The sequence below is a fragment of the Cyanistes caeruleus genome, chromosome 1 (genome assembly GCF_971803275.1).
Source record: "Cyanistes caeruleus chromosome 1, bCyaCae1.hap1.1, whole genome shotgun sequence".
NCBI classification, from domain to species: Eukaryota; Metazoa; Chordata; class Aves; order Passeriformes; family Paridae; genus Cyanistes; species Cyanistes caeruleus.
Window position 1 is genome coordinate 72,017,754 of NC_141701.1, and position 144,179 is coordinate 72,161,932.

General features: G+C 39.4%; 1 protein-coding gene and 1 long non-coding RNA gene across 13 annotated transcripts; both read left to right on the forward strand.

The window, feature by feature from the left end:
* The first annotated feature begins 2,500 nt into the window (after window positions 1–2,500).
* Window positions 2,501–64,413, forward strand: LOC147655594 (semaphorin-5A-like). 12 transcript variants are annotated; one of them, XR_015273930.1, is made up of 10 exons: window positions 2,501–2,549; window positions 5,431–5,476; window positions 33,375–33,600; window positions 43,575–43,794; window positions 51,887–52,057; window positions 53,403–53,556; window positions 55,627–55,674; window positions 57,870–58,081; window positions 59,442–60,696; window positions 62,155–62,208. XR_015273930.1 is itself a non-coding variant. In XM_086842266.1 (9 exons), exons 5-9 carry the CDS (start codon window positions 51,992–51,994, stop codon window positions 59,559–59,561), a joined length of 600 nt encoding a protein of 199 aa, XP_086698392.1. In that variant the 5' UTR covers window positions 2,501–2,549; window positions 5,431–5,476; window positions 33,375–33,600; window positions 43,575–43,794; window positions 51,887–51,991; the 3' UTR covers window positions 59,562–61,283. The 12 variants fall into 12 exon arrangements, 10 of the variants coding, with proteins under 10 accessions (XP_086698392.1, XP_086698611.1, XP_086698099.1 ...); XM_086842266.1 differs by lacking the exon at window positions 62,155–62,208 and having other exon boundaries at window positions 59,442–61,283; XM_086842485.1 differs by lacking the exon at window positions 62,155–62,208 and having other exon boundaries at window positions 53,456–53,556; window positions 59,442–61,283.
* Window positions 64,414–110,735: 46,322 nt separating this feature from the next.
* LOC147655595 (uncharacterized) lies at window positions 110,736–116,308 on the forward strand. The gene is made up of 3 exons (XR_015289243.1): window positions 110,736–113,223; window positions 114,063–114,192; window positions 115,349–116,308. It is a non-coding gene; the product is annotated as an uncharacterized LOC147655595 (long non-coding RNA).
* The last annotated feature ends 27,871 nt before the right edge of the window (window positions 116,309–144,179 follow it).

Consider the following 144,179-nt stretch of genomic DNA (forward strand, 5'->3'; position numbering starts at 1 on the left):
AATTAGTTTTTTGAAAGAAGTGAACAGGAAGGAATCTTTTGTTAGTTTATTTCCAGGAGATTTGGCAGTTTGCCTGGTCATACCTTGATAGTCTGAGTTTAATTCAACCCCCATTTATTGATTCAGGCTTTCAATTGCAAATGTATGTGGGGGGTTAGGATGGGTTACGGAGATTTTCTGCAATATTATGATATATATTTTGCCATATTTTTAAAGAACGCTTAATCCTGAATCCATGTTATCTTGAATTGTGTGTGCCATCTTAATGTTCTTCTAATTCATGTCTGTGTTTAACGCAAAAGTATTTATTGTTGTTCCATTCAGCTTTTATAGCTTACAGTTTCACAAATAAAAGGGTAAAATGTAATGGTGACAACCATTACAAACATGATATACTTTTGAATCTTTATGTATTTTCAACTGTTTTTTTACTTGGACTTGTTCAGGAACATACAGAAGACTAGTTATATACTTTTAGCTGTAGTCATACTGAATGTATTCACTGCAGTAGATTGAAATATATTGTTGTGAAGGAGATGACTGGAGCATGTTTTATATGTGCTTTCATTCAGTTCCCACTGATACCAGTGGAAGTGTTTACCCTTGGGTTTTAGCAGGCTCTTAACTAATAGGTTTCAATTGTAACAGCTGAGCTAGAAGAGTTGTTCAGTGCTGTGAATGTAAAGGGGAATACTGTATCTCTGACAGAGTAAAGGATGCTGGTTTATCTCAGTGTTATCTTTTCTTCTCATTAAGTGTCCCTCTGTTTGCAGATTTATGTAACATATTTGCTTTCCTCATTCATTAAGCACCAAATAGAAACAAATTTGCCAATTACTGCCAGTGTCAAATCTATGTAGTTCCAGTGTTGTATTTTTTTGAGTTCCAAAGCTGTTTTTTTCTTGCTTATTGCCACCATATTTGGAAAAGAGGCAGGGCTGTGTGTGAAGAGGTCATACCCGTGCTTCAGAAATGTAATTTCATTTTTCTTTCTCATTCTTTGTTGCCTTCAAAGTATATATTGCTCTGGAATAAAGCTGAACAGAGGTTGAAAAATGGCAGTCCAAACATAATCTTAATAACACTTTGAAAAAATGTTGTCACCTGTCTTGTGAGGAGCATAATGGCTCTGCGCATGTCATGAAAATTGGTAATTACTTTTTCTTTGGACTGCCAGATTTACTAATACTACATTTGTGGGTTTATTTTTACTCTCATGTCATATGCGATTTTTTTATTTTCATGCTAATTTCTTTAATTTGATTTCTACATTTTTTTCATATATGTGCTTGTCGTGGTTTTAAACTAGTAATTAAAAAAATTACTTATTTCTTGTTGTGAGATATGGATTAGAACAAGAGCAAAACAGGTTTAAAACTTAAAAGGAATAAAGACAGTTTATTAACAAACTACAAGAATAAGAACACCAGAATAAACTTTCAGAAAACCCCCTTATCTTCCACATCTTAACTATTTCTCTGTACACATGACAACATAGAGACAAATAAATTTAGGACTTTGGTGGTTAAAAACAGTCTTAATTCTTGCTACAGTCTTTTCATCAGTCTTTGTAGAGAAACAGAAGTCTCTTTCTGTTAATTTATGGAGTTTCTCACGAGAAAACTATTTTTTGTCATAGTTTTCTATTTCTCTAATGCCAGCTGCCCAGAAATCTGTCATTAGATCTTCTCCTCCCATTTCACATCTCTCCGAGGTGTGTATGGATCACTGAGCTTAGGGATTTTATTTTTAAGGATAAGTCATTCAAAGGCGTAAGTTTTCTTCATCTGTCTCTGTGAGCCGTCCTGGAAAACAGTTTTCTCTTTGCCCCCAAAGCTTCAAAATCTTCACTCAACTCAATTCCAGCAACTCACAGTATCACAAGTACTCTCTCTCTTTTGCTCAAAAGTTACACTTTGAATATCTTATTCCTCCCAATACTCTTATCATGAATTAAAGGAGTCCTTTTATACTATTATTGTCCATCTCCATAGCTTTAACAGAAAGATATTTCAGCTGTAAAGCATCTCCTTATTCTCTCTTTCTTATTTAAACTTAACTCTTTTCTTCACTGTTTTTGGTGGTTCTATGATGTCTTCTCTATGTTGATTGTCTCTCTCTTTCTCTGTCTTTCTGAGAAAAGGAGTAATCTGTATGTTTATCCAGGTAGTAAAAGAATTAAAAGCTTTAGGAAACCTGCAAGAGTTCATGGTGTTAAGTTTCAGTCTAGCAGCAAAAACTGAAAACCAAGCTCGGCTGACCAGCGCTGCTTCTCTTCCCCCTCCCCGCCTCCACCCCGCGGCCTCGTCAGCCTGGAGAGGGGGGGAGGATGCCGAGACAGAGCCTTGTTACCTCCTCAGAAGCCAGAAACCAAAGAGAATAAGAGAATTCTGTCTGTACTTCTTAAGGGGGTGTTTACAAGTTGAATTCACTTTTTAATGGTCAGATCTGCTGTCAATTCTTGGAAATGACTGATAATTGGTCAGGAGGAAAAACTCCCATCAGCCACCAGCAGCTTCAACTTCCCCTCTTTCTAAGCTGTCTTAAAGGTAAAGCTACCCCATGACAGTGCTTTCTGAATGAGTTCTCACATGCTAGAAATACATGCTTTAAAATGTTAAACTGTTGGATTTGTAAAACTAAACGTAGTCCTACAAGTTATGCTGAAGTGAGCCATCTAGGTAGGAATAGCTCTTATTGCTCTCTGAGTGCTAGTCTGACACTTAGCCCAGGATTATTTATGTAGTCACAGTCAATCTATGCTGTCCATTTTTCCAGTTTATGTTGCTAAGGTGTTTTTATTGTCTCTTGCACACAGCTTTTCTTGTTTAACTTTCTTCTGGCTTTACAAAGCTAAAAATGTTTCAATTGGTTATTGGCAGCCACAGGAAATTGAAAAATGTATACTAATTAGCTCTGCCTCTTGATCATTCACATGAATGTAGACATTTTAATCTCCCTAACACTTAGCGGGTCAATTTTTCTAATTTCACACTGAATATATTGTGTAGAAGTGTTGTGCTCTACTGAATAGGATAAAAATCTAATTTTCTAAGAAGAAAAAGGTAAGAGAATTGCTGAGTGTCTGTTTTTCTTCAGGCTGGCATTTATTAGTTTAGAATATTTACAGTTTGGGACAATAGCTTACTTTTTAATAGGTTGAAATTATGTCAGATTGGAAGATGATAAAAAGACATTATTAATTTGATAATCTGTCCTAAAAAGGCCTCATCAGGCATAAATTTACAGCAGATATCTGAAGATGAAGTATACATAGCAAATGAAATATGTATTAACTACTTCCCTGAAAACTGTGTGAGACCAGACTGCTCACATATTCTGCAGCAGGGACTGCATTTATTTGTAGAGTGATATGGGACATTTATGTGCCATTCTTGTTAGTCTGATACCACTGAGTTAAGAAAGCAGTTTCTATCTGCTGAAGATGCTGAAGAAAAAACCAAAGTTGTTTTGCTACAGCAGTGAAGTTTGTTTCTTTGTTACTGGAGTGAAAGATGTACAATGATGGGTGATGGAAGCTTAAATTCACCAAGATGAGGAGTAGACCAAGTATTTGTGCTCCCTGCTGAATACTTCTGGGCAAGACATTGTGCAGAAATGGAAGTATTTTTTGTCCTTAGAGAGGAAGTGTAGAAGACTTTATAGAAAGACTATAATGCATTGCTTCTTGGTGTTTTGATGAAAGTCTTTCAAGTCCACTTGCATGTAACTTGTTGGTGAAGCTTTGTGTACACTTTGTTCTGCAAAGTACTCTTTTCTCTGTTTATCCACTTCAGGTCTCTCCATGACACAAACCCAAGTATTTTAGCTATTTCTTTGTGGTGATTTAGCAGTATAATAAAAAATATTCTGTCTTTATTTTATTTTCACATGAATTCTTGCCCTTTATAACCTGCCTCCTGCATTTTGAGTAACTCTTTTTAGCAGTACTCCTAGGAAAGACTAGTGATATGGTTCCTGCACAGCGCAATTTAAGTAGACCATATATATACCAGGGCCAATAAATAAATACTCATGGCTGTTTCTGAGAATTCATAAATAAAGATAGCCATGATGGCCATGGTGGTTGTGTTTCTGAGTTAGACACAATTTATTTTTGTTTTTTCCCCTTCCCTGCTGTCTCATTAAAAAAATAAAAAAAAAATAAATAGAGATGTAAAGTATAGGTTCTGACCATCTGTGCCCATTAACAATACCTCATACCTCTTTGGAAAGAATTACAATTTTTATCTCAAAAAATTTGGCCTAATTTTAATTTTCATTACACATCTCTAAGCTACATGGATGTAATACTGCAGTAATTCATAAATATTTAAAGTTCAAATGTAAATTTACCCATCTCTTTATCATCTGAGTTTTTTTGCTACTTTAATTGATTTTTAAAAAATCTTATAAATTACTGTTACATATTTGTTATGAATAAATTAAGATTGTTATGAATATAGTAAGATTCAATCTTAATAAAGATTGAAGTAATTTATATTATTATTGTAAAATCCTTTTTATTTTCATCTCTAAAACATAATCACTCTAGTAGCATTGGAGAATCAGAATTGTTTTACGTAAGGTAAAATACAGGCAGAAGAGGACTGGGGGGTGTTATATCTGTGAAGATGCAGTAGAAAGAAATGAATCATGAAAAGAAGAAAAAGAGGTGTGATAACAACTAAGAAAGAAAGAAAACAGTGGTGGGGAAGGAATATGTTTTGCTTGTAGTTTGCCTGGGTTCCTCCCAAGGTCTGTAGGTGCTGCTGTAGAGAAAACGCAGAATGAGAAATATTTTTGCAATAAATGCACAGGCTTTTGAAAACTGCTTGGTTGGTTTGCTCCTTCTGTCTGCGGGGGAAAAAAAATTGTAGGCTTCAAAGAAATTCGGCCACATAGGGCAAGACTTCTCTCAAAATTGTGAAAACTCAGGGGCTTGTGCTGATTCACCATCATACTGGGATCCTGTGCTTCAGCTTTACATATATGTGGCTGAGCTAATTGCGTGAGGTTCCCTTCTTTGTGGGGAGAAATGGAGAGCTTCAATCTGCCTGTCCATATATTCTGATGTAGGCATCCAATGCTGGTGACATGAATCTGCCAAAAGCACTGAGTATTCCTACCCATTAATTCTAAAGGAACACTGGAGCAATGAATCAGATGTACATATACCTACTGCATTCACGTTCAGCCAGTCCCTCAGACTGAAAATCTGTTTTAGAAATTAGCTTAGTCCTTATCCCAAAGGAATATATATTAAGACAGGCTCTGAAAGAATTTTAAGTCCTGAATAACTGTCACTTCTAAATTTCTTCTGCCTTTGTAGTCATTAATCATGTTTTTATTTAAATAGTAGTAACATTTTGTTTTCTTACTTAAACATTAGTAATAATTCATTTTTATTTACTATTTTTTAAACCCTAGAAACTACCTCTTCAGACTGAAGCTTGAAGATCTCTCTCTAATACAGGTATGTTTCATTTCTGTTTACTTAGTTCCACTGCAAGATGTAGGTAACCAGATGTTTTAAAGCAGATAATCAAAATATTCAAAACCTTCATAGCTACATATAAATATGCGTCTGTTTTTGTCCTTTTTTTGGCCCCTTATTATATAGGTCATATTATCCCTTTTAATTCCAGATTAGCCTTTGTCCTAGGCCATAGAGATCTGATGCTGCCTTTGTCTGCTTTGATTTTGTTAGAGTAGATTTTCATAGTCTTCATTAATACAATTTAAAATTAACTACCTTTAGAGTCAGTACTGTCCCTATTAATTAATGAAGTAATATTATACAGCTGAATATAGAAAAGTAAAATCATTTCAGGTAAGACTGACCTTGTAATTTGCAAAACAACTTGTATATGCTTTAATTAAGCTTTCAGATTTTATCTGCCTTCCTAGACTACTAGAAAGAAGATCTCATGTTAGCTTATATTTAATCAAAATTTCAATATTAATAAATATTAAATTTTGTTGCTCGTGTTTAAAGCTGTCACACAACAAGAACCTTTAATATCTTAATATCATCTTCTATGCCATGTTTGATATCCTGACAAATAATTTGGGTCCTAGAGATTCTTTTTGAGAGGTTGCATTCAGAGGTCTCTGATGGTGCCACCATTGTAGTTTATGCTGCTAATTCATACATCGAAGTTCATGATTTTCTTCTGTTAGGACATATATCAGTAGGCTGAATTCACTAAGGAGGGAGAAATCTGTAGGTTTAAGAAGTTTATAATTGTGCTGACCTCTTCTCACTTCAATCAGAAAAAAAATACAAACTGAGCCCAGAAATCATATCAGTGATGTTATAGTAGGTAACTGGGTTTCAGTCTTAGGCCTTTAAACAGTCTTCTCAAATTGACTTTTGGTGAAGTTTCTTATTTTGTCTTCAGTGTTGTAGCACCACTGGTTTACCTCTATATCTTCTAGCATTTTTCAACATATCTTTAGAGAATTTGTGTATCTAAATCAAAAGTGTTCTTTTTTTTTTTCCACCAGCATGTCTTTACTATCCCTACATCTAGTATTAAATTTTCCCCTTATTTCCAAGCCCACCATTATGACTCCTTCATATTTTTCCTTCCCAGATCTTCTCTTTCTCTTCTTTCCCTCTACTGTTACAGTTCTGTTAGAGTGCCTCAGGATAGCCATTATCCAAAAGATGTTTCCTTGGATATGCCAGTTTTGGCAGCTCCAAATCAGCTGTGAGATGACTGAAGACTTTGTTTTAATTTGTAGGATGAATTGTTTAGGATTTTGAAACTGCTAAACAACATATTCAGGTCTTGTCTTGTAATCTGGTTTTATGGTTGAAAGAGGCAGGAACAAAAGTAGGAAGCAAAGCAAAAGCTGTATTAAATCCTTGCAGAACAGACTGATGGAATTTCAGGGAAGAAATAAAGCTTGCTGTGGTTTAACTCGTTGATACTCTGTGTGCTAGTTTGCATTTGTTTGGCAAGGGACTGAATACTTCAGCATTTCATGTACAGACAGAAGAAATTTTTTTTTAACATTTTCTTCACACAGTTTTTATCATAGTAATAATGTAAAAAAAGATCTCATTTAATTCTTCGACTTATGTTGTTTGATTTGATTTTTTTTTTGCATTAGCCAGCTTTTGTAAAAACATGCAGATGTTTCACAAGCTAATAAACCATGTTTTCACATCTTAAAGAAAAAGCACACAGTGAAAGTGCTATCTATGACAGGCTTTCAGCATAGCTCAATAACAAGACAAAAAAGGGTAGAAACAAGACAAACTATATAGCTGTTATTTAATTATCTTACAAAATTCCTTAAGCTCTAGTTTTGCTATTGTGTGTGGGAATCAAAAGAAAAATTCTCTTGCATAGCAAATATTTTTAACATGGAAGCAAATTGGAACAATTTGCATCCTACTTTTCACGGTTTTCAATTAGAATTTTATAACTTTATTTCCTTTGCTATTTCCTATAACTTTGATTTTTTTATCTTTTTTTAATAACTGATTCATCCGCCAAATCCTTCTTATTTTACTTTTCTCTCTGGAAAACCAGGGGAATGCCTCAAACTAAATTTTGACCATTGACGTACTTCAGTTATTTTTGTCTGTTTCCTCATCTGTCATGCCTAATTGTCTATTGAAATATATTAGTTTGTGCACACATTTTCACTGGGAAGACAATAGGCTTCATTTTACATGTAATAAACAGTAAAAAACTCATTTATAGCAAAAGCATATTTTAAAATATTTTGTTTACAAAATTTCTCTTTATTTTTGGAAATATTTACATTTTATAAACAAAATGTTCTTTTGGAGTATTATTATATCTTGCAAGATTACCAGATACTGTTTTGTAATAGGAAAGCTTTCTAAAAAGGAAAACATTAAATAATGACTTCTTGTTTGCAAACTTTTTCAAAAATTTCTTTGGGCCAAAATATGTGTATGTCCTGTCTTTTACAAGTGTATGCCTCGAAAATAGTTTGTAAACACAAGATAATCTTCCTTGAAAAAAAACCAAAACCCAACAAAAATCCAAACCAAAACCAGATATCCATTTGAAATTAAAGTTATCACAAAAGAAATGCAGAACATGTATTAAGAGGGTCCTGTTTCTACCAGTTTAGTGGAAGTTAATCCCTTGTAAAAGTGGGGTTAGAGTGCTTCCAGAGTGCATCAGACAGGATGTGCTGGGGCTGTGCACTTAGACATCATCACCATTGTGGGTACATCAAAGTTGTGATTCCACATGTCATAGTTCTGTGCTCTGTACTTTATGGGAAGAGCATGTTGTTTAAATAAGCAAGTTTGATATGATAATACCTTTAACAAACCAGTATTTGATGTGTCTCAGCAATTTTCTTTGTGTAGAAGAATAAAGAAGAATAGAGCAAGTGAAAGCCTTTTAAGCCGTTGATGGAGAAGCCTAAGAGTCAAATTGTTCAAAGCTGCCTGTTGGAACAATGCTTGCATAATGATTATGGATTAGGGAAGAAGCACTCATTTGGGTTATAGAAGGGCAAATATTTTATCACTCTGTCTGCAGCAACAGTAGGCTCACAGACAGAGAAGGCCTGGCTCTGCATAAATTTGTTTTGTGAGCTTTACTTTGTTATTGCTCACCTCAAGTAACAGTAGAATGATCCATAAAAACATTGGCCAAGATGAAAACTAGATTTCCTGAACGCTCTGTTTTATTTCTTAAAGTATAAAAGCAGAAATCTAAATAGTACTTTTTAAATGAGTAAATTTATTTTCAAAAGTGTATTTTAAAAACCATGACATCTAGGAAAGGTCAGCAGTAATAGTGGGGCTTTGACATTATGTAATGGATGACTGTCACAAGTATCTGTTCTCATCCTTTTTTCTAACTTTTTTTGAAATGAGAGCTTCTAAATTCAAACATTTATTTGTGTCTGCCTACGTGACAGGTGTGCTGATGTGCCTGTAAAGAATGAAAAGATAATACATGATGGCTTATAAAAGTCTTTATGCCACAGTTGCCATAAACAATAATCCAGCCTGCATAATCTTTTACAAACCTCATAGAAAGTGTACATCTTTTTTTCTTCCATAAGCTGAACTTCACATATTCAGGTTGTTAAGTCATTTACAGGGTACATGCTTGTGTTTGCCTTTCTCATGTAAATGTTCCATCTATGAAATCTATTTCATATTTGAGATGCCCAGAAGGTTAAATATGAGCCTGTTCCACCTGCTTCTGTGGTTCTCCACAGGTTTTATTCTCATTCTCAGAACCTGCACATCTTTCAGTTAGAACAACACATACCCTCAGAGTTTAAAGGCAATTTTAAAGCAAATTTTAGCCCATTTTTATAACAAGATTCAAATTAGATGCTTTATACAGGCTAAGAAGATCATAGTTTTGTTTTTATGTGTGTTATTCAACTTTAAATTCTGGAATCTTGAGGATTTTGGTTTATAGATGTGTTTGTGTGTATGTGTTTATACATGCACATCTACTAACAAGGCATTCAAGGAATTAAAGGCAAGAGTGGAACTAAGAACTTTCTGGAAAAGGAGCGACTTTGGAGAACAAATTTTACCTAACAGAATTCTTGCTATTGTTTGCATGTGTCAAGAGTATCTGGAAATACATGTTACATATGATAGTTCATTTAAAAAAAGGGAATTCGATTCCATAATTTAGGATTTTTTAAAAAAGTTGTATATATAACCTGAAATGTTTTTTTAAACTTTACCTAAATTTTAATACAGAGTATAATTATTAACATTTAATTTTTAATTTTTTAAAATAAGTTAAATCCTCACCAGTGTTGTAATTCCATTTTGAAAATAACAATTGTTTACTATTATGTATTTTGTGAGAAGCCTTCATAACCTTAGTTTGTCTTTGGTTAAGATAGTACTTGGCAAAGTCTATGAAAAATGGAGGCATAAATCACTTGAGCTCTCTATACAGTTAATATTTGGGTCAATGCTCTTAAGTTCCCTTTGCTATGAACAAAATGCAAAGTTGTAAGTAGTTATGTAGCATCAAATCTTTGATTTATGCTGATGTTAAACACTTGTAGTTATAATCAACAAATTCAGAGATAAAGAGAATGAAGCTTTAATCTGTTAACCTCAAGTTTTTTTAGTCACTAAATAAGTAGAATACTTAAAAGGCTGCTTAATTATTTTTCTTAAACTTTTATTCATTGTATTTTAATCCATTAATTATCTGTGTTGTGTGTTACTTACAGTCATTATTTGTGTAACAGATGCCTGATTTGTGAAATACATGAAAGAAACACGAATCATCATTTTATTATGGGGTGAAGCAACTGTGCTGAAAAGGAAATGCAAGAAGTATATTCTCTGATATCACACTTGAAGGCATAAGGGACATCAAGTAAGGATGTCCTTAATTGATTACAATCATGGTTTGGTAATATTGAAATGACAAGAAGATTGAGATTTAACATTTTATTTGAGTGTCTATGCAGGGGAAAAACAGACAAAACAAATAACAAACCTCTCTTGGGTATGCCTGTGCCCAGTATCTATTTAAGAGTGAGGGAAATAGAGAATGTTCCTCCCTTTTAAAGGTACTTTTCTCCCTTTTTTTAAGTGAAGGTAGCATCAGCCACCAAAATACTGTTTCTTCTTAGACCCTTCGCATTTGTGTCTATGACACACAGTGGATAAGCCAAGTGCATAAGTTGGCATTACTTTTGATGCTGTTCCATGTTCCTTAAAAGGTTGGAAGTGAAGGAAGCAACTTGTGCTTATAAAACTTTTCCAAAGAAGACTGAGGTGAGCAAACTACAGAGTGACCAAAAAATAATAGAGCTGGTGCAAAGATCTCTTTTGATGCTAGGGATGAGCAAAATGTGCAGAGGTATTTGGACTGTTAACTTTTGTCTAAATTGGTACTGAGAGCAGAGTTTAAAAAGGGAAAAAATTAAGAAAAGGCAAAGGACTGTACATCTACATATCACAATGCTACTGCTGTCAAGTACCTCTTCATCTTGTTGATATATTTCCAGTGGCAGATTGTTGGATTTGATTATACAATAAGTGCACAAATAATTAAATTAGAATATTGGAAATTTAAAGACGATGTAAAAGTATTTGTGAAGCCAGAGCTAGTCCTTTGTAGCTGGTACTCATAGCTTCACCTATGTATTAGTCAGAGTATGGCTAATGTTCTGAAACCATTTGAGTCATATTTTGTCTCCCTGAAAATCAAGCTTTCTGACATTGTTTTCATAGTTTCTAAACACTTTCCCAGAAAAGTAACTATAAACATGGATGTTTATACATTCCATTAAAGATATGTCTTTTGATGGACATTTCTTATGACCAGTGTGGCTGAGAAGGTGGTAAACTGACCATCCCTGGTAGTTGTCAACAGTCTATAAATATTGAAATGACAAAATAAAGTTTCCTCTTCCTCTACCACACCTTGAGCGGTGTCTGTGTAAATCATTTCGTGTCCAACAGTGACAATATTTGGCCAACTACTGATTCACCCTGCATTCTGAATTTTCTTTCCATGTGTGGGATTTTTCATCTGCAGAAGTGTGGTTACACATATCAGCTAATTGTTTAAAGGTTTTTTTCTGTGTGTGATATTTAAGTTCATATGCAGACCTCTACTAAAAAATATATAACAGGGCATGTGAGACACCCAACTGGATGTGTTTACTCTTCTGCTCATTTCTGCCTGTTATTTACACTTGGCTTATACAAAATTGGAAGGTTTGAGTCTCCAGAATTTTTAATTTCCTATCCTTCAATACAGTTGAAATTTGTCATGGAAATTTAAAAACCATCTAATTGAAGAAAAAGAGTGCTGGCAAATTGGCAGAGCTTTGCTGCTGCTTTGGTTCATCTGTATGTGTTAGTATTTTCAGTGATGGAGGAAAAGAGTAGAAAAATAAAACCAGGCAGAGATGTAGTTTTTCATTTATTTGCTGTATCTGTCATATTTTTTGTGCCAGTATTAAAATACACATGCAGGTGTATTTCTAGACAAATTAATACATTTTTAGCCAAGACACTTAGCTTTTTCTAGTCTGTCTCTATTTATTTATTTATTTGTTTATTTTTTTTTTTTTTTCCCTTTACCTCTGCTTGTTAGGCTGCATTTCTTGTATGTTTACAATAATCTTCTGTTCTGGTTTTTCAACAAAGAAGCAAAATAGGTACTAAAATTTTTCCCTTGCACTGTAGTAAAATTTCTGTTTTCTTTAGGCATTAAACATTTATGGGTTTCTGTTTGGTTTTTTGGGTTTTTTTTCATTTGGGATTTTTTAAGAGAAAGGAGAAGCCTGGATCACCAGGCTATGTAATATGAGGGCATTTGTTCTCATGACAAATAGAGGTGATATCAAAAAGTATGTATGTTCATTTTACAGCTGATACTCCTGAAACAGCTGATTTGGATTTTATAGTGAAATGATTTCACCCTTCCATATACTTTTCCCTGGTATTATGTGGGGTGGTCAGCCACACGGTATTACATGCACAAAAGGTAATTATGGAAATGTCTTTTCCTCAGAAGGTGACACTCGTTCATGTTTTCACTGAAACGATAAATCATTACAGTTACACAAGAGTAATCACCAAGTAGAATCTGATAATAAATCAGGCTGCTGCTTTCCAAATCTCTGGACCGTATACAACCCTGGCACACTTCAGCTAATTTTGGACTGAAGCAGCATCCTGTGACAACAGGGTGATATTTATGGAGGGACACGAGCTCTCTTTGACTATCACCCTCTTTCAGCGTCACCTCTGTACCGAGAAAGTTCAGAAATGTTAGGTAACTGTAGAAAATTAAAGAAGAAAAATTATTATAGAGACTAAAAGCAGATTGTCTTAATTCTTATATTGTCTTGCTTAGGTGGAGAATTTGCCACAAGCAGTTGCTGATGGAGAGTTCTAGCTCTTTGGCAACTGGATGCTGCAGTACTGAGCAATTTAGAAAAGAAATGGAATATGCAGTATGCTCTGGAAGATATGCTATCTGTAACAGAGTGTTTGCAAACATGTTTATAGATTTTTGCATACAGACCCTGATATGGAACTTCATTGTCTGTTCTGGTCTGTAACAATTAGAAGTTCCAACCGCAGTTTGTATGTCATTCATATTCAAAGAGCAGGCTTAAAGACATTTTTTCAGTTGCAGGAGGAATTTTGTCTTTTGCACTACTGCAGAGATCCATTCAACAGTTCTGCAAGGTTAGGTGGGATAGGGCATAGATGCTTTTGGGGAATGCTACAGAGAGGAGATGAGTTCAGCTTACCCCTGCATGTTAGTGGTCATCAGTACCTGGCATAAAGGCACTGTTTGTCTGTAGTATCCCTTGCAATTGGTTGTTGAAATTAAAAAAAACCCAAAACATTAGGTTAAGAAGATCAACATTTAAACCCTGAGTAATAGAAAAATGGTGGAGCAGCTTCATGTTCCCTCACTACAGGGCAGAAAAATTTAAGACACTCATCTTGACCCTCAGCTCTAAGGATGCTGAAGGGTGCACCCAACTGCTGAGCTGTGGGGAGAACTGTTTCCATGAGGCAAAAAGATCCCTTCATTCCTAGGGTAGAGGTGTAAATATTTTCAAGGTTAGGAGACTAGTTTTTTGCTACTACAGTTAAGGAAAACTCAAGATTTTTAAACTTTTAAGGAAACAAAGTGTCCATACTGAGGCTGACAGACATGGACACTTGTTGCTATAACCTAAGTAGAAGGAAGGATTTGAGAAACTTGCAATTGGTCATTGGTTGGTGAGGATTCCATGCAGGCATGTGTGGGAAGGAGGGGCCTACCCTTCTAAATGGTTCAGGGTACAAAGAGAGGGTTGCTTCCAGTGTTACTTGCCTGGTCAACACTACTCAGCCCAATTTATAAGGTGGATTGTTACTCCTAAATGTTTGAGAGAGACACTGCTTAGTCACTAGCAGGAAGCTAGTCCGGTTCTGAACAGAGAATAGAGGAGTAAAGTTGTCTTACTGTAATAGGCTTATCCAATATTTTGGGATACCTTTTGCCTTCATTTTGCCTTATCCTTATTTTTCTGTCACCTTTTCCCTACCATGTTTTTGGTTCTATTCTGTTTTGGCATGTATTTTTTTACCCATCCCAGATGGCACCTCAATATCATGCTTCTGTTGTCAAGTCTGGAAGTGATAAATCATGTCAAACTATGGAAATCAATCAATTTATTAAAACTTAAATGTCCTTTGAAATATCTGGGCTTAGACACATATCTGAGGTATTTGTATTAATTTTTTTGTTTAGTTGTTATTTTGGATTTATTTGAAGGCAGGCAAATCTAGACCCCCACAGACCACAGGCAATTCCCAAATGCTCAGGGGAACAAATTGCCCTAGAAAAGGAGGGCAATCTTACCCATAAAGCAGTTAAGAGAAAAAATGTTTCTGTTTTGATGTCAGCATTTTACATAGTTTGCCTGCCTTCAAATCAGAGTACTTTTCACATCTCACTGGCTGTGATGCCAGGAAGGACTATGTTTGTTTTCACTTTGCCAAAAAGAAGATGATAACATGTAACATAAATCCACACAATCTTAACATTACATGTTGCTCTTCTGATCAAAAGTTCTTCTGAGCCAGATGCTTCTGTTTATTACTTAATTAAAGTAAATATAAAATATACATCTCTCCTTCTCATTGCTTTTATTAAGCTCCTGTGCCTAAAATAATTTTTTTTAATTAATAATCTTCAGTGTATGAAAGGGGCTCATGGTACCTCATTAAAGGAATTGCAAGGAAATCTGAAGTTCGCATAATGTGAATCCATATGACCCTCTAGTGAGGGATTGCTTTGTTTGTTAGAAATGCAAGCAATCTCTGTACCCACTTGTCCTTCCTGCTAGTAGAAAGGGTCTCTTCAGATAAAACACAACTTCAGGGTGTAATAATCACATTTAGTACTATTATAGGAGAAGATGGTGTTCCTGTATCTCATTCAGTTTCCTCCTGTGCTAAGAATTGTTCTCTGAGACAAAATTGATGGAAGGAGTGATGGGCATGTAAAGTGTTTGAAAATGTTAGTCTCATTTGACTTGAAATACTGAATAATTTAAATTTGCTTGAGGTTCAAGGTCATTGAATCAAACAAAAAGTAATTTGCATTTTCTGTAATGTTTTGTGGTTTTGAGACATATGAGCAGCCATATAATTACAGATCCAGTGTTCAAGTATTAGCTAAATGCCCTTTGGAACATTCACACATACAAAATGAAAAGTCTTTTTGCTCTGAGCAGGATAAGGCCTTGACACATTGGACTGATTCTTTCTGGATCCCTTGTTTAAAAACAAAAAATTAACCTGTTGCATTTGCCACACTTTCAAAGGAAACAGATAGTAAAATTTCCATTTTGCAAAATCAGATACTTTCTTTGTCATCCTTCAGGGTGATACATTAACTTTTTTAACTTTATCATGAGATTTTAAAAACACTTCCATAATTTAAGAAGTCATTTGGCTATATCAGCTAGAGATTAAGGAACAAACACCTTCAAAGTTGTGACTTCTCACAAACTTGTCTAAACAGAGAGACAGAGAGGCAATCCTAGGTGACAAAACAGCTACAAAAATATTCTTTTGCTTGTATGAAATGTAAAAGAAAGAAAAAGGCTAAGTAAAAAAGCTCTGTTCCAAAATAATATCTGTTGAAAAAATTTCTCTAAGCAATACTTGATGTTAAGAGTAAGAAAGATGGGTAATGATGCATGATTTTGTACACCTTAAACAAATCCTTAGTAAACTTACATGTACCATTCCTGACATCTCTCTCATGCCTCTCTCTGGTACAAAAGTACCTGGGCTGAATGGCTTAGGTTTCATACAGTATTGGGATCCATTAGTGTTGGGGAAGGTGAAACAGGGAAACCTTATGAATGTGATTGTTTGGCACTAGATTGTGAAAATACGAAGGCTAGAATCAAAGTAGAAATGAAAGCCTGCTTTGAGTTATAGGATACTGAGTACTGGTTAACCAAAGAACAATAGCCTAGCCAGCTAGAGGAGAATCCCTGTTGATAAAACAATGTCCTTCTGCTGATAAGAAGAGTCCAAAAGTTAAGAAGCAAGGAAAGAACTTGTAAAGCTCTGTAGAGTATAAAATGCAACACTGTATGTTAATATAGGGAAGCTCATAGGTTGTATGTAAATTATTAGTGGGTGTGTCTCATGGTGATTGGTTACTAATAATTAGAATATTCACGATAGAAAAAGATATATTGGATTGTAACAAGAACTTCGCTCTCTTTACTCTTACCTCTTACCTCTTCCCTCTTCTCTTTACCCCTCTCCCAGCTCCCCTCTCCCCCGCTCTTAACTCTCAGCCCTCTCTCCCTGCTCCTACCCCTCTCGTCTTCCCTCTCTTACTCCCTCCCTCCCCCTTCCAACCTCACCTCCCCTGCTTTACCTGTGCTTTCTCCCCTCCCCCGGACCACGTGGACGCCGAGGTTGGTGGCGGACACGGGTCTCCCCTCCTTTTACCCTTATAATAAATTGCTTATACTTGAACAGTTTGACCCTGGAGAAGTCTCTCACCGCGAGCATTTTGACATCTCCAATACATTAGGACAGAGAATACAATTCAGTGTCTGCAGAGTGATTGCTTTTATAAACCAAACCTTAACTGCATAGCATGTTCTGTACCTCATCATCACTGATACTAAAATACTTAATGAAACACCTGTGTTTTGATGAAAAGCCACTGTATTAAGATGTACTACAAGCTGTGACCAAAGTTTAAATCCCACATAAACACATTTATGAATTACAGAACTAAAAGTTAGAAGATATACCATTAATTGTGCTTTTTAAGAACTGCAACAGTGCAAGTAGATGAATTAGCATTTAGGAAGCCACACTCAAGCCTTCTCTTTGTGGATTTGTGAGAATTTTATCTGCATGAAGATTATGGAAAATTCTTCTTTCTTCCCTCTCCCCTGGGATCCTTGGGACTGCTTGCATCTTCACACCTTCATCTCCAAACTCCTACCAAATACCTGCATTTTCTTATCAATGGAATTTATTTAGCTGTAACTGTTTTTATTTTATGTAGTCACATTAAGAACTTCTTGTGGGTATGAAAACAGCTCAATGTCGTTATCTTTTATTTATTATCTTTATTAATTTTCTTTTTATATTTTTTCCCCCATAAGGATCTTTTCCTAGGCTTCTTAAGGAAAAATAAGAAACAAAGTAGACTACCTGTTCTACCTATTTTGGCCCATTGTCTGCCTTTACTGGTTTTAATGGTGTTCCCTTGTCTTTGAGCATCTAGAATAAAGACTTCTTTTCTTGAGAACTTCTATATTTTGGTGACAAATTCCTGAGTATCAGAGAAGGCTGTCAGAGAGAAGGATGCTTTACCAACTTGTCCAATATGGAAAAGAAACCCACAACACAAAAATCTTAATTTTCTCTTTGTGTATGTACAACTTCAGGCTACCTTTGCAACCCTGCCATGTCATGCATTGAGGCTTGCTAGATGCCAAGGCTGCTCTGCTGCTCCCCTCCTCATCCCAGTAGGCAAGAGAAAATACAGTAAAAGGTTCTTGGGTTGAGATAAGAACAGGGAGAGATCTCTTACTAGGTTGCCCATCATGGGCAAAACAGACTTGACTGGGAAAATTAGTTTATTTTATTTTATTACCAGTCAAATTGGAGTAAGGTAATGATATTTAAAACCAACTCATAAAAGAACCTTTCCCTCACTTTTCCCTTCTTTCCAGGCTAAACTTTATGGGCGTGGGCATGGGTGCTGAAGTCAGTTCATTACACATCATCATTACATCAGCAGAGGCTGCTCCTTCCTCCTCAGGGGTAGACCTCTTCAGTCCTCTCCTGCTCCTGCATGGGGTCCCTCCTACATGAGACAGTTCTTCATTAACTTACTCAACTTGGGTTCTTACCACAAGCTGAAGTTATTCAAGAAATGCTCCAGCATAGATGCCTTCCACAGAGTGCAGTCCTTCAGGGATAGATTGCTCCAACAGTGTAGTTATCATCAAACTTACCTTTAAAGTTTTATTTGATAGGCCAGAATGCTTATAAATGGCCAGACATTTCAAATTTAAAATCACAATGTGAATACAAAATACTTACACAGAGCAAATTGCCTTTTTAAAGAAAATAATAACACTAACACTTTTATTTTCCAGCTGTTACTGTCATTGTCCTGAAAATGGCAGAGTTGATGGTATGCTTACAGACCTGCCAAAATGAAGCCTGTATTATAAATCCTACAGTGTAAATTCAGGGCACCCATCCTGACCCTGACCTAAAATTTTGTCACATGAGTTTCACTTTTATATTCTAGCCATGGAACATAGATACAGGCAGTAAGTCTTTTCTGCATTGCTAGGAATATTAGAAATACAACATCATGCATTACCCATCCCTATTTTCCGATAAGTCAACATGGGTTTGTTTACATATTGCTTTGATAAGCAAGCACAACATTCCTAACTACTCAATGGCAAGCTGCAGCCTCAGAATCCTGGAGGCATGTGCCACAGTTAAATTTTCCAGTCTCTGGAATGTAACTCAGCTTGTAGCTTTTAGCTGTCTATGTCCCTTTTCTGGTGTGTTGAACAGAAAAATTCTAGTAGATGTCATATTCACTGAAAAACTGGGGGTTTTTTCTGCCCAATTTGATCACTGAAGTGTGAATCAATCCTTGATCATTTCCTTTTTTCCTTCCTCCCATAAATGACTTTACGTGAATGTTATGTCAAGAAACGGGGCAGAGCTGGCATGCAGAAATTTGATTTATAGCAAGATTTAGATGATCATTTCTGTGTATAAAGAGAAGCTAAGGATCCTGTGTGTACATTAAGTAGTAAAGTCTTTCTTGAAGAGCTCTCATGAGTATTGTGTTAATATATTATTATATGTCCAACTTGTTGAAACTCATAAAATGAGTTGAATTGAAATTTGAACTGTGCTTTGATTTAAATTTATCAGGAAACCAGACTCTATTCCTTAATTTATTTCCATTACCACAGTATTTTCTTTCCTATGATTTTTTTTTACAGTCTATAATCTCTTTCTCTTTTTGCATTCTTCATTAAGCTTCTAGCTTCCATGTTTTTAGTAGTGCCACCTTGCCCCTATGCAGTGCTTAGCCTTTCTGAAGAGACATCAAACAATGTAAAAAACATGTAAAAACATGTAAAAACAGTGTAAAATGAAAGACCTTTAATACTAAGGACTTTCCTCAGAGCAACAGAGCACAGTGTTCAGAAATCCTGAGCTGAAACACACAGGCTATTGTCAATTAAAACCTGATCTGTTTTACACCAGGGTATTGCCACCTACAGACCAGCTCCTATTTGAGGAGGTGCAAAGGAAACCCTCAGTTATTTTTGCTGTATCTTCCTCATATTGGAAACAGAGCATATGAACTCAGCATACAAGTAGTGCGCTTTTTTTCCCTAGAAAAATCTGTCTTACCAGGAATTGGCTGAAGATCAGAAAGTGTTTTCTTTGCAGACAAAAATAAAATAAAATGTAGACAAATTAAACATTTTGTAAATACTTTATATCAAACCAAGTGCATTAAAATGTCTAAAAATAGTGTTGTATGAGAGACATTGATTTATAGGGAGGTTTTTAGACTGACACAAATTAAATTGAAAATGTGAAATGGGAGGTTCAGTTCTGATGTGATTCTGAAAAATGACAGGCACCATTGGTGGACACAAAGGCAGGATGCAGATTTGCCTAAACAGAGACATGTTGCTTTTGGGAAGCTATAGGGAGTGTGAACTTCTGGGTGAAAGTTGTAGTCAGAGGCCATCGTGGCTTTGGCTATGGTCCAGGTGCTGCGACTTTCCCAGAGAAGCATACTTGGAAGGTCACTGTCCAGCACACAGAGACTTCCTGCCCTGCCAGGGGTGATCTCATCACTGATCCCTAATAAGGGCTCTTGACTGATTGCAGCTCTTTGGGCAACATGGAAGGAGGGATTGAAGCCTTGTGTTGTGTTCTGCAAGAAGCCTTTATTCTTGGTCCAGGATGAGGAGAGCTTCGGCTACTGTGAAGGGGTCAGGGACAAAAGACTCCAGATAGTCAAGAGGGAAACAGGTGTTTCTATAGGAGCATCAGGACTAGTCAACTGAGGGTTCAGGGGCACAGCAAATGGGGAAGGACCAATGGGGTACATAGACTACAAGGCATGCTGGGGAAGACTCCTTTAGTTGCCCAAACAAAGAAGGAACTCATCTAGGAGCTTTCCCTCCAAGGAACAGTTGTAGATTCTTTGTTAATTGGCCCACTGGCCTCCAAAGGAGTCCATATGAGAGACTCACATGCTTTTAGAACAGTTTGGAAGCTAGGTGAGGTAATCTACAGCATTTAAAATGGCAACAGAGCCATATATTTAGGAAATTGAATCCTGTGTTAAGTGTACATGGTTTGAAAAATTAATATCCACTCATGAGAAAATCACAGACAATTGTGTATTTTTAATTTCTTTTTGAAATTAACTTTCTGAGCATGTTAAGCACAAATGTGAAAATTTGTAGTTAATTTGAATCTAATTTATTATCACAACTAGAGGCAAAGTTTTCAAGTATCTGTTTCTATGTTTCTGCTTTTCAGTCAGCAACTTGTAAAATTCTATGCTATTGTTTTGATTGTCCTTTTACTTTTTGTGGTATTTTTTTCCCCACATAGCCAGAAGGCTCTAACACATGAGTTAAACTGATGCTTGCTACAGCAATTTAACTAGCTCAGGTGTCCCCCTTTAGTAGAGGTCATGTTTTCCCATAGCAGAGTTGGCAGAAACAAATATGTTGGCTTTTTGGTTTCAGTGCCTCCTTGTCCAGGTGATTACAAGCTATAACTGAAGATGATTTTGTGTTTATCTACTTGACTGTAGAAGCAGTGATTGAGATGTGGGCACACAGTCACAACTGTCAGCTCAGCTGTAACTTCTGCTCAGAGGAAAGGCAGATGTTTGCGGTATGATGACATATTAAATTGTGCTTAAGTGAAATTTTTATTCAGCTTGCTTCCACAGGCCTTGGTCAAGGCCTGAAAAAGATGTTTGTAGCACAATGGATTTTTTTTAACCTGCTTTCTATACCTACTTGCCATAGGAGGTGTCTAGGCTCTCAACATTACTTTAAAGGAACTTGGGGAATGGGAGTTTGTGGTTTTTTCTCTCTTTTCACTTACATACAGAGGAGTGGCCTTTGAACAATGAAGATATGGATTTTCATATGCACATTAACTTTCCATCTTTGAATATCCTCTGAGTAGATGATTGGAACTTTCTGGTATTTGGTGTTTTTGAAGATGAGATAAAAAACATCTGGTGCTGGATGGATCTGGCAACTGTATCTTTCAATCTTCACAGGGCTTCCAAATCCATATTCACATCCCTTACTAAGTGACTTCATTTTCAGAAGTGCAGATCACAGCCTTTCTGCTACCTCATCAGAAAGTGCAGTGATCAAAATCTCTGAACCTGTCATGTTCATGTGAATAAATCAATCTCCAATGGGTTTAAATAATTCCACAGTTTAATGCATTTCAGTAAGCAGTTCTGCTTTTTACTGCAGCTCCTAGCTTTGAACTGACAACTCTGAATTAAAGTTCATGGCTCCACATCTATTCAGTTTCTACCATTTCCATCACTTACACATTTGTTATTTAGTAAACGCTCTAACATTTTAAGTGTTATCTCAGGAGTGGTGACATTATTAGATTTTACCCTCCAGTGATTGATCTATCATTTAAGTCACCCTTTAAGCAAAAAATACAGTAACCAAAGATTATGATAATCAGCTTTTCAGAGCAAAAACAGATTTCAGCTCTTCCCAAAATTAGTTTTCTCAAATTTTGCTTCCATTTTTTTATAAAGTACTATTTATCGATCTTTATAATTAATGTGGGAAAGCCCAAAAAAAAACAAGTAAATGAGCTGCAATTGAATGCTAAATGATTGCATAAACAGATAATACTTTCACACTATCAGTTCAGTTTTGATGCACCAGATTAGTAGATACATTTTTTCCCTCATATTTTGATTCTAAAATGTGATAGTTCAGCTGAACCTAAAAGATTGTTTCATTGTAGAAAGTAAGATCAATGATGAACTGTAGGCTGGTAAAAGCATTACTTGTGATATAAGGCTGCACTGATTATATAATGAATGACTGAGGATAAATTAATAAGTATCTGAAAGATTGATATCTGGATAGATATAAAATAATAATGACTGTTTTAGTTTTCTGCATCACTTGGCAGCAGGTTTTTCACATGGTTGATTTTTCAGGTTTAAATATGATGGAGCTAAATGTGTCAGTGTGTACATTTCAAGAACTACTTTATAGCTGGGCCTAATTTGAAACTGCCTTGTTAAAGAGAGGAGCTATTTTGCTGCATTGGCACATATTGTAGCTAGCACTGGGTGAATCCAAGCATCAGGTATCTAAGAATCAAACTTTTTTCAGGTCACAAAGCAGCCAAGTAACTCTGGTGTTGCCTGTGGAAACTGAAATTCCTGATATTCTTCCACTTTTGGTGTTTAAAAATTTGTTGTTAGGGATCTCCTTTTACAACAAGAACATAGCTCTCTTTGTCTTTCTAGAAATCTATATGAAGGAAAACACGAGATTAAGGTAATTTATAAGTAATAAGAGATTTGCAGTGATTATGAAGCAGCACTCTTTAAAAATTCATGAGTTGATTACCTTTTTATGCCCTTTTGACTACTGAATTATCTCCTAAATTTTTTACTCTCAGTTAATAAATACTTGGATAGTCATGACTTCCAGCAGTTTAAAAAATATATTTTAAGTTAATAACTGTTTCAGCAATTTAGAAGATTTTTATCAGGAATTATAGGGCCTACATTAGAAATGTTACTCCTCTCAGTAAGTATTTGAAACTAGTTGCAAACAGCTGAGTTATTACAGCAAAGCAAATCACTCACTTTCCATCTGACTTAATCCTCCTTCCTTTGCATTTGCACTTGTAATGAATGAAGCCACGTGCGCAGATTGTTAGCATGGCCCAGCTGAGCAGTAGCTCCCTGAACTGCAGGAAGTCACTTTTTTCCCACTCATTGATCATACTTCCCAAAATGGAATTTTGAACAACCTCCTTTTTCCCACTTACAAAGTACTGAGTAATTAGGGAAACTAAATTTATTTTCCTGGTCTTTTCAAATGGCACATTCCTAGCTTTAAAAGTAAAATTGAATTCCCTCTCTTTAAGTTTATTAATATGTATTTCATGGCTGCTATTTAAATGCTGATTTTAAATACTGAAAAGATTAATTTTGATTAATTTACAAGTAACACATCATTTACCTTTAATGATATTTATATTTCACCATCTACTTGTCATGATGTTGCTCAGATTTTCGTCCTGGCTTTCCTATGGCAGTTGAGGCCTTCACTATGTCCAATACAGAAATCACTTTTGAGTCAGTTTTGGTAATCCGTGCAGTTATTTTTAGGTGGACAATCCCTTCAGCCTTGATTATTTATGATGCTATGTGTTGTGTTTGCATCAGGTAAGTAATATCTTATACTTCCTTTCTTTGTAGCAGTCTAAATGGCAACACTCAGTCCTCTTTTTTCAATTTATTTTCTTTCAATTGAATCCTTAGTCCTCTGGCAGGCTCTTCTGATTTTCTCAGATTTTATTGGGTTCATGTAGTGACATTCCCAGCTTCTTGACCCCCACTTTTGGTGGTTCCCACCTCACAGTGGAGCTGCTAGAACAAGAGGCATGTTTTTTATATGCCAGATTGTAACACTGTATACAAAACCACAGACAAGGTGGAATTTACAGTAAGATTCCTGACTATGAACTGGGGAAAATGACCACTGGACACCAATCTCCTTAGCAGCAATTTACCTGCAAAGCAGTCATTTTTGGCAGTAGCAATTTCCTTTGGGAAAGTTTGATGAGTTTGACATAAAATGTAGCTTTCAAGTGGGGAGTTACACAAATGGCTGGTAGAAAAAGGGAAGTGGTAGCTTTGTTCACTCCAAAATCTGATGGGTTTATGAAGAGGTGATGAAAGTAGGAACTTTCCTTATTAAAGTAAGATTAGGGATATTGAACTTAGGAGGGATTTGAGTCCTGAACTATCCTAATCCACTGACCTGCACACAGGGCCTTGGGCTCCTCCAGGGAAAAGGGACAAGTCCACACAAATCCAGCCTTTAATTCCTTTTAAATTGCCCTTTACATCAGTGGGGATTTTTCCAATTCTTTTCTTTAAAATACACAAAACTGAATCAAAAAGTTGTGTGCAGTCAGTATTTGCAGACAAAACCCACATCTTTTTGGTTCAGAAGAAACTTATTTTTCTCCCTCTATCCATCAAAATATTTTTAAAACTTATTCTGGACACAATTTTCTACTTTACATTGCTGCAGGATTGCACCTGCAGTAAGCAATAGTCTCTGCAGTCCTGGTTCCACTGGAATCAGAAGAACTCCTCCTATGGATCAACTGAAGCAAGAACACTGTCTATAAACTAGTATCTCTAAGTGTGGTTAAAATACAGTGGGGATCTCAGAAATACTTTTAGGGTTTGTTTTCCAAATATAGCTGTGAAATTTACAGGGTAGAAGATATTTTTTTTAATGGATTGAAATTAACAGGGTTTGAGTGTTCTTTCATGTCATGCTTTTGCCATAGTATTGTAGCAGCAAAATTACTCTCAACTAAGGTATATCTAATGGTATTTGGTTGAAGAACCTGGCTTTTTAAACTGTGGAATAAATAGAAATATGATCATGGACTTGTCATTTGTTTGTTTTAGTTTGATAATGCTTCTTTAAATAGAAAAAACTTTACATTTCTGTAGTAAAAATAAATTAACTATTTCCTTTTTAAAGTTCAGTTAGTGATTTTTCTGGGGTTTTCAACCACTGGAAGATAAATTTTATCTTTCTTTTGGTTCTTGGAGAAAGAGAGGGTGTATTAGTCCTTCACAAAATTTACATTTTGATGTGTAAACCCTCTACATGGGAACTGTTTTTCTCTGGAGTTTTATAACCCTTTTGCATTTGGCTTGGCCTTTGCTTTTTCTTGCATGTGAGAGTTATCCTTTCTTTTAACTACATATTGCTGTCACAAACTCAGAGACTGAGAGATGGCTGAGAGACTGAGGTTCTCATATTTTACATCCCTGTCTTGTCTCAGGTGACAGACATTCTACACCATTTGACTTATGAATCAGCAACACTCTTTTCTACTGGTGTCAATACCTGAAGAATTATTTTGGGCTAGTCAAATTGAAGTTCAGAGTAATGAAACAAAAAGTAAAAATTTCTAAGTACTTTTTAATCAATTGATTGTTTGGTGATTCAAACAATATTTGAGAACTAATACAATATATTTAAAGAAAATCATAAAAGATAACTCTTGGACTGAAAATATTTAAATGCACTGTCAGTGTTGATTTAGCTGCTTTGTTTGTCACACTAACAGGTGAGAAAGAAAAACACAGATGAACTAAAGAAGTGCATTCCACATAGACACACTACATGCATCAAATAAATAAGAGCTTGTCAGGAGAAATCTCTCCATAATATAAACATATAAATGGGAACAGAACTCTGTCTGAATTCTGGTTTTAATGAAAAAAAAGGTACTTCAAATGTAGGTAATATTTTGGTCTAGTTTTTTAAGGAGATATCAGAGTATCATGTTTTTGGTTAATTAACATCAAATTTAAACTAGTTGTAAAAATCTCAGAGATTCTCAAAATTTTTAGGAATTTGACTAAAGTAGCAATGCAGAGGCAAAAAACATTTGTCAGTTCCGTGTCCTCCAGGAGAAAACAGTGAGTTTTGTTGCTTTGTTCAGCGCTATTTAAAATAGTCCCCTCTAGTTTGAAATTACATTTTACTTGTCCTTTTCTAAAATAATATAACCAAATAATTCTAAATAATACTTAGTAAAAAACATGATGTTAATATCCTTTTTCCATTATGCAAAAATACTTGGGAATATAAAATGCTAGCTTGACTCCATCTCTCCCTTCAGTCTGTGGAATGTCAGAGGTGGAGTTTAGCAGCTGCTGTCTCCGTTCCTCTCAGCAGCACTATTGAAGCAGAGTGCTTCACTGCTTTTCTAGCTCTGTCTTACAACTGAGATGAGACCTCAGTGTTCCATCTGAAACTTTTATTCATCTGAGACTTACATGTGTTTACTTGATTAATGTGCCCATGATTCTAGCTTGTAGAATTGCTTTGGAGAGGCCCATATTCTTGAAATCCCTCTTGGGTAAATCATTCAAGCATTGGACAAGGTGATAAGAGGAAGATAAACCAAGCTAAGGTACCAGTTTCCATACTCCCCCTCTCTTACCTCTCTATTCTTTCCTGATAGATTATGTCCTCATGCTAGCATCATTTATTATATCCATGTGTAATCTGGAGTATGCCTTTTCTCTCCCCCTTTCCTCACTTCCACATCTGAGGTAATTCAGGGTAAATTCATTGTTCTGCTTTTACCAGAGTTTTCAGCATCAGATCACATCAGTGTTCTCAACAAGCACTGTGTGGTTTTTGATTCCTCCACGGCAGATGTGGTAGTCAGTAAAGCAGTGCAGCACTCACTGTTTGTGAGAGCAGCCAGTGGGCTCTGCCAGGTAATTTTTAGCACCAAAACTCCAAGGAGTCATCCATTCTGGCGACAGTCCTCTGAATTTTCTCTTGGAGAGACTATTTACTGCTGTAAATATTCTCTGGTTAAACTATATGCCCTTTTGTTTCCTTAACTTTCTGCGCCATTCATGGTTATTATCCAGTGTTGAATAGACAAGCATGATAGCAGTCAACTGTCATATAAAATTATGCAGCAAGCAAGAAGAAAGGAAAAACTTACAAACGGTCTTCACAGACACTCTTCAGGAACATTTTTCTTTCTATACTGGTAACAGTATAGGAGAATGCTTTCTGTCAGGGTGCAAGAAGGGACTACACATCCTGAAGCACACTGAACACTGCCAGTCTGTCTTTCTAGAAGCAAGGAAACTGATGTGTTCATCTCAGAAGTGTATTAGGAAAGCAACATTCAATATATTGCCACTAAATTAACTTCTTCCTCTACTACCTATATTTATTTGGCAAAGGCTTCATTGCATACCTCCGTAATTCTTCCAGAATTACATATTCTGCTTTACATGACGCTCAGCTTTCTATGCTATGTCTTATAAAGAAAGCTCTCATATTTCTAGTAGCTTTTGGTTTTGACTGAAAAATATCAGTACAAAAATCAATAGTAAATGAAGAACTGAAGCTTTTAGACTATCATGACTATATTGAAATAAACATTGTAGTAGCTACTGTACTGGTTGATTTTTTTTCCAGGTTACTTACTAATAGAAAAGAGTTTGGGTTTCAAGATGTTTGAAAGTAATACAGCACATCTCTTTTTCCAAGACATTTATCTTTGCAACAGAAAATAATTTGATTCAAAAATCTGAAATATGTTACAAATGTTAAATGGATTAAAAGCTGGTTCACTGACAAATTGAAAAATGTGGTGTCAATTGCTGGGATGTGTCTAATAGAGTCTGCCTGAAACCAGTTCTCGGGTCAATAGCACTTAACATTTTTATCAACAGTCTAGACAGTTTTATAAGACATTTTCAGTAAAGCTTGAACAGGACAGAGATTGGTAAGGTAGTAATTAATATATTAGATAATTGCAGAAGCTAATAAAACATATTTTAATATTGCCAGATACTAACAGCCTCCTGTGTGGGCTAACAAACTAGAGGTAGTTGTTAAGCTGTGATTTAGAAAAGGACAGGCTATCAAAGATAACTGTGTCTACTTAGACTTTTTGTTAATATTGTGGAAGGAAAAAGCACTAATGCAATAATGTTCAATATTAAAGTCAGACTGTCAGACATATGTGGTGATTTGCATGCATGCTGTATTGGTATTACTTCTTCTAGAATGCCAAGTCATATTTTGGTATCCAGTCTTAAGGAAAATCAGGAAATAGGACAAATTGAAGACATTGGGGTGCACAGGACCTGGAGATCAGGTTTTAAATCCTGCTTAGATTTAATAAGTTGAGCTTAGTTTATCATTATGTATGCATACTTGGACATGAATTTTTTTTTGTAGGTTTGGGAAACACTCTCAGCATCATTGATAAAGGCACAGCAAAATTCAGTGACTGAAAAATTAAATTAAGGGGAAAATTCGGCCTCATATTAACTTGCAATTTGTTAGCTTTGCGGATTTCTAAATAGCACAACAGCTGATCCAGGAAGGTGATATACTCATCAGTGCTAGTCATCTTAAAAAAACAGAAAAAAGAAAAGGAGAGAGAAAGGCAGATTTAATGATTTATTTTTTTATAGTTCATATGCTGCAAGGAGAACAGTCATACATGTTCTGTCCTAAGTCTAAAACATACCTGATTTAAAAAGTTGAGTCCTGAGGAGGCACGGAGTAATTACTCCCCCTGTCGTACCTAATACCAGATAGTTTGCTTGTTCTTTGCTGTCTTCTGAGACAGAAACCAGAGCAGGCTGACACTTGGATCCCAGAAAGGTAGATCATCTTTCCTAAATGGTGCCTGAGTATGACTTGTGATTGCCATAGAAGTGATCGGACAGGTTTTAAGGTAGGAAAGGACTTTGCACAGCCCTCAGGAGGGAACAAGAGTAGTCCAGCTGAAGCCTTTGGGCTAAGAGCTCTTTATTTCTGAAGTAACACAAAACTGTGAAAGTTTTTGTGACACAAAATTGTCACAAGTCTGTGTGGCCTGAGAAATTGAGAATCCTCAACATAGTGGTGCGTTCTCTGGTGTATCACTGTATTAGTGGGACAGGGACTCCTGGGTATTTCTTTTCCAACTCTAACAGATAGAAAAATTAGAGAGGCTTTCAGATAATAAACTTTCAGATTTGAAATTGTACACAGATTTTAAATTAAAATATGGGTTGAAAGTTATTGCTCTAAACCTAACTGGGTATGTTCATGAGTTAAACTGTCTCTGAGAAGAGGTAGTGAACTGAGGAAAGTATAAGAAAAAAAGGACATTATCACCATGGGAAAGAGAGGTGCAGGTAACCTATTGCTTATTGGAACATGGTATCAACTGGTACCATGTTGGTACCAGTTATAGAGGTTATGGAAGAAGGAGGTTGCACTATATGATAAAACCATTATTTCTATTATTCCATTAGTGTATTGACAAACTTTAATAGGCTCCTTTTCAGAAAGAGCTCAGTTTCTCACTCTCTAACAGGCAAGAGCTAGAGAGAAAATTTAGAAGTTTTCCCACTGATGCCTATTTCTTTCCATCTTTATTCATTTGTCAGTGTGAATTTATTTTGATATTCAATGGTTGTTTAACTTAATCTATATATTTTACAAAGAATTTGCATCAGATGAAGTATATCTTATTCTGGAAAATGAATAGTGTGATAGACTGGCATTTAAGAAAACAAAGAGAAACACCTAAGGAAGTTAAAAGTGCTGGAGGCTGATGAGAGTTTTTCTCCTAGCCAACAGCTGGCCATTTCTAAGAACTGACAGCAGTTTTAGCCGTTGAAAAGTGAGATCAACCTGTGGACACCGCCTTAAGACTTAAGCCTGGGAATTTCTTTGTCTCTTTGTTTCCCGCCTGTGAAAGGTAACTGAGATTTAGCTGCCTCCCGTTTTCCTGCCCAGGCCTTGCGGCCCGGGCAGGGGCTGGACTGAGCCTGCCGCGGCTCCCGGCCGGGAGATGGGGCCTGCGGGGCTTGCCCCGGGCTCTGGCCGGCCCAGGCCAGTCCCTGGCTTGGCTGCAGCTTTTGACTGAATGCACCAGAGACTGCCGAGTAAAGAAAGGAAAAAAAAAAAAAAAGCTCTTGACCTGCGGCGGGCTGAGACAGTGACCACACTCTCTAGAGCAGCCATGAAGAATCTTCCATCGCAGACAACTCCAGCTGCTGCTCCAGCAGAGATCACAGAACCATCTACAAAGCCCGGGCAAGATTTCAACACTTCCATTACCCAGATGAGACTTGCAGATTAATCCCTTTTTTCCAGAGAAAGAAAAAGAAAAATCAACATGTAAAGAGACTTTATAAACTATCAGAGACAGTAAAGAAAAAAATTAAGCTTCAGAAAAGGTAGATAATAAGGAGATGCTTTAATTAAGCTGAAATATTTTTCTGTTAAAGCTATGGAGATGGACAATAATGTTCTGAAAAAACTCCTTTAATTCAAGATATAGTATATGGGAAGGAATGGAGTGTTTAAAGTTTGGATTTTGAGCAAAAGGTGGAGTAATTATGATATAGTGAGGTGCTGGAACAGAAGGGGACAAGTAATAGTTGAAAAATTTGGGGCCGTTTGAGGCAAAGAGAAAACTTCTGTTTTCCAGGGAAGCTCACAGAGACAGATGAAAAGAACTTTTGCCTTTGAATAACTCATCCTTAAAAATGACATCCCTAGACTCATGGCCCATAACACACCTCAGAGTGATGTGAAATGGGAGGAGAAAATCTGATGACAGATTTCTGGGCAGCTGGCATCAGAAAAATAGAAAGCTATAACAGAAATAGTTTTCTTGTGAGAAACTCCATAGATTAGCAGAGAAGACTTCTGTTTCCCTACAGAGACTGATGAAAAGATTCTAGCAGGAATTGGGGACTGTTTAAACACCAAAGTTCCAAAGTCTTTTGTCTCTATGTTGTCATGTGAACAAGGAAATGGTTGGGTAGTGGAGGATAAAGGAGTTTTCTGGAAGTTTATTCTGGTGTTCTTATTCTTGTAGTTTTGTTAATAAACTTTCTTTATTCCTTTTAAATTCTAAGCCTGTTTTGCTCTTGTTCTAATCCATATCTCACAGCAAGAAATAAGTAAGTTTTCTAGGAATTTTTTTAGTTACTACTTTAAAACCACGACAATAGGCAGGACCTACAGACCATGATGATACTCATCAGAAGACATAGATCATGGGGCTTGAGAATACTGACAGGTCTGCATTTCTGAGAATACTGGCAATTCTGCATTGGTTTCTTAAATGTCATCTGTTCCTTTTTGTGCATTGTAGCATGCCAGGCCTGGATGGTCTGGCAAGTGTTACCTCGGGGACTCTCAGTGTGAGGTCCAAATAAGAGTGGCAGTGAAATGAGGGACAGCCGTGATTTAGTGACTCAAAAAGAAGTACTTCAACAGCAAAAACAACGAACACATAAACTGTACAACCTATAGGGACGCACTAAAAAGGCAAGATCCAGAGCGGAAACAGTAACTTATATAAAGTAGTTTAAGGGCAGAGTCTGAGGGTAAGAGTCCAATAGCAAATGGGGATTAGGAATATGCAAAAAAATGTGACAAATTTCACCCAATAGTAACAAAAAAAACCCATAAAACTTTCTAGTAATATTAACATACAACTTCCCAGGGGACAGTGAGGGTGAGTTTTTGCTCATCCTAACCTAAGGAGATCCTTCTTCCCAGGCCCTGATGGACTCCAGCAGTGCATATCATTTCACAGGGAATTTCCTTCTAAGGAGAGGTTTAGCAGTTCTGGAGCTATGAGTAACATGCACCTCAGGGAGCCAGAATCTGTAATATAAAACATATTTTATTTGTTGTCCCTTTTGAAGTATGTAAGCAATATGCAAAATGGACAGTGCTTTATTTATTCATATGCCACTAGATGTTACTAAGGAATTATTTTCCAGTTTGTGTCATGTACTTGCACTTTATCAGAATTTTTCTTAATTAAAAAACTTCAGCATATTTTGCTTCACCTTACTTGGGGCTATTAATTTATAAAGGATATGCTTGATTATGGTACTTGGAGTGTTTGATTTACTGTTTTTATGGATGTGATAAATCTAATTTGTACTGTGTCGTGGTTTTAAACTAGTAACTCAAAAAAACTACTTATTTCTTGTTGTGAGATATGGATTAAAACAAGAGCAAAACAGGCTTAAGACTTAAGAGGAATAAAGACAGTTTATTAACAAACTACAAGAATGAAAATACCAGAATAAACTTTCAGAAAACCCCCTTATCTTCTACATCTTAACTATTTCTCTTTACACATGACAACATAGAGACAAATAACTTTAGGATTCTGGTGGTTAAAAACAGTCTTAATTCTTGCTACAGTCTTTCATCAGTCTTTGTAGAGAAACAGAAGTCTCTTTCTGTTAGCTTACGGAGTTTCTCACTAGAAAAACTATTTTTCATCATAGTTTTCTATTTCTTTAATGCCAGCTGCCCGGAAATCTGTCATTAGATCTTCTTCTCTCATTTCACATCTCCGAGGTGTGTATGGGTTACAGAGCTTAGGAATCTTATTTTTAAGGATAAGTTATTCAAAGGCAGAAGTCTTCTTCATTTGTTTCTGTGAGCCTTCCTGGAAAACAGTTTTCTCTTTGCCCCCAAAGCTTCAAAATCTTCACTCAACTCAATTCCAGCAACTCACAGTATCACAAGCACTCTCTCTCTCTCTCCTGCTCAAAAGTTACACTTTGAATATCTCATTCCTCCTAATACTCTTATCATGAATTAAAGGAGTTTTTTTATACTATTATTGTCCATCTCCATAGCTTTAACAGAAAGATATTTCAGCTGTAAAGCATCTCCTTATTCTCTCTTTCTTATTTAAACTTAACTCTTTTCTTCACTGTTTTTGGTGGTTCTATGAGGTCTCCTCTATGTTGATTGTCTCTCTCTCTGTCTTTCTGAGAAGAGGAGTAATCTGTATGTTTATCCAGGTAGTAAAAGAATTAAAAGCTTTAAGAAAACTGCAAGAGTTCATGGTGTTAAGTTTCAGTCTAGCAGCAAAAACTGAAAACTAAGCTCGGCTAACCAGCGCTGCTTCTCTTCCTCCTCCCCCCCCTCTACCCCGCGGCCTTGTAGGCCTGGAGAGGGGGGGGGAGGAGGCCGAGACAGAATCCTGTTACCTCTTCAAACGCCGGAAACCAAAGAGAACAAGAGAATTCTGTCTGTACTTCTTAAGGGGGTGTTTACAAGTTGAATTCACTTTTTAATGGTCAGATCTGCTGTCAATTCTTGAAAATGACCGATAATTGGTCAGGAGGGAAAAACTCTCATCAGCCACCAGCAGCTTCAACTTCCTCTCCCTCCAAGCTGTCTTAAAGGTAAAGCTACCCCATGACATACTGGTATATTATTGCTTTTATCATTGTGGTACCGTGCTTTGCACAGAAGCTGAAAAAACACTTTCAGCTTGAGACTTGTATTAAAAGTTCATTGATAATCAATGCTATTGAAAATGTTGAAAAAATTTCAGACGATTTATTTAAAAGGTTTCCTTTTTGTCTGCTTTGAGGATTTCTGGGGTGTTTCTAAGGTCGTATTTGATGATTATGTTTATGATGACCTTTTTCTTTCAGGAATATCAGCCTTGTAACACCAACACATGCCCTGAGTTAAAAAAGACAACTCCTTGGACCCCCTGGACCCCAGTGAACATTTCAGACAACGGTGGTCACTACGAGCAGCGCTTCCGATACACCTGCAAGGCACGCCTGCCTGACCCAAACGTGCTGGAGGTGGGACGGCAGCGCATTGAGATGCACTACTGCTCCAGTCACAGCACCAGTGGATGCTGGACAGATGGTGAGCAAAGCAACACAGGCTCACGATGCCTCCTGCAAGTGACATGTCTGCAGTTCCATTTTCAGCACAGCATGGAAGTTTCTGCTTGCTGGTGTTATGTGTAACAGAACTGATAATTAAAAGGATGGCATAATGATCCCAGTAGGGAACCTAGCCTGTAGTTCTGGAGGTAGCATCATCATTCAGACTAAGCAAGTGTCTTTCACCACCAATTATGAGATTTGCCAGGTTATCTTAATTCTCTTCACAATAATCCTGTTCTTGTAAGATTCTATTACCCCTTATACTCCTCCAAGCTTTTACTAGGGGTGAATTTGTGCAAAATTAATGTATTTACAAGATATTTTTCTAGAATATAGAATATTCTAAGAAGAACTTTTCCTCAGTAGTTAGAAATTAACAACTTTAAGATGCATACAGGTGTTTAAATAAATAAGGAGTTTGTGAACTGGATAATTTCTATTATAAAAGTTTATGTTGTGCTTTTGCTGATAGCTTAAAGTTCTGTTTATTTCTGAGATTGAATACCAAACTCTTTCAAAATATTTTCAAATTTAGAAGACTTTAAATTGGAATTAATTTGTTTCAGAATTTTCTTCTTTTCCCATCAGTAATACCTAGTTCTGTCTATGTATAAAAAAATTAAAAATAGAATAAATTGTGAAAGTCATTCTAATTTTATTAATGCATTTCATTAATTATTTAGTTTTAATTGTATATCAGTGTGTATTTTAAAGTATTATATTTTAGTCATATAATCTAAAAAATACTGATTTTAATTATTATATTATAATATTTATAGGCCATATATAAGCTTTCCACTTACATAATCTCTTGTATCTTCACAAGACCCAGGCTAGCTGAAAAAAAAAAAGTATAACTGAAGGCATTTGGCTCCACAAGGAGTTTCTGAGTCCCTGGACTTTATAATTCTTAGTATTTTTCAGACAGACCAACTATTGTGAGAGTCAGTTTTAAGCTCTTGCTGGTACTTGGTTTACATGTCAAGGTTTTCATAGTGGGGAAGGCTGCAGAGTTGGCTTCTATGATAATAGGTTAGAAACCTCCATTCTCCCCCCATCCCCTTCATCTTGTACAAAACCTTTATTGATTCAATTGGCATCTGTGTCTCTTTGGAGGGGGCAGGATGTTAGTAATTTTTTTAAGAAATATATAGTCATGAAGTATGTGAAATCATAAAACAAAACCCATGGTACTCCAGATAAAACTTAGTTTTGTGCTCTATGTCATTCCCATTTCAGATAATCTACAGTGTCAAATGTTTGGGCTTCATTTAGGTCTGCATAGCAAGGCAAATTTTGGCATTGAGCAACTGTTGACACAAGTATTTCTTCTAGTCTGTTTTCATTCAAACTAAATTTCAGACTTGTAGTGAGCAACGATTTTGCTGTGCTAGAATTGGTGTATGACCTATCACTTGTCCTTAATGAGACTCCAAGGTGGTGCTGCTGCTTTTTGCTGTCTTCCAGCACTTAGACATGGATGATACATTTTTAAAATTTCATGAGATTAAATGAGAAAGAGTATTTTTCTATTAAGGTAGTGCAGACTAAGAAAGTTATCACAAGTAGAAGTAAAGCTACAGGAAGATCTAAATATAATCTGGTCTGACAGCTGAAATGGCAGCATGTAAGAAAGAAGTATACAAAAGCCAATGCATGACAAGAGAGGAGGTCAGTAGGGCAAACCAGAGAAGAGACAGTTTGTTAGAGATCACATTGCTGCAAGAATTTTAAACTTGACATGGAGACACCTCTCTCACTTCTGAAGTCATGATCATATAAGACCTGTCCTGGAGGTGGATGCATTAGTTGACTCCTGCAGAATATAATAATAATAATAATAATAATAATAATAATAATAATAATAATAATAATAATAATAATAATAATAATAATAATAATAATAATAATAATAATAATATATAACAATAATATAATAACATCATTAATATAATTGTATATTATTATATTATCATTATCTAATTCTATAATAATATAATATAACCTATTCTATTCTATAAATAGAATATTTATAATAGTCTAATAATATAAAAAAACCTACAATTTGTTAAATAAAGCATTTTTTCAGTGTGCAAGTGATGGGGGCAGGGATGGTGGTTCAGGTGTATTTTTTGCTTGGTCAGCTTGAAATTATGTTTTTTTTGTCTTCTTTTGTTTTGTTTTTGTTGGGTTTTTCGGGGATTTTTTTGGGGTTTTTGCTTCTGAACATACTCCTGAATACTGACATTGAATACTCCTGAATTTCCTGACATTGTAATTTTTTTGTTGCATCTTGCTGAAGCTGCTGCTATGATTAATTTAGAAATAATTCATCACTGGAGCAATGTATGTGCATGGCCCCAACCCTGTTGCATAGTAATAGAAATATTTATCTGGGTGAAGGATTTTTGCTGACTAATTCCAAAACTACTGAATATTTAAGCACTTTTTATTGAGTACTTGACAGGGCAGAAACTATTATGCATCTGTCTGTTCTTCCTAGTGAATGCCCCTATGGCTTTGTCATTAATTTGCCGTCATTCTTTGATTCTTTTTGGCCAGTGAGTCTTTAATTGTTCTGTAATGAAAGGGGATAATCAATCAGTGTTCCAAGTGGCTGAATGAAACGATACACTTCTGGTGAAAATAGCACATTTTATTTTGAGGCTTTTTGCATAGTCATTTTCGATTATGGATGTCAGAACAGTATGGAGTGGATCATTTGTTGAGGGAGAGGTGAGGGGGTACCATTTTGACTTGCTGATGATATGAAATTTGCTGACTGCATCTAAACTGCAAGATTCAGGAGCATTTCCCTGCTCCCAGGTTTAGATGTGGGCCAACACACCACCACTACTGCTCCTTGATTTCACTAGAAGAAAATACATGAATAGGAGTCATGTAGAGAGCTGTATCTTTTGAAACAGAGGGAAGTCATGAGAGTGGCAAATCATGAATTGTGGTAGACACCTTCACCATTTCTGGCTAGATAGCAAGAAAAACATTGTAACTTACTTCCATCTGACTGGAGCCTGGATACTGTGAAACATTATTTTCATTATCTCCATGTTGAATTGTTGCAATTTTCTGGCTTTTACAGAAAGGTAAGTTCTTGCACAGAATGCTTGGCATACCTCATTACCAAAGATGTGTTCTGCAGAGATCAGTTTTCTGTTCCTTGCAGATAGGAGCCATTTGTTAGAAATCTTCTCATTGCCTGTAATCTCCCACAGTGCAACTATAGTCACACCATGTTAAACAGAAAAAAGTTTCACTGTCAGATGGTAGCAAAGCAAACTTTGCAGTCTGAGCTTAGAGATAGAACTTCTTGCCAGAAACCCACTAGACTCCTCCTGAGTGTGGTAAGATTTCTATCTCAATCAAGTAAGCAGTAGCATTTGCAGACTGTATTCATGCTTTTCTGATTTGAAGTTTGATTAAGAGGGAAGAAAAATAAATCTTGTTCCCTGCCTCTGGGTTTTCATATAGTGCTCAGGTAGGAAAGAGACAGCTATTTCAAATAAACTGAAAGAGATTGTGTACATTGTTGTACATTTTAATGCACTGTCTGTAAAATCCAGCATCCAGAATCTAGAAATTACATTACCCTAGGCTTTAGTATATGTTTATGAAACATATTAAATATCTACATTAAACATGCTGGCTCTCTGTAAGATTATCTGATACATAAACAGTAATACTTTTATTGAAAACATCATTTTTTAACCCACGGATAAATATTTCAGAAAGTATGAGGTTGCCTGTTATTACTAGGTTGAATTTATCTTACCAAAGTCTAGACTCTGTAGCACTGTACAGAGAGAGCTTCAGCACCCTGAGGAATGAAGGATCCATTGAAGATAAGCGTTGGATATAATGGGTGCAGTTCACCCTCTGGAGATAGATACTGCCAACTTTCCATAGTGTACAATGCAGACAGCAATGGTGGGCTTAGACAAGACACTTGATTTTGACATGGCCAGAGTTAGACCAGGTTAACTTCCAAAAAATTAACAAAGACAATAGCTCTAATTTCAGTCATTTTAGTCTTAAAGAGTCTTTTGTTTGTTTGTTTCCCCAGGCACCTGGAAATCTGCACCTAGATTCATAGTTCTTGCTGCTTCCTCTATCTCAAACCTTGTAATAATAGTTATTTTTGAAGGCAGGATGTGAATTTCTTTGAATTACTCTTCTAGGGGCAATGATCTGTTGTGAAAAGTTTGATTAAATCTTTCCTTGTGTTACCCACAGGAAATCTATAGTGCATTCAGAATTTTTTACAAATCGAACATGTGCTGATAATCAGGAATGTTCTGTAGTCAGGAGGAGTACATTTTGAGATGTATACGCTTATACTGTCATACTGAAGCTAAGCTTTGGTATGCTGAGTAAGAACATAATGAATTCTGGAAGTTAGAACTGACTTTGATGACAAATTCAAGTTTGCTTGACAAAGCACAACTCAGTGGAACTTTGGGGTTAAATACTTAAACACAGAAAAGCTATATAAAAGAAATAAAGTTATCATGCTAACATGATATCCTCCATCTGCATACTCTTTGGGTTTTTTAAATATGCTGTCTTTGCATTGCATTAATGTTTGCCATTACATTTTACTATTTCAATTTTACTATGTTTTGAAAGTTTATAGTTTTTATAACTTAGAGGTATTTAGGCCTGAATATATAAGTTTTATGCTTCAATAATATTGTCAAATAACTTGCAGACTGTTGCGTCACACAACAACATGTCCTGAGAGTGACGAGCATGTCTTCAGCCCAGAGTGCACAACAAAAACTCTAGGCAGATGAAAGGCAAGGGACGGGTCTTTGTTTGGCGCTCCAGGAAAAGTTAATTCACTGAAGAGGGTCCAGGGACAAAGAAAACTGGGTGGAGGGGGCAGATTGGAGTGTCAGGGTCCAATGGGAGCAGGAAAAAAGGTGCAGAGGTGGAGTTAGGGACAGGAACAACTAATAGGAGAACAGGGGTGGAGGACTGCAGCAAACTGGGGCCAATGGGGATTGAGGGAAGGGAGAACATTCTAGGTAACATAGGGTAAATGGGGAATGAACAGGGTGACATAAACTTGGTAAACCAGTAAGGGAGCAGACTTAACAATTCATTAACATATAACTGCAAAGATGTGTGGGAGAGAGGCCTTCTCTCACCCCATCCTCAGGAGGTGTTATTTTTTACCTCCTCTCCAGGGCTGAGGGATGGAGATTTTAGTCATTGGCCTCCACAGCAGACTATCTTTAGAAAGTGACAACTCTGAAACAATCTTTGTTTATCCTTTTTACCTCTGCACTTCAAGCAGTGTTTTATGCTGTCATTTAGAAATTATTCAGGACACCTGAATTTTGGCTTCAGATTATCTTTTCCTAAAGTCATTAACCTAGACTGCTTCAATAATTCAATTTTCTTTGTAAGGTCGGAAGTGTAGGACAAATCAGTCAAATAATATAATGTATCAGGTGTCGTGTCTACTTCTGTCTTAGGGCTGAATTACTCAGCTACAGGCTAGACTAGGAAATTATTATTAAATTATGTGCTTTAATAAAGACTCACTTTTAAGGCAAATTAATTGAACTTGGTTGAGAGTGCTTCTGTTTTCAAGCAGAATCAGGCCTGCCAAAGTCTCATTACAGGCTTTTGAAAGGGCAGATTTTTTTGTCCAGTGTCAGTCAGGGCAGGTGACTTTCATGTTAACATGTCATTCATTACTTGTGGATTTATGAAGCTATTTTAATTCAATCAAAAACTTTTAAAACTTTACTTATATATCATCAAATCATCTTGGTTTATATCAGAATTTTGTAAATTAATTGAGCAATGGTTGTCAGTTATATTTGCATATGCAGTAAGTAAATAATCAGCAGAGCAGTATTAATTTTTCTGTAATTTTACTGATAATGAATGTGTCATAAAGGTTGGATCAGAATTTGACTTACAGATGTTCTGTCTGTCTTGGGAAAACTATTTATTAGTTTATTGATGCAGACTGATAATTCTCTTTACAGATTTTTACAACTATCTCTGTAGATGGGCTTTAAATAAGGGCGACTAAGATTTTGTTTTGGCAACTAGACCTTTGCTGCTGCCATGCCAAGGGCATTGGCCTTTGCATCCTGGTTTGGCTATATATATATTTATCATGGGAGCAGTAAGCTGAGAAAAGCAGCTTAATGCTGGATTTTGTCAGGTGGCACAATCTGGTTTCTGTCCCTGGAGTTGGAGATAGAGCAATCTGAAAATGGCCCAAACTGCAAACAGAAGCAGCAAGCAAGAAAACCACAATGAGAGAAGATGGAGTTTTCAGTTTTGTATCACTTGCTCTGAAAGATTCTTTTCTATTTCTGCCTTCTTCTGTTGAATTTGACGTAAACTGTGATAAGGTTAGGACTTGGTTCTGTATTACACTTACTTTCTGAAGAATTTTTACTTGAACAAATTCTACAATGTAATCTTTTGATTAATTGTGTATTGCTCCCCATACCCTCTACTACCTCAGTTAATAAACAGGACTTCTCAGCTGAAGAACTCGGGAATTGGTTCCAGAGCCCCAGATGGGCTCCCTACTAGTGTTGACTGGAGGGGAAGAATCTTTCCTTGACCTTCTGGAAAAACTCTTCCTAATGTAACCCAAACACCTTCTTTTCCACAAGGGCACATTTCAGGCTCACATTCAGCTTCCTGTCCTCCAGAACCCCAAGATCTGTCTCTGCAGAGCTGCTTTCTAGGTGGTTGCCCTCAAAGTATGATTGCATGGGGTTGTCCTGTGCAGATTCTAGACTGTATTTTCCCCAGTTGAACTCCATGGGGTTTCTCTCTGCTTTGTCAAAGTGTGACACAACCCTTTGGTTAATCAGTCAGTCTTCAGAGTCAAGGCAAACTTGTCCAAGTCATTAATGATAGTGTTAAGAAGGATTGAACCTTGCGACTTTTCTGCAGCTGGCCTCTTAATGGTTCATCATTTTCCTCTGGGCCTAGTTGCTCAGCCGGTTTTCAACACATTCCACTTATTCAACACTGTCCACTTATCAAGCTCATACTTTGTTGACTTGTCTAGCAAGAAGTTATGGGAATCAGTGTTAAAACCCATGCTCAAGTTGGGATAAGTAATGTCCACTCTTCTTCCCTCATCTGTGCACCTTGTCCCCTTGTCCCTCTTGTAAAAGGCTGTAATGTTGTTCAAGGGATATATAGAACAGTATTTCCAGAATGCATCTGATCTTGTCACTTTCTATGCTGTTAATGACATAATGTTAATTTTTTATTGTGTAGTTATTAGAAAATTCTAAAAGCCCCTTTATGAACACTGTATTAACTACTGTAAAACTGTGAATAGGCTGGTCCTTATAATAATTTTTTTAATTCTTTGGAAAGAAGAAAATTCAGGGGCACACTTGCTGCAGACCAAATTCCACACTTAAAAGATTCTTTGGAATATTTTTCTGTTTCAGAGCTAAACTACCTTAGAGCTTTCCCTTAGAAGATTCCACTCCCCAGTCCCCATTCACAAGAAATCTAATACCATAATGTCAGATAAGGTCATACATTTTCCTCAGGACTTAAAAAGCTACACATATCCTGCAAAAATATCTTCAAAATATTCTAGTATTCTTTTGAAGTGATACACCCTGCAGTGATTTATGAATGGAATTGCTGCGGCGACAGAAAGCTCTGAGCACTGCGACTTCTCTAGAGAAATAGCCCTGAGAAGGGCTGAGTCGAAGCGCATGAGCAGCTTCGAATAGGCGAGTGATTTCAGCTCAGTGGTGGCGGCAGGCAGGCAGGCAACACAGGAAGCAGGGACGAGAAAGCTGGTTCAGCGTTCCACCATGGAATGACTGGCAGTCTGGTCTGATTAATACTTTTCTCACTGTTTGCATTGTTCTTAATTTAATAACTTAAAAAAAATCCTTGACTTAGAATTCTGGTATAAAATATAAAATTTTTTTGTTCTCACAGCTCACTGTGTACATAAGTTGAGAATTTCCATTACCAGAGTGATACCAAATTGAAAAAAAAGGTGTTACAGAGCAGGAAAGTGGACCTGTAATCATTATTCACATTCTGTTTCTCTGTACTTGCTCCCTTCTTTGCATTTGAATCTGTATTATATTTTTTGAAATACTGCTTTTAATATCTGTGTAATAGAATCTGGTTCAGTGTGAGAGAAATAGTTACCCTCTAAAATTCCTGAAAATTTTTATCCATTTTTAGTCATTTTTCTATTGCAATTCTACTGTTTTATTATTCATTTCACCAGTTTCTTATTATCAGTATTTCTGTGTGAATGCATCATCATTCCATGCAATAGCATGTTTTCAAGTTGGAAAAAAAATACGCACACCCTCCTCTACTTTGGGATGACTGTGAATGTATTTCTTGGGGAAGAAGTTAAGCAGTGTTACAAATGCCATAATCATGGATAGAAATAGAGTGGACACTGCAAATAAGAGGCTCCTTTATCATGCTTATGCAGAATGCTGATCCTGTTCAGTGCAAAGCTGCTGTTGGGCAGACTCTTCCCAGTATTATTTCTGTGGGTCCTCATGGCATTGTTCAGTAAATCTTCCAATCCTTTATCTCCTTTCATACTTCCACAGTGCCCATGCCTGTGGGTAGAGCACAAAACAATTTCTTAAGAAATTTGTGCTGCAGTTAGAGATGCAAACAATCCCCTGCATTTCTCCACTGTTGATGATACAGTTCATCTGTACTTATGTTGGCAATACTGGTCACATCCTCTGCTGGCTGAAGTACCATTCACAGGACCTTCTCTCATCACAGCTACTTAAATAAGTACTTGCAATAAAAGCAGCAGTTATTGGTCCATCAATCATAGTTTCCACTGTGAAAGGTGAACTGCTTTGGCAACAATAGGAAATCCTAGTAATGTTGGTGGAGATGCTTAGTAATGATGCTTAGAGGTAAGGCTACAGCTCAGGGGTGATTTCAGTCTTGTGCTTAGTACAGGTGAAGGAGTCTTTTCTCATGCAAAACCAAGCTTCAAAGTGACAGAGGTACTTAAATGAGCTGCAGATTATTAGAACTTCACCCAGGACTATATCCAGGTCTATTGGTTGAATGCTGTGAAGATCTGTGTGTCCCCTCTCACCAACAAATTGCGGACTTCATCCTTTGCTGTTCAATCTAATGCCTTTACTCTGTACTAAACTTAGAAATATGTTTTCCACTTGCCAGATGAGTATTTTAAAAGTGAATTTTCTATGGGGTGGATGTGTGTGTCTCCAAAAGGCTGATTTCCATAGTTTATATTTGGCTTAGAACACTTCAACTCAGTGGAAAATAAACTGTTTCTTAAAGTGGCAAAACACTGCTTTTCACAAAAGAGCAGTTTTGCTAGACTTTATGGAATTCTTAGTGGACACTATCTAAAGTCTGAATATGGCTAGTGCATGTACAGTGCATGGGATACCCATGAGCCTCTGTGCAGCAGTGTGAAGCCAGCAGCAGTGAAGGCTGGGTGGATTGAGTGGGCAGAGTCCTGAAGGAGGACCAGGAGAGCTGGCTAGATGAGTGGTCACAGGAAGCTCAATCCTGTGTCCATTGTCACTTTTTTCCTGTAAAACAGAGGAAATTATGTCTATGTAATATATTTGGAGATTTTCTGATGGTAATTCCTGTGCAAGAGAGAAATAATTTTTATCATTCTTCATTGAGTCAATGCAGCCGTAAAGTTTTAACTGAAGTTTTGGATCCAACTCTTCACTGTAGTTCTGTGTAAGTGATTATGAAATTTTTATTATGGACCAGATTTTTGAGAATAAAGTTAGATTGTGATTGTGAGACTAAAGGACAAAACCCTCCTGTTCATACTACTTGCTATTATAAGTCCAGAAGTAAATTTGAAGAGGAAAAGGTTGTTTTGGAGTGAGATACTGTTTTAATTCAGTATTACTTTTTCAATCCTTATTTTATTAGGATTGTCAGGGGACTTCCTGCATTCTGGAAGATACTCTGCTCATACCATCAATGGTGCCTGGTCACCCTTGGTCTCTGTGGTCTCTGTGCAGTCGTGACTGCAGTAGAGGTATTCGGAATCGCAAACGGGTCTGCAGCAATCCTGAGCCCAAGTATGGGGGACTTCCTTGCCTTGGCCCATCTCTAGAGTACCAGGAATGCAATATTTTGCCTTGCCCAGGTAAGCTTCAAATGTAATTAAAGAAGCGAAAATAAAATAGCTCATCTTCAAGGTTTTGCAATATTTGGTTTGGGGTTCTTCTATTTTAGTTGGTGAGTTTTGGGTTTGTTTTCGTTCTTAAATCAATTACAGTTCAAGTTTACTTTTTTAATATAAGTGGATTTGGGTAATATTTCCATGTGATGTCAATAAATTTATCATCAGTAGTATTAACAGCTATGTCTTTTTTCACTTGTGAGATTGACTGGAAAAATATAATTTTAGTATGTAAACTTATAGAGAAAAAAATACATAAGAATTCTGGCAAGATATGAGAAATCTGTCCTAGTCTTTATTTAAACTCAAAATATCATTGTCATCACAGTGGTTGCTGGCATTAAATCTTTTATAGCTTTTAAGTATAGAGCCACCAGCAAATAAGGTTCATAACTGATCACCAAATTAGATGGTTATTCAAATACTCCATAAAGATTGTTCTTGGAATCTTGAGTTTCTCCTTAATTTAAAGTGGTTTTATGGTTTTATGAAAACGATTACAAGTAAAATATATGTTTACACAAAACTACTCTGGATTAAAAATCATTGTTGTATCTCCTACCTAGGGGGAAAAAAATCTTGGTTTCAGTCACATCTCACCCTTCATAAAACAGACATTCAAACTGAAATGATTTTGAGCTTTACAGAGGCTTTGTGAGAAAAGAAAGGGGAAGGATATAGGAGCATGCATGAAGAAAAGAAGGTGCTATTGGTTTAGGAAGAGAGCATTCAAGGATAGGAAACCACAGAGAGGAAGAAGGAAAGAAGACTGAAAGACTCAATTCTTTCCAGCAGCAACAAGTAAATTTAGAAATAAGCTTTCATACCTCTTTTATTGTACCAATTATCAATATTGTATCAAGTATACAATTTAATTCTATCAATTATTGTATTGTATCAATTCCACCTCTCTTTTATTGAAGAGAGGTGGAAGGGAACCAACAGAGCCAGCATTTTTCAGACAATTAGGAAATTGTGGTCCAAGTCTTCTCCATGTGAGCACAACCCTAGTGCATGATCTGATTCATTAGTTCCCAGACTGAAATCATAGCGTCTTACTTTTTCCAGAATAATAAAATGATAAATAATTCTGTTTCATGTAACTGTACTGTTTAAGTAGTTTGGCAGTAATTTATTAAGCCAAAGATTTAGAAGGCTGTTGTACCAACGTGGGCAAACCTTCCCAGGGATGTATGCAGTAGGTGAATCAACCTAGAACATAGCAACTCCTTATTGGCTCCTGCTTCTCTTGCAAATAGAATGTCTCCCTTTACAAGAGGGAGGATATAGGACATTGCCTTGAGCTTCCTTGGAAGTATGTGTGTGGTGTGGTATGAAGTACCAGCTCTGCTCACAAGCTCTGAGATATCTGATTGTATCACCATACTGAAGTAACTGACACAAATTACCTATATAATGGATCTAGATTTGTTGTTCAGCCCTTGCTGTTGATTTTCAAATTAAATTTTGTCTTGAATACTTGGGGATTTTTTTTAAAGTTTAAGTCAAAAGTTTTCAGAAGTGGTATTTTTATTAAGCTCTGCAGCTATTCACTGTTACATTTTTGAAAGAAATTGTTTTAGCCACTAAAACACACTTACAAGTTTGTTGTACAGGCCCTAGTTTTTTATGAGATAAACAATACCTCAGACTAAAAACATTAATTTTAAGGCAAAAGTTAAAACTGCACTTTGAATTTGAAAATATTTTAAAAGATGAATTGATATAAAGTGTGGTGGACCTTTCTGAAGTGAGAAGTGGTGCCCTAATCTATCTAATAATTTTATTTAGAGACAAGTTTTATTTTTCTTTTCAGAGCAAAGCAAATTTGAATAAAGATGTGGAGAATGAATGAAGTATTTAGATATATCAAAGCCTGCAACAAGGAATCACAAAGTTCCTCAGCTACAGAAATACTGTTTGCCAGTAATTAAGAAAAGAAATATAGGAGACTAAATCAGATCTCAGATAAATCTGAAGAGAAAACTTTGCAAGCACTAGATGTAATTGATTTTTTTTTTTTTGAGACATGGTAGAGTAAAATATTATTGCAGAATAAGGCTTATCCATAAATTAGACCTGATTATGAACTTGTAGGAGGGAAGTAAATTCTTACTGGAGAAGCACACCAATAAATTTGAATTCTCTTAATTTTTAATAAAAGAGACAGAAGGGCTAAGGAATGTAAAGGGATTTTGTTCTGACCTTGACCTGAAAGTATTTTCCCTAGTACTAGAATTAAAATTGCAGCAAAGTATTTGATGCTGTCTAAGATTTTCCTGAGCTCCCTCAGGGTAAGAACAGCTTCACATGCTCCTTTCTGGCACAGAACCCTTTAGTAATATTCCAGCCCAGTCATTATACTTCCAGAAATATTCTGGCTAGCAGGCAGAGGCACGATGGAAGCCATAAAGAAGCCTTTCTGCCACTGCAAGCTCAGTTCTGCTTTGCTTCCTCTTCTGCTTATTGCAGGCAGTGCAATAACGTAAACTGCTCATGATGTAAACTGCTGAGAAAGGGGAGTGATAGAGAAATATACTGAGTGGTATTTAAGTGGTGTTTAAGTCATACTGAAATTCAGTAGGACTTTATACTTCTCAGTGAATTAATCTGGGCTGTGTCATCCTCTCTTAGTGCTCTGAAGGACTAAAACAAAGAAAAAGCCCATGGTTGCAATCAAAGTGTACAAGTTTACCCTGTTTGGTTAAGTGTCTTGCAACACTTGCAGCATCTTAAATATACTTATTAATATATTAATAAACAGAAATTGATGGCTAAATGTAGGATTCAAGAACTTCAAAAAATTACAGAAGTTATCTAGACTTTGCCTTCAGTAAGTTCTATTAAACCTTTTTTAAGCCTGAAGAGGAGAGAGAAACTGAATTTTTTCTGCAGTAGTAAATGGTCCACTGATGAGCAGATTGGTAGCAGTCACTGAGCCTTTTGCTCATAGTATGTGAAAGCTGAATATATAATAGTAAATTGAACAGTGCCAGAAATTGTATCCAGGTCCTGGAAAATCATTTGTCTGTATTGTTCAAGTTTTAGAATGATCCCTCATACAATTTTTGCCTTCAATTAAATATCACTCTCCCAAATAAGCTGCAGAAATAGTTTGTGAGCCAGTATAGGGCAAAGGCATGTTCTCAGTCCTGTTTCCATCTGGCTAAGCTACTTTGAGGGGCAGGAGAATTTGAACTATTGTCTTGCCCTAGCAAATTAAGCTTTGAACCTGTGCCTTAGCTCTTTTTTATGTTTCAGAGATATGAATAGCATTAAGCTGACAAGAACTGAGCTGAACAGCCTCAATAACTATGGAAAGGATCTGTGAATGCTCACTGACATTTGTTTTCTTCAGGTTACTAATCTTAAGTCAATAATAAAAGGAATCTAAAATCAGTCATATCAGGGTTTTGTTATCCTTCGGGGCTTGCAAGATCATTAAGACAAATAGATGATGATGTTGTTTGAATGATAAATTCTTCAAATCTGAAAAAAATTACAGGAATTTGCTGAGTATAAGATCTGTTTGCATGACAATGAAACAACTAAACCTAAAGAACACTGTCCTAGTTCATAGTATTGCAGAAGAATCAATTATCTCAGTAGAAAAAGACAACTTTTCTTCATTTGTGTTTTGTTTTGTTTGTTGTTGCTTTCTCTTATATTCCTTTGCATAGGGACATGGGGACACTTGGCTGATATGCCTTAATTAGACATTTAAAGAAGAACTGTGCAAGCACCACTGAGTAGCATAAGCCACAGGTCTTCTTTCTTCTGCTCAGGGCATGGTGGAGGATTGGAGGGAAAGGACAGTTTCCATCTCTTAGATTTGAAATTTTGATGCTTCATGACAATGTTTTGGGATCTTACCAATTTCAGATTTTTATTCTAGTAGTTCTAGTTTAGTTTAGTTGTGACATTTTAGCTGAGAAGATCTGAATAAATTCATATATCACTAAACATGCTAATAACAGTAATGAGTTTCAGATATACAAAAATCCCTGAGACTATTAACGCTATTTATGCATTCTCTAAAGCCAACTGCTTTTTATTTAATTCACTTTTTTATTATTGTTTTCTTCTTTATTGTTTTCATTTCCTCCTATTATTTTTTTCTTTGAACTAATACTTGGCCACAAAAAAACAAGAATGTATTTAAAAGAGTAAAATTAATCCTGCGATAGCTTCATAAATCAGGAGGAAAAAAAATACTTCAGGAAATGGAGCCTGAAGCCTATCTCATAATATGCACTGATCTCTCTAGGCTGCTTCTATAGCCAGCAAGAAGAGGGATGACCTGCTCTTTGAAGCAAGTGTTAGTTTTCTGACTTAAAAGTCTCAGTTACAGACTTAAACCCAAGTGGACCCATAGATTTTGTTATTGTTCTTTTCTTAGAATCATTTGTTTGCCTTGTGATTCTGCACTGCACTGTTTTGACTATTTGTGTCATCCAGCATTGCTTTTATGAATAAAAAGTATCACAGAAATAAGACTTTGCCTTTTTAAACTGTGATGTAAAAATTGTTCTTTTCCCACACTGAAACACACAGCAGTATCCCACAGGACTGGAAGAAAACAGTAGACTAAGTGAGGCGGAATGGGATGATCCCTAAGTGTCTGGAAGGGAGTAGTAGGCTGCCCAACATAAAGACAGTTTATAAAAGAGCCTGCAATTTCATCTGTGTTCTCATGAAAGCAGGTGAGGTCAGTGTGTCTACCCACACTTCCTTGTAAAACCCAAAGTGCATCTGGGAAATTGTCCAGTTGTGTGGATGTTTTGTCTTGTGATCTCAGGAGATCCCATTTCTGTATACTGTTTCTTCCTGGCACATCCTTCTTCCCTATGGCATGTGGATTTTTTATTACAGTGAAGATACACATACTAACCTCAACAATGGCCAGTAGGCAAAAGGTTGTTTGCTTTACTGTAAAGGAAAGACCACTGTTTGATAGCACCCTCCTAGCCAAAAAGAGCCTTCTTCCTAAAGGGACCAGCTTCAGCAAATTGACTAAAAATGTAAAGACTCTTTAAATCTTTCAATGTGGAACTACTTTAATGACTTTCTTTTGTCCAACATCTCTATGAAATTGTTATGTAAAGAAACAGTAGTGACTGGAACTTTCCTTGCTGCTTAGTATTTTTCCTCCAATAAGAGACAGAAATTAATGGCTCCATGACAAAAGGAAAAAAACACAAACAGATGGTGTTGTGTTGCTAAGCAACTTAAAGATGAAAGAAACTACAGAGCTCTGTTTAGGTCTTGTAAAAACTCAAGCAGTAAATACCCACTTTGATCTTATTTAACCATGATGATACCTTATTATCCTCTGTTACTGAAAAGAAAATGTTCTGGGGACTTTATAAAAGTGGTAGTTACAATAGTCCTTGAAAGGTTAGAGGCATCTAAAAAAAACTCCAACAGTTACAATTGCACTGTTCAGCTCAACTAGGATCAAATCTAACATAGTCTATTATATTTGTCCTTCCCCACCTTCTTTTACATCTGAAGACACATTACAGCCATGATCACTGCAGTTGTGGAACATGGTGTTCCTGGGTGTCACACCAGTCTCTGTGTTCTCAGCCACCTGTAGATCAATGGCAATTTCAAATGCAGGTTCATTTGTAATTCTCACTCTGGTCTATTGAAAAAAAAGTAGGAAAGTGTTGGGGGTCACTGCGTCCATTACAGTGAATGATGCACTGGCAGTGTTTACAGACAATTTATGTTCTGTGTAGATAATCTCAGGCATAATCAATTCTGTTTCATGAAGATCTATATGTTGCAGCAGACATGCCTCTGATCATTCATTTGAGCTAGTCAACGATCACTTAAAAGAAAAATAGAAAAGAAGAAAAAAGGGAGTATCTAGAATGGTAAAGCCTTAATATCATATGAAATAAAAAGCTTGGGTAACAGCTTCTGCTTTTATTTGACATGATTTAAAAAAAAAAAAAAAAGACGCAAGTTCTGAATAAAAGATACAATGTCTTGAAATTGTTATGAAATTATACAGTATATTTCATCTGCACTGAAGACAACCTATGGCTTTCTTTGATATGAGTTTGCATAATGCTGTATTAATAGAGTTATCTCAGGCAAAAAGGCATGTTTGTTTTCCAGCATGAATAAGAAAAATATGAGTAAGAGAGCAAGTCAGATACTCTAATGAGATACAGTATTTATTTATGATAGGTAGTATAAAACTCTCTCATGCATGATGATTTGTTGTAGGATGCACAAATCACTGAATTCCTTAATAATGGAAATAATTTATTTACATTGCATACTTGGAATGTAGTACCAGATTATAGAAATCCTGTCTGCCAAATCAGACTTCAGATAAATTAGTTGCAAGAGTTTTCACAACTACAGTTCTTAGCAAGGAAATTCCAAGTCTATGCTTTCTTGATGTTTAAGATGGTCTTGCAAACAAACAAAATAGGGAATAAAATGCAGTATATTCAACAACTTCAGTTATAGGATTAGTAAATAATCTTTGGTATGCAGTAGTGAATTATCTGTTTGATTAGCAATTGAGAACCTGAATCTCTACTATATCTGAAATGACATTAAAAATGCATGTATAGCTTTTAATAGAAAAATTCTAGCTAATTTTCTCACTGTTTAAGAATTTGCACAGAAATCATTCTACTCAACTTAGCAAGTGCATTTGTGATATTCAATCCTGCAAAGCCAAAATGATTATTTTTTTAATGTTCTACATCTCATCTAAGAGAAAATCTAAAAGCAAATACCACATAGATATTTTCATTGTAGGCTAATTTTTTTAAGATTTTTTTAATTTTTTAATGGTAAGAGGTATTGATGGAATAGCATTTCAGAAAACCAGTAGAAACTATTCCTTGAAAGGCTGTTTCATTAATTGAATAGGAAAGAGCAAAAAGACATGGTAAATAATTTACTTCCATAAGAATTCAACTAATAACACTTTAAATGGAGGTTTGAAAACAAATTTATTTCTTGTAGGATTTGAAAATTTTGGAAGTTTATATTTTGTCTCTTTTTTGAAAAAAAAAACCCAACCAAACAAAAAAATAAAAAACTAAAAAAATCCCAGACTGAGATTCTTTGCAGAAGGAATACTTCCCTGGGAGAACTACATCTGACTTTGTTGTATACAAATTGCAGGTACAAAGGCTTTGGCAAATGGGTTGCAATGTGGCTGTAAATACCAGAAATACATCCTGGAGCAGTAGCTTTAATAAAAGGGGTTCAAAGGAGCTAGACTGGTGAAGGCAATGAGGTGAACTTTAATTTAAATCTTGGCTAATGGCCATGTGTCATAAACCATACAAAAAATGGGTCTCCCATGAAATCCAGCCTACATTTCAGAGGAATGCTGTGAAAACTCTGACAAGAGGTTGACATACTTGAATTAGTAAATGCAAAAGGGGGTGGGGAGGGGAAGGTAAATAATATTTATTCTTCAAAAACTTGTTTTAGAAACTTGAAGTGGCAACTCCTTTTTGTCGATGTGTGTTGCTTTTTTTTAAACTTCTGCCATTGTCCTACTTCTGACATCTGTGGTAGAGCTGTGTTAAGACTGTAACATTATATTGGCCCATCAAATCCTACAACTGTGTTAGATCATTTGAAATGGGTTATAGGGTTAAGGCAATCTACCTGGGTTGTGAAACAAATTCTGTATTCCTCCATCCTTCTGTTGCTATTATTTGCCTAAGTTTTATTTCTACCAATAAAAAACTACTCTGAGCTTACAATATTTCTGCAAAACAAGCTTTGGTATTTTGTTTCCTCAAAACTGAGAAAAGAAAAGGAAAAGGAAAAAAAAAGATTTTTGCCCTTAAAAATATTATGATAATCACTAAAAATGTCTTATATGTATGGGTAATTTTGTTAGGCTTTTCCAGCATACCGGGGCCTTTTAAAATTAAATTGCATTGTGATTAAATTTGTGGGAGCTATGTTCAGTGGCAGCTAAAAATATCCAATAATTTCAGTTGGCCATGGATTATGTCATGTCTCACATCAGCTTGGAAAAATACAGTATTCTTTGTCTTTTCAGTGGATGGAGGCTGGTCTTGTTGGTCATCTTGGTCAAAGTGCTCAGCAACATGTGGAGGAGGGCATTACATGAGAACCCGCTCCTGCACAAACCCAACCCCAGCATATGGAGGTGATATCTGCCTTGGCCTGCACACTGAAGAAGCACTCTGCAACACACAGCCATGTCCAGGTATCGCAAATTGGCCCAACCATCTTTGTTCTTTATGTGCCCCAGAATAAGGCATTCTCAGTTAGGCAACATGATGTCTTTAATCAATTATTCAGAAGCAAGTAATTTCTATACCTTATTAAGTGCACAGTCAGCTCTTAGATGCTACAATATTACAGTAAAGTACTGGCATAATATGTTCTACAGGACACTACCTCCTTCCTCCCTCTTTAAATATTAAAATCTAAATTACTGTATCTGAATCTGGATTAAGAAAAATTGTGTAAAATTTGAAGTGGACCATGCAAATTCTTTATGAGACCTTTAATAAAAATATCACAAAGAAGTGCTTTTGTTACAACACCAAACATTCACAGCAATAAAATTGCTGAGGATAATATTCAACACATGTTATTACTAGGTCCTCCAGGTAGATAATATTTGCCCTGTTTTCATATAAAACACAAAGAAAACTTCCATGGTCTTTGTAAAATTCCTTCTTCAACTTTAGAAGTCAAGGAACAAAAACCTGACCTTTTTAAATGACCGTGGAATGCTTAGTAGATGAAATGTCTCCATAATGGTATTATGGATCATGTCTATTTCTGTAACTTTGATTCTGCCTTTTGACTCATATTAAAGAAAACTAATATTTTTTAAATGTATTTTAAGTGTGAAATTGAGATTAAAACCGCATAAACTTTCATTTATTGGTAATTAGTGGATTACAGGCTACAACAAAAGGAAAGAAGCTCTGATACCATACTGTATTACTTGCTTCACTTAGAGCTCCTGGACTTCATAGCAAAAGTTTTTTGCTCATATGATGAGGCAGTGCATGTCCCATGAGTTTGAATGGATCATATTATTTGTTATGATTCTTTCCTTTTCTAGGCACTACATATGTTCCAGCAGAATAAAAGTACCTACTTTGTCAAAATTAAAGCAGATTGGGTTAAAAAAAAAAAAAAAGCGCCAAGCATAGACATCAGTTGATTATTTGATTTTTTGAGACAAATTGTGTACATTCCTATGCAGAAGTTGCATAGCTGCCTTGAAATCCTTTTAAGGCATCTTTGAAGTTTCAGAGCTGGGGTGTTCATTGTACTGGTATTGTAGCTATTTCTCTTGTTGTGCACTTATATTCTACAACCATTTTCCTATAAATGACAGTTTGCAAACATTCATAAATAATGTCTTCATCTTATTTTGACCTTCCTGTGACCCAAATTTTGGAGCAGATGCAGAACAGAGGTGAAGGTTGGTTTGATTCATCTTCGTGCAAGAAATTCTGTCCTAACTCAGAAAAACAAGCTGTTTCTTTGTCACGCAATGCACTTGAAGTGTGTCCCTCTGCCTGTTGCAGACAGCTGGTCTGAGTGGTCCAAGTGGTCTGACTGTGACTTGTCTGGCTTCCAGACCCGTGCTTGACAGTGTCATTTTATTTCCTGTGGGCAGCCAGTGCACAGGGAATGCCACAGAGAGCCGAGCCTGTGCTGTGGACTCCAACTTTATACCAGGTGGGATCAGCTAGCTCCTTGAAGGATTAGTTTTCAGGTTTCAGGACCAAGGCATAGCACTGTTCCAGACTGCACTGTGCAGATCCATGAGCTGAAGAAGAACTTGCCTTTTGTGAACACACGGATGTTGGTCTACTGTATAGAAACAGTGTTGTTAGATCTGTTAGGTGTACATAAAAATCTGTCCCATGGCACCCAGTGCTGTGGAGCTGTCCCTGCTGACACTGCCTGAGACTTTGGTTAGTCACTGTCACAGTATTCTGCAGGTCTCTCCCATTTTACTTGGTAGCTGGGGACGAGTACACACAGCAAGCAAAAATAGTTTGTTTTTTATTTTAAGTGTTTTTGAGACTTGGATTATTAAAGAAACATTGCTGTAGTTTTTCTGGTTTGCATGTACAAAATGGGTGCTGTGGTTGTTAATCTGGAAATAATTTCAGAGAGTGCCTTACATCAATAACTGCTCAGAAAGGTAAATACTATTAGCTTTGCTTCTAGTCCTTATCTCCCATGACTGCTAAGTACATCGTGGACAGTCATGTTATGTATTAGACTATAGTATTCGTTGAAACTCAGGATTGTACTTTTGTTTTAAAATCACAGGAGTCATTTAAATTCACACAACAGTATGGGTGGGTCACAATGCACTTCTGTTAACAGTTGACTTTCCCCCTGTGTACATTAAAAAAAAGCTAGGGCTCTTTTCACAGACAGAAAAATCTATGTTTTAATGTATCATTTGAAATGCAGCTGTTTTTATTCAGTGCAGCAACCTTTGCTTTGTGTGACTATGCAGTAAACTATAGTACAACGTAATAAAGACATTGGCAAAGTTAAACTCTGTTTTTATGGATGGTGCATAATGCTTTAACTCCCAAATAGTTTTTTCCTCTAAAACTAACATGAAAAATGTTAGTATGAGAGCAAAAATTCCCACATTATATTTTCCCTTTTCTATGGCTTTTGAAGATCTATTAATATTCACATTCTGTGAATCTGCAGCTTAATCCAATATAAGTCCTACATCATGTTTTAGAAGGTAGGCATTTTCAGAATCTCAAACAAGCCACCATGTCTCTTGCCCTTCTGGTCTGTTTGCTACTCCTCCTTATATTACCAGTAACACAGCAGATAGGATCATGCCCATTACACCTACCTTAGGAAATCGAGCTTGCTTTCTTTGGTTCACTTGGCTCGCTTTTACTCATCCAGGTCCTCTAACTCAGGGGTTTCCTCCTTTCAGCTCTTGGCTGAAAAGACTAATGCCTGCAGAAGTGGCAGCCTTCCTCTGTTTTAAGAACTGGGCACATAATAGTAGCCCATGTCTGTATCTTTTTCCTCACTTCATTTGTTGCTTGAAAAGGCATTATCAAAGAACTCAAAATTCTGCTTTTTTGAAATCCAGGTATACTGTGTCAGCTACCCCAATTGTATACAGGTGATCCTTGACCCTTTCAGAGAGGTTCAAGAGACTGATTTGTAAGGCAGAACTTCCTTTAATAGAAACCATGGTCTGGAAGTAAGGAGTGGAAAAGCTCGACTGCCAACAGATTTTATTCTGTGTTTTCAAAGTTAAAATTGTAATGATACAGGCTAGAATTGCATTTTATTAGTTTACAACTGAGACCTATGAAATTGGCAGTCATCTTTTTTTAATATGTATAAATTACCACTTTTCACATTAGTGCTAGATGTGACTTCAGAAGTAACGAGCACATTTGAACGCAGGGTAATTAAACTGTAGTTAATTTTACTTCAGTAAATCAAGTCTTTCTCCACAAGCCTAAACTCCACAAAGAATGTTTCTATGTGCATTTCATCCATTTCATTCCAGAGATGTTTTGAGGCAAGAATTAAAAATAAATTGCTGCCTTTTCTTGGGAAACTAAGGAACCTGAAGATATCATGGGTCCTTTCTATTAATTCTACCACATAGTAAAAATATTCTTTACCTTGAATTTGAAGTGGATGTAGTAGAATGAATTTTTAAACCCTTACTATGTTAATCTAACTAGAAGTTCTCTGCAGTATTTTTTTTCCTTGGCCTAAGTGGTTTATTTATTTTTCTAGAAATACCTGTGGCACAATCCAGCAGCATAGAAAAGAAACGATGTGGCGGTAAGCTTTTCAGCTTGAGATGGCTATTAAATGCTGAAATATTGATTCCCCATTTTTTCTTTTATTTCACCTTTTATAATATAAATATAAGATATATTATATAAATAACATATATTTAATAATACCTTAGTATTATTCTACCTTCTAAATGCTGCATTCTCATTATTTACACTTGTACAGAAAAAAGTAGTAACTTGTACAGAAAAATGTAGTTACTACAAGGATACAGGATTTCTCATTAAATATCCATCTATTTGGTGACCTTTGAGAGAAGAACATGCATTATTGGATGTTTGTATTTTCTTCTTTGTCAGTGTGGCAGTCACCCTTGTACTCAAAAAGAAATACCTATAATAATCTAGTTATCAGAAGGTCAAAATTTGTAAATTTGTTACTCCATCATTTTCAGGATATTAAGTCCACAAACCTCTTTTAGACTCAAAATAAACAGCAGACAACCAGCCTGCTAACGAATTTAATAGCCCAGACTCTATCTGGGACTCATTTTCAACTTTATTGCCAGAGATAAAACTAAAAAGTAAATAAAACATTCCATTCTGGAGAGTCATGATGATCTTGAAAGGAAAAACTTTTAAAACCACGTAACAATAAGAAGAAGGAAAATGAACTTTTTTTTTTTAATGTGCTGAGCTATCACGCTTAGTCTGTGTCATCATGGTAATAGCTCTTGCCAGTTCTGTATTTTTAACCTAATGAAGGGCAGTGAATATACAGAGGTTATGCAAGAGTACTTGTGTAAATAGTAACTTGTTATGGGAGCCAAGATAATGTAATTTGATTTTTTTGCTAACAGTGATACTCTGAAAGCATTTTGCCAAGTTCTACAGCATTGGGAAACACTCATAAAGGTGTAGAAGGATATTTTAGTGATAGATTGGTATATTGATACCGTCAGCTGAATCATCTTAATATTAGTTTGTGTTTCTAAGTACTCAGTAGGCATGTAAAGGTCCTGCCTTAGGTTTTACAAAAAATGAGACACATGTACTGGCCTATTTTTTTGTACTACAGTGAAAAATGTTTAAGAGATGTTTTAAGACTAGCACCAGTATATCAGTTTAAAATCCTTTATTTTTACATTTAAGCAACAACAAATAAATTTTCAATCATGCTAAGATTAAATTTCCAACATGAGTTTCTCAATGATACTTTTTCCCTAAAGTAAATCAAAAAGCACAGCTCCATTTCAAAATAACAATGCAACTTGTCTATTTTGAGCTAATCCTACTGGTGCCATATTTGATCTGGTAGTTCTGTTCAGTAACATCAGGGAATGATTGTGCTTCAGGTTCCCTCCTACAGTTTAATGAGCAATGGGCTTCCTCTCAGTTTTAACCCTTGTGTGGGTAGAGAGGGTTTCCCATGGTCTGATGCCATTGTACCTTTGAAGAGCAGAGCTGATAGAAGGGTGCTGGGCTCTGAGTTGTTGATTTTGCACTCTCTGGCTGCCATGCTTAAAAGGTGTATTGAGATTCAAGGAGTCCATTTCTTGCCACTTCCCATTTCCCTCTACAATGCTGCCATTTCTTTGTCACTCCCCTTTAAATAAAGAAAAAATTCCAAGAGCTGGAGAAGAGAACAAACTGGCCAAGATACAAAAAGAATGGTAATCATCAAGAATCAAAGCAGGGATGGAAAAACATTTGCTGATGCTTCTAATAAAAGGATATGGAATGCATTTATGGAAAGCAGGAATGGGCTTAAAAAGGATTTTTTCAGTTCTGCCACAAGTCACTGTGTGTAAGAGAAAGAACGGTAATAGCGGCAGAGGAGGTGGTACTGTAGTTCACTGAAACAAAAAAACTATTTATGTACACTATATACATAATTTATATAGAACAAGTCTGTATTATACCGTCTGAAAAAAATAACCTGATGAACTATTCAAACATATGGAATGAAATTCATATTTCTTTTGTGTTCTGAACTTGTTTAAACATCTTTCAATGATCTCTACTTAACAGGGATGTATGGGTATCTATGATTCTTATAATGGTCCCTTCAGGGAGGTAAAATGAATTTACTACTCTAGGGATAAACCATTGCAATTGAGATGTTTCAGGGAAATGCATGAAAATTCCCTTATCAAACACTTGTCTACATTTTTCCCCAAGCTGAAGCTTTTACTGCTACTGCCTTTAAATTAAGGTTGCCTTCTTCTCTCTGCTCTGTAGAGTTCAACATGTTCCACATGATCACAGTGGGATTAAGTAGCTCAATTCTTGGTTGCCTTCTCACCCTGCTTGTTTACACATACTGCCAGCGATACCAGCAGCAGTCCCACGATGCGACTGTCATCCACCCAGTGTCACCAGCTCCACTCAACACCAGCATCACCAACCACATTAACAAATTGGACAAATATGACTCCGTAGAAGCCATCAAGGTGAGCAGAGGGCTAGGAGCTATTCTATACACCTGGACATTTCTCCAGTATCAAAAGAATTCTCCTTGATACTTTTCCACAGTGGCATTTGAGCTCAATTTATGCTGATTGTTAATGACAAAAGTAGATTGATTTCACTTGAGGTATTTTAATTGCAGATCCTTTCACTTGTCAACCTCTGTTAAGCAGGAAGTTGGGTTTTGCATTTATGTGTAATTTATACATCAGGTTTTCCTGGAAAAAAAGAAAATCATTCAAGTAGTTTTGTGGGATTTTTTCCTACTTGTGCTCCCTGGAGGCTTGTTCAAGAAGTAAATCGGGCCATTCACCATGGCATATACTCAAGGAAGTCCTTTGGCTCTATGATCCAATATCAAGGGCACTGTTCATCTCCCTGCACTACGTCTCTATATGGGAGATGTATCTGGTGAATATATTCTGGGTCAGATTCTCAGTTAGTGTTTATAGCCAAACTACTCTGTGAAAAAGCAGTACAGATAAACTGAGAATCTCTAATGATATCCATATTATTTCATCATTTTTTTCCAAATTTCTGTTTCCTTTTTGTGACATTTTAAAATAACTCTGCTTTTCAGATCCACTGAATTAAGAAAGGATGTGCATTCTGAAAATACCTAGTTCAGTATCTTCAGATTACAAAGTTTATTCATGCAGCTGCAAAGCGTTTTTGCAAATGAGGATTTTTCTTAAATCCTACCTGGATAATCCAGTTCTTAATTTCTGCATTTTTATTTCTAATTCAAGAAATTTTAATGCAAATCATTAAAAACAGCAAGAAAACTCTGGATCTTCTAGTCAGCAGTGGAATATGAACCTAATTTGTAGATTTTTAGAATGCCACATCATCGCTCTACATAGCTACAGAAATAACAACAAAAAATAATCCTTTAAAAATTCATATTCTAAATACCAATATTATTTTTTAAAAAAACAGGATTTATTATCATAAGGCCTTCAGACATTTCTGCCACTTGAAAATCAGGGAATTAAGACAGTAAAGAGAAAATATAGTAAGTCACTAATTCTAATAGGAAGAACTGCCTATATATGATTAAAAATATTCCTAGAATTATAAAATTAGTTTTGTAATATTGGGAGGGGGAATCCCTGGCTTTTTAAAGTAGAATTGCATTCTGTAGGAATGTGATTACGCAAGAAGATGCTTCTTGCAGATGCAAGTTTCTGTAAATGTATAGGTATTTCTCAATGCATTTTTGATTGGCTTACTCTACCCAGATATTTGCCACAAAAGCTGCCTTGGTGAAAGAGCACTTAGTGGTTATCTTCCCTATGTCCTTTTCATTTTCTGATTTTTTTTTTTTTTTCTTTTTCTTCACAGGCATTTAACAAAAACAACCTGATTCTAGAGGAGAGAAACAAATACTTCAATCCACATCTTACTGCAAAGACTTATTCTAATACCTATTTTACAGATTTCAATAATTATGACGAGTTCTAATGGGCTTGTGTATTTTCTTGCCTCCTGTAATTCCCCAGTCTCCAAGGCCTTCAAGTGCTCATGTGATTGAGGCTTCAAAGATTAAGTTCAGAGACATCTCAAGCATGATCCAAGCCATCAATGTCCCATTGCTACCAAAAGCCCAAACCACCTCTTTGTGACATGACGTTTTCTTTCTATAATACAAGGTTGGCCTTCAGTGTCAGGGGCAGCTGTAGCCCATCACTGTTGCTGGACCACTCATGAGGATCACATTGCTTTGCTCAGTTTCATAAATTTCCACTCATATTTCTCTAACAAGTAACTAAGTAATTCTAGAGTTTTAAAAAGTACAAATCTAATTTTCTTTTTAGGCACTGTCTTTTATTTCCTTGGGGTGTAAAAAGGGGGTCTTGCTGTCAGCCCTCTCCTGAAGCTCACCCTGTCAAAAAGAGCTCACAAGGTGCTGGGGATGACAAGAAGAAATGTCTTTAGTCTTTTAGAAAGGTTTAGTGATCCTCTGCAGCAATTCTGGGATCTGTGATCTTCCTGGGCTGTGAATCACTCTGACTGCAGTTCAGCTGACCAGAGTGCAGAGAAGTACTAAGGCTGTACTGAGGGATACAATCTTGTAATTAACTCAGACACCTCCAGAGTTAGTGGCTTCCAGTTTGCAAGAACAGCCCAGTCACATAATGCTTTCACCTTGCTGAGTTTAATTTTTGCAAGGGTGTGGAAGGGCATGTCCAACAGGGAGGCCAAGGGAGGAGGGCAGATGGGAGAAGCACACTGGGAGGTTTTTCTCTGTGTCGTTAATAACCCAGCCTTGCTGCAGCATTTGGGTTTGTTGTGGCACTTCTACCTAGTGCAAGCCCATGGGACAGACTTGTCTCTGATGGCTGTGGCACTTGCCACAGGTCTGGCCAGAGAACAGTACAACTGCACCATGGATTGTGTGCCATCTCTGGCTCTCGGGGTGTGTAGGCATAATCATAGATCTGCTTTTTTCTTTCCAGCTTTTACTTTATATGCACAGGTCTGACAAACAAAGCTGGCTCAGAGAATATAGATACATTTTCAAAGGGCTGTCTCATCTTGCTGCCATGTCTGACCTGCATCAGTCAATCCCTAGAGGAACATTCTTATGGCGTTTCAGGTGATGATCTTGTTGCCTTCATTGATATAAATATTTAAAATGCTATTTGAGTTTTAAGTTATCAGTTTTATTTCCTTTTGTAGTGGTAGATGAGGAAACACAAAGTCTTATACCATTTTTCTTTGTCCTGTCCATTTTCACCCACATTCATGACATTTTTATTTTTGTATCTGAAATTCTGTATGTATAACTAAAAAGAAAATTGCAGGGATTTGAGTGAGATTTTACAGAGTATATAGTAGCAAGGAAGCATTTGCTATTCTCAGAAGCTTGTGAGAAGAAATCAAAAGTTAATATTAAAAATTAAAGAACTAGGCTTTCATTTTCTTGCTAAAAGCAAAGACCATTGCACTAGAGTACTAGGGAGATGTGCAAGGAGAAGCAGAGTAGAAATGATACATTTCTATGTATCATTTGGTATAAGTGATACATCAAATGTACATTCTGTTTAGAGCCCTTGCTAATTAAGTTTTGTTATGAGAGACAAAAAGAGGAAAGTATGTACAGATTATAATGATTCACAACTATGTATAAAAAAATCAAAAAGTACCAATAAACACTTCCATAGCAGTGGTAGATACTGTATCTACTCATGGCAGTGAGCTACATTTTTGAATGGGGATAGATCTGAATGTAGCACTATGCTTCCAATCTGTTCTACAGAAAAATAAAAAAAATTCAAAGTGGTCTTTAAAATGCTATGCAGTAAGATGAAGACACATTTGCTATCTATTAAAGTAATTATGATCAGCCACACATTTTTTTCCCAGATGAACAGTCCTCCCTATTACTAACTCAGTCAAATGAAAACCCCTCACCTTCACACCAACTCTTCTCCAGAAAGTATAATAATGTTGAGACTCTATAATTTGTGATTTTTCACTTCACGTTAGATTTGGTTTTCCAGGAATAAATTAGCTGATTGCTCTGGGTAAGAGAAAATTTTCTTTGCTAGAAATAGAGGGGAGAAAAGCTTTCCAAATCATAACCAGGATGGTATTTGAATTACTGTGTTCATGGCAGAAGATAAACTTTATATTTAAATAAGATAAAACCTATATTGTTGCTACTGCCAAGAAAAAGCAGCACACGTACATACACACATATGAGCAGCATTGTTCCTTTCTTCCCCTGTACTAAGAGCACATTAGTCCAACTTCTCGATTTTATATTTAGACTAATTGTTTTGAGACCAATATCTTTAAAATATTTGAACTATGTATTTTTTTTTATGCCTTTCAATTACAATTACTGAAATGATCTCTTTTTCCTAACTCTTCAATGGTTTGAGGTGCACCTATCTTTATAGTGATCTATTTTTAATTCTTTTCATGCATAAATACATATATTAGATACATGTTATATATGTAGTAATAATACCCTTGGTTAACTCTGCATGATCATAGGTAGAAATCCATTTAGCAGATGCTCAGTCTGCTCACACTTCCCTCTCCTTAGAGGTTTGTTTCAGGTGTTCCAGGTCTTTGAGCAGCTCCCATGCCAGCATGTCAGGCAAGTGTTTCTTTTAATTATTTTTCTTTGTCATTTAGCTTCCTAAATTAATTGTTCTATATCACAGGTAGAAATATATTTAAAACTCTACCTGAAGCAGCAGGGTAAACATGGAAATTTCACATCACTTAAATGAGAAAAATTTGATGGCAAGATCTCCTTGTCATGCATAAAACCTGTGAGACAACAGGTTTTAAAGCCTTTAGATATTTGTGTCTTAGGTAATTTTAAAGGATCCCAGATGCACTGGAGTGTATATCATTATTTACACATGTTGTAAGTATTTTCACCTTCTGAATTCTATATAGCTGCCCAGGTAGTTTAGTACAGCTTTTCCTAGTATATGGAGCAAAGCAAAGTGCTGTATCTATTAATTTTCAACTTACTTTGTTTAGCAATTTTTCTACAATAGGCTACGAAGCTGAAAAGGCAGATTTCATAGAATTGTTTAGGGTGGAAGATGTTTGAGTCCAACAATTAACTTGGCACCACCAGGTCCCCTATTAAACTATGTCTATTTCTTCTTGAAAGTTCTTATTCTTCTTTCTGTCAAAAGTATAATAAGTGGGCATTTCCTGCAAACCCTGTTTAAGCCTGTAGAGTTCTCAAATTTTCTCAAGGATTTGGTTATAAAAGCATTATTATACTGTTTGAAAGGGAAAATCAAATTGTACCTTACTCATCAAATGCCATACTTAGATAACCTTCATCCTTTCTTTTGGATAAAGTGATCTATTTTGGATAAATAATTATATTACCTCTGATGCCATTAGTTAATATTGCTAACCATGTTTACACTGATTGCATAAATTTAAAAATGCTTCTCTATTTTGAATGCAAACAATTTGGCAGATAAATGAAAATTAGTAGAGCTGTTGCCATGTAGCCCTGTTGCATGGAGGAAGGAGGAAGAAAGACTGACAGTCATATCCTGCACAGTATATGCACTCATTGGCCAACTCCACTATGCCTAAGAACTTTTTCTGCTTATTTTTTATGTCTGAATCATAGCATATGTACCTCAGTTGCTTAGAACATGGACTGCTGTGTTTGCAGATATATTTTGGATGTTGATTTGAGTCTGATGATCTTTATGGCCTTTTTAGGTTACTCTATGTAGAAGCCTTTCCAGCCATTTGCAGTCACCTGATGTTGAAGCAGTGTGGTTTGGCTAAAACTAATCGAGATATTTTTTAATAGGATTGGGAATTTTATAAGAGGGTGGAAAAAAATAATGGGTCTTAAATGACTTTGATTTCCAGCCTATTAAGCAGTACTGATTAAAGTCTCACATGGATATAGGATAGTGTGCATTCAGTTAACTCTACCAGAGATCCACACCAGAGTCTGGGAAAATACCACACCAGCATACAAATCAAGAGCTACTGAACCACTTATGTTAGTGAAGAAATTTCTCAGAGCATCAGGCCATATGGCTGTTCAAACCAGAAAAGAATGTAAGAGGTCCCAGATATAAGTAAAATGTTAACAGGATTAAATTCTCAGTATTTTTTTCCTCATAATTATAGTATGGATATATTCACTTCTTTAAATGTGGGACCAGTTTTAATAAAATCATCACATCATGAGCACATTCCTAATCTTGATTGAATGCGTAATGGCCTTGCTGTATGAGATCAGTTCTGTAAACAGTTTGGTCTAAGCTTATCTTGCTCTGCTTGAGGCATCTGGCCAATTTTAATTGTAGCTGCCACCAGCATCGTCTATGTCTCATCTAGGAAAACATACTTAGACTGAGTTACATCCTGATGTGGGCTTGTGTCTTTCCACCAACACTGCAGTGAGCCTAAAGAGATATACTTCTAATTTTCAGTGTCATTTCCATGGCATAAGCTAGGCTCTTGAGTATAATTTTAGTCATCACATAAGTAACCACACCAAGCTCAATGGTATAGATGTAGCAAGTTACTTATTTTAGTGTGTTTACAGAACTGAGCCAAAAATATATTGCTTCTGCACAAATCCATGCACAGTACAAGATGACTTCAATAGTAAAAAACCAGATTCATTAAAAATTGTTCAAAAGTGAATCTGCATCTTGATATCAGGGAATAATTACGTGTTCGTTGTGTGGGGTATTTTAATTCATTCCTTTCTTTGCTAAATAAATGAATGATAAAACAAGATACTGCTTGACTTAATTTAAAAGCTGTTCTTCCAAATAAAGAAGGATTGTGAGATCTATGGACATTTTCCCTTTTTTCTGTCTACTCTTCTCCACAAAAATGAACCTGTGTATGGCTGAAATAGCCTTTAGCTAGACTGCTCTGTGTCACTAAATGAATACTTTACATTGTGTTGCCATGCAATGACATTCTCTAACTGGGAAGGTATAAAGAGGGAAATATGCAAACCTGGGAGGTTTGGCAAAAATTTCAGTTCCAGCAGAAGCAAGGGTAGGCAGAAGTGAAAACAAAAACATAGACGAATGTGACTGGAAGCTTGGCAAACTTGTCAATAGTGTCAAAGGAATGCAAAGGCTGGTTGGGAACAGCCAAGGCTGTGAGGCTATCCAGACTTTAAGCTCCTGGATAATCAAGCCAACTAGTAACTCAAGAAAAAGCAGCCTGACTGCAGCAGTTATTTGTGAAAATTTGCAATTGTTAGTCAGAATGGGGTGAGAAATTAACTGGTGACACTGTCAGCACCAGGTTAACCAGAGTGGGTGGAAATGCTCTCACAAGCAGCGACCACCACCATACAGGTGGCATTTTGATAATACTAAATATCCTTCTTGTTGGCAAAAAGGATAAGGCAAGAGGAGCAGGTCTGTAAAGCTGGTGCTGAACTTGTGTATTTTGAACTAGCTCCAGGCTAGTCTCACAGGATGAACACCCACAGCCAGTTAGAGTGTGCACCCCTTCTATTTCCCCCATTCACTAAAGGAAAAAAAAAATGCACCATAGAGATGGGATGCTCTTAGATTAATTCATGATGGAAGTTAAAGCACACTGAAATGTGTACTCGGAACTGACAAACCTTCTGTTTCCTGTTGGCTTTTTAGATCCAAGTTAGATGCTTTCTCACATACTTTTCCCCTTGCTTTTTCAGCTTGTGGGAAAATGATCACAGCTTCTATCTTGCTGAGTATTTGTCATTTTGAAGGAGAGATTTTATGCCAGTAGTGAGGTCTGCTAAAAATTTTTATTGTAAAACTGACTTCCAGGGCTGTGTGAAAACTGCTATAGTGATAGCAAATCTGTCTGTCTTGCTGTCAGTTTTGGTGATATTTTTTCTTGCTATAGGTTTTAAACTGAAGGTACTATAGCAATTCCTCAACTGAAATGATCATCTGAGCAGAGACGGTAATTTTCAGAAAAAGATTCAGTGTAACTTTTTGCAATCTCATAATCCAGTCCTAGAGACTGAGAATGCAGAAGGTGTTATTTGCGTTTGGGTTTTTTTTTTTTCCCCAAGTACTCATCCACAAATCTCAAACAACAGTAGATTTGGATTTGAAAAAATAATGGAAGGTAATTAATAATAAAAAAGGTAGTTTTTTTCACCAAAATGTAAGAAAGATATTAAAGTACTAGAGAGTGTCCAAAGGAGGGCAACAAAGATGGTGAAGGGCCTTGAGGGGAAGCTGAATACAGGGTGGCTTAGGGCACTGTTTGTTCAGCCTGGAGAAGAGGAGGCTGAGGGGAGACCTTATTGCAATTACAATTTCCACATGAGGGGAAGAGGAGGAGCAAACACTGATCTCTTCTCTGTGGTGACCATTGACAGGATCCAAGAAATGGTCTGAAGTTGTGCCTGGGGAGGTGTAGGCTGGATAGCAGGAAAAAGTTTTTCACCCAGAGGTTGAGCACTGGAGTATGTTCCCCAGGGAAGTGATCACAGCACCAAGACTGACAGAGTTGAAGAAGCTTTTGGACTACACTCTCAGGGACATGGTGTGACTCCTGGGTGCCCTGCACAAGGCTAGGATTTGGACTTTGATAATCCTTATGAATCCCTTCTACCTCAGCATATTCTGCGTTTCTGTGTGATTCTCTAATATATGCCAAGATTCAGCAACTATATTTCCTAATCCACTAATGTGGTAGTTTGGCAATTAGGGAAAGAAGTGGGAAACAACCACAGAAGTGATTTCTCTGGGAGAAGCTGCTGGGAGGTTTTTTCTGTGCTTGAGATCAAGTCAATACTGCCCAGTTCTGAGAACTGACAGCATTTTGCACCAGTGAAAATTAAGTTCACCTTTGTTGTCTCTATATGACTCTCATGGTTAGGTTCTTTCTCCCCTTGAACTGAAATTTATGACAGAGAGGCTGTTTTCTCTTTTTCGGACTTGGTTGTTTATTCTTCTCTTATCAGCATTACATGTATACAAGGTACAAGGAGCTATGTGCAGTAAGATAGAAAGGCACAAAATGGCTAACAAGGTCTTTTATATGTCCATTTACCCAATTAACAGATGCCAAGTAAATTATTTTTCTTAGTGACCCAATGACCCAACAACTGTGTGCTGCACTGTGGCATCTTCTATCCAATTACCTACTACTACCCAAAAACCTCTAGAAGAAGAAGATGAAGAAGAAAGAAGAAGGACAAGAGACAACACTCTAAATCCTCCATCTTGTCTTCTGTTCTCTAAACTGGTTTAAACTCCAAACTTTAACTTTTTCACCCAGTGACCTAAGAAACTCTATAATTTACACATTTACACTCCTAACTTTTCTATTTAACCTTAACAGTTGTTTTCAGGATGTTATATGAAATTTATTGTTTTCTTGGATGTCAGAGCCAGGTATCAGAGATAAGGGCACACTCTCTGTGCCTCTGACTCCAACAATTTGTGAATACCACCTCTTAAAAACCCAAGCCCGGGAACTTCTTTCTCTTTCTTTCCGGCCTTGAAAGGTAGCAGAACGCTGGTGCGGCTGGCTCCACTCCCCCATGGCCTGTGCGGCCTGGGGGAGCTGGGCCAAACTCAAGCAGCTCCTGGGCAGGGGATGGAGACTGCGGGACACCCCCCAGGCCGGACTGGGCTCTGCTGGGGCCCCTCCTGGGAAGCCCTCTGGGTCCCTTTCTGGTGAGGTGGCTGAAGCCCTTCCTAGGGGGCCCCTGGACTTGGGCTGAGTCAAGCCATGGCTGCTGACATCTCACTGACACCACCACTCAACACACCTTGGCCCACACAGACGGCTCCAGGCTGAGGACCATTCACTCCCACCCAGCAGCTTCGGGGCTGAGAGAAAGCATCAGCTCAGCCTGAAATCGAACACCATGACTGCCTGCACAGCCTAGGCAAGATTTAACCCTTTCACTACACGGATGACACCTACAGACTTTAATCTTCTTCCCGGAGAGAGACAAGATGGAGCAATTGACACGTAAAGAAACATGAAATATCAAGGTCAATAAAGGAAGACTTAAGCTTGAGATGGAGGAATGATGAGGAGATGCTGAATAGAGCTGAAAAAGGCCATGGAGATGGACAAAGAAATTTCCTTTAATTCATGAAAGAGTACTGGGGAGAATGAAGTATTCAAGCTGTAGATCTGAGCAGATGTATCCATTGACAAAGCTAAGCAGATGTTGAAGTAGCTGTGATCCCATCAGATGCTTGAACAGAGAGAGAGAGGTGAGAGTTGATGAAGACCCTTTGCCCCAAGGAGAGAAGAAGAAAACCTCTGTCCCCAGAGATGATCACAGAGACAGATGAAGAGAACCTTTTCGTTTGAATAACTCATCCTTAAAATAATACCTCTTGAATTCATGGCCCATGGACACATCTCTGGAAGAGCTGTGAAAATGGAAGGAAGGCATGATGGCAGAATTTTTTTTCCAGGCAGCTGCTATTCATAAAATGAAAAGCCACGAGAAAACTGTTTCTTGTGGAGAATCTCCATGGCATGACAGGAGAAAAATCTTCTCCCTACAAAGACTGATGAAAAGACTATTGTATTGTTAGTACTGCTTTAGCATCCCAGGTTTTGTCTCTACAGTGTCAGTTGAGTGAGGGGGAGAAAAGGTTTCTGGAGGCTTTATTCTGGTTTCTTATTCTTGTAGTCCTGTTAATAAAGTTTCTTTATTCCTTTTAAATTTTAAACCTGTTTTGCCCTTCTCCTAATCCATATCTCACAGCAAGAAATGAATAAGTATCCTGGTGATTTTAGCTAGTGCTAAAACTCACCACATTATTTAGTGCATTGGCCGGGAAACACAAATTGGTGAATCTAAACTACTACAATTAAACCCATGGTTTTGAATGAATTCTCACATTGGTCAGATACAAGTGTAGAGATTGACTGAAAGTGAAATATAACATTTCAAACAGACAGGAAATTTAAAGCCCCAGCTTTTAAATAAAACTTTGATGACCGGAAATCTGCAGAAGAAGTTGCTTTTATATTCTTATGCTGAAAAGTGTGTTCTTTTGTCATGGTCTTATGAAATAACCTGTGCAATGGAAAAAAATGTTTATAATTGTGACGCATCCAAGGTAAAATATTTGATATAGAGCTTGGAGGTTTTTAGCAATAGTAAACATTTTGGTTTGGAATCATGACAATGCCATTGTTTATTGCAATAATGGGAGTAAATGATCCCTATACAAATCTTTATAGGGAATAATCTTTTCCTCTCCATTAACTTCTTCAAAAACAACTTTGTTATCAAAAATTTACATAAGAGCTGCCAAAGATATACTCACATTTAAGAAGAAGTATTGCTGTGGTGATGCAAACATAGAAACACAGGTGCAGGAATCTAAGCCAGTTAAAACTGCAGCCTCTTTCCACTGGTGTTGAGCTCAGTTTGGATTTACACCTATTCAGACAGCTTATCAAATTTCTCCCAATTTGTCAGATTTATCAGCCTGTCTATTGGTTTATTTAGTTCTCCACAGGTAATGTAACATAATCCTTTACTGATCATCTGGGACACAAAGAAGAAGCTCAAATGATGGGTGGTAACTATTTTTCCATCTTCTCATCACATATTATTCTCTCCACTGATGTTTTTGGATATTTTAAATAATTTAATTCGATGAATTATCTTCTATCAAATTGGATTCTAAGTTGGGGAGGGTGGAGAGTATATAATTTTTCTGGTTTTCATTACTCAGATTTATATTATTTGACTGCTGTTGCCGCTGAAGATGAATAGATCACACAGACACAGCTCGAGGTGTGGTGAACGGAAGAGAAGAGAAAGTTTATTTTTCCTCCCAGGATTTATAGGCTTCTGACCACAGCCAGGGATTGGATGGTCAGGATAACACTTTCTCACTGCACTGGCCATGAGAGATGCCCATCACAAGATCTGTAACAGAAAGAATGTACACATCTCTATGTTTACAGTTACTGTCCTGGGAAAGTCTTTAGAAAACCATGTCAGCAAGCTCAGAAGCTGAGTTTTCAGGCTGACATCTCACCCTTTTTGGTTTAACAAAAAGAAAAGAAAAAAGAAAAATGAACAAAGGCACTAACAACAATCAAAAACAAACTAGAAACAATCAAAAGGATAAATAATAGGAAAATACAATACTCCATGCAATCAGAAGGCTGTAATTTCAGGGTGATATCTCACCCTTCCGTTATTACAAAAAAAAAAAAAAACCAACAAAAAAAACCCCAAACAAAACCAACAAAAACCCCCCAAAAAAAATTAAACAAATGTCCAACATCAACACCTGCTTGTGGATGGCTCCCAATTTGGTCACAGAGGCAGAATCCATGGCCAAATTGAAAGGTGCCTGGGAAAACTTATGAAATGCTATGACAGCAGCCTGTAATTCCATCAATTGGGCTGATCCAGCCTCATGACTCTCTAAAACCTGCCACTCAGATCCATCCTTCCAGGTAGCAATGGCCTTTCAAGTGTTTTCATTGGCCAATGATACCTGTGGAATGCAAATCTGGAGTGGCAATAAAAAAAAAAACAGCGACATCAATGGAAAGATTAATGTAATAAACTTGATGAGCAGAAACTGCTCGCAGAACTTCCTCCAGCATCTACTGTTCCTGTGGGGTCAGTGTCAGAGGTGACTTTAAATCAGAGTCCCCCTTTAATAGACCAAACAAGGGAGACAGCTGTGTCATGGTCAGTCCCATATAAGGACACAACCATGTAAAAGTCCATTAATATCTGGACATCATTCATGCAGTGTCTGCACTGAATGCAAAAAAAAATAATTGCACCTCCAGATGCGGGACTGTTTGTCCCAAAATTTATTTTGACCCTCAAATAATTTCAGGGAGGTTGTATAGACAAGCAGCAGGAAACTGCTCGCAAACTCCAGAGAGGGCTAGAGCCCGATATCATCAGCAAATACTGGCAAATTTTCACAAGCCTTACAGCAAAATCTCCATTGATATCTCTGTGTGGGCTCAGCATTAACGATAGCTGGCACCAGAAAGGCAAATTTCGGTGTGTCATCGGGATGCAAAGGAATCGTAAAAAACAATCCTTCAGATCCACGATGAGGACTAGCCAATCAGCAGGAAGGATGGCAGGTGAAGGCATGCTAGCATGCAACATCCCCATGCTTTCCATCATAGCATGAACTTTCTGGAGGTCTTGCAATAATCTCCATTTCCCAGACTTCTTCTTGATACAGAAAACAGGAATGTCCCAGGGATTGGTCAAAGCTCCAGATCACCGTGATCCAACTGTTCCTGCATCAAGTCACAGAGGGTGACGAGTCTATCATGAGAGAGGACAACAGAAAATGCTGAACAGAGAGTCAGTCTCAAGTTCTTCTTTGTGTTGAATATGTCGGCATCAGGTCCAAGGGTCACTCTGGGGGCCCGTCAGCAAACCTGACAATCGTGATACCTACGCCAGTATCAAAAACCTGCGGAAGCTAATCTCTGACAGCATCTCACCAAGGATGGACAGGGTGAAGACCCATTCAGGATAATCCCTGGCTGTCAGAACAGCAGTCCAGTGACCCAGGGAGATCCAGGGAACCCGAAGCCACCATCTCCCCACAGCTGGTTCTCAGCTCTGCGAACAAAAGACTCGAAAGGCACAAGGTGAGCAAATCCGGATCCCACAGGGATAGGAACAGGAGGGGTGAGCGTGGAACCCATGGCAGAAATGCACCCCAGGAAATCCAAATCAACGTCCCCTAGGTGAACAATGATGCCCTGAGCAGTGGTATGCATCCATGCCACAAGAAGAACACTCATGCCCTCACCCACTGGACCAAAGCATTCGGAAGCACATGGAATGCCTGATACGCTCAGCTGCACAGTCATCTTACAGGAGGACAAAGTCCACAGGCCAGCCGAAGAGGCTTCAGCAGCCTGGGACCCTTTTTCTGTGAAGGCCACCGGCTTCGCCCCCGCAGCAGCACCACTCGAGCCAATGGTAAACAGTGCAGGACCTTGGTCTGCCGCGGCCGCAGGAGGCGACGGGAGAGGGCTGCCTCCAGCCGCAGGCTCGGGTGATGCCTGGGAACCCAAGGTGGGGTGGGTTGGAGCCAGCTCGGCATGGCCCGTCTCCAGCGCCAGTAGAGGCACAGCCTGCAAAGCCGCGGCACCATCCTGCTCGGCTGCCAGGGGACAACCCGGGCTCGCAGGAGGGGAAACCCGCAGCATGGGGCCGGCAGAACCCGGCCCGGCGTCCACACCACTCACAGCACCCATCCCCAAGCCCCCCGAATCCGGCACGGGGGGGGCAGCGCTTGGAACCACCCCTAACAGCGTTTCTTCAGGGGCGAAAAGTCCAAGAAGCAGCGCTGGCCCCTCCTCTGCTGGAACAGCCTGCGCGGCCGCCGGCGAGGGGCCTGGGCCTGGCCCATCCCCCACCGTGGGGCAGGGCACGGCCCAGCCGCAGCAGGGACATGGGACCAACCCTGAGGTATCCCCCAGGGCCGGCGCTGCCCCCCGTTCAGGCAGCCCCTCATCGGTCTGCGCTGGGAGGGCACACGAAGGAGGTGACCCCGCCCCGGGCTTCCACCGTCAAGGGTGCAGGCCAAGGCGGGGTTACACCCCCCCATTCCACGGCGCCCCCAACATTCCCGTTGGCAAGGATCCAACCCCGCCTCAGGCTTCCACTGCCGGGGCTCTGGCTGAGGCAAGGGTCACATCCACCGGTCCCACAGTGGCCCCGTTCAACCCGCCGGGGGCCCCAGCAATCCCGGGGGAGCCGACATCGGGACCCAACTTCAGAACGCCACCGCACCTTCGCCAGATCCCCAGCAGCCGGACCAGTCGGGGCTCATAACTGACCAGCAGAGCTTCTATCAGGGAATCACCTAAAGCGTCCCAAGCTGACTGCAAAAAAATCACTTCAACCACAGGGAAAAACCCCTCAATTCTCCCACACTCACACAGTCGCTGAAAGTCAGCATATGAAACATCAATCCCTCTCTGATCAAACACCGCACGCCATATTTCCACAACCAGGCACTCCATAGGAGAGAGCCCAAAACCAGCCATAGCCACAGGCTAGGTAATACCCTGTAACCGTCACGTGCAAGACACATTGGAGGCCACCAGATGTTGCCACTAAAGATGAATAGATCACACGGACACAGCTTGAGGTATGGTGAAAGGAAGAGAAGAGAAAGTTTATTTTTCCTCCCAGGATTTATAGGCTTCTGACCATGGCCAGGGATTGGATGGTCAGGATAACACTTTCTCACTGCACTGGCCATGAGAGATGCCCATCACAAGACGTGTAACATAAAAAAGAATGTATACATATCTATGTTTACAGTTACTGTCCTGGGAAAGTCTTTAGAAAACCATGTCAGCAAGCTCAGAAGCTGAGTTTTCAGGGCAACAGACTGCCTTTTTTTTCTTGAGTCGTGGGGTCCTTCCAGGTCATTACAGACTTGTGGGATGACCCTGAGCCATCTGTAAAAATGTTTAGAGCTTTGAGAGGTGTCCTGCTTTGAACTAATTTTAATTTTGGGGTCAGATTAGTGTCTCTTTTCAAATGTTGGTAATAATTTTTCTGCCTCATTAAGGTATTTAATGTCAGCATGACCTGAACATTGTCTTTTGGTACCCATCTAACACTTTTCTCTAAATCAGAACACTTAGAATTTGTACTCTAATCTCAGTCACACATCTGTGGTTTTCTAAGCCATACTTTTTCTTTGCCTGGCTTTTGTGCTAGTGGAAGCAGCACTAACCTGGAAGGGAATGCTAAGGTCTGCAGTGATATTTGGAGTCTGTTCAGAAGAAAAGAAAAATCAACTTCTTTACCATTTTATATTCCCTTTAAAGCTTCCTTCCTGATATTATTCAGGTGCCATAGTGTACAAATATATTTCTCTCCCAGTGCTCTTCAAGTCAATGTGTACAGTAAATGTCATGTTTATGGGATTTCTTAATCCCATGAACTGTTGAATTGCGTCTTGGTACTTCACTAGACATAAAACTTACCTTCAACCCATACCACAGAGATGAGTAGAAATGATTTAAAATCTCATGATTTGGCCCCAAATATGGATTTCCTAGAAATATTCATAACTTCTCCAAAACGTCTCAAGTCATTGTTTTGAATCCTTGTTTTTTGGTGCTGGTTTTAGGGGTTTGTCCAACCCCCAGCTGCCACTGACTATCCTGGATAGGGGTCCCATGAGGAATGGCTGTCCAGGGGTCTCCAGGCAATTTCCAGCCGGGGGTAACCCTTATGAGCGCGGTCTGAGGCTTCAAGTGTTCAGCTCTTTTAGGTGTGATTTCAGCTCTGTGACCAGCTCAGATCAGCCCAGCTCATGCGTTATCCCAGCCAACACGTAGATGGGAGACAGGAGGCCATGTAGCATTCTGTGGAGTCTTTTAATAGCAGGCTTCAGCACAGGGGGCCAGTGACGAACTTCCACTGAACTGGGCAAAAGCTGGGTTTTTTACAGGGAAGGGGGGAATTGGGAAAAGGATCAATGGTCAATTTTCCCAATTTTTCATTGGGAAAAATGACCAATGGTTTACAAGGAGATAACATGGGGTCCCAAAGCAGGGAGGGGTACACAGCTTAGTCACCATGACTAAGTAGCTTTGTCTTATCTTAGTGGACAGATCTCCAAGGAGGAAGCCTTTTGGTTTAGGGTTTTCTCCCTCATCCCTTTACTCTGTTCCTTCTCCCATCTTTCTATTTACTAAAAACTGAGGGTGGGGGAGGTAGGTATAAGGTTTTAGGGAGGTTCTGGCAAGGGTTGAGGAGGGGGAACATGAGGGTTTTTAGGGAAAGAAGGGTAACAAAATATAAACCAGGGAGCAATTTGTCACCAGACTGTGTTTGGCCTATGGCTTGACTGATACAGCAGCATCTTGTTCATTTCTTTGTTTTGTCTGCTGTTGGGCGATGGGAGGATCTTTTCTCTGGTTTATGTATGCTCAGCAACAGCTTTGTCTCCATGCAGAGCTGGTCTGGTTTTGTGGAGGTCTTGTATTTGACTCAGGAGAATTCTTCTTGGTGTCTGTGGGGACAGTGTTTGCAGTGCCTAGATATGGTTTTATGTTTTTTCCCTGGGAATCATCTAGGGCCAGATGGTAGTGAAACAGGCATAGCCTCTTCCACAGGCAATCAATGGGAAAGGCCCAGAGACCTGATGTGTTTCTGGGTTCTTTACTAGCACTGGTGGCTTCTCAGTGAGCTTAGCTTGGGTCAAATTTGAAAAGTGGTGAAGGATTGGAGGGTCAGGCTTAGATGCTGTACAATTTATGAAGTTAATGATGTAGAGAGCTTTGCAGAGTCTCTCAACAGGGGATATAATTTCTGCTTCTCTCCATTGTTGATGGAGGACTCTTTTGAGGGTTTGATGAGTCCTTTCTACAATGGATTGTCCTGTGGGATTTGCAAGTATTTATTGTGTTCTATTTCCCACTCGTTGAAGAACTCTTTTAACTTACGAGAGGCATAGGCAGGTTCATTGTCTGTTTTGATATTTTTTGGGACTCCCAGAGTGGCAAATGCAAGAAGAAAATTCTTGATGGTGTGAGTGGCATTCTTTCCTACGTGAGCTGATGCGAATACTACTCCAGAAAAGGCGTCGACTGACATGTGCACATGTGGGAAGTGGGTCATGTCAGTCTGCCACAACTGACAGCTCTTCAGGCCTTGGGGATTTACCCCTGTACCCATAGACGTACCTGGTAATTTTGGCACTTCAGGCATGTCGCAATAATAGCTTTTGCTTGATCTTTTGAGAGCTTGAACATTCTGATGAGGGCAGATACATTTTGATGATAAAATACATATGACAGCTTTGCCTGAGCAAAGATGTCATGGACGTTAGCAGATTCTATTGACGTGGCCAATGCGTCTGCCTTCTTGTTCCCTTCTGTAATGGCACCAGGCAGGTTGCTGCGTGACCTCACATGCATAGTATGGAAAGGTTGCTTTCTGTGGGATATTAAACAAGTTAATGCAGAGATCAATTGGTGTAATTTTGGATAGGAAACATCTTTGAGAAAAGTGTGTTCTGCCCTAATAGCTATACCAGCAACATAAGCTGAATCTGTGACCAAATGAAAGGGTTCTTTGAATTTCTCAAAGGCTCTGACAACAGCTGCTAACTCAGACATTTGTGGAGATCCCTCCACTATTTGGACATCAGATTCCCACTCTTGAGTCTTGGGGTCTTTCCAGGTCATTGAAGACTTGTGGGATGACCCTGAGCCATCTGTCAAAATGGTTACAGCTTTGAGAGGTGTCCTGCTTTGAACTATTTGGGGTGAGATTAAAGGCCGCATTAAAAAGTCTATGTTTTGGTATGTGGACGGAAATTTGGCCTGTATAGCTATCTAGGTGTCTCAATATGGACCTCATGGTTAGGTTCTTTCTACCCCTGAACTTAAATTTATGAGAGGGAGACTTTTTTCTCTCTTTCGTACTTGGTTGTTTGTTCTTCTCTTATCAGCATTACATGTATAAAAGGTACAAGGAGCTATGTGCAGTAAGATAGAAAGGCGAAGAATGGCTAAAAAGGATTTTCTTCAAGGTCTTTTATATGTCTATTTTCCCAATTAACAGATGCCAAGTAAATTATTTTTCTTATAATGACCCAACACCTATGTGCTGCACTGCGGCATTCTCTATCCAACCACCTACTACTACCCAAAAACCTCTAGAAGAAGATGAGCTCTGGGTGTCAGGGGTACACATACCCAAATCTGACCCATCTTGGTTTTGAGCTGAACATGTTTTATACTCTATCATTATACAACTTACATATTAATTATTAAACTTACATTGTTCTATTGTATGCATTGATTTACCCAAGCATGGATTTCTCGTGATCCCCCTCAACCCCCTAACATTGTTCCTCACATTCTTTAAACAATAATTATATCTAATCACATCTAACAATTGTATCATTTATCATACACTGATTACACAGGTGCAGTTTGACATGATCTTTAGCAAGTACAAGGTCTAACACTTCCTAGGGCCTACTTTTCCAGGGCTTTCCAAGCTTAACTTTCTTTCTAAGTCCCTGAATTTTCTATGATTTTAAAACCGTTTAAAATCATTCCCCCCTTTGAAAGCATTTTCATTTCACTATAAGTGCGAATGTTTTCACTTGATAAAACATTTGTTTCTGAGTTCATACTTGACGTTCTTCGAATCCTTGATTGATGCAAATGTTGTCCTGGATGTTGTCACGAACTGGAGAACCAGAAGATGGTGGGTGTGGATCTCACGTCAGTGCCTTTATTAATTTCTGCTTCTAGGATGTTTTCTTCTGTATTTCTTCCTTTAACATGCTGTAAAGTAACCAAATTGCTAAAAATACAATTAGTAAGATTATCACATTTTCAATGATAGATTTAATCCATGAACTCACATTCCACCCTAACCCTTTGAAGATTTTGCCTAACCAACATGTAGTCAAATCCTTTTGCTGTTCCTGTGCTCTATGCTCTATTTGTTGCGACTGATTGATGTCATGTTCTACATCTTCAGTTACATTTGGGATGTGGATGCAGCAATGATCAATCTGTCCCTTTAAAAACCCACACACTCCATGCTATTTCAGGACTAGTAAGTCTAAGGCAAATCGATTTTGTAAAGTCATTTTTGTGGTGGCTTGTAATTGTATGCTTAGTTCTTTAAGTCTTTCTTGGGTGACTCTTGCTATCTACCTGACCTGTTTCTCTATTCTGATAGTTTGCTATAGGACCGAGCAAGGACTCTAGGTCTCACCCAAATTTCACTTCGCTAGAGGGTTCTTGCTAAGTGTCATCTTGATTCTATTCCTATCCTAATTTTTCCTAGCTATGCCTCTGTCTAGCCACTGAATTGATTTTGCCATTGTACCTGTTTGCCATTGTACCACATCTGTACCTGTTGCAGTCCACAACCGCAGGATCATGTCCAGGGAAGCCACAGGTTCTGGGGACCAGCATGGAACACCAACGAGACTGGCCTCTGTTCATGAAACCATTTATTCAGCGTGGGAACAACTCAGATCCAGAACAGAGAGCCCCAAACCAAAGCAGGGCAGGGATTTTGAGGGACAGAACTCTTGACGGTCTCCACCTTTGAGAGTGGAGTTCAGGGTCAGGGACCACTAGAAACACAACAAGGGAGAAACCCACAGGGACTCAAACCTAGTCAGAACTCCTGGGCTGCCCTTCACAAGTGGTTTGGGGTGGGGTAACTTCATCCAGGGCTCACACTGCCCATCCCCCAACACAGGGGGTCAAAGTTCACACACATTGCTTACAGCCATGCCTCTCCTTTAACAATGCTTATCTGAAACTAAATCTTTGCCTCCCCGAGGCACCTCACAACATGTACTGAGATTAATTTTTGCTTTAGCAATTTTACCGATGCCTATGCACCCCAATGAAATTTGTTATGTTTAATTTGTAGAACTTCTTTCATTATCAAGGGGGTTAACACTATTTGTCTTTGTGCAGTTACATACCACTCTTCTGAATTTTTTTGTGCATTTAGCAATGTCCCAATTCCTCATCTTCTATTGAATACTTCTGCTTTGGAGGCAAATTAAATTGAGATACATTAACTTTTAAAGGTATCAATGCCATTGTTGTTTGCACTTCTTGAACAATCTGTCAAGCTGTCCAGTCTGCTTTTCGATTTTCCTCACAAATTTTGGAGTTTCTTCATTAGTGTGCTTTACAGTGTATAATTACTACTTGTTCAGGTTTTTGTATTGCTTTTATCAATTGAAGGACTGCATCTTGATGTTTAATGTGTGTACCTTGAGAAGACAGTAGTTTTCTTTCTTTTTACAGTGCTCTGTGTACATGTACTACTCCAAAAGCATACTTTGAGTCAGTCCATATGTTTACCCTTTTCCCTTTACTCAATTCGAGTGCTCTGGTTAAGGCAACCAGTTCTGCCCTCTGGGCAGATGTATTTGGTGATAATACTTTTGCCTTCACTACTGTACTGACTGTTGTTGCCACATATTCAGCGTTATCTCGTCCAGTTCTCCATGAAGCTGCTTCCATCTCTGAATAGCTCTCACTCTGGTTGCTTTAGTGGGATGTCTTTCAGGTCTTCTCTTACTAAATAGATGTACTCTATTACTTCTACACAGTTGTGCTCTAATGGACCTTCTTCAATTGTGGTACCTAGGAACAAAGCTAGATTCAAGAGGTTAGTTGTTTTTAGTGTGACATCATCCTGCTCAGTCAGGATTACCTGGAATTTCATCATTCTGCTTGGAGATAGCCAATGGCCCCCTTTTTGTTCTAAAACAGTGGTTACAATATGTGGCATGTAGACATTTATGTGTCTACTCATCGTGAGTTTTCTAGCTTCTTGTATCAGCATGACGGTGGCTGCAACTGCCCGCAGGCATGAAGGCCATCCGGCACTCACGTTGTCAAGTTGTTTGGAAAAGCAGCCTACCAGCCTTTTCCAGCTTCCCAAACATTGGGTCAGAACTGCTAGTGCTAGGTGTAGTCTTTCATGCACAAACAGGTGAAAATCCTTGGATGAATCAGGCAGTCTTAACGCCGGAGCAGTTGCCAATGCCTCCTTCAGTTTGAGGAAGACCTCCTTCTGTGGTTAGCCCCAGGTAAACGGCTGCGTCTTCTGGGCTTCATACAGGGGTTTTGCAAATAGTCCATAGTCCATGATCCACAGCACCACTCTGTCATCTCAAGGAAAACTTGTAGCTCATGTAGGTTCTGGGGTTCTGGAATGGCACAAATAGCTTGAATACGATTAGTACCCAGCTTACGTTGCCCTTGTGAGATTTCACATCCCAGGTAAATCACAGTTTGTTGGGCAATTTGTACCTTTTCTTTAGACACCTTATATCCTCCCATTCCCAGCTGATTTAAAATTTCAATTGTTACCTTTATGCAGGTTGTTTTCTCTTCTGTAGCTATCACTATATCATCAACATACTGTAACAGCAGGTATTGTTCTCTCGGCACTTGCCTGTTCTCAGTCCAAATCTCCAGTTCCTTCACCAGCTGACTTCCAAATAGTGTTGGACTGTTCTTGTATCCTTGTGGGAGTCATGTTCAGGTGAGCTGAGTTTTCCTTCCGTTTTCTGGACTTTCCCACTCAAAGGCAAAGTTTCCTACTTTCTTTGTCAAGGGGTATGCAGAAAAAGGCATCTTTTAAATCAATTACATTAAGCCATTTATATTTCTCTTTTATGGATGTTAACAGTGTGCAAGGATTATTTACCACTGGGTAAATATCTTTAGTTATTCTATTTATTGCTCTCAAATCCTGTACTAGTCTGTATTGGTCAACACAGAAATTTGGGCTCTAGTGTTAACTATACAAGTAATAGGTGCATGTTTAGGACCTACTATTGCTGTCGTCAGTATGTCTCTAGTTTTGTTATTTCTAGTGAGCATTTTAAATTCAACCACCCTCTGCCTCTCTGCTTACCCATGAGAGGCAGAGTTATCAGTTTCCCTGATTCTGAGGCTGTTTGGGCTCCACTCCCAGAAGCTGAGAAGGAGACTGCTTTGGCTCACAGCCCAGAGCCTATGGAGGTGTGCTGGGTTGTACAGTGGGGGCATTTGATACAATGATCTTGGAATCAGTTAGAAACAGTTAGAAACAGTTAGAAGCCAGTTAGAAACAGCTTTACTCAACTTTTAAGTGATAAGCCATCCATTATGTTTCTGGGGACCCCTTTATCTCTAGTGACCACCCATACTGGCAGTTAGAGATTTGTTTTCTCTTTTCTGGGTTTTCGTTAAGACAACCAATGTATCTAACACCCTTTGCTTTCTCTGATTTTTCTTCTGGGATTTTTACAGGTCCATATTTTCTACTGTAATTAATTAGCTCTTTTGCAACTTTTCTCTGTGTCCAAATTTTATGGTTTCTAGCAGGAGAACGCAGTTGTGAACCTGATGACTGAGAGGGGGTGATGAAGGGAGTAAACCCAGGATTAGTGGAACCAGGTCGATCAGTCAGGTTCCTAAGAAATCTATCTAGTCTATCCACAGGCATTATAGCTGCTATGTTTTTTTAATTTTTTTTTTTTTTTGAGAAAAATTTCTGTGGGTTTAAGTGATTCTAGAAGGCCTTAAATTAAAGGGGTCATAATTTCAGTTTTCACAGGTAACACCATTGGTGATTCATAACCAGCAAATAATTTTCTTTTGTGTGTCATTTGCAAGCAGGCAGCTTTGTGAATGTTTTCCAGTAGTTGGTTGGGGGTACAAACTATAGATATAGGGGACCCCCTTTCCAAGGGGTTAAGCCCCTCTGGCCAATAAGCTGCGTGCTGAGTTAGGGACCATGGATTATGTCTGTCTCCCGCTGTTAAGAAGACTCTATGTCCCCAGTACTCACTGGATTCCTGTTCTCTCAATCGAATTTGATCACCTCCAGTGAGAGACACTCGGAATACGTATTCTGTCTCTGACTTGTGAGGGAGATGCCCATACTCCCTTTTGGGTTTTTTTATTTTTTTCTTTATTTTTTATTTTTAGTGGTTATATGCAGATCAAGATCCTTATCATTGATATAATTATATTCTGCTTTAATTAGAGGTTTCGAACTAGGACAGCAGTGTTCCCCACAATTTTATCAAGTTAGTTCCTTTTGATGATAAATTTGATTATTGAGAGGGGTTTGCCTCTCTCCTGTTTCTTTTAGCAAGTCAGCATTTTTTTAATTTTTATCATGTCAGGCTGCTTGAAAGAGATTGATCTTACTCCTTTCTTCATCCAATTGTTTTTGCAAAATTTTAACTAGGTTTTGGAGGGAGTCTGTTATAGTTCTTTCTTCACTTCTTCACTTAAAGTGAGCTTTTATAGCTGCTGTAAGACAAGCTCCCAAAACTGAGCAGAGTATAGCTTTATTTTTGCCCAGTTGAAATTTTGTTTCATGTTGTAAAAAAAACCATACTCTATCTATCTACATTTTCCATATTAAACCAATTATTAAGCACCCACTCTTCCCCTTCCGGAGGGGGGAATTGTGTTTTGCTAACAGAACATAACATGCATAAAATGCAGCTTTAATTCTGCACTGCCATTTTCAGTCATTTTTAGAAAGGGAAAACCACTACAGGGAGGTATAAACTTAAATTATACACATACACACACACACAACTTTTTGCTTCCCTGTATGGGTAAAAAGAAAAAATCTGCTTGGGAGGCACTCCTTCAATTTAAAATTCTGGTTGTCTCTTCACTACACCAAGCAGTCAAAATTCATACACACAACAACAAGAACAGGCCTGCCCTTACGCACTAAGAGATTTTTTGCGAAATTCTGCAGACGGAGCCCTCAAGTGAGTGTGGGGTGCTTTTCACTTCAGCGTGTGCAGTTTGCGGGAAATTTGAGTCGCCCCCCTTGCTTTCTAGACACCCCTCACTCATTTGGGAGTGTAGGGCTAGGTGTGGCTGGAGCGAGACATCTTTCCTCTAATATCAACTGCACAACAAACCTGCAGCCCCTTCTGTCTGTCAGAAATCCTGTCCATGATTCCAGTTTAAATGTCACGATTTGCTAGCACGAGTGGGAGTCATAAGAAGTTTGTTTGATCTCAGAGTGCAAAAAGGACACAAAGGGATTTCAGTTTTAAATCACAATGATAATGCACCTTTATTTTAGGGCCAACAGTAAGGGTTATGTAATAGAGGAGAGAGAGAGAGAGAGAGAGAGAGAGTGAGGGAGAGAGAGAGAGAGAGAGAGATAAAGAAAACAAAGTAAAGAGAGAGAGAAGAGGGGGGGTTATAGCTACCAACGGATAAGACAGGGTTGCTGGGGTCTTCTTCCGTGGGGAGATCTCGCTGAATTTAATTTAATCTTATATAATTCTTCCCCAAAGTTACTTCGTTTCCAATGTGCTAATAAGCACCCCAAAGGAGAAGTACCTGGTATGGGAGCATTGCTATCCAAAATCCCTTTAAGCTTCTCCATATTATAACTACAATACACCACAAATGCCGAACCTGCGACACTTTCGCAGTCGTCTGACGGATGGCGCCTAGGCAATACCAACAGGAATTCCTTTATCCCAACCAAGTTCAGCTTTCACTGCATCTTACTGGCAGGCACCCAAAACAAGTAAAGCACCTTACCTTTCTCTCCCGGGGATGTTGTGAGCAGCGGAGATGGTCGCAGCCAGATGGGCTCCCCGAGAATCCCTCGGTGCCGGCTGGAGCGTGATCAGATTGCAAGTTCACTCAGCAGCACACACAAGGTCCCATCTGGGAAGCCAAAATGTTAGCGTTCAGGAACACACATAATCATGAAATGATTATATGAAGGTGCTTTATTAAGAGCTCTGGGTGTCAGGGGTACACATACCCAAATCTGACCCATCTTGGTTTTGAGCTGAACATGTTTTGTACTCTATCGTTATACAACTTACATATTAATTATTAAACTTACATTGTTCTATTGTATGCATTTTTTTTACCCAAGCATGGATTTCTCATGATCCCCCTCAACCCCCTAACATTGTTCCTCACATTCTTTAAACAATAATTATATCTAATCACATCTAATAATTGTATCATTTATCATATACTGATTACACAGGTGCAGTTTGACATGATATTTAGCAAGAACTAGGTCTAACATTTCCTAGGGCCTACTTTTCCAGGGCTTTCCAAGCTTAACTTTCTTTCTAAGTCCCCAAATTTTCTATGATTTTAAAACCTTTTACTATCACATGGAGAGTCCAGGTCTCTGCTGCCACAGAGAAGATTGAACAGGGGTACAAGGTCCTGTGTTGTAATTCCTATCAGAGGACGTATCCAGTTAATGGACCTACAATAAACTGTAAGTCTCTCACGATTTTTGGGTTGTCTAGGATGGTAAGCTGCTGGGGTACAATGGTTTTTTCATGGATCTGGAGTCTCAGATAAGTCCATGAGCTGGTGTACTGCACTTCATCTTCACGAATCTCCAATCCTTCTTTCTCTATGGTTTCAATGGTATTTTTAACCACTTTGTCCAGGTAAGTTTTCTCTGACTCACTTACCAGGATATCATCCATATAGTGGTGGATAATTGCATCTGGGAATAGCTTTTGGACAGGAGGCAGAATGTGAGGGACATACCACTGGCATATAGTTGGACTGCTCTTGAGGTCTTGTGGAAAATAAAGCCAATGGTATGTTTTGAGTGGAGCCTCTCTGTTAAGAGAGGGGACAGAGAAGGCAAAGCAGGGGTCATCTTGGGGATCCAGTGGGATACTGAAGCAACAGTCTTTGATTTCTATGATGACAAGTGTCCAGTCCTTAGGCAGCATCAATGGTGAGGGCAGGCCAGGCTGGAGGGGACCCATGTCCTCAATGACATCGTTGATCTTGTGAAGGTCATGGAGGAGTCTCCATCTGTCTTTTACAGGCCTTTTCAGCACAAAGACTGGGGAATTCCAAGGGCTGGTGGTCTTGACAATGTGGCCCTTGGCAAGCTGCTCTTCAACTAGGGCTTCTAGTGCACACAGCTTTACCTTTGAGAGGGGCCACTGCTCAACCCAGACTGGGTCCTCGTGTTTCCAGATGCGCTGAGGGGTAGTGTGCATTCCTCAGTGAGCCAAATCAGAAATTCTGGCTGGGAATATATAAAGAAGGTCTCCATTGAGATAGGTCTCAGCCCCATAGGGTGATGGGGGCCCTTACCACGAATGGCTGGATGGTTGCCATCTAACCTTCAGTTCCTTCAATGATGACATTGTGCTTGCTGCGCATAGACACTGTGATTCCATTGATCCTTGAAATCATACCTGCTATGATTATATGGGGGGAGCGTGATAGGATGGATAAGAGCTGGCACTAACCAGGGGGAAAGGGTCGAAAGAGTCGGTGCTGTGTGTATTGGTTTGTGCCAGGGAAGTGGGGCTGGGTAGCAATGGAGTGGATCCCACAGTCCCTGCCCCAGCAAGCAGGGTGGGGGAGGTGGCAAACCCCATAGTGCCCACGGCAGGGAGAAGGGCAAGGGGGAGCAGAGGGGGCGAAGCAGAGACAGAAGGTGGAGGAGCTTCAGGTAGAAAAACCGGGTTTGCAGGTTTTAGCTCTGAGGCAGAGTCTGGGTCATTTGCAATTGTATAGGAGGGAAGAGATACAGGAGAGCAAGGGGGGTTGGAGAGGGATATTTTTAAGTAAGAAGGGTTTTTTCCTACAGCTTTGGTTATAATATGGAATATATGAATAAAACGTGTAACAGAAAAAAATCTCCGTTAGCTTGAAAGGCATAAAGTTTGGTCCTGATACTATTCAGAAAGAGTTCAGACAGATAGAGTCCCCGTTAAAGTCAGGAAAATGCTTAGAAATCCACTGGATAAACGATTTCAGATTTCTTTTAGAAAGATTTCCTTTAGAGAAAGAAAAACTGCTAACAGATAGGGTTTATAGAATATGGGAATATTAGTCTCTCAGTACGTGATAGCTGAAACTTTCCTAGTTTTAATTCCATACTGGTAGTCCAGGTCCCAGCCCAGCAGAAAAAAAGAAAAAGAGAAAAAAAAAGCAAAAAGACTCAAAGAAAACAAGAAAGTGTGCAGAGAAAGGCTGAGTTAACTTACAAATCTCAGCTGGTCAGGTCAAAATAAAAGACTGCTGGGTTGGTGATTAGGCTTCTGTTCCAATCCTTAGGGCTTTTTGCCCCAGATGGTGAATGTAAGGGTCTTGGAACTGCCCCCTCAGATATCATCTGCTAGAACACAGGGGGTGTCTTAGAGGAGTGATGAATCTGATGGTGATTCAGTCCCAAAATTCCGCTTTAGCGGGACAATGCTCTTTCCCCCCAGGGGCTTCAGCTGAAGGGTCCAGAATCCACTGGTCGCTAGTGTTGCTGGGGGTAGGACAGACCTCCAGAACCAGCCACCAACACTTGTCAATTACTTGTCCATGCCCATAATAAGCCTACCTTTGCCTATGATTTCGCATGAAATCTGAGTTAGGATTTCTCCTAAAGCACAGATTAGAGTGGAAGATACTTTCTAGTAAAAATGTTGGTCTTAACATACACTCTGCTGCAGAAGGGTACAGGTTGAAGAGGGAATTCTACTGTCCCCATCATTGGCACTTATGCAAAAAAACTAAATTAAAGGAAAGTTGGCAGCTTGGCTTGCTGGAAGTGATTTTGGAATATTAATTCCTTACTTAGATCACAGCAATTAACAACCATTATTAAAAGCCATCATGCAAAGTAACACCAGAAGTATCTTCAAGCCTCTTTCCTGGGAGTAAATGAGTACATCAATGTCCATATTTCTGGTTTTCCTTATCTGGATATAATCTTTTTAAAGAATGGCCTTTCCTGATTACAGAATCAAATATTTCTTCATTTTTTATTGTTATTTTTTCTCATAAGAACTGAAACTGTCCAAGTCATAATGAGATTACTTTCTGCATAGCAATTCCCCTCTCCACCATAACTGAAAAGCCCACCCACCTATTACCCTGTGTGCTACAGCACTAAGTTTGTGTGGTCCTCCAACCCCTATTCCAGTACAAGTTTCCAGACACTTTTACACTTGGCTCCATCCTCTTTCCAGGCAAAAGCTGTTTTCTGGTTATGAATTTTACATCTGATACCTGTGTACTCTCTGGTCACCTATGACTGGGTTGCTTCAGACTCTACCTGAAAAGACATGTCAGTTCCTCAATAAAAATGTGATTCCAGACGGCTCACGTGTGTACTTAGGGACAGACAACATTATTGGAATGTTGGTAGGTTTTCAGATTAAGGTAAACATTTTTTTGAGAAAAAACACAGTAAGTATGTGAGCACAATCCTCCGTATTAACCATAATTGATGACAGGCAAATCTGTGAATCAGATCTCAAAATCTTACCCAGCCTTTATGATTAAAATTCATAGAAGAGCTTGATAAAACAAAACCAGAAAGCAGCAAACCCCTAAATCTTCAGTAAACACATAGAAATATCAGGAAAGTTCATCCACCATACCTCTTCAGCACATGCACTTTATCTAGAGTTCAATATCTATTAAAAATTGGCACCCCATTTTTAAATGCTCAGAAACACAAAGTAGATAACCAAATAATCAAAAAGTATATTCAGAGGAGCTGCACTCCTGTCCTTTTGCAAGAACTCTGTAATGACACCAGCCAGTTATCAACCTGGAAAATTTACATATAATAACATTTAAATGTTAGGTGCCTGTTCTAGACAACACCAGGAGCTTTCCTCAAAGATTTCCTGGAAAATCAGAAAGACTTGTGCTGCTGAGCAGGTCAGGATTTGATTTGTTTCATCTGCACATTTTCTAACACAAGTAACAGGTGGGATTCAAGGCTGTTGTTTTTTACATAACTCATGTATCTCTGTCTGTGGATGAATAGACCCTGCTGAAAAGACAAAGTGCTGTATAACTGCCTTGTGGTTTTCTGCCTGCTGTTTTGAATAAAACATTTATATTTTTGTGTTTCTCGGCTCACATGCTCTCTCTCCTATGCATGTGTGCACAAGCACATACATATCCATCACAACAAAGATCACAGTTTTAGGGGTTTTTTGTACATAATGCTATTTTTTTCTTTCTGTTCCCTGCAATCATATTTCTTTCTTACTGATGCTTGAGAGCTCACACAGTATCTGAGACCATAAACACAAAACAGTAAATCAGGTTTCTGTGTGGAAGTTCTCAATGTGAGTTACCTCAATATTTGAGCAATAGCTGCTGACAGCCTTTGGCTTAAATAATGTATTATTATCTTCAAAGAAATGCATCTACAGGGTTATTCAAAGAGTCAATACAAATTCAGTTTAATATCCTCTTGATTTCCTCATTGAAGAAAGCAACATCAGGGTTACAGGGGCCAAAGAGTGATCATTAGCACTGCCTTGCTAGCAAGCTGGTCTGCCATTCCTGCTCCAAAACATTGTTCTATGAAGTTTCAATAAGAGTCAGAAGGGATGCTAATAAAAAATAAAGCACGATGCACACAACTTAAAGTATGCTCACTCACAGGTGGATTCTTTTCCTAAGAACCTCAAATCTCTGCTAGGCATAGTGTTTCATGGGGAAAAAAACATGCTATCCAGCAGTAACAAGGCACCTCTAGGCCAGGAGTCTTACAAGTTTATGTCTAATGAAATGGGCCCAGTGTACTGAACTCAGAGCTATCATTAAAAGGTGGAAACATTGATGTTCAAAACACTCGCTCGTGGTGATAGACTTCTCCAGGGTCAAGCTGTTCAGGTATAAACAATTTATTATATGGGAAAAGGGAGGAAGAGACCCATATCGGCCACCAGCCTCGGCATACATGTGGTCAGGGAGGGAGAGAGAGTAGAGCGGGGAGAGCAAGAGAAGAGAGGATAAAGAGAGGGGGGAAAACATGAGTAAGAGAGGGAGAGTAGGGGGAACAAGGGAGGTTTAAGAGAGAGGGGGGAAAAAGAGAGGAGTAAGAGAGGACACAAGAGAGTTAAGAGAGTGGGGAGAAGAAGACAGTGAGGAGAACACAGGAGTCCAAAGTTCCTGTTACAATACAATGTACCATTTTCCATAGTGAATATTCTAATTCCCAGTAATCAATCACTATGAGACACACCCACTAAAGGATTTACATATTGCCTATAGGAACTACTACATTACCATACAGTGTTACATTTCAAACTCTAAAGGTTTTACAAATTCTTCTCTTGCTGCTTGACCTTTGGATTCTCTAGCTGCAGAAGGACATTGTTTCATCAACAGGGATTCTCCTTTAGCTGGCTAGGCTATTGTTCTTTGGATATTTATTAACTAGCACACAGTATCCCATGACTCAAAGCTAGCTCTCATTTCTACTTTGATTCTAGGCTTCATATTTTCAGAATCTTTTGCTAAACAATCATATTCATAAGGTTTCCCTGCTTCATCCTCCCCAACAGAAACAGCACTGTTTCCCTCTAACAGACGACTCAGAATGTATATCAGAAATGGCAATTGTACCTGGAGGTTCTGTTTATTAGAGCTCTGTGTCCAGATGGTAGTCTGCTTTGTCCACATGATAATAAACTTCTGGCTCCTTCTCTGCAACAGATAAAATTTCTACAAGAATATTTTACTTTAACCAGTTAGCAATTTAGATTAACTTCAGCAATAGCCCTGTAACCTGCCTATAATGACCTTTTCCTCACCAGAGCCTAGATGACCAGACAATATAGACAAATATTTCATAGTATGGTTTCTATCTACACTGCAAGTATTAAAGATAAAATGTTCTTGTTCAGTATTTTTGTCATGCTCTCTGCTTCAGCAAAATCAACAAATAAAACAGACAATTGCCAAGAATTTTTTTCTTTGTGAAAGCACATGAAATGACATTTATCTTACCTAACTGAGCAAGTGTTAAGTTTTGAAAGCCTTTAAAGACAATAAATGTAGCTGCAAAATAATTTCAGACCATGAAGACTGAAGTAGAGTTTAAAATATTGGTGGTAAATATGATTAGAAGTCCTAAGGTGAGAATTATAAAGAGACAAATAAAAAATGGGGAATGTCTACAAAGGTTAAAAGGAAATATGCCACGTAACAGGCAGGAATACTTGTGGCTCTTTCTTACCAGTGCCAGTAGGTGAGATGGGTAAGTGACCTTTTGATCTTTTATAGTTGGAAGATTTGAAATTACTTATAAGTCTGAATCTCACCCAGATCGTAAACCTAGTCTACAGATTGTTGTGAGAGATAATTTTTGTTCTAGAGAAGCCATAGGCCGCTGGCAAAAGAAGAAGCTCTTTCTTCACAAGAATAGATTAAAGGTGGCACCTTGGTTTTCAACAAACACTGCAGTACTTTGTAGGGCATATTTACCCATGTATGGCAGATGCCCTTACAGCACTTCAACTCTTTTAATCAGCCAGAAGCCCACCTGTTCTGGCTGGTTAACTGGGGCTTCCAGGTGCTGAGGGCTTCTGAATAAGGTCTGACAGGTGGGATGAAGTGGTCCCAGAACTTTCTTACTGTAATTTCTCTTTGCTGGGTGGTGCTGGTTGCCCACACCAACGTGGGGTGCATTCACCCTCTGGTCAGCCCAACCACACTTGATCCTCCCTGTTGGCAAGCAGCACCTGGGAACATAATGACATCTTGCCTACCAGTTGTCTGAGTATGAGTAGCCAGGATTAACAAGAGACAGTACAATCCCTTTTTATTGGTGGGGGCACAGTGGCATGGCAAGATTAAGGAGCAGTTTTATCAAGGCACAAGGCTGAATGGCTCTCAATGGAGTGTGAGCATTAAATTTGTAAATTCTCTGAGATGCAAAACTTGACTTGTGGCAAAGGCAGGCATCAAACCATAGCCTCTGACCTGGAGATTTATTCAGAGAAGATAATCCTTTATCTCACAGAGACAGTTTTGAGTTAAAAATATAACAAGGCTCCACATCCTACCTATAATATCCCTAGAAAGGTGTGGGGTCTCATTTTAGCCTCCATAGTCAGAGAAATACCTGACACAGGTCTAAACAAGTTCTGGAATCTGGATGGAAGCATGTCACATTTTAGTGTTCTCTAATTTTTTGTTATGCTGTAACTCATCGACAGTTTTGGCAAAACCCACAGATTTTTCAAGCCTTTTTCCTATAACGAAGTGCAGAAATATGCATTGGCATTTGTCACAGTGGGGAAGGGTGGTAGAGTGCCATGACCTTCCTGGGGAAGCATCTCCAAAGGGACACCCCTTAGGTGCTGTCCTAGTTTAGGGCAAATTAGGGAGGAAAACTCCAAATGGGGATTTCCCCAGGGAAATTCCCCTCCCCACCAACTGGTCCGGGAAAAGAAAAAAAAAATTCTTTGGAGAGAAGTGGAAAAAGCTGTTTATTTAACAGAAATTGAATAATATTAAATAATAAAACCTCTTGCTGTTCGATGGGATGGCAAGTCTAGGAAGAAAAGTCTTTTTCATGTGGTGTAGCTTGGCTTGCTCAGGTTCTTATCAATCCCTCTGGTGCTGGAAAGTGCCGAGGCCCAGGCCCCGGTGGGCCACAGGCGTGAGCTCCCAGGGCTTGGCTGGGTGTTCAGTCCAGAGCAGGCTTGCACAGATCCAAAAAAAAGACAAAGGTCCAGGGAACTCCTCTGCCTTAGCTAGCTAAAACTAACTAAAAGCCAGAGAGAAGCTCTGTCCTGCTGTCTGTCTGTGCTGCAGACACAACAGTCCAGGAGCAGGATGTGTGGGAGTGATGTTTTTCCTTAACACAAACTGCACGCTTCTTCTTCCCCCTCTCTTGCTCTCAAAGCCAGTCTTAAAGGTGCAGAACTTAATATATAACATAAACCAGACAATTGGGAATACCAGTATCATAAAGTCACCCCAGGACATTCCACCCCTTATCCCCATATCGTCAACTTATTATCAAAATTAATATGTATATATTTTAAAAATATATATAATATATATATATATTTTAACTCTACAACACATACATTATATACAGACAAGGGCATTCATTCATGATCTTCACTCAACCATCAGATCTCTGTGAGGTACACATTGTGTTGTTCCATCTTTCCGCATTATCCACCATGTGCAACCCGGTCCCGGAGCAAAAACAACCCCACAAATGGGTTTGTCTGCACTCGAAGTAGAATTGATCCAAACTGTCTTTCTTAACAAACCTCTGAGATGTACTGCTGGGACTTTGTCTCCATCTACTATATGCAGGGGCTCAGATTGGGCTGGGCCTGCTCGGTTGGTGGAACCTTGGCTGTTAACTATCCAGGTGGCCTTTGCTAGCTGCTGCTCTCAATTTTTGAAAGATCTCCCACTCAATGCTTTCAAGGTAGTCTTTAACAGTCCATTGTACCTCTCCACTTTTCCTGCAGCAGGTGCATGGTAGGGGATATGGTACACCCACTCAATGCCATGTTCCCTAGCCCAGGTGTTTATAAGGTTATTCTTGAAATGAATCTCATTGTCTGACTCAATCTTCTCAGGGGTGCCATGCCTCTAAAGGACCTGCTTTTCAAGTCCCAGGATGGTGTTCCGGGCTCTAGCATGAGGCACAGGGTAGGTTTCTAACCATCCAGTTGTGGCTTCTACTAGCACGTAGCGCTTGCCTTGGCGGGTTTGGGGCAGTGTGATGTAGTCAATCTGCCAGGCTTCCCCATACTTATATTTGGACCAACGCTCACCGTACCATAGCGGCTTCAGCCGCTTGGCCTGCTTGATCGTGGCACACGTGTCACAGTCATGGATAACCTGAGAAATACTGTCCATGGTTAGATCCACCCCTCAGTCTTGTGCCCACTTAAAGGTGGCATCTCTACCCTGATGACCTGACGTATCACTGGCCCATCGAGCTAGGAACAACTCTCTCTTGTGTTGCCAATCTAAGTCTGTCTTTGACACCTCTATCTTTGCAACTTGATCCACCCGCTCATTGTTTTGGTGCTCTTCATTAGCCCTACTCTTGGGGACATGGGCATCTACATGACGGACCCTCACAGACAGTTTCTCTACCCTGGTGGCGATGTCTTTCCACTCATCAGCAGGCCAGATTCGTTTTTCTCTGCGTTGCCAATTGGCCCTTTTCCACCTTTCCAGCCATCCCCACAGAGCTACCATTGGCTACCATCCATGAATTAGTGTAGAGGTAGAGTTTTGGCCACTTGTCTCTTTCAGCAATATCCAGGGCCAGTTGGACAGCTTTGAGTTCAGCAAGTTGGCTTGATCTACTTTCTCTTTCAGTGGCCTCTGCGGCCTGTCGTGTGGGGCTCCATACGGCTGCTTTCTACTTCCGGTTCATCTCTACGATGCGACAGGAACCATCAGTGAACAGAGCATAGCAGGTTTCTTCTGCTGGCAGTTGGTTGTACGGTGGAGCTTCTTCAGCTCATGTCACTTGTTCCTGCTCTTCTTCATCAGTGAGACCAAAGTTTTCACCTTCTGGCTAGTTTGTAATTATCTCCAAAATATCAGGGTGATTTGAGTTTCTAATATGGGCACGCTGCGTGTTGAGGGCGATCCACTTGCTAAATGTAGCGTCGGTGGCGTGGTGGGTAGAGGGAACCTTTGCTTTGAACATCCACTCCAGCATTGGTAGTCGTGGTGCCAGGAGGACTTGTGCTTCTGTGCCAATCACTTCTGAGGCGGCTTGAACTCCTTCATAGGCAGCTAAAATTTCTTTCTCTATGGGAGTGTAGTTGGCTTCGGACCCTCTGTAGCTTCAGCTCCAGAATCTCAGTGGTCGGCCTTGAGTCTCCCCAGGCACTTTCTGCCAAAGGCTCTAGGACAGACCATGGCTCCCGGCTGCAGAGTAGAGCACGTTCTTCACGTCTGGTCCAGTTCTGACTGGGCCAAAGGCTACTGCATGGGCGATCGCTTGCTTGATCTGAGCAAAGGTTTGTTGTTGTTCAGGGCCCCACTGGAAAGTGTTCTTTTTGTGGGTGACCAGGTAAAGAGGGCTCACAATCTGGCTGTACTCAGGAATGTGCATCCTCCAAAAACCTATGGCACCTAGGAAAGCTTGCATTTCCTTCTTGTTGGGTGGTGGAGACATTGCTGTGATCTTATTGATGACATCAGTAGGGATCTGACGCCATCTATCTTGCCACTTTACCCCCAGGAACTGAATCTCACGAGCTGGTCCCTTAACTTTGCTCTTCTTGATGGCAAAAACCAGCTTTCAGGAGAACCTGGATGGTTTTCTCTCTTTTCTTAAAGACTTCTTCAGCCGTTTTTCTTTAAACAATGATGTCATCAATGTACTTCAGATGTTCTGGAGCCTCACCCTTTTCCAGGGCAGCCTGGATCAGTCCATGGCATATGGTGGGGCTGTGCTTCTACCCCTGGGGCAGTCGGTTCCAGGTGTACTGCACTCCCCTCCAGGTGAAGGCAAACTGAGGCCTGCATTCTGCTGCCAGGGGAGTGGAAAAAAATGCATTGGCAATGTCAATAGTGGCATACCACTTCGCTGCCTTGGACTCCAGCTTGTACTGGAGCTCCAGCATGTCCTGCACGGGAGCGCTCTGTGGTGGAGTCACTTCATTCAATGCACGATAGTCCACAGTCAATCTCCATTCTCCTTCAGATTTACGCACAGGCCAGATGGGGCTGTTGAAGGGTGAGTGGGTTTTGATGACCACTCCTTGGCTCTCTAGTTCTCGGATCATCTTTTGGATGGGGATCACAGCATCTCGAGTTGTTCTATATTGTTGGCGGTGCACCATCGAGGTGGCAATTGGCACTCGCTGTTCTTCCACTTTTAGGAGTCCTACTGCAGATGAGTTCTCTGACAGTCTAGGCAAAGTGTTCAATTGCTTGATGCCCTCTGTCTCTATAGCTGCTATCCCAAATGCCCACCTAAGCCCCTTTGGGTCCTTAAAATACCCGCTTTGGAGGTAGTCTATGCCCAAAATGCATGGGGCCTCTGGGCCAGTCACAATGGGGTGTTTCTTTCACTCATTTCCAGTCAGGCTCACATCAGCTTCCACTAAAGTAAAGTCCTGTGATCCCCCTGTCATACCAGCAATAGAAACAGATTCTGCCCTTACATATCTTGATGGGTGCACTGTGCACCAGTGTCAATTAAGGCCTCATATTTTCGTGGTTCTGATGTGCCAGGCCAACGAACCCACACAGTCCAAAAGACATGGTTTTCTCTAGCCTCTACCTGGCTAGAGGCAGGGCCCCTCTAAGCCTGGTTATCCTTCTTTCCTTGGGTATATGTCTTGGAGGTTCTTTCAAGGGAATCAGACATGTCATCATCATCATCATATTTGTCAGTTTGACTACAGGCTACTGGAGCGGCTTTCTTTTTGGTGGAGTGTCCTCCCTGAGTCTTGCTGTCTTCTAATTCATGCACCCATTTTGCCAGAGCAGCAGTAGATTTTCCATCTCATCTTTTCATGTTTTCTCTACAGTCACATAGGAAAAGCCACAGATCAGCTCGTAGCTTTTTCTCTCTATCTGGAGAACTTTTGCGTTGAGTACCAGGACTCCTGGTCTATACTGTTGAGACTGGAAGAAGGTCTTCCCTGAGTTTCTTGAAATTTTCCTTCATTTTGTCTTGGAAGTTTTGCATGCGTGTTTTTATAACTGCAATCGTTGCCTGTATGGGGCCATGCACAGTATCTGCATATGCTCGAAGCTTCTTCACCATATCCAGCACAGTCTCCTCCCGGTCATCTCGCTTCATTGTTGCTAAAGCAGAAGCGTATTCTTGTGGCTCAACTCGAACAAGTTTTTGCCACATCACATGGCACCAAGTCTGGATTTCTAGTACCTAAGTCACTCACAAAGACAATCTCTACTATTGCCATTTCTCTCAAGCGCTGAATCCCTTGTTCTATGGTTTTCTAATGAGTTTGCTGTATATAGAGATCATCTGCGCACAGATATCTTTGTGCTACACTTCTTAGGACCCGTTCCCAGAGACTATAAGGATCAGCCCCCCCCTCATAATTTCTTGGTTGATAACCGGATCATGTGACAGGGATCTCAGATGCCTTGCTTCAGTGGCATCCAGAACTGTAGCCTCACCTGCAGCATCCCACAGACGGACTAACTAACTAATTATAGACTCATCAGGTCGTCGAGTGTAATCTTTTCTCAGGCCACGAAGGTCCTTCAGGGGAGAAAGGTTCACCAGTGCCTTCTGATTTTTGATCAGTTGCTGGTCTTGAGGGTCCTTCTCCCGCATTACCATTGTCATCATCTACTGGCTGATCGGTTTTGGTTTTGAATTTCATACTTCTTGTGGTAGGAGCAACAGACACTGGCTTAGACTCACTGTCTGGTTTGGCTGCTGGCTTAGGCCTCACTGTCTGGTTTGGCTGCTAGCTTGGCTGCAGCCTGAGTGACTGGGGTAGCTGTTGATTTATCTGCCTGCCCTACAGTATCTAGCAGCATGCGATAAGCATATGCTAGGGCTCAGCTTATTGCAATGATATTTTTCTCTTTAGAATCATCATAGCAATTCTCTTCCAGATATTTCTCTACTTCATCTGGGTTCTGAATTTGTTCATGTGAAAATTCCCAGGCTGGGGGGTCAGAAAATTTCTTCAGAGTTCGGCCCATTCTCTCCCATTCTCTACACCACTCAGGATTTCCCACACCTGAGTTTACTTCTGGGGCAGGGGTCTCGTTGGCTCCTCTGGATATCTCAGCCTTCACTCTAGAGAAGTTGCAGACCATATAGAGGAAGCTTAACAGCTAAAACAGCTGAACTACCAGGAAAGTAGTATCCTTAACACTCAGGGGAAACTGGATATTCTCAAAGAAGGACATAAAAGATTCAAAGGAGAAGAAGGAAAGAAAAGGCTGAAAAGCCTCATCTGCTCTTCTTCTAACAAACTGGGTACAATTACTAATAAACTCTCAAAATGTGCTACTGGGACTAGGAGGCAGGGTCGGTGAAGAAACCATAAGCCAAACATACCTGACAGAAACTTCAGTCGTTCTATGAACTTTCGATAAAAAATTATCACCAAGCTCAGCACAATAACCATTTTAATCCGTGCCCCTCTACTGTGAAAGAGGGAAAAAACAGGTATTAAAACCTCAAAAAATTCTAGGGACCAGATCCACATGAAGGCTTCTACCCTGAGAGATATTATGTATCCAAACAACATGCCTAATGACTGCTTTATTTTAATACAGAATAAATACACCTAACAATCAGTACAGGTTTTTCCACTTTCCCTTGCCCCACGCTGGGCGCCAGAAACTGTATTTGTCCTAGTTTAGGGCAAATTAGGGAGGAAAACTCCAAATGGGGATTTCCCCAGGGAAATTCCCCTCCCCACCAACTGGTCCGGGAAAAGGAAAAAAAAATTCTTTGGAGAGAAGTGGAAAAAGCTGTTTATTTAACAGAAATTGAATAATATTAAATAATAAAACCTCTTGCTGTTCGATGGGATGGCAAGTCTAGGAAGAAAAGTTTTTTTCATGTGGTGTAGCTCAGCTCGCTCGGGTTCTTATCAATCCCTCTGGTGCTGGAAAGTGCTGAGGCCCAGGCCCCGGTGGGCCACAGGCGTGAGCTCCCAGGGCTTGGCTGGGTGTTCAGTCCAGAGCAGGCTTGCACAGATCCAAAAAAAAGACAAAGGTCCAGGGAACTCCTCTGCCTTAGCTAGCTAAAACTAACTAAAAGCCAGAGAGAAGCTCTGTCCTGCTGTCTGTCCGTGCTGCAGACACAACAGTCCAGGAGCAGGATGTGTGGGAGTGATGTTTTTCCTTAACACAAACTGCGCGCTTCTTCTTCCCCCTCTCTTGCTCTCAAAGCCAGTCTTAAAGGTGCAGAACTTAATATATAACATAAACCAGACGATTGGGAATACCAGTATCATAAAGTCACCCCAGGAGAGGTGCACAGGCATGTCTGCCTTGCCCTAGTGATTTCAGGTCCTAGCCCTAAGAAGGGCTGTTGAGTTTTCTCTTTTCATGCCATGGAGAGAAACAGTTTTCTTGTAGCTTTCATTTCTATGAATAGCAGCTGCCTCGAAAAAAATTTTGCCATCATGACATTTCCTCCCATTTTCACAGCCCTCCTAGAGGTGAGGCCATGAACTCAAGGGGTGCTATTTTAAGGATGAGTAATAACTCATCCTTAAACAAAAACAAAGACAAAGGTTCTCTCCATATGTCTCTGTGATCATCTCTGGAGACAGACATTTTCTTCTTCTTTCCCTGGGAGCAAAGGCTCTTCATTGTTCCACATTCCACCCCCCACCTCCGTAAATACACATTTTAAAAATTATTATGAAAATTATATTCAACATACATTTACCTAGAACAATAAAACAATAAAATAAATTAATAGAAGGGAAGAAAAAAATTCACTAACCTTCACCCCTAGATTTTTCACCATTATTACTATATAAGCTTTCCATTATTATGCTACATTACATTATGACTTAATCATGCTTTGCTCTTTATTTCTCTTAATTAATCCTTATCTCGCAGCTTCAGGTTAGAAACCAGGCAGAAACACTAGAAACATAGAAACACTATTTATGTAGTGTTTTAAATTTGCTAATTTGAGTTTCCTGGCCCTATGAAGGGCCACAGTTCCTTGGGTGACATGTAAGGAAGGGACAAGAGTCTTCATATAGGGTTACATGAGGAATCTTCATTCTTCTCTTGTGAAGGGTCCAGGGATGAAGAACATCCCCAGAGTCTGAGAGAGCCAGGATTAATAAAGGGGATGTAGAGGGTGGGGTAGAGCCACAGGGCTAATGATCTGAGAGCTCAGAAGTGGAACAAGGGGGAAGGGCCAATAGGATACAAAGAATATACATACAGGGGGAAAGGCATGTTGCGGGCAACTTGTCAACTTGCCATAAATGAAGGTTGTCAACCAAGGCCTCTCCTTCAAGGGGAGTGTGACAAACTGAAACCTATAGTTTCCCTCCAAGGAAGAGTGGCTGCACTACCGGCTGCCTCACCAGCTCCCACAGGCATTACCCATCTCAGCAGCAGAAATGTGAGAATACTTAAGCAGATATAACAGTCCATCATCTCCCTCAAGTTTTATAAATCTACCTGCGGAACTGGGATGCTATAAATCTGCACATAATTAGGAAAATGCAAATGTAAACTGAACTATGTTGTGATCCTTGAGAAAGGAATAACCATTAACCTGTAAGAACTTGGACACTTTGTTTAGTGTGCTGTTATTCCCCTCTCACATTCCAAGTGTTAAGTGTTAATTGTTAAGTGCTATCATTTAACAATTTCACTGCAAAGATAAAACAATACCACTGGAATAAACACATTAACACTGGCTAATTGGTAGGCCACTAGAAAAGAATTTTCCTCTGGATGGAGTTGTTTTTAATAAGCTTCCACAGAAACCTATTTTCACCCTATGCTGTTTTGTGCTTTTTGTGTTAGTTGGGATGAAAAAAAAAAGAAGTATTGAGGTTGTAGACACAGAAATACAGAATTAATAACAAAAGACAAGGAAGATACAAAACCAGAAAATCATGCAAACAAATAGACCATGCAAACTGTTTGCAGGGGCTTGTGTAACATTTCTTGGACCCATGCTTTCCTACCTGAAAGTAAAGCTTGATGACTGCAGCTGATTGTACCTAGCTGTGAAGCCAGATGTCCTTGGAAAGCTAAGACCAGTTGCCATTCTCTTTCTTATCCAGTGACCACCTGTTGCCTGTGGAGTGGTTGTGTGTCCCACAGAAGGAGACAGTCAGAATCAATTAAGAAAATAAGGAATAAGGAGGAAAATTAATATTTTTACAGGGTTATTCATGGCTTTAATAGAGCAGAGGCATCTAAAAGTAGATGGACATGTTTTTCTGATGTTTCATGTATGCTTTCCCTTGCAATTACCCTGTTCCAAGCTGAATGGATGGATAATTTATTCCATAAAGAGTATTATAATCTTAGAGTCCTTTATAAACTCTACTTGTGTTCCTCTTGAGTCTTCTTTTTCTTTTATTTTCTTTGTAATAGCAATTACTTAGCTCACTGATTAATTTGATTTGTTAGGCAGATAACGTGGGATGCTTAAAGATTAAGCTGAGCCATTATTCAGATTTCTAATGGGCAACCCATTCTGAGAGCTCACCAAGGGGGGATGCTGCCATATAAAATGCAATTGCTAAAAGAATGCAATTTCAACTTCAATTTTAGCTTTATTTAATGGATGTTTTCTAATGGTGTAGAGTGTGTCCTTAATTTGCCTCTCTGAATGCGAGATTCTTGAAAAAGGAATTCAGAGGCAATAAATTTAATTTATTTTTTTTTTCCCAGAAGCATTCTTTATTATGGAGGCAATCAGCATTAAAAGCAAGACTGTAAAACACACCATTTTTTGGGATATCTTGTGGGGATTTGTGAGCCCTCTATCCAGGAGAGTGGTCAATCTCCTTGGAAGGATGCTACTATGATTTAATGGTTGAGGCCTCTCCTATAATGTCTCCCTGTTGCTGATATATTGCTGATACATGTACCCCAGTTCTACCCTTTCCCCTGGCCTGTTGGCCAGCCCCTTTTGCCCTCCCCCTGGGTGGTTTCTTCCCTGCTTCCTTTACTCAGGCCTTCCCTTATCCCTAGAACCTTCTCTCTTCCTCAGTTTCCCATTGGCCCAAGTTCTCTACTCCCTCCCCTACCTCAGACCAATTGGTTCTGACACCTTGGACCCTCCTCTGTACCACCCCCTGGCCCTAGTTTCATTGGTCCCAGTTGCTCCCCACCCCCAGTACAAAACACCTTGTACAGCCCTGTTTTGTGCACTTTGTTCCTGGACCCTTCATGAGCCAGAAACAATAAACTCTCCTCGTGGAACCCATAGAAAGGCCCCTCTCAACTCTTTGCCCTGACACCAGCTACATTGATTTGGCAGCGTGAGGGTCTGTGTGAGTGTGTGGTGCTGACCGAAGCAACTCTCCCAGAGATGCTTCTGGGATGGTTGCGGCACCCTACCATCAACTCTGCGCCGCAACAATATCTGTAGTGGCAAGATGTCAGGTTGGAATGCATGTGTTCTCTAATGAATGACCCATAAAAAGATCTATATACAACCTGTATACAAATCAATACAATGTTAGAGCAAAGGACAGTCAAAGCTCTGAATCGAGATTTGTACAGTATACAGAAAAGATGGAAATAAATATGCTTTTAGTGTAACCAGGGACAAGGGATCACAAATGAAGTTCATAACGGATCCAGCAGTACAGTGGTCTCTGCCCCAATCAATACAGTTTCCACCAAGGGGTACTCCTGAAATGTCCAGCCCTTCAGATTGAGTCATTCTGCTACTCCTGTGTTGGAAACCAAAAAACAGAAACTTCTGCAGATACTGAAGGGTTCAGTCTGCAGCCTTGGAAAGAGCTCAGATTGATGTAGTGATGAAGGTACACAGACACTGGATAGAGAAATTACGAATTCATGTTCCTATAATTATAAGTAAGAATATGCCTAGAGTAAGTAAATTATATTAAGTAAAATAGTTTGAGGTTTGAGCTGTAATAGTGTGACTTACAGAGTAGGTTAGAGATCCAGAAACTACAACAGAGGTGTGTATGAGTACACATGACCTGTCAGCTTAGTGGCTAAGAGAGAGATTCAGTGCAGCAAAATTAAGCAAAGGTGATAGGTTAATAAGTGAAAACAAGCTTTGTGTCAACTGCCTATTGGGCTAGAATGTTACATATTGCTGTGCAAAAAGGAAACTCGTGACGTCCCTGAGCTATGGCTGACTTGTTGCTTCTATGAATCTCACGCCTCGAGACTGATATCTTATCTGGCTACTTAAGCAATAAATCATCTCAAAGCATGGTGGTCCCATCCCTTGTTTTTCATTTCAACACCCATACACCTTTAAACATAATGCACAGGCATGGAAATAGTATTAGTGTCCATGATTTTCTTTCCTCTGACAGGAGACATCCAACAGATGCCTAAACCCCTGAAGGATGTTGGTGGGTGGATTTTCCAAAGGTGGATGTGAACCTCTACTGTGAAAATTCAATCTCCTGTCTGACAGGACTACAGCTGTCAAAGGCAATGAATGGCAGAAGTTACCAGCAGCACTATTTTCTACAGGCACAAACAGACTGACAAATGAAAGGCAACACTTGGATTGACTGAAGGGTTCAAGCACAGGCATTGGAGGCAGCCTGATACTAGGAACTTAAGAGAATGAAGGCTTTGCACTCAGCTGCCCTGTCCTGCCTCCCCATACTGAAGAAGTGTTTCTTGTTCTGACAAGCAGGTGTAGCTTTCAGACACAGGGCAAGATTGGGTGTGGTGTAAAGCTGGTGGAGGTCATGTGAGGCAGCTCCTAACAGGGGGCTGATGCTTGGGGGTGGGGAAATAGTTTACCAGCCTGTTCCATTATTGAGAGACTGCCAGCTTATTCATGAGTCTTCACAGAAGTAAAAGTGAACGTTGTCTATTTCTGTGTTTAGCACACATTTTATAAGGTTTTACAGGGTCCGCAGGCTAAGCAAGTTACTATTGGCTAATACACACAGGTTTACATTTTTTCTCCTGTACACAAGGATATTGTTTTGCCTTATTCTCTCTCCTGCAGGAAAGTTCCAAGGACTTTGGTCAGTAATATCATGACTTAATTCAAAGGCCGGTTTGTGCAGACAGGCCTTTACTAACATATCATGCCCACCTTCTACTAAAATATTCCCTACACTTTTCCCCCTTTTTTGCACAAGCCAGGCTTTGGATGCGACTCGTTGTACACTTTTGCAAAGACAAGATAACATACAACTTAAAAGCATCATCCCAATTAACACTATAAGTAAAATCCATCCCCCTTCTAGCACAAGAGACCTCAACCATCCAGTGATGCCCCAGCTGGCAAACCAACTTCTAATGGGGTCACTATCTTCTTTTAGGGCATGTAACCCATCAACCCGTAGTTGCAGTTGCTTATGGATGGAAACTGAATGATCAGTAAGATTGAAGCAGCACATGCCTTCAAACTCTTCACAACCATGTCCTTGTGCTAAGAGCAAAAAGTCAATTGCAGCTCGATTCTGTAATACTGCATGACGTACGCTACTCACATTGGCTGAAAGTTCACTTAACATTGTTGATGTTAAATTCAATTCTTTCCTAGTCCAACAAGCGAGCCTTTTTAGAGTTGCTAAGCCTTTAGCAGCAGCTGCTCCTGGAATAAAGAAGGAGGCTGCCCATATTATACCACGATTCCAGAAGTCTGGGTCTCTAATATCATTACATTGTAATTCATTTAGGCTTCACTTTGAACATTTGATGTTTTTTATTTTGTTAGCTACATTTAACAATTGATGTAAGCTTGGATGGAACAAAGTAAGTTTCCCAAGATAACAGGGACCTCCATGTGGACTAGCAGGAATTCCATTCCATGCTCTGTCTTCACAGATTAGGAATATGGAACTAGGTAATCGCTTTGTTAATTGTCCTGTGAGATTGCACTGTGAATAAAAGGCTTTACTTTCAGTGTGAGTAACGAGATCAACTATAGAGTTGACTGTTGCCCAGTGCTGCATTACTTTGTTAAAATGGCTTTTTGTCAGGGGTTCAAACATTATCCATCCACCTGAGGTATTGGTGGAACCTAACAAATCTAATTCTTCTGGGGGCTCTATGGTAACATTGAGAACTTCAATGATTTTTACTTGCCAGCAGGCTTCAAGTTGTCTTGATGTGAGGCCAATAGTGCGATTGCACTCTTGCAACATTGCCAGTCGATTCAGTCAAGTCTCGTTACTAACTAAACCTTTAAATGCTTGAGGTTCTCATTCAGGGACTCCTATGAGACAGGTGCGAAAAGGATCTCCAGGTGTGGCTAGGCTCAAACATACTGATTTTTGGCCTGTCAAGCGTGCTAGAGTGACCCCTATGTTCTGTTGCTTTTGGATGTTAGTTAGGAGACAGTTGGCTGGGATTGTACACAGCACAATTGCCATAAGCAGTTTGTTCCATGCAAATGATACCATGCTTGCAGACTCACAATTAAGGCTTTAATGTTAAATGAACTTTCAAATATGCTTATACTAACTCCTGAAGGGGGAATACTTATACTTTATACTAATACCTTTCTAAGCTTGTCAATAACCTACAAATAACCATTCCCACACAAACTAAAACTCTTTATCTTAAACTATTATCTAACTACTTTTAACACACCTGCTCTGGTATATATGTAGTCTAAGCATGAAAGCAATTTGCTGAAAGGGTAAACACACAACACAATTTGCTTTATATACAGTTAGATGGAGTCTCAACACTTTCCTTAGATCTTCTACAGAATTTCTCTCACAGACAGACTATCATTTAACACGATTCAGTCTTGAAACATCTGCTGTTCTCATGATGTCAGCTGGCAGCCGATCAGAGACTGACTGAGGGCATCAACACTCTTGTTCTTCAAATCCTTTGTGGCTGGTTTGGTCCATTGGCTAGGCACCCATAGTGGTCCAGCATCTGTGGAAACACAACTGTAACCATGCCCGTTAAATAGCAATGGATTTGGTCCCTCCCAGATACCTGTCTTTGGATTCTTATAATATAATTTAATTTCTGGGATAGCTTGCATCTTTACTTGACTATTATGAATTACCACCAGGGGCTGCTCTAAATCTCAAACTAAACTGAGGAAATTTAGAGTGAATAACACTTGCTGTAATCAAATGGTACGGTCTGATTGTTTCAGGTGTTTTCTTTTTACTTAAATACTCTTTTAAGGTCTTATGGGCTCTTTCTACAATGGCTTGTCCAGTTGACACAGGGGGAATTCCAGTTACATGTTTGACTCCCCGTTTTTGTAAGAACCGAGAAACTCATGTTCCTACATATGCAGACCCATTGTCTGTTTTAAGTTCTTTTGGAACTCCCATTACAGCAAAGCACGCTACTAAATGTCGAATTACATGTATGCTTATCTCTCCTACTTGTGCAGTGGCCCAAATCATTTTTGAAAAGGTATCTACTGTAACATGTACATATTTGAGGCGACCAAATTCAGGCCCATATGTTACATCCATCTGCCAGATCTCACAGGCTTGAAGGCCTCTAGGGTTAACACCTAAGCCTAGAGTGGTTCTGTATTGACTGCATTGTGGACAGGATTTTACAATGCCTTGTGCATCTATTGAGCTGATACAAAATTGTCTCTGTAAGGCTTTTGTGGCTTGATGAAAGAGAGCATGACTCTCTCTTGCAGCTGCGAAAGAGTCTCTTGGTGCTGCAACAACAAGACTGACAAGCGTATCAGCTTTTGCATTACCTTCTCTGAGACCTAATTCTGTTTGATGACTGCTGATGTGAATGATGCAACAAGATTCTTTTCTGTCCTCAATAGCTCTTTTGATTTGCAAGAATAGTTGACACAATCACTTATTATCTGGTGGCTTGATGAGAGCATCTTCAATACGTTGTACCACTCCTACCACATATAACAAATCTGATACAATGTTCAGCTCTCTGTCTCGCCAGTGAGACAGTGCCCATGAGATGGCTGTAAGTTCTAATGTCTGCAGTGAGTCGTGTGCATCTCCATCTATGGTTTTGCTTCTCCAACTCGAACCTTCTCGCCAGGTACAGGCTGATTTTTTCTGTCGATTTCCTGTGTCAGTATATACTGTAAGGCCTTTCACTGGCTGCTGCACTACTTTGGGCTGTTGCAACCACTGCTCATTTAGGATGATCTGTGGGCGTGGATCTTTAGATTGCCTGTTGTGTACAGTTGCTGGATAATTGAGCAGCACTAATTGAGTCGGTTCTGAGTGTCTCAGCATCTACCCTAAGTTTGCTTTCTTTATCAGTAGACTAATATGTTCTGGCTCAGCACCACTAATTTCCACAATTCACATTCTCACTTTTTTGATGAGATAAGCAATTGCTTCTGTCCTCTGTGAAATACTCATTGGTGGCATATGCGGTGTCAAAATCCACTCAAGGATTGCCAAAGGCTCTGCACATTTCCTTGCTAATTTCACTGACTGTACCTTCTTGACAGGCTGCTTGGCATCTTGACAGCTCTCAAGTGGGTCTTCTCCCCCTTTCTCTTTTTGCCAAGCAGGCCACTGGCATATGATAGCACATGGGGCAATAGGATCGTTACAAATCAGAAGTCCCAAAGGCACATCTGGCAATCTTCTGTCTGCTAACTTTGAAAGCAGTTTCTTCCCTAGATATTGGAGACATTCCTTCTGTTTTACAGAAAGGGTAATCAGAGTTTGTGGATCTGTGCCTTTTAAAAGTTCCATTAAAGGTGTCATCATTTTGGATACCAGCAATGGATCGTACCCATTGCAGATCTCCAATAAGTCTCTGTGAGTCATTAAGGGTGTTGATCTCAGTAGTCAATTCTAATTCCTGTGGGTGGACTGATGAAGATGTCAGAATCCACCCTAAATACCTCCATGGAGCTTGCTTTTTACTTTTCTCTGGGGCAACCACTAAGCTTTTTGCTGTGAGTTGAGTGGTGATAAATGCAAGATCTTCATCTCAGAATGGATCCTGTTGACAGAACAAGATATCATCCAGTTAGTGATAGATAATTGTCTGAGAAAGCTTTGCAAGCACAGGTGTCAGTGCCCGGTGTACAAACAGTTGGCACATTGTTGGAGAATTTTTCATCCCCTGTGGAAGGACCACCCACTCAAATCTCTGAGATGGACTTTCTTAATTGATTGATGGTAAGGTGAAGGCAAATCACACTGTGTCCTCTTTTTGCAGGGGTATTGTGAAGAAACAGTCTTTCAAATCTATAATTAGAAGATGTCTTTCTTGTGGCAACATTGTGGGAGAGGGCTTCCCAGGTTGTAATGCTCCCATTGTTCACATCTGGTCATTTACCTTGCGCAGATCATGCAACAATTGCCATTTCCCAGATTTCTTTAGAATTACAAAGACTGGAGTATTCCATGGGCTGAGTGATGGTTGGATGTGCTTCACTTGTAGCTGTTCTTTAACAAGTTCATGTGCAATTGCCAGCCGCTCCTGAGAGAGAGGCCACTGCTCAACCCACACAGGTTCATTAGATTTCCCCTGAATCCTTGGGGTTGGCAGCCTGTCAGCAGTGTGACTGCTGAAAAAGCGATTGAATAGGAAGAGTTAGTATTGCCCTGAGCTGGCTGAGAACATCTCAACCAACAAGCCCTCCAAGGCTCCCAGGCAAAGGCATGATGTATGGACATAAGGTGGTAGTCTGTCCTTCAGGAAATCAAAACTGAATTGGATGTATGCTTCTCAGCGGTGTGGAGTATCCTCCTACTTAAGGCTCTGTGGAGAGGCCACTCTTTTGGCCACCAAACTCGGCTGACGATGGTAACATCAGCTCCTGTGTCTAACATCATCTTGACTCTTTGCTGTTTCGTTCTCTGGCACAGGGTGATTCAACTACTGGTCAATGGTTCATCTGTTGAATGAGATTCACCACTGTGTCTCCTCTAGATCCAAATCCTCTGGCTCCACGTCTAGGAGCACTTTGAAAAATATCTTTCGCAGTTGCCACCTTTTGAAACAACACCAATTGAGCAATTCTTGTCCCTTTTCTAATCGTGAGTGGAGGAGCTAAGGTGTAGGCACAAACTTGGATTTCACTTGTATAATCAGCATCAATAACTCCTGGGAGAAAAATAAGTCCTGCAACTCCAGCAGATGATCTCCCAATCAACAAAGCACCAAATTCACTGGTGGCAGAATAGATGGGTCCTGTAACTCCAGTTGGGATTTTATGGATGGTGTTGTTGATGAGAGTGACATCTGCTGATGCTGCCAAATCGATTCCCAGGCTTCCTCTGGTTGCTGGTGGGTTGAGCTGCTGAATAAAGTTGAGCCAGCTACTTGTGTCCCCGCGCGGAGGCTCTTCGCGCTCTTGCACATGTTTTTTGCATGACGACATACAACAGTAGCATGACTGTCTAACTAACCATCGATCACACCATACAGTAGCTCGACAGGACCTTTGAAGGTATCCTCTGTCACCACATCGATAACAAACGTTTGGAGGTGTAGTGAAAGGTTTATGTCCACTTCCCAATTTTCTGACTGCAGCAGCAAGTAGACTTGTAGTTGGTTTGATGGCTTCTGCAACTGCATTGGCTACAAGTTGTCCTTGTTAATCCTCTGATTAACTCTCAGGGCAATATCTAACATGTCTCCCACATCTGCTTGTTTTGGGAGTGTGGCAAGGATACGCTTTATTTTTGAGTTAGCATTCTCAAAAGCTAACAATTTAAACGTGTTCTGTTTTGCCTCCTCAGTCATGTCATTCTGAGCCTTCAGGGCTGCTGACAGACAGTCAATGAAATGAGGATACAGTTCCATGAGGCCTTGCTGTACTGTTGTAAAGGAACAATGAGGTTTCGAATCAGGCACAGCATTGAAGGCTTGATGAGTGAGCAGTGCAGACAAATGATGCATTGCAAGGGGGTAGTTCAACTGTACATATGACTGTAAATTCCTGAACCAGTGAGCATGTCAGGATTAAGTCCATACAGTACATCATTTTGATCTCGAGGTGGATTAGCTTCTAAAACTGCTAACCTTTTACATTCCTTCTCCCACACCATAAGGTGTGATGGAGTTAAAGGCAGACGTGCGAGATTTTGGTTGTCTATGGGACTATTAGCATCAGAGGTGAACAGCCAATCCAATGCAGGGTTTGCAGCTTCAGATTTAATGCCATGTTCAGTAACTGTCTTTTTGACTTGCTGCAAGATCTTCCAGTCATGTTGTTCATATTGTGGATTTTGCTGATCGACAAGTGATTGAGCCTGCTGCTTGCCGTTCTCATTCAAGGATTGCATCTTGAATGATGCCAGTCCACCTTTGCTGTGATCTGTTTTCTGTTCTCTTCCTCCAGGGTAGTAGAATTAGAGCTGAAACAAGATTGTGGTGTTAACAGTGTCTCCAAAGGTGGAGCAGATGGTTCAGGATGCAGCATGTGCTGCAGTTGCTGAACTGACTCTGTTTGCTGCCTGGGTATTTGCTGCAGAGCTGTTTTCTCTTGCTGATGCTGTGCTCTGGTTGCACGTAGGGTCTGCTCAATCTGACCTTGCACGAGCTGCTCTATTTGTTGTTGCCATTCCAGTAGCTCTTTCTTTGATGTATCATTGCCATTAGTTGGCTCTTCTCCTGCTAGAGGCCATCCGTCATCGGAGTGCATTGACAGCTGGGAGGAGCGGAATGTCTTGTGGTCTTCCCCAGTGAACAGTAGACGGCAGTGAAGGATAGATCTTGGGTTTGCACTCTGTGGCTCTCACTTCTGCTGATGTGTCAGGCTCTGCCTGGCTGGAATTGGCGCCTGCTCCTTCTGGGGGAGCCGTCATTTCTACATTCACATTCGGCAAGGTAACTTCCAGTTTGTGCTCCACCAGAGTGGGCGCAGCCACACCTAAGAGGGCTCTGCTGACGCAGATGTAGCCGCATTGGAGCACCCCTGAGATTTTAAAAGTTCCGATATGGTGCTACACTGCCTTCCTGTGAGCCCCTTTGCTGGCCAAACGTGCCCAACCCCAAAGAAAGCACCCAGACAGCTGATTGATGTGGCAGGAGCTAACTGCTGCGGCACGTCGGTTTCAGGCCAAGCCATGGCTTCTAAAGCGGTGGCTGCAACTGAGGACTCTGCCTTCATATCTCTTAAGGTATTCAACACAATTTTCCATATCGAACCGAGCGCTACCACGTCTTTACTCTTTTCCATAATTGCTGTTTCCCACATCAGATCCCCTATATCCATCCATTCTTCAACTGCAAAAAGCAGTGGGGGCACGGTTAAGTGCCCATGATTTTTAGCCCATACAATGAGCTTTTCCAGGTCCTTTTCCTTGGCTGCTCCACCTCTTAAAACGATAATACTCAGAAGCAGTTTTTTCGCCACTGCAAATTCAACCTCCATGCTAGTGGCACACGGCGGGGGGAGGGTCGTGACCCCTCACTTACTCCTCTGCCTTCGGTCTCCCCCAGCAACCTGACTCCTTTTTCCATGTCTCATCACGCCGCATCTCACCACGCTCAGGTCGCCTATCCAGTACCGATCCACGTCCGCGGCTTCCCGTGCCCAGATCCGCTCCGCCAGCTTCACCACTGAATCCCCTCAGCCCATGAGAGGTTCCTGTTAGGAGCGCCAGATATTGAGAGACCTCCTGCTTATTCATGAGTCTTCACAGAAGTAAAAGTGAACGTTGTCTATTTCTATCTTTAGCACACTTTTTATAGGGTTTTACAGGGTATGTATTATCGTATTATATATATATATATATATATATTATTAATATATATTATTAATATATATAATATATATAAATAATATAATAATTATATTATATATAATTATATAATATAATTATTATAATAATATTATAATATATATTATTAATATATATTATTATATATATAATACTTGTATTAGCAAGTTACTATTAGCTATTACACATAGGTTTACATTTTTTCTCCTGTACACAAGGATATTGTTTTTCCTCATTCTCTCTCCTGCAGGAAAGTTCCAAGGACTTTAGTCTTTAATATCACGACTTATTTCAAAGGCTGATTTGTGCAGACAGGCCTTTACTAACATATCATGCCCACCTTCTGTTAAAATATTATCTACATTCCATGTACTTTTGTTTACAGAGATGTCAGATTTCATGCTGAGAATGTGACAGCTTCCCTCCACCTACCTATAGCCCAGCCTGACCCTCTGTTCATCTGGCTCTACAGTACCACTGTGCTGTATCTGCCAAAGACCCCTTGTTAGCTCTGCCGAGTCCCACTACCTGAGAGCTCCCTTCCTCCTTTATCCTTCACCCCCCTCTCACAGCTCCACTACAGAATAAATAACAGCAGTCCTGAGAGAGAAATATGGGACCTGTTAGAAGATGATGAGAAAGAAGAGATCAAACACAGGAGGGTAGAGAGGAGCACAGGAGCAGTCAGTGCTCTCAGTGTTGATGCATAGGGAGTGATGATGAATTGCAGCCCCTGAACTCTGAGATGTCTAATCACACATAGTTCTTGAGGCCGGTGAAAGAATGGTGCCTCCGACACCTATGGACTAATATGTACTTTGGATACATAGGATCCAATGGACCAACTCAAATGGACTAATTTGTACTTTGAATATCCCTGGTTTAGCCAAGGAGTCTCTGTCTTTTCTCAGATGGGACAGGCTCAGGGCATGTGTTGTGCTCAGACCTCCTGACAAAATCAAGAGAGTGCAGGAGTCCAGAAATGCAGAGACATTTCTCTGTCTATTCAATTCTTTAAAAAATACATCAGTCACATATAATATTGACAGAAGGGCTTCCAAATATCCCTGAGCAAGCCAAAATTTGTAAGAAATTAAGGAGAAAATAGAAAAATATTTGATGTATCACTGAGGTGAAAATATAGATTTTAAGAGGGTTTCACACATGGAGGAAAGATGGAGGAAAAAGGGTGTAATTTTTAATCCTTCTTCTTCCTTCTTCTCCATGCTTCTGCAGTTTTTAGAAGCACAAAGAATGATTGGTTTAGAGTTAGTCACACTTTTAATTACGTGAGTAGAAATAGAAAACTTACTTGTTAAGATGTAATAACAATACACGTGTCTGCAGTTAATAGGGTAAAAATTAGTATAAAGGTGAAAAGACAACGTGGTTCGAGGCCATTTTGTATCATCAGAACGAAATGAGCCAGGCAGTGGTGATTTAAGCTTGTGCAGTCAGTCTGGAGAGACCTGCCGAGTTTTGTAAGGATCCTTCAATAAACACGAGAAACCAGAATCTAATGAGCCCAGGAGTTTTCTTTGAATAGTAAGAACTGAGATAAGTGGTACTCCCCATGAGGGAGGATCCCAAAAGAATTCAGCCCAAAGGAGGCTGAGACAGACTATAGAAAAATTAAAGAGAGCACTCTAAGGAACAGCCACACTTTAAAGATTAAAGGTCCATGTCGGACTGCACATTCAGGCTCTCCTCTGAGAGCAGGGGATAACACAGATTACCAAACCTCACCCTGCAGAAGTTATGTTGATTGTCAGCTGTCGGCAAAGAAAGAAAGAAAACATTCTCCTCTTAAAACTAGAAAGGGGTGAATGGGCTGGCTTTCTTCTTCACCCTTTCTCTCAAGAATAGGATGTGTAACCAGGTTATGGGTAAAAGGTAGGCCAGAGTGATTAAGTGTATTGCAATGATGTTGTACCTGCTTGGTATTTTCCACATTACTTTTGTATGTGACAGCTTATGATGGGAAGACTTGTACTAAATGTGTATTCTGTTTCCAGCAGCTCCCATATTAACACTTAGATGGGCATATACGTGTCAGGTTAAGATGACAGTTTTTACAAAGAAAAAATTATAAAAGCAGTTCTGGGATAAAAGGCTTCTCAGTAATGCCTGGACTGCTGAACAGTGGGATGTGGTGAATACTGGGGTGGCATATCCTTCACAAGAGACTATTGTCTCAGCCTGCAGCAGCAGGATGAAGTCTCATTTGCAGAAAATTATTATTTCTGTGCACCTTTGGTCTCAATCATTCCTGCTTTATTCTGGAAAGGACCTAATCACAAACTCCCTGATATGGTTTGGCATTTAGGAAAAAAGTGGGAAATATTCATGACAGTGACTCCTCTAAGAGATGCTGCTGGGAGTTTCTTATCTGCTGGAGACCTGGCCATTAGCTGGCCTTTTCTGAGAATTGACAGCATTTTTCGACACTGAAAAGAGAGATCACCTTTGTGGATACCACCTTTTAAACCTAACTCCAGGAGCTTCTGTCTCTGTCTTTCCAGCCTTGAAAGGTAACAGAGCTCTGATGTGGCTGTCCCCTTGCGCCCCCGCGGCCTGTCCGACCTAGCCTAGCGGGGGCTGGGCCAGAGCCCTGCAGCTCCCAGGTGGGGAGCCTGTGACCCACCCCCACCACCCACCCTGGTCGAAAGGGCTAAGCCCTTTCCTGGAAGCCTGCCAAGCCCTTTCCAGCAGCGTCGCCAGGCCAAGCTGGCCCCTGACTCGGCTGAAATTCTGCTGCCGCTGAGTTTCACCAGAAGCTGCCAGGTAGGGGGAAGGGAAGCCATTGGCTTGTGGCGTGCTGCCTTTGAGTGCTAGCCTAGCTGTAGAGACTAGACTGAGAAGTCATCCAGCATAAACAGCGCCGGCTGCTGCCTTGGCAGAGATCATGTGACCATCCACAAGACCTGGGCAAGACTGTAACCCTTTCACTACTCAGATGAGACCTGCAGACTTAATTCCCTCTACAAAGAGAGGAAAGCGAGAGCGATCAACATGTAAAAAGACAATATGAAACGTCAAGGTCAGTAAGAGAAAACAAATCAAGCCTCAGATAGAAGGAGAATGAGGAGATGCTTTAGTAAGCTGAAATATTCTTTTGGTAAGGCCATGGAGATGGACAGTAATGTTCTGAATAACTTCTTTAATTCATGAAAAGAATATTAGAAATTAGTTAGAAAGTTAGGCTTGGCAAGCCCTGGGAAAAGTGTTAAAAGTAGGCCCTGGGAAATGGTAGGCCTTTTTGTAGTAGTTCTTATAGGCTATATGTAAATCCTATAGAATGTGTGTCATAGTGGTTGGTCACTAGGAATTAGAATATTCACTATAGAAAAAGATATCATGTATTGTAACAAGAACTCTGCTCTCTTACTTCTCTTAACTTCTGCTCCTGTCTTAACTTCTATCTCCTCTCTTAACCTCTTCTCTTAACTTCTCTTCTCTGCTCTTACTGTTGTGCTCTTAATTTTGCCTCTCTTTCTTTCTTTCCCTCTCCTCTCTTAATCACTTAACTTGTTCTATTACTCCCTGCTCTTATCCCCTCTTTCCCCCCTCTCTCTACCCCCTTAATTACCTTCTTCCCTCATGCTCCCCAACTCCTCTCTCCACTCTCCCTCTCTGACCACGTTTACGCTGTGGCTGGCAGCCACCCTCTACCACGCTCTACCTAATAATAAACTGCTTTTATCTGAACAGGCTGACCCTGGAAAAGTCTGTCACCACAAGCATGTTTTTTACACCAGTATCGGACCTTCTTGAACATGTCTAAAAAAGAAGATCAAGAATAATAAACTTCACTCTCTTGGACAATGCAACTAAGAGTCATGTTGTGCTTCTCACTGTTCCTACTGAGGGTACACTAAAAAGAAAAGTGAAATATGGAACATTTAGGAGGGAGACAAATGACATTGCCAGATGTCCTCATTATAGAAATGTCCTCCAAACCCACAGTGGGGACTTCTAGGCACAGCTAAGCTGTAGCCTCACAGGTAAGAAGCCAGGGGAACATGTATCCAAACATGCTCATGGGGAAGGGTGTTCCAGACATGTGTCAATAAAGAAATAGAGCAGTGCACTGGAATTGGCACTGCAATTTGTTTTCCCTGGCAGATGTTGCAGCAGGCTGGAGGCAGAACAGTTGCACATTTCTGAAGGAACAGAAAAAAATCAAATTCTTTTGTAAGAAAATGTCACCTTTATGAAATTATTTGATATGGAAAATCCATGGAAGTTTTGAAGCAGAGCAACAATTCTGTGTTGACTTAGGCTGATTTTATTTCACTTCCTTTTTCTCAAACTATTTCAGCTCTGATTACATTTCTCTATTCTTTCCTCATGTAATTGCTCTTCAGCTAGGCAGTGGCATTTAAGCCTGCATAGAAATAGTTTTGTTTCAGCATGACCGGTTGATCTTTTGGGGGTAAGCCCTGTGTTTCCATTCCAAGGGACATGCAGTTTTGAGATCTACACATTTTACAAGAGGCCACTGTAGTGGGCTGGAAGCTGTCACTTAGACTAGACTGAGTCTTTAAAACCAGTAACAGACATAGCTCTGAATCTGAATTGTGGCAGCAGGAGCTGCGATTACCATTTTCTCTGGGTGACTCTCAGATGTGGATGTGAAAAAGTGAATACTAATTTATTTCGTTATATAGATTTTATCTTCCTTTCTTGAAGGGACACAGAATGAAATTCAAGTATTAGGAGTTATCTGATTTCCTAGGAAAATTCCTAATCTCACTTTACAATGAGTACTGCTGAAGTGCTGTATTAATTGGAAGATGACAACCCAGATCATAAACAACATTGTTCCATGTAAATGTTTCAGAAAAGAAGAAGAAAATACAGCTGGAGGGTCTTGACATTTTTCATTATGTGTTTATTGCTGAGTCCATGTTACAAACCACCTTTGTGGCAATCCACAGACAAGATGAGGTGGCACAGACCTTACTGTGCAGGTAAGTAATATTCTTTGAACTGTGCAGATGCCTGTCTCAATGCTAATATATTGCCACTATGAAAGAGCAGCTATGGAGACTCAGCATTGAAGAAGTGAAGGAGAATCATGGCAGGATTCACAGTCAATATTCCTGGAATAATTTTCTGTATCATAGTCAATGGCTGATTGTAAAATTAAGTAAACAGTAATGCATTTCTAGTAAGTGTTAGGGACTGAGTCTAAGAATATCTGTCACAGATACTTGTAAAATATTTCTTTACTTCTGTTTAGGTTAAGACTTAGTGAAAGCTGTTGTTATTTGTTATTGCAAAGTTAAAAAGAAAAGCCACTTTATGTTTTTGAGACATGTTAATGAACAAAATACATGTGCTTTCCTTTCCTCACTCTGACATCAGTTTATTGTAAAAAATAAATTAAAAAATAGAGATAAAAATGAAATATATGCAAAAAGTAGCATGCAGATGATTAATACAGTTTTAGATGATAACAAAGCACTTTCTGTTTCCACCCTCATTTGGTCTGGGAAAGGTTTCATGGAAGAAGGTACAATAGTTGGAGTAAGTGCATAAACTGGATTCTCCAAGGGAGTGATGGGGGGATGCAATAATGCAGCTTTAGTCCTCTGCTATATATGCTTGCATCCTAAACTCTGAGAAGCAGCCAAGTACTTCTGGTTGCTTTTGGATCTCCCACTGTTGTTGTTTTCAGTAACACTGAAAAATACTACTTAAATTAATGACTTTAATTCAGATATACTTTCATTATACATACACATATCAGTTTACTGATGACAGGAAACTGAGGGGATTGGCTAATACACCTGAAGCCTGTGCTTCCATTCATCAGAGCCTTGATGGGCTGGAGAGTTGGGCAGAGTGGAACCTAATGAGGTTAAACAACACGAAGTACAGGCTACTTCACCTAGGAAGAAATAAGCTCAAGTAGCAGCACAGGTTGGAATCTGACCTACCAGAAAGCAGCTTTGTGAAGGACCTGAGAGTCCTGGAGGATGACAAGCTGACTATGAGCTGGCAGTGCCCTTGTAGCCAATGGTATCCTGGGGTGCATTGGGAAATGTGGCCAGCAGGTCAAGGGAGGTGATTGTGTTCCTCTGCTCCGCCCTAGTGAGTTCACATCTGGAATACTGTGTCCAGTTCTAGACTCCTGAGCACAAGGAAGACATGGAGTAACTGGAGCAGGTCTGGCAGAGGCCACAAAGATGATTTGGTGTCTGGAGCATCTCTCATGTGAGGACTGAGGGAGCTGGGCCTTTTTGTCTGGAGAAGAGAAGACTGAGAGGGGATCTCTTCAATACATAAAATGTCTCAAAGGCAGGTGTCAAGAGGATGGTGCCAGACCCTTCAGTGGTGCCCAGAGACAGCACAAGAATCAGTGGCCATAAGCTAGAACACAAGAACTTACATCTCAAAAGGAGGAGCAGGTTCCTTACATAGAGGGTAGCAGAGCACTGGAATAGGCTGCCCAAAGACGTCATGGAATCTCCCCCTCTGGAAACATTCAAAACCCACCTGGACCTGTTCTCTGTGATCTGCTCTAGGTGTCCTGCCTTGGCAAGGGAGTTGGAGTAGATGAGCTCCAGAGATCCCTTTTAACCCTAACAATTCTATGATTCAGTGATTTTCTAATACTATAAATTATATAATATACTTTACAATACCATATTGCACACAGAATTTTATATTTTCTCATATACAATTGCATGTTATGTATTTATCTATGATGTAACATATTACAGCTTGTAGCAATGTATCTGAACAGCTTGGGCCATGATGTGCTCCAGCCAAACTGTATTTAGAGTTTATTATCAGACCCTCTGGAATTTCTCAAGGTTGCTGAGATATAAACTGTTCCAAAAACAAGAAAGAAGAGGCTGAAAAACAAGAAAACAGGACCACAAGAGCCAGATAACAGAGTGCAGTTGAACACCTGGACAGTAACCAATCCTGTGTCCCAAGGGGTGTGTGCAGAGCATGTGGACAGGATAGGGGCACCAATGAAAAGATGTGTGATCGTATGAGCAGTAGTTTTAGAATGTATAAATAAGTGTGTAATGTGAACAATAAAGGGCTTATATGAAATCATATTGGTTCATTGTTCAGAGCTCCCACAACAACTTCCTAATGTGTGAATATAAAATTACATAGAAAACAATAATTTATTTTATAAATCACAGTTGTTTTTTAGTGTTCCCACATCAACATGCCCTTGTCCAACACATTTAACACATTATTTTACTCATGGCATCAACAAATACTGAAATGCCATTATCTACTCAGATCTACTGTATGGGAAGGTATAAACAGTGCTGTACAGAAAAAGCTGGGGAGCAACACAGTGGGTTAGGTGCCTGACTTGAGTAAGTTAAAGGTGTGGTTGCTCTGACTGCAAGTACTGCAAGAAGGGGTAGATATAGATATAGATATAGATATAGATATAGATATATAGAAGCAACCAGAAAATCAAGCCTCAGCCACTTTCTTCAAGCTAGATATCTTAGTTAATACATTACCCACATTTAACATCACCCCTTCCAAATGCTTCCTAGATGTTTGGATGAGAGCAAATAATTCATAATGCTGCTGCCTGCCTAACCAATGCCCACAAGCAACCTGTACCACTGTACAGCTGACTTATGCAGCAAGTGGTCTCTGCAGCCACTTTGTGTTGGCGACCTACCGACTGTTGCAGTTGGATACAAAATTGATCACACGGACACAGCTCAAGGTGTGGTGAAAGGAAAAAAGGTTTATTTTTCCTCCCAGGATTTATAGGTTTCTGACCACGGGCAGGGATTGGATGGTCAGGATAACACTTTCCCACTCCACTGGCCATGAGAGATGTCCATCACAAGACTTGTAACAGAAGGAATGTATACCTATCTCCACGTTTACAGTTACTGTCCTGGGAAAGTCTTAGAAAACTATGCCAGCAAGCTCAGAAGCTGAGTTTTCAGGGTGACAGACTGACAGCCCCTGCTGCCCTCTGCACATCCTGCTCCCACCGTGCTGTCTCAGGTACAGGCCAGCCAGGCGGGAACATCAACTGATGTTGTCCATGCTCCTGTGGTGCACTGCTTGCAGTGGCATGGACCTGTCTGGCACAACCCTGCTTCTCCAAGATCCTTATTTAAGATACTCAGCCCCTTCTGCAGCAAAGTTGAGCATGTAGGTGTCATGTCAAAGTATCACACCAGGTTCTTGGCTGGGGATCAAAGGGAACAGGCACTGCGGAGGCTGTGGAAGGAGAGGAACAGGTAGACATGCTGGCTGGTGTGTAAGACATGCTTCTGCAGCCCACCTGCCTATCCTGGGGCCAGACACTTCCCTTTGCTCCCTGGCACAGCTCCAGGAAGCAGCCTTTGGGAGCCCACTGTCAGCTTGCCTGATAGCCATGAAAGGTCAGAGTTCCCTGCCAGCCCTTCCTGGCTACAATCAACTGTCTGCCTCTCTCAGGGGTGGAAAAAATGTATGAAAGCTTACACAAAACTTTTTCAGGGAATCTTTTTCTTGAAATTAAAAAGCTAGGGTATCTTGACTTCAAATATTGATGATTTGAAATGAAAAGGAGTAGTTGGGATATTACCAGTGCTTTTCAGCAGTCAGTCATCCTTGTTCTCACCTGGTAGTACAGCTTTTGTCCCTCTCATTAAGGAAAGCTAGAAATCATTGCCCATTTGATCACATCCTTGTCATAAAAACAAATAAAATCAATTAAATATTACACTACTGCATGGTCCTCTTTCATTTTTAATGATAGTTCCATTTGGTACCTCCTTCCTTTAGCTCACCAGGAGGATTACATACTCCTTCTTATTGCAATCTCAGTGCATTTAATTCTGAACACTATCCCAAATAGATCATGGAAGACAGAAAAACCCTCCAAAATTTTTTTTCATGGAATGTGGTCTGAGCTAAGTTGCTTTGCCCTTCCCTGGTGCAATGCTCTAGGTTACTGTTCACTGTAGACCTAAAGAGAAAAAAGACTGCACAGCATATTTTGGACAAGGAAAATAGGGAACTTGTGTTAATAACCACCACTTCTTCAAGGGTCAGGAAGTGAAGTTTTGAGGCTGACATCAACATCCACTGCACATTCAGTGTGCCTGGAATTCCTGAAGTTTCCATCCAGTTTTTAATTCTTTTTTTTTCCAGAACGTTGAGTGCAGAAAATACTTGCCAAAAACCCCCTGGATATATATTTGCCTCTCATAAAATGAGGCATGGTTGGATATAAGTTCAAGGAGAATTTCAAGTAAGTTTCTAATATCGGGGTCTACCCAGGCTTGCTCCATAACTCAGACCTCTTGATCAAGGCTGGTTGGGACTTCTTCAGAGAAAATATGAACCCGGGTCATGTTTAAGCACAGGTTATGCAATGACAACGACCCTCCCCAGAAATATACAGCCAACTAGGGATAAAGTGGACTCAGGCAAAACTTACCAGCTTGAAATCAAATTAATTTTAGGGTTTATTCAATATAGAAAGGAAAGAATAGTTACCATGGTTGCTGAAAATCTGGTTTTAATTTGGAAAAAAAGCTAAAAGGAATTTTCAGTGAAATTTCAGCTATTTTTTTGCCATCGCTCTGCTCTCCATCATACCTTCTCCCTCCAAACAAAAACAAAAAAATTAAACTACTCCCAAAAAATAAAACAAAACAAAACAACCTCTAAACATCAAAACCCCAATATGTCAACAATAGAAGTATCTATATTGGAAAATTCTGTCTCACAAATTTGGCTACATGTTTATTGAAGTTTTGCATCTGATGGTTTGTGTCTGCATTCTCCTCTGTTGATGTAGTTGCACACCATTATACTATGTATCCAAGGATATAGCACAGTCTTTCCTCTTCCCAAGGCATCATGGTACTACTGCTAGTGGAGACCTGAGGCAGTTAAACTCTAATTCCAAATAAATACTTCTCAGCAGTTCTGAGATTTTTTGGGTTGTTGTTTCTTTTTGTTTGTTTGTTTTGGTTTAGTTGTTGTTGTTGTTGTTGTTGTTGTTGTTGGCGGTGGTTTTGTTCTGCTTGTTTTTTTAGTATTCAGGTATTCACATTCTCTGACAAAAGAAATATTTAATCTCATGCTGCAAAGTGGGCTGCTATGACTGCAAACCCCAACTTTCTGCTAAAAATAATCTGTAGGAAAACTTCGAACACCCTGCCAGGTAGAACTACACAAAATGAGTGTTAAGAACAGTAATCTGATACACAGCATGCCATGGAGTATAATAATATAAAGTTTGTTCAGGAAAATTCAGGATTTCTTACAGGCTGAAATTACTCACTGTAGGCTGCTAGTGTAAATAGCAGCTGTTGTTGCCAAATGCCATGTTATAGCCTTTTGTGTTTTGGTCTAATTTTAAGTGTATCTGTACCTAGAAGTGCTGGCATTTGTTTCTATGCTCCTGTTGCGAAGATGAGCAATATTTAATTTTAGGCTCCGAAGACAGTTCCCGTGTGTCGCTCTATTAGGAATGGCTGGGAGAGCGACATAGACTCTCTAAGGAGTTGACTAGGAGAATGTCTCGCAGTTTATTATTTCAGCTCTGTTTTATAGACTGATATGTGGAAAGTACAGAAAGGTAACTCTTATTGGTTAACAAACTACTACATTACCATCATTGGGCAGTGGGGCACACACCCCCCCACCTTCTCTTGCAAAGAAAACAAGAGACAGAGAAACAACACCTGTAAGGCTGTTTTCTGTCTCTGAGGATTGTTTTGAATCCTCCCATGAATTTCCCAAGCCAGCTTCTCAGGCAGGACTGAGAGAGCTATGTGGCCTGTAATTTCTACAGGCTCTCTGTTTCAGAGTTAGACACAGAGTCCACACCCATGTGGACAGATAAACTCCCAAACCCCCATATCTATTTAAAGCAGAATTCTTAGTGTGGCAGTGCTTAGGGAAATTAGCAGGAAATGTGGCATGCTCTATACTTTTGAAAACAAGTTTTATTTAGGTATTTCAAAATGGATTAAACTGCCTATTACAAAGTTCCTATCTTTTAAAACAGATATATTTTAAGATACCTTTTGGTTCATAAAGAGAGTTTTGTACTTGGCTCATTCTTTATAATGTATTCATCCAAATCATTGAACTGTCTTGGCTTCTTCAAAGTAATTTTTATTGATGCAAACACTGTTTTGAAAAACATTTGCAACTATTAATACAGACTAAATAATAACGGCAACATCATCAGCAACAAAACTCTCCTGGTGTCTTGATTTTACCTATAAATCAGACACAATTGGTCAGATTTTCTTGCAGATGCCCAACTAAAAAACAATTAAAAACTTGTGTATTAGTGGTTTTAGCTAATCATAAATGTTTGTAAATTTTAAAAGCTGAATTGCACAGCTGGTTGTCTCAATATAGGACATGAGCTTGACAAGACAGGTTCATTTCTCTCCTGGCACAACCAGAGTATAAATTGTTTTTAATTAGTTTTGGTACTGTCTGTCAAACTAGGACTACATGAAAATGTTTAGATTATTAATTTTACATTTAATTAAAATACAAAATAATATGGAAACATTAGCTTCCTGAATTCCCTTTCCAAAAATAATTATATATCCCCCTGCTTCACCCCTTTCTGAATATCTGTAGAAATTATTCCAGCACTGTGTTGAGAGCAAAAATAGCTTTTACAAGATACAGAAATGTTGCTAATAAAACCAAATCATGTTCTACCCATAAAATTAAAATTTCACATTTTGATGTGACATGAAGTTATATCTCTTCTGGTGCACCCTCTAATCTTTTTTATTTAATGGATTACATGCTATTAAATGGAGAAAGGAAAAAAACCAAGATAGATGAATGCTCAGAACGTGCTTTCAGAAAGGTGTTTTTATTGGTGTAGCACCTCACAGACCAGCTGTTTGTTTTCCTGCCCCACTGTGAGGAAGGTAATATCACTTGCAGGCTTGTATCTCCACATGGATACTGGAGTTCAGGGCAGCAAGCTGGGCTTAAATGGCAGCTACTTAAAGTGCTGTGGGAGCTGGTCCCCAGACACAGCCAAATGCTCTGCTTTCCTTCCCTCTGGCTGCCAGAAAGTGCATCCCGTTGCTGTCCTGGCTGTTTTGGCTGGCCACTATCAGGTGGTTCCGTTGCTGCAGCTCTGCAACAAGCAAAGAGATTATATTAACGACTGACATCACTCTCATGTGCAGAACATTTAAAAGAAGATCCCCTTGCTTCACACCTTTCATCAGAGTCCCAGATGAGTTCTCCTGTCCTTACTCCTTTTTCATACAAGAGCCCATGTGGGAAGCTGCTTGCAGACATCAGTGTGACTGCTCTTCCTGCCACACATGCACAGGTGGCAGAGCCAGGCCCTGGTGTGCTGCTGCAAAATAAAAAGCATTTACCTCCTTAGGACAGACTTCCTGTTTTGAAAGAAATGTTTCTCTAGCATAATAAAGTTGTGTAAGACTCAGGCTCATCCATTAGTCCCTTTCTGTTCTTTTATGTTTGCCATCCTATGTCATAATGTCATAATTGTATGTCATAAAAGCAATTAACTTCCTTTTTTGGTTTCCTCTTCTGAGAAATCTTTGGTAATCTTTAGGTAGATGGAAGGAAAAAATCTTTCAGGTCTCCATTACCCTGTATACAATTAATGTCTTATGCTTAAATAATAGATCAATTTCACCATCTATTATAGAAGTCAAAAGGCACAGCACTTTTTACTTTCAATCACAGACTTATTACTGGGCAAAGACACAAATGGGGAACTGCTAGGCTTTGCTTCTGTGGATAATGAGGGCAGGGCATTTCCTCTGAGGGGGAATTATGCAGATTATGAAGAAAAGTATTTCTTCGCAAAGGGAAAATGTTTCCACATAGACAATATTTGAAGGCCACATCCATTTTGCCCACTTGCTGTTTTCTTTTTTTTCCAGTAGTTTACAACTATCTGAGATTACTCCTCATGCACTAGCCAACAAAATTGATTTGGCTATGGTAGGAAATAAAGTGAGAACAAAAGGGAAGCATCAGCTTTTGATCTCTCTTGCACTCAAAAAATGTAATCTCTCTCTAAGCAACATGAAGAGTTGCTACAGCTTCTGTGAACCCTAGCATACCTGATGAGAACCTGACAGTACTTTGCTTTTGAAAAAGTGTAATAATTATAAAGCAATGTGGCAGAATGTATACTGTAAATTTCTGCCTTTTGAAGGCAGCTGGACATGACACTATGTCTGACTGTGAAAATGTATTCCTTTCTCTACTCCTCTGGATAAAAAGAAATTGGTGATAGCTACTGAGAGTTGGGATGTGGAAAGAGAAATTGGAGTAGAGAAAAGGCAAAGCCTTTAATTAAGAAACACATCCAGGCTTTTTTGACTCTGAAAGCTCACGGAAGTTATAGAGATTCTGTATAGGAAAACAGCAACCTACTTTAAGACTGAAATACGTCTAAAGGGGAGTTTTACCCAATTGAAACAGTTTTCAGCTTCTCTGATATGATGAATTATGAAGAAATCAAGGAACAGTACAAAGAGTGAAGCAGCTTTGGCCAGAGTGACATTGACAGCATACCTTAATAAAAGTAGAAATGTGTTATCTTTTTATTTGTCAAAATTAGGCGCTACATCTCCATAAAACCACTCTAATATTTCAGCTGTCTGAAACTTCACTTGCTGAATATGCCTTTGTGTATGAAGAATTGCAGCTGAGCAATTTTAGGAAGATTTTCTTTGCCAGACAGATTTGTAGGCAGGTGGTAGTTATTGGCCTGGAAATTATATTCTTCTTATTTCTCAGTGTTCCAATCTGAATAAAAACAAATCTCTTTTCTTTTCTTCATGCTGGTCTGCAACTACCCTTTTCACAGCCACACAAGTAATAATATCCTTTTGATACAATATTATCATAAAAATATTGGATAAAATAGCTAAAACCAGAATCGGCATGTATTATAAAAAGCTTTGAGGGGAAAAAAAAAGTAACATTTTAAAAAACCCAAATTATTGTATTTCTGTAATGACAAACACAGTCTAAGACAAAAGAAGAGCAGGTGATACCTACTTTATTCAGGCTAACGTAGTTTTCTTGAGTTAGTCAGAGTGAGATAGTATACATCCAATAATGGGTATAGAAGAAAATTTAATCAAGCTGTACACTTAGTATACTTTCTTTTTTTTTCATTTTTCTGGCTTGTCTTGACAAAGCTAGAAAGTATAAAAGCAATGATAAGCTAATGAAGATTTAAGGTTGACATATTCCCATGGTGTAAATGGGGTTTATGAAGATAATCATGAACATACTACTTTTTCTTTTCTCTGTCTTTGTGTTTTCCCTTTCCTTGTCCCTCTGAAATCTCCCATCTCCAATAATCTACATTTTTGCTGCTTAGATCCTATCCCAAATTCCCTGTTTGTATATCTGTCTTTTTTTCTCCTTCCATAAATTGTCCTCCCACTTCCTGAGATTTTGTCTATTCTTTTCAACCTATTTCTTCTTCCTCAGGTTGGATTACAAGTAAAATAAAAGCCTAACATGAGGGGGAAAAAAAAAATGCACTATACCCTAAAAGATTCTGAAGCTTCTAAAGCTATGTTTGAAAGAGTTTGGTTGCAGTTGTTCATGTACCATACACCCATGAACTAGCTTAGCTGCTCAGGATAATCTCTAGCCTTGTCAGTTTAATCTTTGTTATTCTTTCTACCCCTTAGAACCTTTCAGTGCCCTTTGCATATTATTACACATTGTCTTCTCCCTTTGGAATGCTTTCAATTAAATGAGCCATCATAAGATTTCCTCCTTGAAGCTGATGCCAGGAGGAATGAGTGGGCACTACTAAGGGGACTGAAACACACATGGCATGTAGCAGTAAGAGATGGTATGATCAGATTGTTACTTCATTTTGTCATCAGATATCTGACCAATGTAGAGTGCTACACTAAATACAGAGACCTGTGTGAAAGGGCCATGCATATGGTGAGAGAAGATGATGTTCTTTACAGGCATCTTTGAATCCTTGTAACTGAGTTTAAGATACATGCAATTGAAATTGCATCAATGTATGCTGTGTTCATGACATCTGTATTCCCAGAAAAACTATCTAAGAGTATATTTAAGAAATACTTTAGGGGTAATGAAGCTTTTTGCTCCTGATTAGATATTTAGAGTGAACCAGTTAGTAGAACAACCACATTGTGTTCAGAGAAAAAAAAAAAAGTATATATACATATAAATATAAAATTTTAAAAACTATTTTCCTTTGGGAATTCTCATTTCAGATGTTTTTAAAGAATTCAGTTCTACATGTGAATGAATTCTTTCTTTAAAGAAATCCTGATGATTCTGTCTGTGTATCATGCTCATTTTAAACTTTTATCCTTCTGTTTAAAATTAATTTAACTAATTTTGTATTCTGGAGTCAGCCAAACAACTGCCTAAGCTGGACCAATGCTCAATGCTTCCTTTTTTTTCTTTAGTATGGGAGCTAATATCACTGAGCAACTAGTGTTTTTATTTGCAACGGAGTAAACAGAATTCTTTTGTGAGCTCAGACAACCTGGACAAATAGTATCTATTCTTATATGTTTTCTGATGTTCAGCAGTATGTTAACAAATTCCATCATCAGAATACAAGGAATAAACTGAAATGGAAGAAATTACTCACAAGTGAATGCCCTCTCTAAGGAGTGTTCTGCACTCTTTAATTACGAATGGCAGAATATGTCGCTAAACTTATCTGCAATATTTTACCATTTTGTTTTTTGCAGTCTGTTGTCTTGAGAGATTTGTTGTATTTCACCCTCATTTGGTGAACTGGATGTCCAAGTTACAAGGCTCTGATTATATTTTATATAACACTGTGTACTTCATATGTTGTTTTCCTTTCACATTTCATGTACACAGTTGTATTGTGTCTTCACAGTGAAGAAAACAATTTTGGTTTAGTCTTTCTAGCTTCTTTTAGTTTAAAGACCTTTTGTGTTTTTGTCTTCATAGTAAATTTTAAGCATAGAATTTTTAATTCATAAAAAAAAATTAAGTTAATACAGTCCAGGGAAACTTATAAGTAGCAAGAGGTTGCTCAGAAAAAAAGTAATGGAAATTTTTATGGGGTTTTTTTGTTTTGTTTTGGGGTTTTTTTGTTTGTTTGTGGGGGGTTTTTGTTGGTGATTTTTTGGGTTTTGTAGTTCTGGGGGGGGTATTTTGTTTGTTGTTTTTGCTTTTTGGGGTTTTTTTTGTTTTTTTAATGGAAATATTCTATTTTATCCCTTCTCAAAATAGCATTTATTTTGAATATATAAACAAGTTTTGGAGAAAATGCAAATAAACACACTGTTTAATTGCAAGTAACTTAAAATACCTTAAAAAAGTTATTAGCTGTGTCAGTGTTTCATTTGCGCTGAATCGATGTAGTAGAACGGCAAAGACATTTAGAATAAACATTATCATTAATACATACTACAAGTTTGGAACTTGATAAATTTATATAAAATAAATTTATGTAGGGATACCTAGGGTGCTACAAAACAGGCAATAGATGTTCAACTTTTCTCATTTGTGGGCTCCATAAAAATATTTCCACTACACCTTGGTGAAGCATTTAGGTTTATTTGTAACTTGACACATTTCAGGCTACTAGCAACAGGTTGGTGGGGCTTGTGCTGAGCAGGATGTTTAGTTATTGTTTTCAGAGTACTTATAAGAAAGGCCACAAACTCCAGTGGTCCACAGATCACAATTTTGAGAACCACAGACACTTGGCCAGAGCAAAACTCAGGTGCATTTTGAACAGGATGTTTGTGCCATCATCATTAAAGCATTTGGTTACCCTTAATTTGTGATGAAGCTCTCTAAGCAACAACACCACAGTCAGATGATGAGGGTTGGTCACATGCACCAGAACTTCTGGGAAATCCCTTCCTCCAGTAATCCCAAATATTTAAGACTATATTTGAATATCTGCCACTCCTTCCACAGCTCTCCAAGCTAGGAACTTAAACCAAAATGCAGGGCTTGCCTGCCTGCTTTTGCTGCTCTGCCAAGGTTTGCAGATGACTTCTGTGCTTGTCCCCAGGCTACTAAGGTGAAGCCAGGATGCAAGTGCCATCCCACATGGAAGAGGTGTGCAGGCAGGAAAGGAAGGAGAGAAGAGGAAAAGCGGCTGCTTCAGGGTACAGAAGGCCTCTTCCAGGAGTCAGCTTTCTGCTCCCTCCCAGTTCTGCCAAAGTCATCACTTCTTGTAGGCTCTGCAGAGCACCACTGCTGTGGAATATCCAGCCTTGGGTGTTTGAGTCACCAACATAATTTAACATTAATTAACAACCAACATAATTTAAAATTAATGTAGTAGCCTTATTATTATTCTTTTATTGTCAGACTCAGAAATAAGCTTCAGTAGTGTTTAGATTTCTTTTTCAGTTTAAAGGGATGACATGTTAATTTTTATTTCCTCTGATGAAGAAATACTAAGAAAAAACAAGCAGATAAAATGAAGCAAGTATTTGTGCGGGTATGAGGAAATATCTAGGTTAGATATAGGTCAGAAATATCTTAAAATCAGCACTTTAAATCCAGGGAAATCTGAATTTAGGTTTTACTACAAGCAAATATGTTAAGATGAATACACACAACTTTTCTTCTGGCTTATACTGCCATCACAAGTGGGGGATGCTGGGGGAGAAAGAATGCAAATGCCAATCTCGAGACTTTAAAAGTCTAATTTAATACTGTGAGCAATGCCTAAGTCACAGTTATACATGGATCATAACCCATAAAATTATTATGGGGTGAGTGCATCACTGCTCCAAACTGCTATCAAAGAGTGATTATAGGATTCTGTCAAACTAGAGGGCATATCAAGGAGGAGCCCATGAGTCTCTCCTCTTGACCCAGTAATAGGCAATACCAGCATTAAAAGTTAAGATGATGGACAATAATCTTCAAAAATCTACAGATGACACCAAAGGGGAAAACAACAGAAAATGCTTTTTAAAGTGTCCAACTCAAAGTGATTTTGATAACTTGGAGAAATAGCCCCAAACCACTGAGGTGATATTTCATAAAGTTTATTACCAAAGTAGTGTATTTAAAAAGAATGACAGAAATTAAAAATAGAGGACAAACTGCATGCTGCAGGAAGGGTGGAAGGGGTGAGTGTTTATTGTGGACTAGAGACTAAAGACAAGTTGAGTAACATAATGTATATGCAGAAATTGGAAACTCATTTTATATTCTCAACATTAGTCATCTCTCAGAAGGAATACTGACATCCAACTGCTCAGAGAAAAGCCAGACAAATTCACAAAGAATAATGTTTGTAAGAAAATACAAAGAACAAAAGCTTTAAAAAGTTGATAAATTATCTGATTTGTATTTGTTTGAAAGCATCAAGATTAAAGCATGATCCATATGAAAACTTGAAGGAATGTGTTATAAAAAGGAAAATGTGTTATAAAAAGGAAAAAAAACCATGACTGTGAGCATGTTTTACAATATTTTAGTATATAAAAGACTCTTATGAAGGAGGTAGGCTCTGATGTATATTATGTCCATACAGAGTAAAACAATAGATAATAAGGTTTAACCAAAACTGGAAAAGCTGAAGATTGGCTTGCAGAAAAAGATTTTAGGCTAGATCACTGGTTAGCAAGAAATACTGAGATATCTGTGAGGGGTCATAAAAGGAACCAGGAGGTACATGAGACGGACCGGCAAAATATCCTTGAACCTGTCTCAGAGCAGAAGAATACTCTGGATGATATCTTAATATCCCAGAGTTCTTGGGGTATCCTGTGCAGGGTTTTCTCTCTAATGACTCCATTTTAACCCAAAAGTCTCTACGCCTGATTGTACCTCAGAGGAATCACAGATTCTGCATATCTGGCTCACATTTGTAGATTGAATACCATTCAATCAAATTGTTGGTAGGATATCTCCCTTTCTGGTTCCTATAAAAATTTCTTCCTGCTATGTGAGGATTGGGCCCAGAGATTAATTTTAGTTCTTTACAGTTTAACTGAGGTTTTGATAGAGGACAAGTATGGAGGCAGGAACCACCTGGCCAAATCAAAGGGTAAATGAAGGTTCCATCTCCTTTCCCTAATGCATCCTTGCACTCACCTGTAGCAGTACTTTGGCAGAGATTTGCATTCAAAGAAAGTGATCTTTGGGGAATTTTGTGCTTGCACATGGATACAAGTTTTTTCATGATTAGTGGACTGATTACTCCTAAATACCATTGCACAAAACTATGTGGCCCAACAATGTGTATAAGATAAGAAAACCAAAACTTTTTCTTCCAGAGAACAGTATCAATGCAGCTGATCACAAACCACTAGTGGTTCATGTCTGTGGTAATCAGGTAATTTCTTGCCACTCTCAAAGTTTGAATGACTTAAGCATAACAAAATTTAAAAAGTACTTTCTGAGAAATTTGATGATGAAAAAAAATCCATCATTGAAATTATTTTCCCATGTGCAATTTTGTATCATCAGCTGTTTCCTTTCATTTGTATTCAATGGGCTTGCAGCCCTGCTGTTTAAATTACTCATGGTATTGGCTAAATGGATGGAGTGGGACATATTATTTGTATATTGATTTATTTTGTATGGAAGTAATTTTGATGAGCTTTTACCTTACTAGATTGCGCATTGTCATAGTGTGTATATGAATACAGCAATCTCAGAATGGGGAGAAGTTTTGAAAAATGGAAATTCAAACACATATAAATTTTATTTATTAAAAAGCATTTAATATTTAATTTAAAAAAATCATTAATTTAGGGACTGGAAATTAGAAAAACACAAGACTTAAGAATTTGTAGGTATCAGGTATGAGCTGTATGCTCAGTATATAGTCATCAGCTATCCTCAGCTTAGCTCAGAGATGCAGGCTGAGGTCTTTTGGGCTGCTAGCAAAGGGTTTTGCAGGCTGGGTGCTTAGTTCTCATCCAGCATGCTCAGTATTCCTGCTCATGAAAATTTTAAACTTTTACTTAAGGAAGCAACCATTGCACAGAGTTTTACATAAGTCATTCCAGAAGTCTATGAAGGGCAGCATATTGTTAGTAATACTTTGGGATCAGATTTGGCTAACAAGTTGTTCTCCTGATTTTTTGTATGCAAATAAAAATATTAGCAGCAGTTTAATTTTGAAAGTAATTCATTACCTTACATATGTAAATATGTATCACGCTTTTGGCATTCCAGAGGTGGATGCATTAGTGGCTGTTTAGTTATAAATGTCTTTCCACATAAAGCCAATGAATGTTTGCTTCAATGAGCACTAACTCAAGGCTCCTGGGGCTCTTAGGACCATACCCACAGCTGCTTGTGTCCTTAGTCACAGTTGTCAGGGGGATCATCTAATGATGTCATGCCTAAGACATAGCCATTCTGGCTAATTAGCTGTTAGTCTGGCAGAAATCCCTCCTCAATGAAGTTTCAGTACAGCTTGTCTTACTTTCAAGAAGCAAGTCTGATACAATTTCACCAGCAGTGACCATTTCCTTGTTCGCAGGGTATTTTGAGAAACTTATTTCTTGCTTTATTATGCTTCTGTCAGACATCAAAGGGTAGCTGATCAATCGCATTTAACTGTTTTACAGAGGTGTCCCTCAGGAAAACATCAGAAGATGGAAACTCCACTCACACATTGTAGAAAAAAAGAGTGTTTATTTATATGAAATAGATCCTTCCATTCTCTAGGCTTCCTAATTATTTTGTTGTTAATGTGAAGCCTCAGCCTTTATTAGTAGAACCTCTGCATTTCTATTGTTCTATTTTTTAACATGTTAACTGATCATGCGACAGCTGCAGAGTTCAGAAACATGTATTTTGTATTATTTGAAGAGTGACTCTGAAGATCAACAAACTGCAAAACTCAGATATCAGCCACATGGTCTGAGCAGGGAAGTTCATTACTCCTGCACTTTTTACAATTACAATTGAAATCGTGGGATTTGGAATGGATCTGAAATGACCTCTGGGGTTCCAAATCTTACAAAGAAAAGAAAATACATACATTATTAATAAGTCGGTATTGCTGGTGTACTCCACAGCAACATACACTTTTACCACTGATGATTTTTTGAGAGAGAACAATTAAGCTTGAAATTGTGTATTACAAACTGGGCTGCTCAAAATGCCAGGACCCATGCCTTTAACCTGCTAGAAATCCATTTCAGAACTTCACAGTCTGCCCCTCCAGAAATTATGGAAGTGAGCCTCTTGGGGAGAACTCTGGTACTCACTCCTGATGACAGGAGAAACAGGAAGAATGTGTAGTGGGTTGATGCTGGCTGGATGCCAGGCACCCACCATATTGGAGTCTGGAATACAGAGTTTGTGCCCTTGTTTCTAATACTTAGTTATAAGATCTAGAAAAACATTGAATTTCATATAATATGAAATTCACGAACATATTTTCATGGTGATACATGAAAACAGATGTTAAAGTTAGAAAAAGCTCAAAGCGTGTGTAGATTAGAAAGTTTTTTTAAATCACTGGGTGAAAAAGTTTGTTTAGAGAATAGGAGACAAGATGGAGGATTTAGGGTGTTGTCCCTTGTCCCTTCTTCTTTCTTCTTCATGTTCTTCTCCTAGAGGTTTTTGGGTAATAGTAAGTGATTGGATAGAGAATGCCGCAGTGCATCACAGAGGTGATGGGTCATTGTGTCATTAAGAAAAATAATATATGTGTCTATTGTTAATTGGGTAAAAATAGGTATAAAGATAAAAGAACTGCGTAGTTTGGGGCCATTTTGTGCATCAGACACGAAGTGTGCCACAAGGCCTTGTTTGTACCATCAAAAGAAATAAATGTACCAGATTGCAAAGATTAACCTTGTGTAACCAGCCTGGAGAGACCTGTTAAGTTTTGTGATCACCTGTTAATAAACACGAGAAACAAGATTCTAACGAACTCGGGAGTTTTCTTTGAATCATAAGAACTGAGATAAGCAGAGCTCCCCACGAGGGAGGATCCCAAAAGAATTCAGTCCAAAGGAGGCTGAGAAATCAAAGAATAAAAGGAAAAATACAGAAGAGATGCAGCAGAAACAGAGAAACAGAAAAAGGACTTTTTAGAGAAAAGTTACATACCAAAGCCTCTCTATCTCTCCTCTCCACACCTGGAGAGAGAAAGAAAATATGGGGGTTCCTGGGTTGAAATAAGGACTGGGAGAGGTCACTCACCAAATACCATCGCAGGAAAGACAAACTCTAATTTGGGATATCAATCGAATTCATTACTAACAAAGTAAGAGTAGGATAACAAGTAAAATAAACTTCCTTTTCTCACTCCTCTGTCCTACCTGGGCTCAATATTCTTCACTGCAGTGGGGTAGGGAGATGTGTAACGGGGCTTATAGTCAGCTCATCAAATGCTGATCCTGCTGCTGCTCAGGGAGAAGTCTTTCCCCTGCTGCAGCATAGGGTAACTCTCATGGGAGACAGTCCACCATGAACTTCTGCAGCATGAGTCTGTCCCATGAGTAACAGTTCTCTCTGAACTGCTTCAATGTGGATCACTGTTCCATGGGGTCACTACTTCAAGAACAGGCTACTCCAGCATGAGTTCCCCCATGAGGTCACAAGCTCTACCAGGAAATCTGCTCCAGTGTGGGCTCCTCTCTCCATGGGTCTGCAGCTCCCTGCCAGGACTGCTCCAGCACAGGCCTCCCATGGGGTCACAGCCTCCTCTTAGGTGTTCACCTGCTTCAGCATGAGGCTCCTCTGTGGGCTGTGCGTGGATCTCTGCATCCCTTTAATCCTCCATGGCCTGCAGGGGCACAGCTGCTTCACCAACAGTGCAGCATCATGGAGTGCAGGGGAACCTTATCTGCAGTGCCTGGAAAAGCTTCTTCCCATCCTTCTGCGCTGACCTTGGTGTCTGCAGGGCTGTTCGTTTCATATACTCTCACTCTACTGTTTTCTGGCCGCAATTATATCTATGCAGTAACTATTTTTCTTAATCACAGACGTGTTACCACCATCGCTGCTGGGCTCAGCCTTTCACAGTAGCACATTCTTCTTGGAGCCACCTGAGGCTCTGTCAGACATGGAGGAAACTTCCACAAGGTTCTCACAGAAACCACCACTGTATCCCCCTCCTACCAAAGTGTGGCCATGCAAACCCAATATAGGGAGGAAACACAGGATGAGCAGCAGATTTCTCTTACCAAAGGTTTCAATGTTGGTGTTTTTTACACATGAAGGGACATGCAGGGGCTGATTTTTAAAATGTTCAGGAATGGCATAAAGACTTTTGGTGTCTACTTAAAACTTTTTAAATTCTGTTTCTTCTTTTTTTTTTTCTTTTCTGATTCTGTGCTTCTTCTGCACTTCTCTTCACTCCTGGATTTCTAAGCTTCTCTGAGCTGAGCTCCTTGGGGATACTCCCTCATGGGGAGTCCCGCTTATCTCAGTTTCTGGATCAGGAGAAAAACTCCGAAGCCTGTTAGGATCTTGTTTCTCATGTTTATTAGGATATTATCACAAAACTTGGCAGGTCTTTCCAGACTTTCTGCACAAGTTCAATTCACTACAACCTGGCTCATTATGGCCTTGCAGGTACAAAATGGCCCTGAAAAATGCAGTTCTTTTATCTTTATACTTATTCTTGTACAATTAACAATAGACATGTAAATAATTTTTCTTAATGACCCAATGACCCAACACCTTTGTGCTGCTGCACTGTGGCATTTTCTATCCAATCACCTACTATTACCCAAAACCTCTAGAAGAAGAACATGAAGAAGAAAGAAGGAAAAGAAACAACATTCTAAATCCTCCATCTTGTCTTCTGCTTTATAAACTAGCTTAAATTCTAAACTAACTTTTTCACCCAGTGACTTAAGAAAACTCTCAAATCTACACACTTACACTTTTAGCTTTTCTAACTTTAACAGTTGTTTTCATGTATCACCATGAAAACATGCTCATAAATTTTATGTTGTATGAAATTCAGTGTTCTCCTGGATCTCAGAGCCAGGTATCAGAAACAAGTGCACACACTCTGTGTTTCAGACTCCAACATCTACTCTACCACTCTTTGAAATTAATGGGAGCTTTGTTCAGTGATTTCAAAGAGTTTTAAGTTACAGCTCTAAGTTGGTCTAGTAATGGAAGATACCAGCATTTTTAAAAATACAGAGATTTCTGCCAGTTCATCAGATGAGTTCTGGAGATATGACCCAGTTGCTAATGGTTCTCACCAGCTTTTGAAACACTGTTTGGGAAATTATATAATATTACTTCAGAATAAGGAAAGTAAATTTACAGTAACCTGAAGTACAGAAATGGCTAATATAAATAAGTAGTTTTTTCTATCTTTATCTTAAAAAGGCATTCAGAATGTATTTTTAGTTTCAAACTAAAATATCATGTACTAGAAAGCAACCTGAGATTAGTAGTAGCCTGGTAGTAGCCTGAAACTGTAAGAAAAATACTGAAATTTAATTGCATCTTCAGTTCTGCTATAATGTCATTTCAAGGACATACCTGCATGATCAAAAACTAGTGAAATGAAAAATTTCCAAAAGCTCATAATGAATCAATGAATGAAGAGTCCAAGTCTTCAATTCTAAATAACTTCATAATGATAGTGGTCAATAATACAGGTAGTTCAGTGTGCAGGACAGTCTGACTCTTGAAGCTTATGTTTGAATGTACAAAAAAAATTACTGTTAAGTTTTGTACCTAACCTAGGCCACCCAGCGTGTTCATTTCTTATCTGCATCTGGTCTCAATGTGTGCTCAATCATTCAGAAAATAAATGAGGTAGGCTCACCTCAAACTGTACCTATCATGGCCAGACCAGTATGCTGCAGCCTGCACTGGAGGCAAGCTATTATTTATTTCTCCCAACCAGCTTCCTCTTATAATATAAAACCCGAAACAAGCCATGGCAGTTTTTCTATGCTAATATCAGCTATGTGTGCCATGTCCCTGTTCCTCATGAGATTCTTGTTTTCTGGCTCTTGTGGGGCACTTTCATTGACCATGTGCCTGATTCATAACAGTCCAATCTTCAATATTTCATTCAGTAGAAATGTTTGTTTTAATTGAGTTTTAGTTCAAGAAAGCATCCAAATGAACTTCAAAATGAAAACTTAGGGTCAGACAGAAAAAATAACATTTATTTTAGTTAGTGGGAGTTCAGTTCAGCACCTGTCTTTCCCTCTGCAGAATGATACACTTCCCTCCAGATTTCTCTCTTCTTCAGCTGAGTAGAGTTTCAGCTAATTTCTCATTGTATTACTTCACAGGTTTTCTATTTGGTTCTTTTTGTATCTTTGCACATTTCAGATATCTCTAGTTCCCAGTGTACTATTCCTCTGCTCTCAGAATTAATTGAAGTTTCTGTCCAGTTGTTTGGAGTGAATTTCATTAAGGTTTTTATTTGATCTATTCCATAAATAGCTAAGGCTAACTTGCCATATTCCCCATGCATATTTTGCCCTGCATTACTCTCCTGCCTGACAAGTCCCTTTGCATCACAGATTTTCAGTTACGTGCTGGTGATCTTACCAAGACTTAATATAAATTCATTTTGAGACATGTTTCGAATGATAACAAACCCAAAGAGTTTTCATGTACCCTTCCAGCTTTGCTATCAATTCTTTAAAATAAATAAATAAATATTAAAAAAACCCCCAAACCAACAAACAAGTTTAGCTGAAGATATTTCTTTTTTAAAGCTTTCTGTTTCCACCAATGATTAATTCTTAGACTTACCCTTTGGTCAGCCACTGGAGACCTTGAATGTGAAGACTATGATATAGTTGTTTAATTCTTAATTTCTTTTTGAATTAAACCAATATTCTCTCTCTCTCTCTGTGTATATGCATGTTTGTTTGCCTGAATCCATAATACTATCCTGTACTATGTCTGCCCTGGTGCTCCTGCAGATGGTAATGGCTAATAGCAGGTGCCTTGGTTAGAACACAAAGGCAAGGCCAACAGGTAGTTACTTTCCCATCACACCCTCTCAGCATCCAGCAAGCTATCTCTCAGGGGCTTCCTGGAAGAAAGATGCCTTAAGTCGCAGTAGGACTCCTCTTTCAGAGCTCTATCCAATTGCTTTTTCAATTCATGCATTCAATCCTGTATTAAGAGGTTTGAAAACATTAGATATGTATTACAAGATGGGTATTTCAGCACCATTATCTCATGTTATAAATGCAACGGCAAATTAAAGATTAACAAAGATTAATTTATTATAAATTAATAAAGCAACAAACAGTGAGGAAAAAACCACAATAAATGGACAGCGCAGCGCTGGGTGGACAGGGTCTATACGCAAGGTATAGGTGTTCCCAAATCCACGTCTGAGGGTCCTCTGGCCTGGGTTTTTATAGGGATTTTATGTCCCCAGGCTAGAATTCCAACCAGTTTCCATTCACCAAATGTCCCTGATTGTCGGGTGAATGGATTTCTTGGCCTAGAACATTGAGTCAGTAAGTATCCGGGCAGAGTCTCCTCAAATGTAAAGTGAGTCTGTATGTATTTTAACATATTTCATCACAGCGGGATTGAGAGATCCGGGCTGGTGCCGATAGATATCTCAGAGGAGTAGTCTCTTCTTTGTCTTTCTTGATTGAGTTTCTGTAGTATGGGTTTGGCAGGTGTGGTGTTCGATTCTGGCAACGACCATCTTCCTGGGGTTCGTCCCTTTTGTCTTGCTTGATGGTCTCCGGCCGAAATCGGCCGGGCGTTGCCTTTCTCTGGAGGTAGACTTTTAGGCTGGTTCTTTTGTTCCTGTGATGGCCTGTGTCCTGTCTTTTCCTCCGAGTTGATGAGTCTGTTGAAACCTGTTATCTGGGGGGGTTCTTTTGCAATTCGTGGTTTTTGGAAAAGGAATTCTATCTCGACCGGGAGGAGAATTCCTTATTCCATACTTACATTTAGTTATAATTATACATACTTTATTTAAACTTCTTATTCCGAATTTTTATTTACCCAATTCTTTATTACAGTCCCCCACCTAATAATTTGAACACATTAAAAATTCGTGTTTTCATACTTTTTCAGAGGAATATCAGGTTAAATAATGTCGTTTTCTTCTTGGTCTAATTCTTCTATATTTTCTGTGGACAACATATGTTTATTTTCAAATTCCCTCAATGCCTTAACCGCATTTCTATTCTCTTTTTCTTCCTCTAACTTCATGATTTTTGAAAGAAGGGTAGTGTTTCCCTGTGCCTTTTCTGGGTCTATTGGGAGAGAGGCAATCTGCATTCCTTGAACGACAGAATGTATCAGTCTGATCAGACAAGGAATCAGGCAGGGTAGGAAGATGACTCCGGCAATAGAACATCCTATAAAGAATACTAGCTTTTTCCACCATGCCCCTTGCCCAAAAATTTGATCCCACTAAGAGGCTTGGAGAATCGAATTCCACTTCTGGACGGGTACATGGGCTACTTTCTTTATTTCAGCGGCTAGACCCTTTATAGTTTCTCTGAAGTCATCTATCTCCATGCAACACTCTGACTCGTTATATCTGCCACACACTCCTCCCTCTTCAGCTAGCAAATAGTCGAGAGCGAGTCTGTTTTGGTAGACAAAAGCTCTCATCTGAGAATGTTGTTTTGCTAGGAGTTCCAGGGCTTCTGAAGTGTGATTTGAAATAACTTCTACCACAGTCTGTAACCGAATGAGCCGATTAAGGAGGTAGATTGGGGTCCTGTATCCCCAGCTGCCATCATTTGCCCATGTTGCCGGTCCATAATATTGTATGATTCTTTCGGCGGGCCATTCCTCCCCCTTCCACTGGTGGTTATCTCCGGCTATTGGTAGTTCTCGTTTCAATTCCCTCTTTTGTCGGGCTAGGGTTTCAAAGAGGGGAGCACCTAAAGACCTGCTTTCATCTTTAGGTAGTGTAAAGAAGAAAGGTCGAATTATTCCGAGTGTGCATGATCCTTTCCAATTTCTGGGCAATTCACTGTATGCTTTTTTTCCGCATATCCAGTAAATCTCATCCGGTGCCTTCCAATCTCTGTTAAGTTTTGCCGGGTCCTCCCAATATTCCCTCAGGCCAAGAAAGGCATGGAAGGGATTTGCCCCGTCCTGTTTGTTCCAACATAGACCAATTAGATCTATCCATTCGCAATTATTTTCCCGAGATTGACTCCAATAGCCCTCGGGTGATTCCGGCTGCCAAATTTTTGTTTTTCTATCTGAATTTACCGAGAGAGTTTTTACACACGGGGTGTAACCAACTAGCTCGGTGAATTCCCTTCCTTCCCGACTGACACAAAAAGTTCCAATGATCCTCTTGTCAATTACCCACCCCTCTGGTCGCCGGGTTGTTTTGGATAATTTTAATCTTGTCCACTTAAGTAATTGTTCTGGGGTTAATCCTTCTCCCTTCCATGGCTATCTTTCGGCTGATTTCAGGCCACCACATATCCAACAGTTAGTCAATCCCAATTCGGTAGCTATTTCCTGCATCAGATCTATGAATAGATTCTGATTAGGGCTAGGTAGCTTCCAATTATCGTATTGTTTTTCTAGTTGTTCGTATTGTTCACTGAGAGAGTTTAACCTCTCCTGTTCGAGTCTTTTTTTCTTATTTTCCATTTCCTGCCTTTTTAGTTCAAGAGTTAATTGTTTTATTTTATTTTCGGGGTCTGAACCATCCTCGTCTTTTGCGAAACAGATCACCTGATCAAACTGCAGACACACTCTATCATCGTCATTTTTCAGTAAATCTAAAACTATCGGTTCATTACTGAATGACACTTTTGTTTCATGTTTCAGGTTCTTCCCTTCCCAGTACAATTTCCCCCCCATGGCACAATATTTTAAGTTTGCTTTATTGTAACACAAGGGGTTGACTCTGTGGTACGCAATGAACGTTGACTGTTTCTTTCCTCCAATCCAGACAGTTTTATTACACTGCCCGCAGACCGAGATTGGGGAAACCCCTCCTATATCTCTCTTATTTCGTAGGTGGGTCGCTTGGACCTCTTTTTCCCCTGTGTTATGGGGTTGCCTTTTTCCAGTACCTATCCCCGGGGTGGAGCACTAAATTTTTCCTTCCCGCTTACACAGGTCCATTTGGGTACCGTTTGCCCAACATTCTCCTGCGTGCAACTCCGGAGGGCAGGCAATCCATGGCTCGGTTCGCGAGACAGTTGGGCACTGCTCACACTTCCCCAGGGAGGTCGTCCCCGGAGACGCCTCGGGGCCCGTTCTCTCGGTCCAGCACATGGCTAGGTTCAGGATCGTCAGGATTCCCCACAATCGCATCCCTCTGCCATTCCCTCCGCCCGTATAGGAACATACGGCGGGGATAACCATCTTCTCGGCAGCAAGGACTGTCTTCAGGGGCCCTTGACGTTCTGATGGCAAACCTCCTTTTAAAGGTTGCCCACCGAGATGCCTTGATCGTGCCGCTCTTGCACGGTACCTTTACGTTCCGGCGGCACTCTATTATTAGAGGTTCCGCCTTACAGTCCAAATGGCCTCGTAATCCTTTTTGAAAAAATCGGAACCACTCAGGAGAGTCGAGTTCCAAGATACCCACCCGGGTAGCAAGTGCTAGAAAAAGGTTGGTCTGTTCTAATTCCTCTTTGTAACACGCGGCACACAACCCTTTCGGTTTTTGCCCTCCCAAACAATGAGTCACCCACGTTTGTTTACAATATGCACACTTAAAATGTACAAAAGGAAAGCAATAACATTCAAAATTGGTGCAACTTATCCTGTCTTCGTTGCTCATTGGTTGTTCCGCTGAAGCCTGATTTTCAAATCTCCCGGAGGGGTTACAATTTTCCACTCGGGGGAGTCGCGAACCGAAACTTTCTTCACTCGGGAAGAGTGTGTCCAGCCCTTTTCAGCTGTGCGAACCGCGGTGTCTGTAGTCAGGAGGACGAGGAATGGTCCTTCCCAGTGGGGACTGAGGGGTTGCTCTTTCCACACTTTGATCAGTACCTTGTCCCCTGGTTGAATTTGGTGGATCGGAAATCCCAACGTGCTGCTTTGAGGAATCAATCCTCTTCTCCTTAACTCCTGTAAGTTTTTATTTATAGAAATGAGATAAGGTTGGAGTTGAACATCCTCTGTTTGAGGATGTTCAACCGGCATACCATGCTTGTACGGCATTCCATACAACATTTCAAAGGGGGACAGCCCTGTTTCTGAGTTCGGCATGGTTCTTATATTCAACAATGCCAAGGGGAGACATTTGACCCAGGACATTTTTGTTTCAATTGTCAATTTGGATATTTGTGACTTCAATGTCTGATTCATTCTTTCCACTTGCCCCGAGCTCTGAGGGTGCCAAGGAGTATGATATTGCCATCTGATCCCTAACGCATCAGACAACTGTTTGATAATTTTTGAGGTGAAATGTGTACCCTGATCCGAATCAATATGGTCTACAATACCATACCTAGGAATTATTTCCTCCAGTAGAATTTTAGACACTGTTTGAGCCGTGGCCTTAGCTCTGGGAAAGGCCTCTACCCAATGTGTCAATTTATTTACTATAACTAATAAATATTTATTTCTGCCAATTTTCGGTAATTCCGTGAAATCCACTTGGATTCTTTCGAATGGTCGATATGAGATTGGCCGACCTCCCCAATTGGTTTGCCGAAAATTCGCTCTGTTTACCTTTTGGCATATCACACATCCCTGTACCTCTTGTTTTGCAAGCTCGAAGATTCCCTTACACCCGAAGAATTTTAAAAATTGTTCAGCCAATGCCCTGGTTCCCCAATGGGTTTGTGCATGTAGTCTTTTGAGTATCCCTTTTGCTATTCCCTTCGGGACCAACTCCCTCCCGTCAGGTAACCACCATTTACCCTCTTTGAAATGTCCCCCTACCTTTTTGAAGTCTTCCTGTTCCTTTTCTGAAGGAAGCACTGAAACCTCTGGGGGTTCCCTTGGGACTAGCTCAGAAATACTTACGGTTAACAATGCCGCTCTTTTCGCCTCTTTATCCGCTAAATTGTTTCCCCTTGTATGGAATTGTCGTCCGGTCTGGTGTCCTTTTACATGAACCACAGATATCTCCAGTGGCTCCCTGACTGCTTCTAAAATTTGTCTAATTATTTCCTCATGTACCAATCTTTTTCCTTTAGTGTTGATCAGACCCCTTTCTTCCCAAATTTTCCTGAAGGTATGTACTATCCCAAATGCATATCTTGAATCGGTATAGATGGTTCCCCTTTTTCCCTTCAAGCCTTTGAGGGCTTTTAGGAGAGCAAAAAGTTCACAAGCCTGTGCTGACCAATTTGCTTTTAGGGGACCCGATTCTACAGTCTGTCCTGTTATACCATTTATGATGGCATAACCCGATTTACGTTTTCCCTCCATCATTCTCGAGGAACCATCGATAAACCATTTTTCTCCTCCTTCCAATTCCTGATCTTCCAGATCGGGTCTTACTTTAGTTTGTAATTCCACTGTTTCAATACAATTATGTAGTAGCTTTCCCGTTGGTTCCCCGTACAAAAATTGCGCAGGGTTTTGTGCAGAGGTTGTCCTTAATTCCAATCCTGGCGAACTGATTAACATGGCTTCATATTTCAGAAGCCTTGAATCGGTCAACCATTTCTCCGCTTTTTGTTGTAAGATATTTTTTACATCATGTGGAGTATAAACTATCAGGGGAGCTCTAAACGTTACCTTTTTGGCTTCCCCAACCAACAGTGCTACTGCCACAATTGCTTGCAGACACGTGGGCCAGCCCCGACTGACTGGATCTAGGATTTTGGACAAAAACCCTATAGGTTTCTTCTTTTCTGCCCATTCCTGGGTTAAAACTCCTTGTGCTGTTTGTCCACTTATGTCGACAAACAGTTGAAACTTTTTTCTGATGTCTGGTAATGTTAAAACTGGAGCAGTGACAAGGGCATTCTTTAGTTCTTGAAATTTAATTTCGTCTTGCCCTGTCCATTTTAATCGATCTGTATTTAGCCTTTCATACAGAAATTTCACCTTTTCACTGTATCCCTCAATCCACTGTCTGCAATATCCCATGAGCTCTAAAACTTGCCTAATTTGTCTCTTGGTTTGTGGGGCAGGAAGTTCAAGGATTCCCATCACCCTCTCGGGATCTAATTTCTTTTTCCCTTGTGATATCCAATGTCCAAGATATTTTACTTCGGGCTCGGTGAATTGCAGCTTGGATTTAGACACTTTCAACCCTTTTTGTCTCAGAAAATTCAGCAGGGAAATGGTACATTTCTTCACCTGCTCTTCCGTGATCCCGGCGATTAGCAAATCGTCTACATATTGTAACAGTTTTGTCCCTTCCTCTGGAGTGAATTGGGTGAGTAGCTGCTCTAAGGCTTGTCCGAATAAGTTCGGAGATTCGACGAATCCTTGTGGAAGGACCGTCCACCGCAATTGCTGATTTCGATTGGTATCTGGGTCCTCCCACTGGAAAGCGAAAAAATCCCTACTCCCTTCATCTAGAGGACATGTCCAGAAAGCATCTTTTAAATCAATTACACTATACCATACATCCTCTGGTGAGAGTCTGTTTAGTAAAGTGTAAGGATTTGCTACTACCGGAAACCTGGTTCGGGTTCTAGCATTTACAGCTCTCAAGTCCTGAACCAATCGGAAGTTCCCATCGGCTTTCTTTACTGCCAGGATGGGGGTGTTATGTGGGGACATGCAGGGCTCGAGCGTGCCTCCTTTAAGCAGCTCGTCAATTATTAATTTCAAACCCTTCTTCCCTTCGGCGGGGATGGGGTATTGTCGGATCCTTATCGGATTCTCTGGATTCTCAATTTCAATTTTGATGGGAGCAATATCTAATTTTCCCACTTCCCCCTTTGAGTGCCATACTCGGGGGTCAATTTCCTTTTCATCTTTTGAAGTTAAATGCAACACCTTCACTACTAATTCTGAATTTTTCACAATGATATTTATTCCTAAAGCTATAATCATATCTCTTCCCAATAGGTTGTAGTCGGCTTCTTCTACAAGCAACAAATTTCCTAAACATATCTTATTTTCTGACTCGATTTCCACCTCCTTGATTACCGAGACTTTGAATGGATCTCCTTTTGCGCCAATTACAATTACTTTTTCTTTACTCGTTTCACACCCTATAGGCAATTTCTGCAGGGTGCTTCTCTCAGCCCCGGTATCAACCAGGAAACTCATTTCCTGGCGGTGGGGACCTACCTTCAATTTTATCAAGGGCTCCTTTGCTGTTACTGTCCCCATTTGGAAGAGCCCAAGACCCCCCTAATCTTCTTTAAATATTTGTTCATCTTTTATTCGTTTCCTGCAATCCTTTTTTATGTGTCCTACTTTCTTACAGTAGAAGCACTCAGGAGGATCCTTTCGAGGAGGAGTTTCCTCCTTTTGGGATCCTTTTTGTTTTTTAGGTATCGGCTTTCCCTGTTTCTGTTCGTGTTTTTGAACTTCTTTTACTGCAGCCACTAATATTTTGGCTTGAAGTTTCTGTTTTTCGTCTTCTCTCCTCATATAAACCTTCTGAGCTTCCCTTAGAAGCTCTTGGAGACTCTTCTCCTGCCATCCATCAATTTTCTCCAATTTCTTCCTAATGTCCTCCCATGATTTAGCCACAAACTGCGTTTTCAGCAGGACCTCCCCCACCGGAGAACTGGGATCAGTCCCGGAATAAATTTGCAGACTTCTCCGCAGCCTTTCTACTCATTCGGTAGGGGATTCCTCTTTTCCCTGACATTCCCCAAATACTTTGCTAATGTTCTGTCCTCTGGGGACCGCCTCTCTTATTCCTTGCACGATGATATTCCTCAAATCCATCATGCTTCTTCTCCCTTCTTCGGTCTGGGCGCTCCAACTCGGGCTTACGCTCGGCCACTTTTGGTCACCGGGTGTTCCCTGCGGGTGCCGCCTTTCCCAATCCCTGATGCCCGCCTGTTTAATCATCTCTCTGTCTTCCTGGCTAAACAGGGATCTCAGGATGGCCATGAGATCTTCGTAGGTGTAAATACTACTCCCTAGAAAATCGTCTAATCTTTCGGCCACTCCAAATGGGTCATCTAGCAGTCGCCCCATTTCTTTTTTGAATGCTCGTACATCCCCTGAGTTAAGGGGCACGTTTACAAATCCAATTACTCCGGGGGCGGTTGGCACTTCCCTGAGAGGGAACATTCGGTGCCCACTTTCTGTCTCTCCCCATTCTCCATTCCCTATTTTTGATTTCCACCGAGTCCTGCTTGCAGGAGGGGAACTGGAGTTTGCGGGAGGGTTTCCCCTCATTGCTGGCGGGATGTCTGCCGCAGCTAAATGACTCAGAGGGTTCCCTTCGGATACTTTCGGTGGTCCCAGCTGTGGTGGCCGGACCGGGATTTGTGGAGGGGGTAAGCCCCATCCTTGCGTCAACACCGACTCCAAAGAGGGTGCGGTGGCTGGGTTTTCTGCAGGTGGGGGGGTAGTGAGGGTTTCTGGCACTACTCCCGGTGGTTGAGGGGAGCGTGCCTCTGCTAGTTGCCCCATGGAACCCTCGGGTGCTGATGGTACTACTTGGTCCATCACCGGAGGCTCTACTGGCCCGCGGTACGGAGGGGGTAAGTGATCCAGGGGTTCCCAGGTCTCTGTCTTATGTTCGTTTTTCTGTTTCACTGGAAACAGCCGCACTCTGGTATTTAACCAGAGTTTGGCATACTCTTTCTCCTCGCCGTCTGGCGAGACCTTTTTCTCTACGTGTGCGAGTAATTCCCTGCACGTCCATTTATCAAATGTTCCCAATACTGGCCAAGTGAGACATTTTCTCAATTCTTGTCCTCCCCAGATCTCGGCACAGTAGTAAATCATTTTTGCCTTTGATTTTTCTCGTCTCTCGGGACAAATTTCCCAATTTCTCAACATCCACCCTAAAGGACTCTCTGGTGGGATGTCTAGCATTTGCTTTGATTCTTCTGATGGACTTTTCTCGTTATCTAGTTTCTGCGTTTTACTTTTTCTCTGTCCCATTTTCTTACGATTCTTACCTGCTCTGCGTTGTGTTCGTCTTTTTCTTCGT

Bases quoted from the DNA above. Each gene is read 5' to 3' on its own strand.
- LOC147655594 (XM_086841973.1), top strand. The intron at 52,058-55,626 runs GTATCGCAAATT...TTATTTTTCTAG, and splicing joins CAACACACAGCCATGTCCAG to AAATACCTGTGGCACAATCC. The intron at 55,675-57,869 runs GTAAGCTTTTCA...TCTGCTCTGTAG, and splicing joins AGAAAAGAAACGATGTGGCG to AGTTCAACATGTTCCACATG.